Here is a 142,126-nt window from a genome sequence, read left to right as displayed (position 1 = left end):
GTGCAAAGTACTCTGCCATGTTTAGCAAGCATTGCACTAGCTTGTTTGAGTATGCAGGTAAACAAGAAAGTGCTAAGGAAACTAGGAGTAAATTACATGGCACCTTCCTAATACTTGCAAGTATAAAAACACTATTTCATTCCTAGCTATATGTTTGGTCTTATACTTAAAGATTCTTAGGTGAAGAAAGGGGTTGGTCTTTAATAGTGGATACTAGATGTGAAAGAGAAAAAGAATTATAAATAGGAGGAAAACTCATAACCAGTTCCCAAAGGCATGCCACAATTAAAAAGATTCCAGGGAGAGGAAAAAATACCTAGATAAGAAATTCAATCTCTTAAGTTTGTTAAATGTTTATAAATGTTCAAGTTTACTCAGTTCAAGTTTAAAGACTTGTCCAAGTAGTTCTGCAAGACCAAAATGCTATCATTTGCCCTCAATAATGTTAGTCTTCTGAAATTAAATTCCCCCAAAAATCCTTTAGGAATGGATTTTCCTACTGAGCAAGGGAGGTGGCTTATTCAACAAATCACCTAAAGAATATTTTAGCATCTCAACAAACCTGTTCAAATAATTTACTCTGAAGGAAATTGAGTGAATGTAACATCAAAAAATTATCCATAGGCAGTAACATGAGGGAATCTCACAAACATAATGTTGAGTAAAAGAAGCCAGAGGGAAAAAAGGACATCCTCTATCATTCCATTGGTATACAGTTCATACCAAGGCAAAACTAATCTATACTTACAGAAGTCAGAAGAGTGGTTACCCTTGAAGGAGGGGAACACAAGGAAAGCATCCGAGATGCCAATAAGCTCTGTGGTGCTGGTTCCCTGGTGAGTTCAGCTTGCAAAGTTTTGAGTTACATACATATGTTTGGCTTCATTAGAAAGTAAAAAATAAATAAAAACAACAAAGATCATTATGGGTCCTTCATCAATGAAGCGCTTCAGTTAAAAACCAACATTTGAGTCCACAAATGGTAAATCTATAGAGAAGGAAGGTCAATTAGTGGTTGCCTAGGGTTGATGGTTAACAGCTAAAGGGCCCAAAGTTTCTTTTTGAGGTGATAAAAATGTTCTACTGTGGTGACGATAGCACAACTCCATAAATTTAATAAAAACCATTGAATTGTGCACTTTAAAAAAAACAAACAAAAATAAAAACCAACATTTGGAGAACTATTATTTTATACTCTCTATTGCTCAGTCCCTCTGACTGGTCCCTATTTATTCCCCAGACTCCCAGGCTGAGTATTTGGTTGTGGAATGAGTACAGATGCACATTTCCACTTAAAGAAGAGCTAATTAAAATAACACTACTTGAGTTCACTGGCCTTCCTGACCTCTATCTCTTCATTATTTACTGCTTCTTTCTCTCTGTGAGCAATGCTCAGCAGGAATCAATATTATATGGGAAGAACACAACAGTTCTCAACCTTAGCTGCACACTGGTATCACCTGTGGAACTATGAAAACTAATGATACTTGAGTCCCACCCCTAGAGACTCTATTTAAGTGGCACGGGGTGCCACCTCTGCATCTGAATTTTTAAAAGCTCCCCAGAGAACACACACACAACCACAAAATTTAAATTCTCGTTGTGCCATTTTTTAGTTATGTGACATTAATAAGCTATTTGACCTCTCTGAACTTCAGGTATGACTTTCAGACATACCTGGCACACAGTAGTTTTTCTTAAAATGTTAGTTACACTTCTTTTTTTTCTTTCCCTTCAAAAACTAGAGAATTGTATTCAAAGAATAAAAAAGCAGTTGTCTTGTGGCTACTACAAATTCTATTCTGATCTCTGGTGCCTCATACTTGCTCAGATGCCTTAATCCAAGTTACTGAGCCTCTTGTCCTCTGGCCCCGTTCCCTGGACCTGCAGATTGGGAATCTGATCCCTGTCTTGGCTGACCTCCCTGGAGTTGGTATCTAGACCAACTGTCAACCCATTTCTGATTTTGCCTTCCCGACTTGCTCTGTATTGCTGCTGAAAAATGTCAAGCATGCATGCCACACAGCAGTCTTTGAGATGGATTTTAAAGATCAAGTAGGAGTTAGGATTTGGATTAATGGAGATAATGAGGTTGGGCAGTCCAGATAATGGGATGTGCAGAACAAAAGGAAGAGCCATGAAAACATAAGGTATCAGGGAGCATGGAGGGGCTTGGAGGGATTTCTGAGAACAAAGATTGCAAACTCGGAGCCTGTAGGCCAGATCCAGCTCAGAGCTGTCCTGCTTAGAATTGGGAGATTTCACATCAAAACTAGATGTCCAGCTTCTCTTTAAAAAGATGAAGATATGACAACACTGGACCCCCCACTCCACATGAAAACCTTGGGGATTGGTAGCTGCTGCTTGCTAAGCCCAGGGCATCCTCTCTCCAGTTTTCTATAGTCTCTACCACCACTTGCTTCACCTCTTCATTTGCTGGCCTGCCTTTCTAGTATTTAATACTTATTTAGTCAATGCACAAATTAGAATGGAAGGAAGAGAGGAAGAAGAGGAGAAAGAGAAGGAAAAAGAGTCCCCTATTAATAATACTAAAGAGTTATATAAAATCTTCACACTGTATTTTTTTTTTTACAGGGTTCTTCACTTGAACCCCAAATCACATTTTTCTTTTCCTTTTTTTTAACTCTATTTTTATTGGTTTCTGAGAGGAAGGGAGAGAGAGGTAGAAACATCAATGATGAGAGAGAATCACTGATGCACACCCCCTACTGGGGGTCGAGCCCAAACCTGGGCATGTGCCCTTGACCGGAATCGAACCTGGGACCCTTCAGTCTGCAGGCTGATGCTCTATCCTCTGAGCCAAACCAGTGGATTCACTGTATACTTTAAACTTACACAATGTTCTATGTCAATAAAGCTTGAAAAATAATACTACAGAGATTAACTGTGAAAGACCTCAAATAGCACACCAACAAATGTGGATTATGGCCTTAAATGTAAGTTACCTGAAGGCATTTTCCCAGGTAGCAACATGATCAAGGTGAGTATTTAAATATGTTTTAGCTAGCACACATGTCAAAAGAGTGCTTACCTAACTTTATGGGACACTAACAAAGTTAGGCCCTCCAATCTTTCACATGATACACAGGACAGTAAATAATAAAAAGAAAAGAAATTGTTTATTTTTATATACCCAGAGTTTGGCAAAATGTCTTCCATGAAATGGAGATCAAGAAATATTTGTAAAATGATTGATTGAATGAATGAAAATAAAAATAGCTACCATTTAGTCCTGACTGGTTTGGCTCAGTGGATAGAGCATCGGCCTGCAGACTGAAGTGTCCCGGGTTCGATTCCAGGTCAAGGGCATGTACCTTGGTTGCGGGCACATCCCCAGTAGGGGGTGTGCAGGAGGCAGCTGATCGATGTTTCTCTCTCAACGATGTTTCTAACTCTCTATCCCTCTCCCTTCCTTTCTGTAAAAAAATCAATAAAATATATTTTTTAAAAATAGCTACCATTTATTGAGTTTAAAAAAAAAAAAAAGAATGCTAATAAAATTACTAATTTTAAAAAGCCTACTTTAGAGATAAGTATATCTCTATCCCTCACCAAGTTCCAGGAAGGATTTAAGACGGCACTAGAAGGCAGGATGAGCTGAAGTGTGAGGACCACATCCAGACGTAATGGTGGGAAGGATCTTCAGTAATTTGGAGCATGAAGTAACAGAGGCATGAAGGAAGGTGGGACAGCAGGACACAGAAGAAGACAGGACTTTAAGAAGGAGTAACAGTCAAGACCTAGTGAATGTCCTGGAGAATGACCCCATGGCTGAAGGCACAGAACCCAGAAGACCCTGCCAGTGAAGGCTGAGACACAGCACTAGTGGGCGGAGAAAAACAAAATGGGATTTATTTGTCTGGAAAGGGACATGGTGAAATTAACATTTCAGGGGCCTCAGCAAAACAGGCTTCAGACCTAGAGGGAGAGTGCAGTTGTTGGGAAGAAAAGACAAGCAGCATTCAGGTCCCCAGGAGGGAAGGCTGTGTGACTGTAGCCCTCTCAGGTGCCACAGACTCAATTCAGGCCTGCCTGATTTTTTAGCAATCCGACTCAATTCTAAGGTATTCTCAGCCTGGAGGTGATGGGTGCTGGTGTCCAGGGCCTAAAGTTCAGGGCAGGAGCTGGGCTAAACGTCTGAGGTGAGCAAAAGTCAACCTGGATATCCCCAGAAATTAGACAGAAACGTGGTCTGGGAGCTCAGGAAAGAAGTTAGGTTTGAAATAGAGATTTGGTAGCAAGAAAATTAAAGCCAAAGAGTGCTAAGAGAGAGAGAAGCATGGGTGACTATCAAAGCCTACAGAGGAACCACATTCAAGGGATGAAGGGATTAAAACCAGCTACCACATTGGTCAAAAATTCACACAGGAAAGCCCAAGTAGAACAGAACCATTTGGCATCACAGAAGCTAAGAGAGCAAGAAGTTTAAGTAAGGGGGCTGTTAACAGTCTCTTACTGGAGAGGATACACAGGACAGAGCCTGAAATCATGTCCAGGATCTGGCTGGTAATCTTCAAAAGAAGAGTTTCACAGAAAGCAGTGGAAACCAGATTGCAAGGGGTTAAGAGTAGGAAGTTAGAGGGTGCCAAACACATCCATTGGTATTTATGGTAGTAAGATTTGAGTGGTGTTTGTTTTGGCTGTGGAGTTGCTAGGCTATGACAAGCACACACTGCAATCTTGCCCTGCCTTCCCCTTTCATGTCTGGAAATCTAAGACATCACCTTGATCACCTATTCTTACTGAGTCCTAAGTAATAACTGTACAGTACTTGTTATATTTTTTTCTTTTTCAAAGTGGAAGCCAATGGCTCTCTAATTGCATCTGCGGTTGCCAACAGTCCACGCAGTGTGGGCTGTAATAAACAAAGGACTGTGGGGCTCGTCCCTTTGAGAACATGAAGGAGACACCAAGCATACGACTGACTATGAAGAAGGGGAACTGGTCTTTCCCCCCATTTTGCATATTTGTTTTTATTTCCCAGTCAGTGCCCAGTGGCCTTGGCAAAAAACACGGAAATGTGCAAATGATACAGCCATGGCAGACAATTGCCAGCCGTCTCGCAGTTGTTCCCTATCATCAGTGTCGTCATGGAAAGAGGACTAAATCAGGAGTGTGGACACCAATAGGCAGCCTGCTAATTTTATAATCGTAATCCTTTTATGCAATTCCCTGTTCACATGCACCCGAGGGTAACACGATGTTGAATTCACAGCATTTTCCACATGGTAGGTGCTCAAATATACTTGTTTAGTCAGTTAGAAAATACTCATTCCTAATAAATAAAAAAAGTTTAAGAAAAAGGAAACATAATCTGAAAAGGTGCAAAAGCTTGTATTCAGACTTTATTTTCATCCCCTTTAAAAAGACAAGTGAACTGGGCTTTTGGGTACATGACACAAAAACCAGAAACTAATGTTATGATTTAAATTTTCTTAAATGAATGTATTTTGTTGAAATATTTATGGATAAAATGACATGATTCTGGGATTTGCTTAAATATAATAAATAACTTAGAGGAAGTGGGTAAGGGTATAGATAAAATTTAAGATTAGTGTTAAATCGATAATGATTTAAATTTGGAGATTCAACATAGTAAATCTCTACTTTTATTTGTTTGACATTTCCCACTATATAAAGTTTTTAAAAGTAATGTACTTTTGGTAAGTTAGACAATATCTTATAAACAAAATCAAAAGGCAACAATGAACTGGGGGAAATAAGCAAAATGCTGATTGTTAGGGTTTATATCCTTAAGACAGAAAAAGTTCTTACAAATGAATTATAACAACTAGCAGCTAATTTTTTTTAAATGTCACAAATGGGCAAGTCACTGAAGAAGAAATAATAAAAGCTAATAACCATATGAAAACATATTCAACTTCACTAATTATGGGAGACAGATTAATCTCCCCCCCCACCACCACCACCATCACCAGGATGTCTCAGTCCTAATCGCAGGTGTTGAGTATTGTTACTTTACATGGCAAAAGGGATTTTGCAGATGTAATTAACGACCTGGGGAAGGGGAGATTATCCCGAGGATCCAGGTGGACCCAGAGTAATCAAAGGGCCTTCAGGAAAGAGGCGAGAGTGTCAATGTTAGAGAGAAAGGGCTGTGACACAGGAAGCAGTCCGTGAGGGAGATTCAACAAGGCTGTGTTGCTGTCTTTGAAGATGGAAGAAGGGACGGTGAGCCAAGAAATGCAGGTGGCCTGTAGAAACTGGCATAGGCCGGGAAAATGATTCTCCCCTGGAGACCCCAGAAGGAAGCAGCCTGCTGACACCTCAACTTTAGCCCAGTCATGGTGTCTGGAGGAAAACACAAAACAATGCCATCTGATCCCACTTTAAATTCTTGCCTATTGACTTCCAGTGACGAGGCCTCCACCACTACCATCGCAGTTACACAACCTTTCCTATCAATTTGCTTCTCTAAACGAGTATGTCACAGCTTCTCTGCTCTCGTCAAGTTTCCCAACAACTGCCCCCCACTTACCTTCCCGATGCATTCCCTTTGGTTGTGCTGTTTGCAGGAGAGAGGGAGCGACTTAACCCCACAGCAGGGTGAAGGGCAATCAAGACACTTTCAAACTCTTCCTCCTCTACCTGTACCCACCCACTCCTCTGTCCCACCTACTGCTTCCCATACATTGTGCTCCTACCTAAGCCCAATCTTCCCCTCTCGTACTCAAGAACATCACTTCAATTCTCCATCATCACCAAATTTTCTCTCTCCACTGGATCATTAACATCAGCATATAAATGTGCTTTAAAACAATAACAAACTTCCCCTACTATATTCCCCTCGAACAACGACCCCATTTCTCTGCTTCTTAAAAAGTTGGGCAACTTGATCAAAATCACACATCAGTCAGCAGCCAACACTCAAAACACGGTGCCCTTCCTATGTGCTGCTTCAGCCTGGCTCTCTTATTTTCTACTGTCTATTGGACAAGTCAAACAGCCTCCTATAATATTGGCCTTGTTTACATATTTTATAGAGTGTTCATTAGATTTGATTCCAATTAGTTTATGAGCAACCACATAACACATTGATTTTTGAAACTAATATATTTCAGATTTTATCTGTTTCATGTCTTACATTGAGATAATGTTTTCTCTTGTCAGTTATTGATTTTAGTTAAGAGTTCATGAATATTTCCCTAAACCATGAAGCTAATTTACTATAATCTATACAATATCATTTACTGATACACTTATTATTTTCCTTTTAAGTAATACTCAGTCAATACAAAACGGTAGAAAACGGGAAGCAAAAAATATATCAGCCATAATTATACCACTGAAAACAAATACTGTTAGCACTTTATTTCCTTCCAGGTTTTCATATGTCTTTTTTTCTAGTTCTAATTATAGCAAATGTGGAAAAGTAACCTTGTGTTATCTATTAAAATATGCAGGAAAATCAACATAAATAAAAAACACAAGTACTTAGGAACACATGAATGTTTAATTCAGCTTAGAAAAAAAAAAAGACAGGAAATAACTTACATGTCCATCAATAAAAGAGTAGTTATATAATTTGCTTCCTCTTCTGTAAAGTTGAAATGATACTAGTATTCCATTGGATTGTTCTAAGCATTAAATTAGAAAATTATGGAAATTAGAAAATGTATATTAAATGACAACTGCTCATAAAGCATTTTTTTTTTTTACAACAGCTTATCTCCTCAACCCTGTAGTCTCTCAATTCAGCTCTTTCCAGCTCAAGTCAAAGTTCTCTAACCTGGCACCAATATTCTGGAAAGTCTCATTACTCTTTCAATTTCTAGGTTCCAAAGAGATGAGGTTATTCTGTCAACCCAACAGATACCAAGGAAATTTTTCCATGTCCTACTTCCCACAGAGATAAGTTTTGATGCATTATTTTGTAGCTATTGAATTTGTCTCTCTGATGCACCTAAATAATTTCTCCAGCTTCAGCCATAATTTACCAACTCTAACTTTTCAGGAGTTAAGGCTGCTCAGCCTACATCCCTGGTTTTTCCTTTCTCTTTTGATGGCTACTTCATCAGAGTTTTCAGGATGCTCTTAAAATGTAAATGGGAAAAGATTAAATAAAATTGTGCTAATAATTTTAACCATTTGGTTTAATTAAAATATTTTTCTTATCCTCCTTAATTTGTTAAAAGAAATCTTGTTGAGTAAGCAATATTTTACATTTGGGACAAGAGTCTCATCTGGATCCAGTACATAATATTCTAGGCACTGTGTTTGAAGGTTTTGGGCTCAAATGCAAATACTGATATAATTTTGGAAAACAAGTTCATCCAATTACCTTCTACCCACTGGAATGCTCTACTAGAGTATAAAGACAGATCATGAAGAGGTCGAGAATACACCACTATGGCATAAAAATTATTTTGAGCAAAAGGCACTTGAGTATCTGAAATCTCTTATCTGCCTAAAGCAGAACCTCCAAAAAAACAAACAAAACAACAACAACAACTCAAAAGAATCCAATTGTTATAAATAACTGGGGAAGACTGGTTTTTAACACCAGAGATGTTGAAAAGTCTCCACATCACAAATAAACAAGACATTGTCACAAAAACTATCCTATATAATGAAAGCCTAATATGCAAAATGTCCGGTCGTCCATTCAACCAATCAAAGTGTAATATGCTAATGATATGCTAAGGCCGCTCAACCACTTGCTATGACGTGCACTGACCACCAGGGAGCAGACGCTCCAACCAGTAGGTTAGATTGTTGCTGGGGTCCGGCCGATATGGACTGAACGAGACGGGCCGGACATGCCCTGGAGCCCTCCTGTGGTCCCTCCCCCACTGGCCAACCTCCTGAGATCCACTCCAGCCCCGATCATACACAGATGGAATCCCTTGGCCTGGCCTGCGCCCTCTCGCAATCCAGGACCCCTTGGGGGATGTTGGAGAGCCAGTTTTGGCTATGACGTGCACTGACCACCAGGGGGCAGATGCTCAATGCAGGAGCTGCCCCCTGGTGGTCAGTGCACTAGCCAAAAGCCGAACTCATGGCTGGCGAGTGCAGCAGTGGTGGCAGGAGCCTCTCCCGCCTCCACAGCAGCGCTAAGGATGTTTGACTGATGGCTTAGGCCCGCTCATCCCCCAAGGTCTCCCGGACTGTGAGAGGGCACAGGCCGGGGTGAGGGACCCCCCACCCCCAGTGCATGAATTTCGTGCACCGGGCCTCTAGTCATCTATAATCCTAAGGACCCATTTATCTTTCCAAAACCTCATTTCCCCCCATAAGTGCCCTTTCTCTCCCTCTACTTCCTCCATTAATCTTTCGTTTTCCTGTAAGTGCCCTTCTCCCTATCCCCTTCCTCCATTAAGATGGTATATAAGCCCCAAATTCTAATTGCCCCTTTGAGTACTCTTTTCAAACATTAATAAAAATATGTAAATAAATTCTGTCTTTTGTCAGTTAGATTCAAAGGCCAACAAAAACTGAACCAAAGAGAGCAGAGGAAAAGTTTCCCTCCCTGACAACCTAATGATCTAGTATTTCCAATACTTCTTTGCAAATGCTGAATTTTAGAACTTCCTATATGCCACTATGAGAGTAAGAATGTATAGGTATTAGCAGTACTATATTTGAAAGCTACAAGCAAGGGAATTACTGCCCTGGCTGTCCCTGTCCACTCCACCCATGCCATAATTTGGAAATAAGGAATCAGACACAGCAGAGATAGGTCAGTGACCCAGCAGAGACTTCCAAATGCTTCCATGAGGTGAACCAGGACCATAAGCAGACTCAACATGTAATACATCTACAGAAGAAGGAGCAGGAGGTCAGTTGGTCAAACTCAAAAGGATTTTTTTTAAGCAGCCCAGGGCACAGTCGCTGGGCAATTCCTGCATTACCTGAGGCAAGGGTCAAGTGGCCACTACATTGGAACAGGATGGTCTCCACAGTAGGGAGGAGCAGTCTCCTAAACTTCCTCAGCTGAAGATGGTTCTTAAAATCACATTCTTTTGTTGCAACATTGAGTAGGTACCCAATAAGTAAATGCATATGGAAGGAAGGAAGGAAGGAAGGAAGGGAGGAAGGGAGGAAGGAAGGAAGGAAGGAAGGAAGGAAGGAAGGAAGGAAGGAAGGAAGGAAGGAAGGAAGGAACTTCCTGTGGGATGAGAAAGTGCTGACAAGGAGTCTTTCTCCCACAGTTAACATTTCTTCTCACACATTAACAAATGAGCAAAGGAGGGTAGTACAAGATTGGGTTAACAGAAACTGGTTTCCCAGGGTTTCAAGCAATTTATGGACCAATTATAAGGACCAGCAACCTGACAGGGTGTCCTGGTATCAGTGCGCAGCCAGCGGCCCACAAGACTCCACCTCACAGTCTTTACCAATTATGCAACTTCCACTGGACCCCAACCCCTGCCAGATCCTTTCATTCAACAGCTGTTTACTAAGTGTATAAAAGGGCCAAACACTAACTGTGTGTGGGCCTGTGAAATAGGGTTCTTGGCGTCCTGAAGACTGAGGTCCGTTTATCTGGGTATAGAGATTAGCAAACAGGCAAGAATAACACAATGGGATAAAATCTATGGGAAAAGTATATAGGGGCACCAGATTCTGGTGGATGCGGCGGGGGAGGGGAGGGGTGTCTTCTAAATTAAAAACTGAAGAATGAGTAGGAGACAGCTTTGTGAATGGGAGGTGGTCCAGATGGGGGTAAGCAGAGGCAGACTCCTGGAAGAAAGAACATTCAGGAACTGAAAGATGTTTAGTTGATGCTGGAGTTTAAAAGAGGCAATGCGTAGTATATCAAATATTTTCAATTTGATTCCGAGGGCAATAGGAGGTACTGAGATGTGCTGGCCAAGAGAGAAACCAGATGAGGTTTTCTTTTTAGAAATATCACACAGGCCACAGCAAGAACAAACAAGGGGCAGGAGGAACACAGGAGGCAGGGAGCACCTTTAATACCTTGGGCAGCTGGCTTGTTAACTTACCTTCATTCATAATTTCTTTCCTCTTTTCTAATCATTTGATTCATAAGATATCCTCAAGATCGTTTCATTTTCTTATTATGACTTTTAATTAAATGATAATTTTAACCTAAATGTAATTTCATTTGATGGCAACGTCTGTTGTCTGTCTCGGAGTAAACGCTTCTCTTACTACATCTTGGATCTTAGGCAAAAATGCAAAGCCCTGTGTAATTTTTCTATAATTTTTTATTTTAAAATGTGTTTTACTTCTAGCCCTGTCCAGGTATCTCCTAACCGCAGCGCCAAATTTAGGAAGGAAATGCCCAGAGGGGATAATCCCCAGAGAAGGGGGTCTCTGGCACATTCAACTGCCCGATGTCCCACCTGCAGTTCCTCAGAGATGCAAAGTGCCCAGGGCAGGAAAGACAACATCCACGAAAGCCTGGGCACTTCAGCCTACCCGGGAGGTCAAGACCCTACCAGAGAAAGCAAGAGGCGGAAGCCTAAGTTGAATGGTTTTTATTCTCCAAAGTAAACACACAGAGGCAGAGGCCACTGGGGATGCCATTTTACCATTTCAACAGAAATCAGGGATGACGGACCGGAGTCAAAGGACGTCACCTGTGTACTTTCTTATGCATTTTCCTGCAGATGGTCTCCATTTCCCGGCAATGATCAGCTGTAAAGCTTATTTAAAAAACAAAAGGCCTGTGGTGGTCAGGACCGCCAGGTTGGGAAAGCCACAGAGCGCATTCCGCCCAGGACTAAGCCTGAGGGCGGGGGTCCCCTGAGAAAGAGTCAAGGTTCGGTGTACGTAGAGGGGCGGGGGGGGGGGGGGGGGACAATGGGGGGATAAGGACACATGTGTAATACCTTAATCAATAAAGAAAAAAAGAGTAAAGGCTCGGGAAGGCAGGCTGGGAAGAAAGGAGAGTGGAGCGAAGGAGGCCCAGAGGCTAAGGAGTGAACGGTTCTACAGCCACTTAGAGGAGGCTAAGTGAGAACCGTCAGGGTCCTTAAAAAGAGAGGGGAGAAGTGAACAAGCTCTGTGGAGGCGGGCAATGAAGAAGGAATGAGTATACAAGTTCCTCAATATCTAAGACCCATTAGATATCAGAAAGTTTTACTGTCAAAAGCAGTGGATAATAGTAATAATAGCTATCATTTATTGAACACAGGAATACTGTTAGAATAATGAGCACTTACTACATGTCGGGCACTGTTTGAGGTTTTATACACACAGACACATGTAGATAGATGAGAGGTGGTCCAGGTATGTAATATAAATACACTCCACTACTCACTTATTTAATCCTCACAGCAGTCCTATCAGGTCAGTTCTATTATTACTTCCTTCTTAGAGATGAGGAAACAGTCTCAGAGAGGTTATATATATATATATGTAGCAAGATATAATTCACGTGTGAGTCCTCTATTAAGGTTCTACTTACTTTTTAACTTCAGCTATTCTAACAAACCTGGATAGTGAGGAAATACTGTATATTCTTCATAGTATTGCAGATTCTGGAGCCAGACTGGGTGTGAATCTCAGGTTGCCTCTTGCTAGTTGAGTAACTTTGCCCAAATGACCACAGCATGGGCATACCCTACATTGCCTACCCTTCAGGGTAGTTATGAGGTAATATGAGATATATTACCGAAGACATGCCAAGTCTTTAGAACAATGCCTGGAACACAGGAAATGCTCAATAAAAGTTGGCCACTACTAAAGGCCCACATTAGATCCTAAGTTGCGAGTTAGAGTGCAAAGAACCATTCTGCAAAGCAATGGGAACTGAAAGCTAACAACCTTAACAGCCAAAGAGAAATGTGAAAACATAAATAACCAAGTACGTAAGTGGAAATGTGTTTGATGGGAGAAGAGCCGAATAGAAGACAGGTATGTGCATAACAAGTGACCCAGGAGTCCTACACATTCACAATCAGGTGAGGGTGAAGAAATAGACCCAAGATAATCTCTATTACATGTAAGACATTATTAAATTGATGAATGAGGATGCCATTCACATTTCTTCTATAGAGGATCATTATTGGTCAGCATAATTATAATCCTATGGCTTAAGAAATCAATTTAGAAAAATGTTGAGCCCTAGCTGGTTTGGCTCAGTGGATAGAGCGTCTTGCCTGCAGACTGAAGGGTCCCGGGTTCGATTCCAGTCAAGGGCTCATGCCCAGGTTGTGGGCTCATGCCCAGGTTGTGGGCTCGATCCCAGTGGGGGGCGTTCAGTAGGCAGCCGATTAATGATTCTCTCTCATCATTGATGTTTCTCTCTCTCTCTCCCTTCCTCTCTGAAATCAATAAAAAAAATATATATATAATAATATAATAAAAATATATATATATATATATAATGCTGATTGGGCCCTAATCTTGCCAAATATAAATTTTATAAAATTAAAATCAACTTTATTTTCCTAATTTTATGGCATTTATCCAGAGCAAAATATAATTTAATAAATGTAGAATCTATTATTCAATATTAAAGTATTGAATCTTAAGAATAAAAATGTAGACATAGTCCTAATTGAATGAATTAGCTAATTGGTTTTCTTAATCTGTTACTATTAATAGCTATTTTCAGCCAGTGTATACATAAAATGAAAACTTATTTCAGTGTAAATTCAAATGTATATGTAACAAATGGACCCTCTATTAGTGAGTGTGTGCATGGACAGAATGAGTTGGGTCTGTGCTAGGTGCTAAAATGGCTACTCTTTGCTGGGGGGCAGGTGTTGTCTGAAGGGAAGTATCCTAAATTTCAAACCAAAAAACTAGACACTGTGAGAGTGGGTCTAAGGAAGGCCTCTTCCTTGCCCTGCCTCTGGGCCTGGTCTAATTGACTCCCTCTCTCCCCCACTGGGCTTGGCTTTGAGAAGGGATCTTGCATTTGTTCTGCCCCGGCCCCTAGCACCAAGCCTGGTAAATGATTACTGGATATTGGGAGTAAAGAGGCTTCAATCTGCATCAATAGTCCAAGAGCTAGGAAGACAGGAACCCCAGTGAGCTGCAAGCTGAGACTCAATAAATACTCCTTACAAACCAGATTACCTTGATAGACATCACTCTCACGCTCAGTGTTTATTTCCCTGTGGTATCTCACAGTGGTCGGCAAACTCATTAGTCAACAGAGCCAAATATCAACAGTACAATGATTAAAATTTCTTTTGAGAGCCAAATTTTTTAAACTTAAACTTCTTCTAACGCCACTTCTTCAAAATAGACTCGCCCAGGCCTTGGTATTTTGTGGAAGAGCCACACTCAAGGGGCCAAAGAGCCGCATGTGGCTCACAGAGCCGCAGTTTGCCGACCACGGTCCCAGCAGATAGAACCCAACTTTAGTTAGGCTCAGCTGTAAACTTGAATAACAACCACTATCGACTGGTCCACAGCCTTGGAGAAGAAACAGTGCCCCCTGGAGGCAAACATGCTGGAGCAGCAGTAAATTGTGAGAGATCTAAGAAGGTACAACTTAGGGAACAAAATGATAGATATTATGGTATATTTGATCCTGATCCTCTCCACTGGGATTTTCTGCTTTACGTTTTGTTTTGTTTTTAATTTCTTTATTGATTAAGGTATCGCATATTTGTCCTCATCCCCCCATTCCCATCCCACACCCCTCCCCACGCATGCCCCCACCCCCCTGTTGTCCTTAACCACTGGTTAGGCTCATATGCATGCACACAAGTCCTTTGGTTGATCTCTCCCCTATATCCCCACCCTCCCCTACCCTCCCGCTGAGGCCCGACAGTCTGATCCATGCCTCCTTGTTTCTGGGTCTGTTCTTGTTCATCAGTCTATGTTGTTCATCATTTCCCCTAGATGAGTGAGATCATGTGCTACTAGAAATACACTTATAAGAACCGAAAATGAGACAAGCAATAATGGTTATGCTGAAAGGCAAATGAATCAGTCTGTAGTGAGTTTCTTTCTGGGCCAACAGTTCTTTTGAGACCCAATCTGCTTTACGTTTAAAGGTTCATTTTTATTTTTAAAAGTTTCATTTTTTTAACGGAGTCATCTATTCCAAAAATTTCTAACCTGTTAATCATGATTACTTTTTAAATGATTTGAGAGAGAGGAAAGAAAAGAGAAAAAAGGGAGAGAGAACACCTATTTGCTGTTCCACTTATTTAAGCATTCATTTGTTGTTTCTTGTATGTGCCCTGACCAGAGATCAAACCTGCAACCTGGCGTATTGGAATGATGTTCTAACCAACTGAGCTACCTGGCCAAGGCAATTATGATTACTTTTAACTCCATCAACTCACCTTCCACTCTAAGTTGGGGCAATAGTCTGAATATTTGTGTTCCCCAAAAATTCATATGTTGAAATCCTAATACCCAATGTGATGGTACATTAGGGGGAGTCTTTGGGAAGTTATTAGGTCACAAGGGCTCCAAGTGGGGTTAGTGGCCTTATAAAGGAGGCCCAAGAAACCTCTCCTGTCGTCCCTGCCATGTGAGGACACAGCAAGAAGGTGGCAGTCTATAAACCAAACAGGGAATCTGCCTGTGCCTTGATCATAGGCCTCCAGCCTCCAGCCTCCAGAACTGTGGGAAATAAATTTCTATTGTTTATAAGCCACCCAGTTATGGCATTCTGTCATGGTGGCTCAAATGGACAAAGCCACTTGGGTAATAACAAAACAGTTCTGATGACCATTGGCTTCAATTTTATGAGAGGATATAAGCTAAAGTTGGCTAATTAGGTTCAGTGGAGGAAAAAACTTATTGAACATCCCACTACATAAATAGGTCCTGTGACAGGTGTTAAGTGAAAGGGTTAAAGAGAATAAAACGGGGCAGAGAAAAAACTTATTGTGCTTAGCAGATATCTTGCAGAAAGCTTGCAGCCTTGAGCACAGCATAGCTCCGATAACCAGAAGACACCTGGCATGGGAAGAACCAAGGACGGACCAGACCCTTATATCAGCATAGCGGCTTACAGCCAGCAAAAATTAATAAAAACCTATCTCTCCCTGCTCTCTTTGCTAATGCGTTTCTCGGTCTCAGCCCACCTGCACCCGGGTGTCTGGAATGAAATCCCTTTTGATACATTATGGCCTCATGCACAACCCAGGCCCACTCCAAACCTTCCATTAAGCACTAAGCTACTATTGAACATTATAATAGCTTATATAAATGGTAAAGTGTAGCGGATTTGGACCACTTCTTGATGGATGGTGGATAACTCAACATGAGAAACCAAGAGGGCAGCCTCTCCTTATGTCCCTATGTCTGGTAAGATCACAACTTTGTCACAGACGGGAAGCAACTGGGAAACACTGTTACTGGGTGGGCCTCTATAACTCATTGGTTGGTGTTTCTCGTCTCACAAATTAGCTACTTCTCCAAAGTGGGACAGCTTAGCCAGGGAAGTGAGTATCAGGGGAAAGCTTATGGCAGTTGTCATAAGCAGCCAATGACATGACTCCGGATTGGTGTGGAAAAGCAGGAGAGGGAACATGCTCCGAGAAATCTCAGATCAAACCTCAGCCACTGAGCTTTGTGACCTTGGCAAGTTAACTCTCCTTCAATAGTTTCCTCTTACATAAAGGGGTGGGAAGTAGGAAGGCTGAGAGAGATGATGGAGATGATAAAGTGCTTAGGGCAAAAAACTGTCGGAAGTAATTGTTATTATGAAATAATATCATTTACCACTCACTCAGGTAAAAGAGAATATTCCAAAGGGTCTTCACAATAGGATTCACGGAACCTCCTGTCCTTCCACCCCTCTTACACCCTTAGCCAAGATAAAGGAGAACACAGGCAATAACCGTGAGGCAACGTTTATTAAGCACAGCTCCCAACTGGACCAGGGTGGACACTTGATCCAAGCTGAGCCAATCAGATCCCCAGAGTCATCCTGAGTCAGCTACGGGGAGCTAAGCTGTGAGGTTATGTTGAGCTTGGGCTGGGGTTTCGGCAGTGACAAGCCAACGCCACTTGCAAGCTTGGCAACAGAGAGGCTATAAGTCAGTAGAGAAAGCAGGCCACAGTGAGAAGCAAGAGAATGGAATACACTCACTGAAAAAGCAGACAGAGACTATGAAACCATTCTCTCTCTCTCTCTCTCTCTCTCTCTCTCACACACACACACACACACAGTACCCACATGCTGACTGGGTTCTTATGACGCTGGCTACACTTCCTGAAGACTTCCTTGAAGGTTCACCTCCCTATGTCCTGACAATTGACTCTTCTGTCATTTTGTAAGACCCTGTTTCTTTGAACAAGAGGGGCCCTAGACTCTCACAGAACTTTTTCCACAGCCTTAAGTGATGTAATTTCAGAATGAAAGAAATAGACACATCGCTGCAGTTAAGGTGAAGGGTGAACCAGAGGGAGGATGTAAGATAAAGACATGCAAGTATAAATGATAGCAAAACCTCAGCGGCTACTATTTTAAATTTTATTTTCAGAGATCCATAGGTCTCTGACAGATAGTGAACTGTCATTTAAAAATGGGATCTAGAGGCAAGCTACTGCCTGGCCGAGTAGCTCAGTTGGTTAGAGCACTGTCTTCATACACCACGGTTGCAGGTTCAATCCCCAGTCAGGGCACATACAAGAATCAACCAATGAAAGCATAAATAAGTGGAACAACAAATCAGCCTCTCTCTCTGTCTCTCTCTCTCTCAAATTCAATAACTTTTTTTTAAAGAGGCAAGCTACTGAGCGAGCAGAGGGCCTGCATTGGCACCTCAATGAGGTGGTTTTTAATTCTTACTTTCTATTTATTTATATGTTTGTATGTATGTATGCATTTATGTATTTATTTATATCTTACACATTTTGTGAGAGAGATGGCACACTTCAGGAGAATTTGACAATGTGAGGGAGTCCCAGTTTTAAGGCACTCTTTCAAAAAACTGTGACTATGAAGGGAAGGAGGAAGAATAGTACCTAAACCTGAGAAAACTTCAGGATCTTTCCCCAAGACAAACTCATATGTTAGGGTGAAACTTGCTCCCAAAATCCTACCACTGGTTGTTGTTTTTCATTTTTCTTGCCCTTCTTAATTCACCTCTTGCCATGGGACCCTCCTACTGTCAACTCTAAAACCCACTCAAGTCTACCCCTTCTGGATAGTACCTAATGGCTCCCTCCTCAATTAAAATGTTTATTCTTGCAAAGCATGGCTCTCATTTAGCTCCTGAGGTATATGAGATAATTAATTCACACTAACACATTAAGTCTAATGATGATGCACTCTTCCCATTGATATCTGCAATTTAAATGATGTTGTTGACCCAAAAGGTGAGTCCTTCATGGCAGAATTTTATGCAGTGACCCTGTGGTTCAGCAGATAATTTCTGATCCAAGAGTCTTTCCAGGACTTCCTAAATCACACTGTCTTCCCCACTAGAATATAAGTTTCACAAAGGCAGTTTGTCTGCTGAATCTCCAATGCCTAAGATAGTGAATGGCATAGTAGCTGATCAATTAATGTTTGCTGAAGGACTCTGTTGATGGCTAGATTCAAATCCAAGTATATATGGCTCTAAAGTGTAATGTTCTTTCTGATACATCAAACTGCCTCTTTCTTATAAATAATCTCTTCACCTACCTTACAGTAACAAGAAAAGAGAAAATAAATAAAGGAAAGAAAGAATGAAAGGGAGGGAGTAAAATAGCTGGTACCAAAGTAATGAAATGAAATTCAGGTTCAGGCATCAGCTGCAAGCAATATGGAGCCCCTTGGGCCTCTCCTCCTAAGCACACTAATAGTCAGAGTTCCAGATGCTTCTCTTCCCAAAGTGTTCTATTTAATTTATTTTCTAAGTTTATTATTTATGATTTTTCTTAAGGCATGCTTGTCAAAAAAAGAAAAAGAAAAAATTACCCAGTATTAATTATGGAATAGTTGAAAGAAGAAAATATCACCCAGATCCTTCCACCTAAACATAACTATTCTGAATTCATACCTTACTACATTTCCTTCTAGGCTTCTTCCTATGCATTTATTTTAACCTTAGCTATGATCATTTGGTATATAAAATTTTGTATCCTGTTTTATCACTTTTAACTTCTGTCATGTGCTGATGCTTTTATTCTATAATGTTCAGGTTAAAATTCTCAGTTAAATGAAGTGAGATTTTACTGCCAATTGATATTAAAATTTCATGTTCTTTCATACTGATTTTGTGACAAAGGAATTTTAAAATTCCAATTCCTATCGTTGGCAGGAAATGAAAGATTTTTACAATTCGCTCTCTCTTTCTGTTAAATATTTTTTAAAACAGCAAATAATAAAACAAAACATACAGTTGTGTTTATTTATAATGCTGAACAAATACCTTCATTCTCTGACCATTTTCCCCTCCCAGATCTTTCTAGATCATGATCTCTAGGGAACTTAATAGCCATTGCCCCAAAAGAGAACGTCCTTGGACTACACAGAGATGAATACATCCAAATATAAAGAAATTTAAATCAAGTATAGATAGATGACAGATTGCTGTCATTATCTAGTAAATAGGATCACTCCACAAACAGATATGTAGTTATTATAGTATAGAGGTAGTTTTAGATGTACAGCTGAAAAGGTGCCAAAAGATTTAAGAGAATACAGGAAACTATGGTGTAATAACTAGAGTAGGGTTTGTCATTTACTAGCTATGTGACAATGAATAAATAAATAAATAAATAAATAAATAAATAAACAAACAAACAAATAAACAAAACCCACAGATTGGGGAGGGATATTTTTAAGTATCAACTGTGACATAAGCTCCTGGTAGATGTTTTACAAACATTATTTAATTTAATCCTTATAACAATAATATTGTGTTGGCAAGTTGCTTACCCAGTATATTGTCCCCTCTTTACTACGAGAACTCCAATTTTATTGGGGGTAGCAATATGCCCATACAAAAAAAAAAAAACCACAATATAATTATGCATTTGTCAGGCACTCTTGCAGCTAAGGCTTGATACAGTTCCTTTTTTAAAATATATTTTTATTGATTTCAGAGAGGAAGGGAGAGGGAGAGAGAGATAAAAACATCAACTATGAGAGAGAATCACTGATCAGCTGCTTCCTGTACTCCCCACACTGGGGATCAAACCCACAATCCAGGTATATGCCCTGACTGGGAATCAAATCATGACCTCCTGGATCACAGGTCAATGTTCAATCACTGAACCCAGGCTGGACACAGTTCTTAACAAAACAGGTGGAAGTCCAAAGATGGAGCTTCCTGGAAAGCTCTGTAGACAAAACGCAGACTGGCAACCACCAATGATTCAGGCAAGAATATCAATGGATGCTGAAACAGGAGGGTAAAAGTTTGATGAGAAACAGGACACTTATCAGTACTAACGCATATCTTCCAAATAATACTTATCAATTACAAACTGTTCAGTGGAGTAGTTTGGCAGATAACACCTTAAACAAATGATCAAAATTAATATCTATACTAATAATAGAGGGATATGCAAATTGTCTGGGACGCTGTCACAGGAACGACCGAACAGCAGGCTGCGTGGGGCAACAAGGCCGGCAGGGGGGACAGTTGGGGGTGACCAGGCCAGCGGCAGGGGGGGGCAGTTGGGGGCGACCAGGCCAGCAGGGGGTTGCAGTAAGGGATAACCAGGCTGGGGGGGGGGGCAGTAAGGGGCGATCAGGCAGGCAGGCAGGTGAGTAGTTAAGAGCCAGCGGTCCTGGATTGGAGAGGGTGCAGGCTGGGCTGAGGGGACCACCTCCCACCCTCCGTGCACGAATTTCATGCACCGGGCCTCTAGTCATTAATAATAGGACAAAGAGATCCTGAGATGATGCACTGTATTTCTGTGATATTCCTGTCAAAGATGTACAATCTGGCCAAAACCAGTTTGGCTCAGTGGATAGGGCGTCGGCCTGCGGACTCAAGGGTCCCAGGTTCGATTCCGGTCAAGGGCATGTACCTTGGTTGCGGGCACATCCCCAGTAGGGGGTGTGCAGGAGGCAGCTGATCGATGTTTCTCTCTCATCGATGTTTCTAGCTCTCTATCCCTCTCTCTTCCTCTCTGTAAAAAATCAATAAAATATATTAAAAAAAAAAAAAAAAAAAGATGTACAATCTGAATCTAGCATGAAGCCAGATCAGACAAACCCCAAATGAGGGGTCCTCTACAAAATAACTGACCTATCTTGTACTCTCCAAAATACCAAAACCATGAATGACAAAGAAAGACAAAGGAACTGTTCCAGATTAAATGTGTTATCCTGAATTTGATACTGGACCAGAAAAAAAAAAAGTTTTCTCAAAAAGGAAATTAGTGGAACTACTAGCAGAATATGAAATAGGTCTGTAGATCAGATAACTTCAATGTTTTCAGTATTAACTTCCTAGTTTTGATCATTGCACTGTTATTTGAGAAAATGTTTTTGTTGTTAGGAATAAAATACTTAAGTATTTGAGGGATAAAGAGAGATCATGCCTATAAATTCTCCTCCAGATAGTTCAGGAGGAAAATGTATATATTTAGAGAAAAAATGATAAAGTAATTGGATGAAACATTTGAGAAATCTAGTTGAAAAGTATATGAGAATTATTTGTACAATTTTTGTAACCTTTTTGCAATTCTGAAATTAGTTCAAAATAAAAGAGTGGGGGATGGGTATCAGTTGATAGATAACTTTTACCTTTTACCTTTGCCCCTCTTCCTTTCCAAGATAAGGATGCAATGCTGGAGATGTAACCACAAAGATGGCTGAGCAGAAAGATTCCAGCTTAGATTCTAGTTGGCATCTTAGAGCCTCTGTATCAGTCCTGTACTGCCTACCTAATTTGATGAAGACACTCTGGCTTTCTGTTGCAAGGCACGGTAATCATAACTGGCGTAGCAAAGTTAGTAATTTGCCCAGGGCTACACAGTCCCAAAGTGGCAGGACTAGAATAAATACCCAGGTCTATCTAGGTTTGCAAACAAAACATGCCTTTCTGTTCTATAGCATACTGAAGCCCAGGCTTCTCTATGAAATAGGAGTAAGAATTTCTAGCATTCCAGAATGAGATTGCACATGAGAGAGTACCTATAGCGAGCCTGGCACAAAGGACAGAGGCTCAAATGTTTCCTGCATCAGTAGTTCAAGAAACCAAGCACATCCGCTTTCAGAATTCTGCTATACCACGCTATCTTTAAGTACTGAAAAAAAAAACTGTATTAATATGGGTATAATACTCTAGAGCTTCAGATATTAGTCAGCAGTTTCAATTCAGTTTCTTAGATCTCTCTTGCCACTCTCTCACCATCTTCTTCCTTGCCTCTTCTTTCCTTCATAGAAGTCCTAAAACCTTCTCCTTATCCATCAGCTCCCGCAGTTCCATCTACTAATCCCCCTCCCCAACTCCCACAATCTACCTACTCCCCTTCCCTTCAAAATAGAGGAAGGGACTAAGCATGGATCCTGTTAGAAGGGCACGCTAAGAACAAAGTGGCTCATTCTGCTGGGGAAGGCAGGAGTTAGACAACTGGAAAGACTATCCTTCCCAGATTGGCAAAACAGGGAGCCCTAGCCTCTGGCCAGAGCTGAGCAGTTACCCCAAAGGTTAAGGTTCTAAAAAGCTCCGGGCAGAAAAACTATAGGTGCAGGAAGGCACTGAATCTGAGCCAGATCAAAACCATCAGACATGAACTCTTCTGAAGGTGAAGGACACAGCAGAATTTGGAATGGCTAATGTGTTTGGCAGGGGCGGGCTGGGAGAGGACAATGGGGGGGAAAGGGGACATATGTAATACTTTCAACAATAAAGAATTAAGAAAAAAAAGAAATGTGTTGAATATGTAGTTTCACTGATTTGTTTTAAATGGTATGAATTCTGAGCTTTAAAAAAACAAAGATCTTGATGTTTATTACATCATGAAATTAGTACCCAAATACCAGTATAGTCATTTTGCGCTGATCCAAGGCACTGAAAGAAGCAGACCTAGATGCCAGCACCCTCCCAGGAAGGAGACTGGCCGTGGCAATACCTACTGAGAACTTCAATGCTAAGCTATTTAGGAGTCATTTTGGAAGAGAGCCAGCAGTTTTAGGACTTGGCCCTGCCCTGGAAAGGCCATGTGTGCATGCAGGGATTGGAGGTGGGGAAAAAATAGTGGCGGGGGGGGGGGGCGGGCGGGGAGAAGGCTAGAGCTCTTCTAGTTCTTTATACTGCCCACAACTAGTGTGGTGTTTGTGAGGTCCTGGGCAAGGCAGCGTCAGGGAACAGTCAGGCCACAGGGAAGACTGCTCTGCCTCTCTGTGCTCATGATCTTCCCATCTTCCATTCTTCTGCCCATAGATTCCTGAGCTACTGGCAGAGAATTAAGTACACAATCAACTCCCTCTTCTTTCCTCAAGCCACCTGCCTCTGCCACCTAATACCAGCAGTTACTGAGCCCATCCCAATTATCTGTGTAATGTGTTCACCATCACAGACCACTGGTACCTTACAGTTAACTTCACTAAAGAGCTGGAATTGGGGAGTGAGGGGCCCTTGGAGGTGTGCGCTGGCTTTGAAAGTTCTAGTCTGGTCTGCTACCATCCTGCTGGCCCTGAGGCCCAATCTACCTTATTCTTAAGAGACAGCCTACAGATGCCCCTGCCACCGAATCTCCCCACCCATACTCACTTGGGCCATAGACTCAGGCAAATGAGATAGATCAGCTACAACTTGCTTCGGGATCATGGATTACTGGTCAAAGTGGCAATGACTCCATAATAAATCATCTTAAGCTTCCATGGAATCTTGGCATCGGCTAGTAATGTGAACTTCAAAGGATTTGGTGTAGCTGTTAAATGGGACAGTAAAAACTTCAATACTATTCTGGCTATTCAGGACCTGCCTGTTCAGCTAGCAGAGAGGGGAGGAGGAAGAGAGTGGGTGTAAGACAGGTGACAGTAAAATTCCACAGGGGGGCAAGAGTGTCAGGGCCTGGATCTGTCCCTCGATAAATAGTTTTATAAAAAGCCCTTTGAAACTAAAAATGGGGTTTTCTAATTTAGGTGTTTCAGATGTAAGCAATTCTGTTTATTGTATTTTCTTAAGAATGGAAACACAACTAGACTGGACTTTCTTTATAAGGGTGTAGGTACAGCTTTGCTTGCAGATATAAATATGAAGCAGTGTAAAAGTACTGCTATTAAATAATGCAACATGATCTTTTGAACCTTTTGCAGAGCAACAGAACTGATGCTAGCAATATGCTAGTAGCATGGCTGGAAAAATACTTTTCAAAAACATTGGCCAGCAGTCAAGTCCATTAGGGGATATAGTGAGCATCTATTGTTTTTTTCTATCCTGATAAGCTTTCTCCTGGCACAGTATTTCAGCTTTTCTTTGAAGAAAGTCCCTGCTCCCCTGTTCTTATGTCATATCCTTTGAGATGAGGGGAGGATTCCTATTGCTTGTTTTAGAGGTGGGCCGCTAAATCAAGGCCAATCAGAGCATCTCACACACTGGACTACAGGAACTGGGTCAACACATGGGCACATGACCTAATCAGATCCAATAAGTCAGAAGGAGACTTTTGCTGGGACTGTAAAGAGAGAGGTTAGGAGTCTTTCTTAATGAACTTGGACCTGGGAGATTATAGGACTGCAGGTACCGACAGTCATCTTGACACTGTATGGAAACCAATAAAAAGAGTAGAGTGCAAAAACAGTGAGAGCCCAGATCCTGGAGAGATTACCTTGATGCCCCAGATTAAGCCATATTTGAAGTAACAGACTTTTCAGTAACATGTGCCAATGAAGTTTGAGTTGAGTACCATAACGGGATAATTTTAAATATTCAGTTGTTAAGAAATTAATGATACACATCAAAGATGATCTAGGCCTCTACTCTAGCCTTTAGTGTGTACTTACTATGTTTCATGTACTGAAGTACTAAGCACATCAAAGCTATCATCTAATACAATCCCAACAACCACCACATGAGGAGGGTACTATTATTTCTTTCAAAACAGGTAGAACAGGAACTTGAACCCTGGACTCTACAGCATGTGAGACTGATGGACTTGCCTTTTCCAAGTTCTTGCCTGGGTCACATTTCATATCTCCTAATAGGCAGCTGTCTAACATTTTAGCCTCTGAATTTTTTCAAATGAAATAGGAAGTATAAGCAAATGAAATCAATCAAATGGAGCAGGAGGGGGATGGTCAGAATCCCCTTGCTTGCACCCTCCTCTCCCAATGAGCATCTAGGACTTTAAAAATATTTTGAAAAGCACTTCATGGAACACAATAAGGATAAGAAATACCTCTTTTTGTATGGAACTATTTCCAAGATATATTAAATGGGAAAAAGTAAGGTGTAGAACTGTGTGCTACACATATTTGTTTAAAAAAATAAAGAGATTACATATACATATATGTATATCTGGAAAAATAAACAAGAATTGTTTACATTAATTGCCTGGGTGCCAAGGAATAGCAGGGAGACTTTTTGCTATATACCCTCTTGTACTTTTTATTTTAACCATGTGAATGTATTACCTGTCTTAAAAAGGAGGAGGAGAAAGAGGAAGAAGAGAAAAGAACCACTGCATAAGTGTAATGAATTTCAAACAAAGTGTGCTGCCCACTGGCAGGTTAAGGTGGCTATATGATCCTAAAAATAATGTCCTTTTCCCCCACAGTCATTTATCTTTACATATGACTACATGTTAATTACTAAGTTGATCAGTAAAGATCAACAAAATATTCATAAACTAAAACTAGGTAATAAAATTTTCTGAGGAGCCTGATTCAAACTCAGTCTAGGAAGTCTGGCTGCCATGCAATGCTTAGCAACATTGCAGGATTTCTGTTCCCATGCACATGGCAAAAGTGGGAATTTCTTCATTTGGGGAATTCATTCATTCACTGAAGAGTTACCAAATGCTTACTACGTGTCAGAGATACTGTGCTAAGCACTGAGGATCAAGCCATTTATAAAAGGACTAAAATCCTTACCCTTGTGGGTTTACATTCTGGTGGTAGTAGGAAAAGAGATAATAAACAAGCTAAAGATTTAAAATATATACGAGCCCTAAAAGTGGTGTTTAGTTAGAGCATCATCCTATACACCAAAAGGTCACAGGTTCGACCCCTGGTCTGGGTGTGCACAGGAGGAAACCGATTGATGTTTCTCTCTCAAACTGATGTTTCTCTCTTTCTTCTTCTCTCTCTAAAATCAATAAACATATCCTCAGGTGAGGATTAAAATATAATAATAAAATAAAATATATACTACATTCCATTAATCTTACAATGAACATTTTTTTTTACATTTTATAAGACCTGAAATTTAAATGCAACTTTGGTAGATGGCTTTTTACCACCTGACAGGTTTGTTTATTTTTTTCTTTCTGAGGTAGATTTGATGTTGTCTTAGATCTGATGAAATGTGGGAAACCAATATATATGGAAGAATTATGTATCAGACTGGTAAGTGCTACAGAAAAGAATAAGCAGAGCAGAAGGAGAAGGAGTATGGGAAGATTACAACTTGGGACAGTCAGGAAAGACCTAAGTGACATCTGAGTAGACTTAAATAAGGTGAAGGAGTAAGCCAGTCCTCTTTGTGGCTGGAGTAGCACGCATTCAAAATACAGCAAAGAACAAGAGGCAAGAGCAAGTTTCAGAAACCCAAGGAAGCCAGTGTTGCTGGAATGGAGGGAAGAGGAGGTCACGGGCATAACAGAGGGGCCAGATTGTGTAAGAACTTGTAGACCACTCAGTGCAAGGTCATTGTCTTGAGTCTAGAGAGGTCAGATAGCAAAGTACCTAAGAGCACAGGCTTTGGAGCCAGACTGCCAAGTGTCCCAGCTCTGCCGCTTCCTAGCTGTATGACGTGGCCAGGTCACTCTGTGTGCCTGTGTTCCCTCTGTCACACAGGACTGATAGCACTGCCTCCCTCATAAGGTTGTTGTGAGGATTAAGTACATTATTTTATGTAAAGTACTTTGAATAACTAAAGGCTAGCATACAAGGAGCACAAGTAATGCTTGATATTGTTATTATTGATTGGTCATAGATTTCAATTGCTGCTTCATCATTATTGATTTATTTCGCTGTGTGTTGTTTGGTTAATGGATATTACACATAATGGTATCACCAATATTTCTGTACACCGATTTTCCAGTAACTAGTCTTTAAAAGGCTGTATGTGGCTGTTTACTGGAGACTCGCTGAGATCGAAAGACTGCAGGTAAAGGGATAAAAAAAGATATTTCATGGAAATGAAACAAAGTAAAAAAAAAAGCTGGGATAGCAATTATACCAGACAAAAACAGACTTTATTTTTTTTTCAAGGTTCTATTTTTTTAAATTTCTTTATTGATTAAGTTATTACATATGTGTCCTTATCCCCCCATTAACCCCCATCCTCCCCACTCATGCCTTATCCCCCTGTTGTCTCTGTCCATTGGTTAGGCTTATATGCATGCATATAAGTCCTTTGGTTGATCTCTCCCCCTTACCCTCACCCTCCCCTACCTTCCCTCTGAGGTTTGAAGGTCTGATTGATATTTCTCTGTCTCTGAATCTGTTTTTGTTCATCAGTTTATGTTGTTCATTATATATTCGACAAAGGAGGCATGAACATACAATGGAGTCAAGACAGCCTCTTCAATAAATGGTGTTGGGAAAATTGGACAGATACATGCAAAAAAATGAAACGAGACCACCAACTTACACCATACACAAAAATAAACTCAAAATGGATAAAGGACTTAAATATAAGATGGGAAACTATAAAAATACTAGAGGAATCCACAGGAAGCAAAATCTCAGACATATGCCAAAAGAACTTCTTCACTGACACTGCCCCTAGGGCAATGGAAGCTAAAGAGAAAATAAATAAATGGGACTACATCAAAATAAAAGGCTTCTGCACAGCAAAAGAAACCATCAACAAAACAACAAGAAAGCCCACTGCATGGGAGAACACATTTGCCAATGTCATCACCGATAAGGGTTTAATCTCCAACATTTACAGGAAACATATACAACTTAACAAAAGGAAGATAAACAACCCAATCAAAAAATGGGCAACAGACCTAAATAGATACTTTTTGAAAGAAGACAGAAGGAAGGCCAAGAGACATATGAAAACATGCTCAAAGTCACTAATTATCCGAGAGAGGCAAATCAAAACGACAATGCGGTACCATCTCACACCTGTCAGAATGGCTATCATCAACAAATGACAAGTGCTGGCAAGGATGCAGAGAAAAAGGAACCCTCATGCACTGCTGGTGGGAATGCAGACTGGTGCAGCCACTGTGGAGAACAGTATGGAGTTTCCTCAAAAAACTAAAAATGGAACTCCCATTTGACCCAGTAATCCCACTTCTAGGAATATGTCCCAAGAAACTAGAAACACCAATTAGAAAGGACATATGCACCCCTATGTTCATAGCAGCACAATTCACCATAGCTAAGATTTGGAAACAGCCTAAATGCCCATCAGTAGATGAGTGGATTAAAAAACTGTGGTACATCTACACCAGTGATGGCGAACCTATGACATGCATGTCAGCACTGACACACGTAGCCATTTCTGATGACACATGGCCGCATGCCGAGGATGAAACATTTGCTGCTCCTGAGGATGAAACATTTGTGACTAGAGTCTTGGAGTTAGTTTTTTCCTCAAAGTGACACACTACCCAAGTTATGCTCAGTTTTTTGGCAAAGTTTGACACACCAAGCTCAAAAGGTTGCCCATCACTGATCTACACAATGGAATACTATGCTGCGGTAAAAAAGGAGTTCTTACCATCTGCAACAGCTTGGATGGACCTGGAGAGCATTATGCTAAGTGAAATAAGCCAGTAAGAGAAAGATAAATGTCACATGAACTCACTCATTTATGGAAAAACAGACTTTAAAACAAAAGCTATAAACAAAATAAGTCAGTCTGAGAATTATACCTAAGACAAACTTTGAGGGTGGCTACTAGCATATAGAACTAATTGCAATCAGAGCCAAGAAGCCGCCGAAACCGGTTTGGCTCAGTGGATAGAGTGTCGGACTGCGGACTCAAGGGTCCCAGGTTCGATTCTGGTCAAGGGCATATACCTTGGTTGCGGGCACATCCCCAGTAGGGGGTGTGCAAGAGGCAGCTGATCGATGTTTCTCTCTCATCGATGTTTCTAACTCTCTATCCCTCCCTCTTCCTCTCTGTAAAAAATCAATAAAATATATTAAAAAAAAAAAAGAGCTAAGAAGCCTACTAGGTGTTCAGAGAAATTATATTGCTGAATGTGGAATAAAAAGCCTTTTACCATTTAGAAAAAAAGACTGTAACAAGAGACAAAGAAGGGACCAGCAATTCCATTTCTGGGTATTTATCTGAAGAAACTCAAAACACTATTTTGAAAAGACATATGCATCCATATATTCATTGCAGCATTTACAATAGTCAAGATATAGAAGCAACCTAAGTGTCCATCAATAGATGAATGGATAAATAAGTGGTGCATATATATAATGGAATATGATTCAGCCATAAAAAAGAGTGCAATCTTGCCAGTAATATTGTTGAGTTTGCCACTAGAAAGTAAGAAAGGATGGGGAAAATGGGCCACTGAAGAGAACCACTGAACTAGAGGATTGTAAGGATAAACAGTTTTAAAAATTAATTTCAAACCAATGACTTTTGTTAGTTGCTCTGTTTTCAGGTTTGCTTTAGAAAAATAAAAATCATTTTTATTTACCCAAGTCAAATACGTGTATTTTAATAATTCATGGCATTCTTAACTTGAGTGTTTAGATTTATGAAAGTCAGAAGTATAATGGCATAATCAGGCAGTCACAATTTTTTCACATTTCCTCTTCCTTTATTTAAGAAATGGATCTTGAGCATCTATCATGATAAAGGAATTGCACTAGAAGACTAAAAAGTACAAATAAGAACAGGACATGGTCCCTGACTTTTCTCTATAAAATCAGCGGAAGTAGATTCACATGTAACCCCCTTTCCCTTAAATGAGTCCATTTCATGGCTATTCTGTAGTAATGATGTCTCTGCTCTCCTTTCAGACCCCAAATGAGGGACAAAATGGCCACTGTACCTTCTCTGCCTCTTCTTGAGCCTAGAAGTAACCGGCAGCTCCACCCTTCCCCAGACATCAGGAGAAAGGCAAGACTAGAGGTCAAGAGGAAGCCTGGGGCCTCCACACTCATCTGCTCTGCAATCAACTGTCCATCCTTCCTGCCCATAGTCCTTCCTACCCAGTGCATGCTGTGAGGGGAGAAACAGGTCAAATGAAGGGAAAACTCCTAGTGGCCTACTATACTCACCAAAATTTAAAACAAAGCCAGGCATTTTGAAAAGGCCAGTGCCTTAAAACAATTTTGCTAAAATGTCAAGGCACTGCTTTTCATTACCAAGTAACACATGTAGTACACATCCAATGAGCCCCACTTCGTCTTAGAGCTTTATCCCTCATGATAGGGTACAGTGGGGCACAGGGAGGAGGTGAGAAGAGGCTCAGGGAGGAAGGGGAGAGGCTTAGGGACTTGGTGAAGTTCTTTGCACACATTACCTGGTAATAAAAAAAGCTGAGCATTTATTAGTTACTTTTTTTAGGCTGCAACAAAATGCCCCCATGGAAAATGTCGGATGGAAAATGTCAAGTGTCCAGTTGTAAAGCAGGGGACAATGCTTAGTGCACAGTATTTTTGGCAGTATGATCCCCACCATTATCCAAGTCACCCAGGCTTAAAACCTTGACACTAGGAAAGGAACTTTCACTATAGCTTTTGTGATATGTACTATCTATAATTCCACATTACAGATGAAAAAAGGGACCCTCCTCCTCAGCATAATATTCATATATCCTTTAATGCTTTCTTCACTTATCCATAGTATCACCTCCTATGAGATAGTGCTAAGACACAAAGATACAAAATAAATAACATAATCCTGCCCTTAACAGTTTGGCTTAACAAACATTTTATTGAGAGTTGCCAGAAGATGCCAGAGTTAAGTCTTAAGGAACTAGCAGGAGTTTCCTTGATAAGGAGGAGGAAGGGGAAAGGCATATACCCTGAGTATGTGGGGAAGGCAGAAGCTGTAAAGATAGGCCGGATCCAGATCATAGCAGGCCTGTGTAGTAAGCTAAGGAGTTTGGTTTTATTGTGCAGAGAATGGGTGATCACTGAAAGATTTTAATAAGAGGACTGTCATGGACAGATGTTTTGCCATTGCTAGGCTCACCCACGGATGGACTAGCCTAGTGGTCTGTGAGGTCCGAAAGGTTGGCGACCGCTGGACTAGAGACTGGAATGGAGGGAAGTCATGGCTTGAATAATGACAAACTAGTTAGGAAGCTATTGCCTTATAACCTGGGTGAAAACTGATGACAACAATCTATCTCAGAGGCAGAGATATGGAGAGCAGACCTATTTGAGAAATACTGCGTTCTACAAATAAACATAATAGAACTTGACTCCTAGACATTGGGGGGGGGGGGGGATGTCAGAGTCCAGAATTTAATAGTCTTCCCAGCTTCCTCTTTCTAGCTTAGGCAACTATTTGGCTGGTGATACTATTGATCGTGGCAGAGCACAGGGAGCATCTAGATTTTTTTTCTTTAAGGGAGGCTGGGGAATCTGAAACCTGTGGGGCATCCAAGTGGAGAGGTTTATGAATCAGTTGGCTAACGAGACCCTGCGCTTTTTGGGCTCAAGAAATCTACAAGACTGCTCCAGAAGCAAATGTACCTGGAAATCTCATTTTGAAGGGAACAATGCATACCGATTTGGGAAAAAAAAAAAAAAAACGACATTTTTTCATGCTAAAAAACACACACACGCGCTGAAATGCAGGGCTTGAGAGTTAATAACAAAAACATTATGCTACTCGCTGCCAAACTGTGGACCCAGCAGATCAATGTATTTTCTCCAGTAAGGCAAATGCAGAGTTCGATTGGTTTTCTCCTCACACCACTTGAAAACAGCGGTGTACCTGGCGTCTCGATCTGGCGTTCCTTTTAACAGGTTTGAAGAGCAACATCTGAGAAATGCGCCCTCCTGTGGCAGTGGAATGAGGGGGCTCCGGCACCCTTTTTACCACCAAACAAAGCCAAGCAAAGGAATACAATTTTACGGGGTTCAGAAGCTGCACCGCAAAACCAGATGAACCCTCCCAGCGGCCGGGATTCCTTACCTGTCTCGTCGGCCGAAGGAAAATCTCACTTTCGACTCAACAAAAGACGACACCAAGATTTGATAGGCTGCAGTAAGTCCCGCTCGGCGCCCGCTGAACACGCTGCAAGCCAAAACACGTACACCCTCTCCGGATCCTCTCCAGCCGGCGGGGCCGGGCTCCGACCACGTGGGTGACGGGTTCCAGCCCCAGCGATCCAAGGGGGGCGGGAGTAGAAGGCGTGTCCCTGCGGAGGGGGGCGGTGCCTGCGCAGTGGGCGGGGCTTGGGCGGACCCAGGCTCCGGGACCTCCCGTCGTTTACTTTTTCCCCCTTTGCCTTCGCCCTTCGAGCCGCCACGTAATGCCACGTTTCCGCGCATGCGCATCCCCGCTGAAAGCGTTTCCGGGCTCAGGGGGCTGGAGCGGCCGCCGAGTTGGAGGCGGCGGTGGCGGCGGCCGCGGAGTGCGACGTGGGGGCCAGGCCCTGCGGAGGGCCGGGGAAGTTATCCTTTCTTCCCGAAGGGGCCGGTAGAGCCGGTGGCTGAACATCAAGATGAATTTCCTCCGCGGGGTCATGGGGGGACAGAGTGCAGGACCCCAGCACACCGAAGCCGAGACGGTGAGAGGAGCGGCGGGTCGGGGACGTGGGAAGGGTTCGGGCAGGAACCGGGGACGGAGGACTCAGGGGCCCGGAGGTCACCCCCCGCGCCCCACCGTGGGTCCCCGTGCCGCCTCCCCCTTCGCCTCCCTTTTTCTCCAGAAACCCAGAGTTATTCCCTTTCGTCCCTAGCGCAGCCCCCCACGCCTCGGCGGCTCGGCCCGGCTGACAGCAGCCGCGTCCCTAAGCGCCGCAGGCCCCGCGAGGCGGTGGTCCGGGCAGGGTACCGCCCGGGAAGGGGGCGATCCAGGGCAGAGGTGGCCCGACCAGTCTCCCACGCCCCCTCGGGGCCGCGGGCCTCTCCCTCCTCCCTTTTCGCCGGTGTCTCCACTGGCCGAGAGGAGCCCGAAGTCCTGCTCGCTCTCTCGCGGTCTGGAATGGGGCTTTGGGGAAGACGGAGCTTAAAACCCAGCTGTTGACGAGAGCGTGTGGCTAAGAATAAAAAGACATGCTGGGGCGCAAAGCCACCTGCCCTTGTCCCATCAAACAGTTCGGACCCCGTTTTTCGGGCTCACGCAACTCTATGCCATTTGGGAAATACTTGGACGTGGTAGGGATCTTTGGAGTTCAAAGAGTTTTGGGGACACCCCCACCACCAAGCACCACTTTCCCTTGCACTCACCCTATTCAGAAGTCTGAATTCGTGGTAACCCTATTTTCGGCATCACTTTAGAAAAAAATTGTTAGCCACAGAAAACAGTCTTGATCGTTGGTTCGATTTTCAGGTTTATGATCAACTTAACTTGGTGAAGTTTGATCGGCATCTATTAGAAATTAGTGTGTATGACCTTTTAAAAATACACTTTTTATTTTAGGTCTACAGAAAAGTGACAAAGCATGATTTTAAGGGCAGACTTTGGGGAATATTCATACACATAGCTGGGATGCCTATGAGCGTAGATACCGTGTTCTATGTTACTGGGATCCTGAAGGGTAATAATAACTTTTATTGTCAAGCCCTTACATCGTGCTAGACACTGTGCTGAGCTCTTTCAGTCCACATTCTCCTTTAATCCCTAAACATCCTGCAAGACAGTTGATAATATCCTCACTTTACAAATGAAAAAATGGGACTGAGAGAGGTGAAGTAACTTGACCAATGTCACACTACTAGTAATAGAGCCAGGATTCAACCAAGTTTTACTTCAAAGCTTAGGCTTTATTGCTGGTGCCCATATTTTAAAACTTACCTGGAAATTTATATGTATATATTATTAAAAGTAACATTATAGATCTGGGTTAGAACTGTTTAAAGCAGTTGGAAGCTGGTAAATCTGTTTTCCTTCATTTGAAAATCAGGAGATTTCACACACACAAACATACAAACTGATATTTGGCTTCTCTTGTTGGTTCCCACGTGGGGCTACAAGGCAGCTGAGCTACCCTATTAGAAGACCATGCTCTCTCCAGATTACCACAGTCACAGCCCCCCCTCTTCAGCTTTTGGTGTGTGGTTTTGTTTTGTTTTTGTCTTGTCTGATATTTTTGGTTTGGGGCACCAAGTTTTGAAATGTGGTTTACTATAATTTGCTTTGGAGTTAGACCTTGACTTGAATCCTTGCCTTCCATCCGTAATTGGGTTGGACAGATGAAAGATGGCTCATACCCTATGAGTAAAATAAGGAAAATGCCTGTGCTTAGGGGTGTAATGAGGATTAAGTGAAATAAGAAATATAGCCTGACACCTAGTATGTGCTCAATAAAGGGTAGTTTTTATTCCATGTTTTTACAGGAAGAATACTGTCTTTTTTTGTTATAGATGGAAGATGATGTACAATTGAGTATAGGATTTTAAAGCTGGAAGACCCTTTGCAGCTCATGCAGGTCAAACCCCCTCAGTTTAAAAGTTAAGGAAACTGAGGTACAGAGCGATCTGCACAGTATTGCAGAACTGAGACTAGAACACTTTGATCTTGCCATGGTGAATGGAACAACATACTTTTTATATCATGATTTCAAAATGAAGCTTGAGTATCATTTGAGTGTATGTTGTATTTACAAACTGAAAGAGGGTTCTTGCCTAACTTTGAGTATGTACACTGAAAATTGGAAAAGTAGTTTGTCTTTGGAAGAGAATTAATCATTTATTCTAAGTTACAGTATAAGTAAAATTTGTTTCGCCATCTCATTCCATCAGGGAGTATAATAGCTATAAGGGGGTCATTACTCACTAATTTAGAAATATTTATAGAGCTCTGTGTTCAACATTAGATGTTTTAATTGGTGATTAGATCTGGCCTGGATATTCAAGTTGCCAGTGCTTGGGACTGCTAACTTCTATGTTATTATTTGGTATTTTGTAGTTTTTACATTTCTGCAAAATTAAATTATTTTCATTGTCATTTTCCATTTTTCATGCTTTTCTCATCTTTTCCAGTACAAAGCCTCTTTTTTTTTTTTTTTTTTTTGTCTAAAGTCTACTTGTTCTTTAAGTCTATCATCAATGCATTCCCTAATCTGTATCCTTTACTTCCTTCCCCCACCAAACAATCTGTTTTCCCTCTGAGCAATCTTCACATTTAAAACAGATTTGGCTTTCTACCATTTATATATCTCATCTATTCCAGACTCCTAAGTGTCTTTAGGGCAGGCTTCATATGTATTTTAACCTTTATTTTTCCATAGTAGTAGATACTCAAGTATTTGTTAAATGAATGAATTATAGTGTTATATGAAAGAAATCACAGATCTATAATCATAGCAGGTTACAAAGTACTAGGTATTAAAACAGTGCTTCTTAAAGACTGTAGGAATCAAATTTTGGGAACCGGGTTTTGAAGTCCATTACGTCAAACTTTTTACTTAAGTGATTTTTCAGATTTACTGTGCTTAGCCTGCTTTCTTACTTTTTCTTACTAAACCGAAGTATCTTTTAAATTTGTGAGGGTTATACTATTTATTGTATAATATCTAGTTTATCATACTCTCAGTTAAGAGTAATTTTGGACTGGCATTAAGATGTTCTTCAAAGACAAAGTAGTAAATATTTCTATTTGTATCACGATAGCCAATAATTCTGTATAGAGTTATGAATATTTTATTCTAGAATTTCATCCACGTTAAACTTTTCACATTTAGAGTCATTTTTTTTTCTCTCTCTTTTTTACCTTAGGTAGAGAAAGGCAATGATTTCTGATGATTGAAGCCTCCTAACCTTGACATACTTTGCTGGGTGCAAATAAACACTAATTATAGTAAAAATGCTACTCTTTTTTTTTTTTTTAAATGCTTGCACGGGCTTAATTTTCCATCTACCTTCCAACTAATGCCTTTTTAAAAGCTAGTTTATTGAAAATACCATGACAGTTATTAACTACATTTGATGATAAATCATAGGGGAGTTTCCCCTTTCCAAGTTGTACCCTAAAGCATGGAAGTTGGCTAAAGTCCATAGAAGTATGCAGAGTTAGCATACTGTTAAGGCATCTCTTTTTAAATCAAACTGATCAGCTGGTTTAAAAAGCAAAAGGGTTAACAATAAAGACACAGCTATACTTTCTTTTAATAAAAATTGAGTGTGTGCTTAAATTTAGACAGTTTTAGTTTGGTCAAGCATATTTTACTAGAGGCCTGGTGCATGAAATTCGTGCACGGGGGCAGGGGGGGGTTGTGTTCCTCAGCCCAGCCTGCACCCTCTCCAAACTGGGACCCCTCGAGGGATGTCCGACTACCCATTTAGGCCCGATCCTACCGGGCAGTCAGACATCCAAGACTGCTGGCTCCCAACTGCTCGCCTGCCTGCCTTCCTGATTACCCCTGACCACTTCTGCCTGCCAGCCTGATCACCCCCTAACCACTCCCCTGCCAGTCTGATTGATGCTTAACTGCTCCCCTGCCAGCCTTATTTCCCCTAACTGCCCTCCCCTGCAGGCCTGGTCACCCCTAACTGCCCTCCCCTGCAGGCCTGGTCACCCCCAACTGCTCTCCCCAGGAGGCCTGGGTCACCCCCAACTTCCCTCCTCTGCCGGCCTGGTCACCCCTAACTGCCCTCCCTTGCAGGCCTGGTCCCTCCCAACTGCCCTCTCTTGCTGGCCTGATCGCCCACAACTGCCCTCCTTTGCAGGCCTGGTCCCTTCCAACTGCCCTCCCCTGCTGGCCATCTTGTGTCCACATGGGGGCAGGATCTTTGACCACATAGGGGCAGCCATCTTGTGTGTTGGAGTGATGGTCAGTTTGCATATTACTCTTTTATTAGATAGGATAGAGGCCTGGTGCCCTGGTGGGGGCTGGCTGGTTTGCCCTGAAGGGTGTCTTGGATCAGGGTGGGGGTTCCCTTGGGGTGTGGGGTGGCCTGGGCGAGGGGCCTGTGGTGGTTTGCAGGCCAGCCATGCCCCACGGCAACCCAAGCGGAGGCCCTGGGTTCTGGAATTTATTTATCTTCTATAATTGAAACTTTGTAGCCTGAGCGGAGGCCAGGGCAGGCCAGGAAGTTTGGCTTCCTCCATCGCTGGGGAAACCCAAGGCTCCTGCTTGCTCTGTGGCCAGCCGCCATCTTGGTTGGGTTAATTTGCATACTTGCTCCTGATTGGCTGGTGGGTGTGGCTGGTGGGTGTAGCGGAGTGATGGTTAATTTGCATGTTTCTCTTCTATTAGTGTGGATACCATCTCTCTATATAAAAGGCTAATATGCAAAGTGTCCCCACTGGAGTTCGATTAGGACAGTGGTCGGCAAACCACAGCTTGCGAGCCACATGCAGCTCTTTGGCTCCTCTTCCACAAAATACCACGGCCTGGGCGAGTCTATTTTGAAGAAGTGGCTTTAGAAGAAGTTTAAGTTTAAAAAATTTGGCTCTCAAAAGAAATTTCAATCGTTGTACTGTTGATATTTGGCTCTGTTGACTAATGAGTTTGCCGACCACTGGACTAGGAGACCAGAGTTCAATTGCTCGTTATGACATGCACTGACCACCAGGGGGCCGCGCAGAATGAAGGAAGGCCCTAGCCAGCAGCCAGGGAAGGGAGGCCCCAGCCAGCAGCCAGAAGGCCCCTATCGGCCCCGATTGCCGGCCAGGTCTAGGGACCCTATCCGTGAACAAATTTCGTGCACTGGGCCTCTAGTGTTACTATAAATGTGTAGTCTGAACTCTTGTTTGGGTTATTGTTTCCTATTCTACATTAATAACCAGGTCACTGTCATAACTGATGGGTGTTTTCTCTCTTGGCTCTCTTACAATAAATGTTAGAGAATATGATTTATGTTTAAATCACTTCTGTATTCCACCAAAGATGTCTCTTACAGTATTTTTATTAAGTAGTATCTATTGAAAGCTACATGACTTTTTAAAAAATTAATTAGATTACTTAATGTGGTTCTAAAAACTAGTATCATTTAAATTTTACATACCCTAGCATTACCAAAATATGTTCCAAAGAAAGTGAGTAGAGGTACTCAAAGGAATTTTGTTACCAAAGAAGTGTGCTGTGTGATGATCAAAAATGAAACACAGAAAACTAATATTTATACAAGACTTAAGTTTTCAAATATTTTCAAGATAGAGATATAAAGCAAGTTGTGTTTGCCAAATTTATTTGACCGGACCTCCCTTCTTTTTTCCCACCAGGAAACCTTGTAGGTCTAGTGTTCTGAGGAACATATTTAGGGGAAAATTATCCTAGAGAATATATTTTTAAAGCAGGGGTGGGGAACATTGGACCAGCAGGTCCTACTTATAAGGCCTGAGAAATCATTTGGTCTTCCCTGCCAAGTCATTAGGGGGTCAATTAATTAAATGTTTGACTAAATATAGCAGGCTAATTTTTAAGTTGATAACTTTGTATGGCCCGCAAATGATGTTATAAATATCCAAATGACCTTTGGCAGAAAATTGTTCCCCACCTATTTTAAAGGAATGCTACATTTTAGAAATATCCTTAGTTATCAGCATTATGGAGTTCATGAAATATTTCTCTTTTAATACCTAAAAGATAAAATAAGTCCTGATGCTTTATGATTTGAGAAATAATTGTAATCTCTTGAATCTGATTATCTCTTAGGAGAGAATGCAAGAATTTCTTTTATAAATTGTTGATATCAAATACCATTTCTCTCTTTTTATATACTTAACTCCTATTATTCCTACCGCTTTGTCTGTTGTAAATATCAGACAAAAGGCATGCTTATTTTTTATACTCCATGCAGAAAAGCCATAAACATTTTTTGTATAAAATGTTACCTTTAATTTGAAAACTTTCAGTGTTAGACTTTGAGATGCTAGTGTTTGTGATAGATTATTTGGTAGACAAGTTTTATTATAATAACTTGCTTAAAAGGTTGTTCTTTTGGAAATCATTTCTTAAAGAAGGCATAGAGAATAAGTGAAGCAATATATTAACTAGGTTGACATTGATAATTGTAATGGAAATAGATTGTGTTAGATTCACTGGATTTGTCTGATGTTTACCTTTGTAATGTTCTCACTTTTTTATAATAAATTAGGTCATTTAAAGATAAAACTGACTGGCTTTTACTTTTTTTTGTAAATTTTCAGTTATAGAGTTCAATTTAAAAATTAAATATCTGCCTCTTTCTTGTATCCTTAAAGAGTAATATATACTTTTTTATTCCATTTAAACAATATAAATGAACTGACTATTGGTTAACGTGAATTCATTTAGTCCCATAGGAACCAGTCATGGATAGGAAAGTTCTCTTCAAGGAAGGAATAACCCATGTGTTAAGCTTCATGAAGGCAGAGTTAATCATTAAATAAATTGGCATTAGAGCTGATAAATATTTGTTGAATAAATGACTGAATGGTTGAATTAGATTTCTTAAATTGGAATTCCTGCTCTTCATTTTTGCATATCAGTTAAATAGTTGCTGAATACTTTAAAAATATGTATTTATATTAGGAATTGTAAGAAAATACTGCAAACTACATATGTCAATGCCCATTAAATTTTAAATGTTCCTTCAGCATCCTAGCTTTATGGCACCTTCATATTTTTATTTTATTTTTTACTTTTCAGTGGTTTTTCATTTTTTCATTCCTTGTATCACTTTTTGCTTTCCTAGTCTCTCCTATTCCCATTGCTTCTGTTTTGGTCTTTGTGTATCACAATAAAAAAATAAATGGCACCATTGGGTAGCAAAACAAACAAAGTCAGGTTATTATGAATTTTGATTATGAATTAGTTTGTGGGATTTGTCCTTTTCATATTTTTCTTGGTAAGTGGAATTGAGAATCTCACTTGGAAGTTACTGAAAACAGAGAAGAATTGACCCATGATTGCCTGCATTTGCTGCATGATGTTACACCTATTTTATTGATAAGCCTTTTCATTTTTTAATTATACAAAGTGGCAAATAATACTAGTAAAGTTTAAGTCCTCTTTAACTACCATCTCCAATTTCAGTTCTCTTTGCAGAAATAACCACTATTCTTAATTGGTATAAATTCTTTCAGACCTTTATGCATAATCGTGCATTTGTGCATTATGGAATCACATATTTGTATGAGCATATTTATCTCTTTTTTCATAGGTGATACACTGTTTATGGTTTTCTATATCTTATCTTTTTCATTGATTGATATGTCTTAGAGAACTTTGCATGTTAAAGCATAGGGCTACTTTATTACAAATTATTTAAAATACCATATTTACAGTTATTTTTGTTAATTATACTACCAGTGTAATAGACTATAAAAGCATCTTTATAAAAGGTTCCATGTCTAATTCATCATTGTCTTTATCTCTCAGAGCACTTCATACCTAGTTAGCATAATATGAATTAAAGAACATCTGTTTCTTGAGTTTTTCCTTGTTATCTCTTTGTGGTCCCTCTAAATAAAACTAACTCTCAATTAAATTTTACTCAAAAAATTTTTTCTCCTTAAAACTGCTTTTTGTTAATACATAGCATTCTGTTACTTAATGCAAGAGTCATGAACTCTGATCCTAAAAGTGTCAATTGGGTCACATCATTGTTCATTGAAGCAAGTTGGATTAGAGAAGAGAGCAGAGGTCTGGGCTGAAGCTGGAGCCTGCATATTCTTTGATTATTCAGGAAATTTTTCTGTATTTTACTTGTAATTTCATTTTTGTCCTGGGAGCGTGTCCATGCAGCATCCTCTTCATCCACTGCCATTTTTAATCTCCTAGAGCCTGCATATCCTGACTTGAAAGTGTATCTACTGCTCAATTCCAGACCGTTGTTGGCCTCCGGAAATGAAGGTCCAGAGATCTAATTTAACCAAGTGATTAAGCACTTAAACTGCTTGGCTTTGATTGGCATCCCACCACTTACTAGTGTTGTGAACTTGGACAAATAACCCAATATGACTCTGTTACCTCAGATCTGAAATGTGGATAGTAATAGTGTCTACTACATAGGATTTTTGTGAACATTAGTAGTTAAAACTATAAAGAACTTTAGAACACAGCTGACACATAATAGGTACTATATGTTCCAGATTTTAACAATTTTGAGGTGCACGTTAGCATTTAAAATAAACATCTTTGAAATCAGGTTGCATCTTGTAATTATAATTGGCGGTATTTCTTTGTTCTTGGTGATACATTTTAAAAAGTGGTGAATCTTATAATCGATGGCTTCTTAAATTGTATGAAATACAGTGTTAGCTATCATTAGCTATCAAGCTGATTTTTTTTTTCAAGAAAAGTTGGGAAATCTGGATTTTTATATGAATCTTTGGATTTTAAAATATTGACTTAAAATTATTTTTAAAACTACATTACCATGTTTCCCAACTTACCAAAAAAACCTTGCAGTCCCTAGTACCTGCAGTAGGTACTCAGACTAACATTTCTCTGCATGGGAGGCAATTAGGATAGTAGAAAAAGTGTGCCAAGTGTGAAGCTCAGTTAGAATTTGAACTGTGCCACCAAACAGGCAGTGTGTTTTTGGGTTTATTGCATATTTCTGAGCCTCGTTTCCTCTTAAAATTAGTTTATTAGTTCAGGTATTGGGTCAGCTGCTAGAACTAAGGCCAAAAAACAGCTTTAACTGAGACAAAAGTTTGTCTTTCTCCACTAAAAGGCCAATTAGAAGGCGATCCTAGGGTAGAGTAGTTCTGCTCCTCAGGTGTCCAGGGGCCTATATGCTGCTCTATAAGTTTTTCTGCCATCCCTAGGATGCTGCCCTTACTTGAATTGTTAAAGATGCATCACTGAATCAGGCTAAAGTTCCAGCTGAGGGAATGAGAATGAAGAATCAAGAACAAAAAGCTTCACTCTGGCCAGGTGGCTCAGTTGGTTGGAGTGTTGTCATCTGCACCAAAAGTTTGTGGATTCGATCCCCTATCATGGCACATAGCTAGGTTGTGGGTGGATCCCTGACTGCTGCGCATGCAAGTCAGGGGTTAGGGCAGCAACCGATCCATGTGTATTTCTCACTTTGATGTTTCTCTCTGTCTATCTCTATCTCTCTGTATTTTTCTAAAACATATTCTCAGATGAGGATTTAAAATAGAGCAAATAGCTTCCTTTAAATTTAAGAACATGACCTGGAAGGTACTGGCAACTCATTGGCAATGTAGTCACTGCCTAGATGTAAGGAAGGCTTGAAAAGTAGTCTAGGTGTACAGCCATGTACCCCGCTTAAACACAGAGGGTTCAAATCACTAAAAGAGAGAAAGAATAGAGAAAGAGGCCCAATTGTACTGCTCCGGGTTGGTTTTTCAAGTAAGGAATAAAGGGAATAATGATCATTGAGATCTACAATTTCTTAATATAAGACAAGCATACTTGTGTGCTGCAAATTTTTTGCTTGATAAATATCAACTGAAAAATATAGACCTGTCTATATTTGGAATGTATATAATACTAGTGGCCCAGTACATGAGTTTGTGCACATTGAAAGGAAATTAATTAGAAGGAATATTTTAATATCGCTATTCCCCCTTTCTCTATAATAGAAGTGTCAACCAAATTCACGATGGGTAATGACAAATTGAAACACACATACAATTGGTGCCAGCGAGAGCTTTATATCTATAATAATAAAAGCATAATATGCTAATTAGACTGGATGTCCTTCCGGACCGGATGAAGCCTGGGCTGCCAGGGAAGCCCGGGTCCCAGGTGCCAGAGGGAAGCCGGTGCCGGCAGCCAGGGAAGGAAGGCCTACTCTTGCACAAATTTCATGCATACAGCCTCTAGTACAGGGGTCCTCAAACTTTTTAAACAGGGGGCCAGTTCACTGTCCCTCAGACCGTTGGAGGGCCAGACTATAGTTTAAAAAAAACTATGAATAAATTCCTGTTCACACTGCACATATCTTATTTTGAAGTAAAAAAACAAAACGGCAAAAAACACCCGCATGTGGCCCGCGGGCCGTAGTTTGAGGACGCCTGCTCTAGGATATAGATAAATTTGCTTAATTAGACCTGCTTTCTGATTTAGCTAAACTTTTCCCAGCCCAGTGAAGCACCCCAACTTCTCTTTCAGGTAATTGTCAGCAACACAGCACTAAATATCACCATGAAGCAGATTGTTATTGTAGATCATGCAGGGAGAACAAAGGATAAAATATTTAACTGCAGCAGAATTTGACTATATTCTGCGCAGTGACAAAACCTGAAGTCATTTTCAAGGTCCACCATTTCTTCTTTTCAGTCAGGGCAAGTTTTTAAGCTTTCTAAATCTACATTTTCCAGCTAATGAAAAGAAAATAGGATTCTACCAAGTCTCCTATCTACCTACTCCAGGACTTCTGTGAGGATCAAATGAGATGAGGCACGGGAAAACGCTTCACAGACATTTGGTTCAAGTGTGAAATGTTTGCACCTGGCTATAAAGCAAGTCGTGTTCCTGGGCTGAAGAAACTGCAAGGAGGCTAATCGTCAGTAGGGAGAGGAAGCTGGGCATAACTACATGACGTCATTACCCGGTGCCCACAGCAACCGTTTCTGGGCTGGGCTGGGCTGGGCTGGACTGGGCTGTGGGCTGCATTTTGCACCATGGGTCTTGGCAGCATCGGCTGCGATTTGGTGGGCTGTCCCTCCGGGGTGCTGGCGGGGCCTGTGTCCTACTTGGGGAAGCAGAGTATTGCTTTGTGGGCACCAGGTCCACAGTGCCATTTCTCTGTAAATGGCCAGTGCGCATCTTGGCACCTCATGCGTTGAGCGTCTGCCCCCTGGTGGTCAGTGCGCATCATAGCAACTGGTCGGATGGACACTTAGCATATTAGCCTTTTATATGTATAGGTGCTTTTCTTTCATTTGGTTTCAGTTGTCTGTAAAGAGTAGCAACATAGCATTTTATTATGGAGAGGTCACTTATTCAGCAACTTCAACCATCTGGAATATTTTCACATAGCAAAGCAGAAGTTGAAAAGTCCATGTACGCAATCTTGATTTTAAACCTGAGTAATTTTCGGCTCTAGATATATTACTGTTTTGCTTAATTATAAAATTTCTTAGTAGCAAATAAAAATCTACAAATGGTCTGTCAGAAACATAAATGATGGAAATGCAGCCAAAAGCCTAATAGGATCAAAGAAAGATACAAAAAAGTCATAAGAAGCTTCGTAATAATAGAAGTTTGTTAATATTTGAGTATTTATAGGTACCAGGTACTATGCCAAGACTTTTATATTCATTTAACACCTAAGACATCCCTATATATGACATTGGAGAGAACTTAGGCTTAAATCGAAGAAAGCTTATAAAATTACGTTTTTTAAGAAGACGGAGAAGCTTATAATTAGTTCTAGATTACTATCAGAAATCACTAAAATGAAAAGACCGTTTTGATGATTGACAGAATGTATCCGAAATAGGTCAATTATGACTCTGAATAAATAAGTTGTTATACTCACTTTTGATTCTCGTTGGTTTGCAATATGGTTGACTGATTTGAGTTTGTCTTAAATCATTAGAGAGAAAGTTCCGATAAAAATCCCCAATTGGTAAGAATTTGTACTTGCCATTAAAACCCAAATTTAATAGATAAAATGCATGTTTATATTCTTAAAAATAGTCTTGATACATTCCCAAACTCAGGAATTAATGGATTTTATTTCTATAAGTATAAATAGTATACTCTAAATAGTGATTAATTTTAATATTTTAAGGTACATTTTATAATTACCTAAAACAGCTTGTAATTTGCTTATTAATCTGAGTCTACTGAAGCAGATACTTTGATTCATTTAAAAAAGAAATCTATTTTTAGTTAAGTTTACATTTTCTTATTTCTCCCTACATTATTTTAGATCAATCATTCCCAGAAATAACAAGCATTTAAAATTCTTATAAAAGGAAATGCTCATATTTTAGAAAGTTTCCTTTGATGTATTGTTTTAATAGAACAAATATCTATATATAGATATAGATATTAGAGGCCTGGTACACGAATTCTTGCACCAGTGGGGTCCCTTGGCCTGTCCTGTGGGATCGGGCCGAAACCGGCTCTCCGACATACCCCGAGGGGTCCCAGATTGCAAAAGGGCGCAGGCCAGGTCCAGGGACCCCACTAGTGCACAATTGGAGACAGGGAGGATGCGGGAGGTTGGCCAGCCAGGGAGGGACCACGGTAAGGCTCCAGGGCATGTCCAGCCTATCTCACCCAGTCCCGATGGGCTGGAACCCAGCAGCAAGCTAACCTACTGGTCAGAGTGCCTGCCCCCTGGTGGTCAGTGCACGTCATAGCGACTGGTCGACCAGTCAACTATCTGCCCCCTGGTGTCAGTGCACGTCATAGTGAGCGGTTGAGCGGCCTTAGCATATCTTTGCATATTACACTTTGATTGGTTGACTGGACGACCAGACGACCGGACACTTAGCAAATTAGGCTTTTATTATATATAAGGTGTGTGTGTGTGTGTGTGTGTGTGTGTGTGTGTGTGTGTTTTATAACAAATATAAAGTAAGAAATCATTTTCTGTGCCTGGAGTTCCTTCTTCATGTGATACTCATCCTTTAATTTTTGACTCAAGTGGCATTCTTAATATTTCAAACTTAAATAATATCTTAGTCTGCTATAACAAAAATACCATAGACAGGTGGCTTAAACAGCAACTTATTTCTCATAGTTCTGGAGACTGGAAGTCCAAGATTGAGCATCTGCTGAAAGCTTACTTCCTGGTTTATACATAGCCATTTTCTCACTGTGTCTTCACAAGGGAAAGAGGTATAGGAGCTAGCTCTTTAGGGCCTCTTTATAAAGGCACTAATCCCATTCATGAAGGCTCCACCCTTATGACATAACCTCCCAAAAGCCCCACCTCCTACTACTACTATCACATTAAGGGTTAGGATTTCAACATATGCATTTGGGGGAGGGGGATATACGCATTCAGCCTATAGCAGTTTTACTTTGCTTTTCCTTTCATGCCCCTGCTTTACTCAACACATAGTTATATACCTTTAACTTGTTATTGTACTTTATTTATATGACTGTTTGCCTATGCAGGCTCCTGTGGCCAGAGACCATATCTTTAATTTTGACTAGCACAACAAATGTGTATGTGTAGTCATTGTGTTTATTGACTGAGTAATGACTGTGTAGTCTAATCTTAAAAATTTGTGCTTTATCCTATAGGCTACAGGGAACTAATTGAGATTATTTTTCTTATGGTAGTTTATTTTTATCAATTAAGAGCTGATTTCATGCTATTTTGATCAGTAGAATGAAAATAGCAACTTCGAAAGATGAATTTAGTCAGTCATGAAAATATCCTAGAAATTCCAATAAAGCAAACCATTTCACTTTATTCCATTTTGCTCTTTTCTGCTTATAAAGATAAGTCCTGTTTATTATCAAAATTCAAACATCAGAAGTAATGCAGACAATGAATATTTCTAGCAACCCACTAAAATATATGGTGCATAGTCTTAATTTTTTTCATTTATATTCAAATGGTTTGTTATTAATGTAGTGTTAAACCAAAATGAGCTCATATTGAGCATATTGTTTGTTTTTTTCTTTTTTTCAGTTACTATATCTTGAACATCTTTTCTTGTTAGTAAATGTGAATCTGCTTTATCAGCTGCATAGTGTACAAAGTGGAGCAAAAGTAGGTTTATAATTGTGAGTACACAAAACAGTTTATTCTTATATTATTATTTATTAATTATTGTATTATATTCCATGAGAACAGCTGTAAACCTATTTTTGCCCCACCCTGTAGGTGTACCATGTATTAGTTCACTATTCTCTGGCTGATGGATTAACCTTTAGATTTTTTTTTTTTTAAACAGCAGAAATTTATTGCTTATAGTTCTGGAGGCTAGAAATCTGAGTTCAGGGAGCTAGCACAGTCAAGTTATAACCCTCTTCCGTGTAGCAGACTTTTTATTATATCCTTACAGGGTGGAAGGTAGATTTCCTTTTTAGCTATTAAAAATATTGCTACAAAGAACATTCTTATATATAACACTGTAGTTGTAGGCCTTTTTTTTTTTTTTTTATCCTAACCCAAGGGTATGTTTAGAGAAAGGAAGGGGGTGAGGGAGAGAGAGAGACATTGATCGGTTGCCTCCCATACCGACCCGACCCGGGATCGAACCTGCAACCTTTTTTGTTCTATGGACAACACGCCAACCAACTGAGCCACCCAGCCAGATGCTATGAGCATATTTTTAAAGGATAAATTCCTAGAAGTAGGAATGCCTGGCTGAAAGGGTATAAACATTTTAAGTTTACTAGTTTTTGCCAAATTGCCACTTTTTTGGTTACTTTCCTTCTGAGAGAATATAAGCAAGTTCACTTTGTTGTTGTTAATCCTCACTGGAGAATATTTTTTCCATTGACTTTTAGACATAGTGGAAGGGAGGAGGAAAGACAGAGAGAGAGAAACATCAATGTGAGAGAGACACATGGGTTGTTTGCCTCCCACACAAGCCCAACCAGGGCCAGGCATTAAGGCTGCAACCGAGGTATGTGCCCTTGACCAGTATCAAACCTGGGACCCTTCATTCCACAAGCTGACGCTGCAGCCATTGAGCCAAATTGGGTAGGGCAGCAAGTTCACTAATTTATATTTTGTCTATCTTGGATAGTTGTATTTTAAATATTTTATAGAAGTATATAGAAAAGTACACATGTGATATCATATGTAAATCTTAACCTGAACATACCTAGATAACCAACACCCAGATCAAGGAACAGAAGAACATTGCTAGCATCTCTGAAGTCCCCTTTGTGCTTCATTCAGTCCCTGCCCGCCCCTATGAGTAATCACTGTCCTGACTTCTAATAGCATAGATTAGTTTTGATTTTTATTTCATAAATATGGAATAATTTGGTATGTGCTACTATTAATTTTGTGAATCTGTTAGATAAAAATAACCTCATTGCTATTTTATCATCATAATAAATAATATTATCTTTCTGTATATCTCAAAGCTTTAAAACAACAACAACCAACAATGCTGAAATGTTAGCATGTTAGAACACAGAATAAATGACTGAAAATTTTTTAAAAAGGCTAAAGTCTTAGAGTTATGATTATCTCTCTCCAGTATTCCTAAAGCTAAGTATCTCCGCCACCATCAAATAGCTTTCACATTCAGTAAATAATGATTGAGAAGCTTTCAGACATGAAAATTCACATTTTGACATAAGTCTCTATACATTCACCAAAGATGGGATTGAAGCTGGAGTTCAAGTCCTGAATTGCACTAGGACAAACTACTGCAAATGGAGATGGAAATTCAGGTGGAGTTCCTAGATCTAGAGCCAGTCTGTGCTTGAAGTATAGGATTAAAAAAAAAGCAGAAAATGCCTACAAAAGATTTCCCAGTCATAATATAAACTACCTAGAAAAAAAATTTAAAGATGTAGAAGACCCAAGTAGAGGAAATTACAATCATGCTTATTAGGAAAACTATTTTTGGCCTAAGACATTTTTTTAAGTTGGGTAATGAGGTTCATGTTTTCAAAAGATAATTATGTAGTTTTTTTTAATGGTAAAAAAAATTATAGTAAGAAAGGTATCAGTTATTTAATAAAGAGTAAGTTATAGTCTTTCCATTTTGGAAAATCAATATAATAAATATGAAAGTGAATACAGTTTATGGTAGGAATAATTCCTCAATCTGAGCAGTTAGAATGAATAAAATAAAAAAGTAAAGCTTGCTTTGGTAATACTGTTTCTGTAGGATGAAAAATGCAAGTCAGCATAGTAAAGACTTAGAAATCCTGCAGTGCAGAAACCTATTTAATTTTGTGTAACCTTGTTTCCACAAGTTTTGTGATCATAGGAAATCTATTAATATCTTCTGGGACACTAGAAGCCTACAGAATATAATTTGGAAAACACTATGTATTTAAACACTATTTACTCGGATACATAGGGTGCAGAAGTTTGAGTGATATGCCAAAATATTATTTATAGAATCTTTGTAAGAACTGTCATTAAAGAATGAGTAATTTATAATAAAATAATAACTGTTAGCTCTACAAAGTACCTGAATTATAGTGGTTTTTAAAACTATCCTTTATCAGATGTTTTCCAAGTATTTTCATCCAATTTGTGGCTTATCTTTTCATTCCCTTAACAGTATTTTTTGAAGAGCAGCAGTGATAAACTCCAATTTATTATGTTTTTCTTTTATGGATTGTGCTCTTAATATATACCTGAGAAATCTTGCCTAATTAAAGTTCACAAAGATTTTTCTTCTAGAAAATATAGTTTTAAGTTTCCAAATTCTTTTTTTAAATGAAAGTTTACATACACAGTTTGGTACTTTTGCTTTAATAGGCTCACAATTTACATATAGTTTTATAACTTGCTCCCCCTCCCCCCACTATTTATCTATAATAATAAAAGCATAATATGCTAATTAGACCAGACAACCTTCCTGACGAAGCCAGGGCTGCGAGGGAAGCCCGGGTCCTGGGTGCCTGCCGGCAGCGGGAGGAAAGCCTGGGTCCCAGGTGTAAGAGGGAAGCTGGTGCCAGCAGCTGGGGGAAGGAAGGCCTACTCTTGCACGAATTTCGTGCATTGGGCCTCTAGTTAAGTAATAGTATTTTCATGTTAATACAGTCAATTCTTTTGAGTAGCTGCAAAGTATATACCAAAGAATTTACCACAATTCATTTAGTTTTTCTTCTCTTTTTTGGACAGTTATTTCCAGTTTTTTCCTATTGTAAGTAATGTTCAATGTTTATTTTAAAATTCAGTTTGAATTTTAATTATTGTAAATTTATTAAAAGTTTTTTATAATAGAAATATTTCATCTTTGTAGATTATAAGGTACACTCAAAACTTTAAAAATTTTATATACAGTTCTGACTTTCTTGTTTAAATATATGGTGAAATTATGATATAAACAATTATTGTTTAAAAAATTTTTAAATAGCCGAAACCGGTTTGGCTCAGTGGATAGAGCGTCAGCCTGCGGACTGAAAGGTCCCAGGTTCAATTCCGGTCAAGGGCATGTACCTTGGTTGCGGGCACATCCCCAGTAGGGGTTGTGCAAGAGGCAGCTGATCGATGTTTCTCTATCATCGATGTTTCTAACTCTCTATCCCTCTCTCTTCCTCTCTGTGAAAAATCAATAAAATATATTAAAAAAATAATAAAATAAAAAAAAAATATAAAAAATTTTAAATAACCTCCCATCTTCTACCATAACCCTCATGGATTATGCTCCCTTGTTGGTTCAAACAGTCATAATAGGCATGTTTAGAAAACTCTGGGTCTACTAATGATTTCTTTTAATTTCTCAGTTTATGTGACTTATTTTATGTGACGTCTCTTCCACCACTTTTATTTTTCAAGTGTCTCTGTTTGATCTCTGTAATGAGACTAAATTATTACCTAGTTATTTAATGATATTATAATATTACTTAAATAGTTACTTACATTTGTGAAAGACCATTTCCATCACGTCCCATTTGTTGATTTATTTTTATTTATTTTTAGTTTTTTCAGAATTAGGTGGTATAAATTTGGGGAAAACTTCATGTTTCTTTTTTGTGCTTTCTCTTCTGTTAATGCTGTTTCATTTTTCTACAACAGATCCAAAAGCTTTGTGACCGAGTAGCTTCATCTACTTTACTAGATGATCGAAGAAATGCCGTGCGTGCTCTCAAATCATTATCTAAGGTCTGTAACACTTTGTTAGTTACCAAGTTTATTAAATTGGATATTAGTTTCTTTAACATTTTTATTTTGTGCAGAAATATCGCTTGGAAGTGGGTATTCAAGCAATGGAACATCTTATCCATGTTTTACAAACAGATCGGTAAGCCTCTTTAAGTCTTCTTGAAATTTTAATTTGTTTTACAATCTCTGTTGAAGGAATGAAGGATAAACCTATTAAAACTATTACAATTCTTTTGTTTTATTATAATTTTTTAAAATTTACCTTTATTGTTGAAAGTAATACAGATGTCCCCTTTTTCTTTCCCTGTTGGCCCCTCTTATCACCCCTCTCTCCTTTCCCACCACCCCAGGCCTTCACTACACTACTGTCTGTGTCCATGGGTTATGCATACAGTATATGCATATAAGTTCTTTGGTTAATCTCTCCCCACCCACTCCCCTACCCCCACCTTCCCTCTGAGATTCATGAGTCTGTTCCATGCTTCTATGTTTTTGGATCTATTTTATTCATCAGTTTATATTGTTTATTGGATTCCACATATAAGTGAGATCATGCGATATTTGTCTTTTTCTGACTGGCTTATTTTGCTTAGCATAATACGCTTCAGGTCCCTCCATGCTGTTTCAAAGGGTAAGAGATCCTTCGTTTTTACTTCTGCATAGTATTCCATGGTGTAAATGTACCACATCATTTTTATCCACTCATCTGATGAGTGCTTGGGTTGTTTCCAGATCTTAGCTATTATAAATTATACTGCTATGAACATAGGGGTGTATATATTTTTTCTGATTAATGTTTTGGGTTTCTTAGAATGTTCCTAGAAGTGGAATCACTGGGTCAAATGGCAGTTCCATTTTTAGTTTTTTTGATGAAACTCTGTACTGTTTTCCATAGTGGATCCACCAGTCTGCATTCCACCTAGTAGTGTACCAGGGTTTCATTTTCTCCACATCCTTCCCAGCACTTGTCATTTGTTGATTTGTTACCTCACACCTATCAGAAGGCATAATAGCCTTCTGATAGGTGTGAGGTAATACTTCATTGTGTTTTAACTTGCATCTCTCTGATGATTAGTGACTGAGCATTTTTTCATGTCTATTGGACATCTTTATGTCCACTGTGGAGAAGTGTCTATTTAGGTGCTTTGCCCAATTTTAAAATGGATTGTCTTCCTTTTCTGAAGTTGTATGAGTTCCTTATATATTTTGGAAATTAACCCCTTATCCGATATATCATTGGCAAATATGTTCTACCATATAGTGGGCTCCCTTTTCATTTTGTTGATGGTTTCTTTTGCTGTGCAAAAGCTTTTCAGTTTGATGTAGTCCTATTTGTTTTCTCATTTGTTTCCCTTGCTCTAGGGGATGTATCAGCAAACATTGCTATGAGAGATATCTGAGATTTTGCTGCCTATGGTTTCCTCTAGGATTTTTATGGTTTCACCACTTACACTTAAGTCTTTTATCCATTTTGAGTTCATTCTTGTGTATGGTATAAGTTGGTGGTCTAGTTTCATTTTTTTTTTTTTTTGCATGTATCTGTCCAGTTTTCCCAACACCATTTATTGAAGAGACTCTCTTGACTCCATTGTATGCCCTTGCCTCCTTTGTCAAATATAATTGAGCATAATGGCTTGGGTCAATTTCTGGGTTCTCTGTTCTGTTCCATTGATCTATATGCCTATTCTTGGCCAGTACCAGGCTGTTTTGATTACAGTGGCTTTGTAATATAACTTGGTATCTGGTTTCATGATCCCTCCAACTTTTTTCTTCTTTCTCAAGATTGCTACAGCTATTTGGGGTCTTTTTTGGTTCCATATAAATTTTTGGAGTATTCTAGATCTGTGAAATATGTTGTTGGTATTTTAATAGGGATTGCATTGAATCTATATCTATAGATTGCTTTGGGTAGTATGGACATTTTAATTATGTTAATTCTTCCAATCTATGAATACAATATTCTTCCACTTGTTTATATCTTCCTCTCTTTTTTCAGTGTCCTGTAATTTTTCTGAGTACAGGTCTTTTACCTCCTTGGTTAAGTTTATTCCTAAGTTTCTCAAATTTGTTGTTGAATTAGTAAATGGGATTATTTTTTTAGTTTCCCTTTCTGAGAGTTCATTATTAGTATATAAAAATGCCATTGATTTCTGATTGTTAATTTTGTATCCTGCTACATTGCTGAATTCACTTACTAAATCTAGTTTTTTGGTGGAGTTTTTAGGGTTTTCTATGTACAATGTCATGTCATTGCATATAATGAGAGTTTTACTTCCTCCTCTTCAATTTGGATGCCTTTTATTTCTTCTTCTTGTCTGATTGCTATGGCTAGCACTTCCAACTTTATGTTGAGTAAGAGTGGTAAAAGCATAGCCCTGTCTTGTTCCTATTAGGTGAAATGGTTTTAGTTTTTGCCCATTGAGTATGGTGTTCACTGTAGATTTGTCATATATGGCCTTTATTATGTTAAGATATGATCACTTGATTTCCACTTTTCTGACAGTTCTTATAATAAATGGGTGCTGGATTTCATTGAATACTTTTTTTGTGTCTATTGTTTTTCAATTTACTTATGTGATGCATCACGTTTATTGATTTATGGATATTGTACCAGCCTTGCATTCCTGGAATAAATCCCACTTGGTCATGGTGTATGATCTTTTTAATATATTGCTGGATCCGATTTGCTAATATCTTGTTGAGGATTTTAGCATCTATGTTCATCAGGGATATTAGCCTGTAATTCTCTTTCTTTGTAGTCTCTTTATCTGGTTTTGGAATTAGTATAATGCTGACCTCGTAAAAAGAGCTTGAAAGTGTACCTTCCTCTTGGAATATTTTGGAATAGTTTGTTAGTTCTTCTTTGAATATTTGGTAAAACTCCCCTGTGAAGCTATCTGGACCAGGGCTTTGTTTTGCTGGGAGTTTTTTGATTGCTGCTTCAGTTGCTTCAGTTGTTACCAGCCTATTCAGATTTTCTGATTCCTCCTGATTCAACTTTGGAAGATGGTATTTTTCTAGAAATGTGTCCATTTCATCCACGTTGTCTAGCTTGTTGGTATATAGTTATTCATAGTATTTTCTTACAATCCTTTGTATTTCTGTGGTGTCAGTGGTTACTTCACCTCTTTTGTGTCTGATTTTATTTATTTGGGTCCTCTCTCTGTTTTTGATGAGTCTGGCTAAAAGTTCGTCAATCCTGTTTATCTTTTCAAAGAATCTGCTCTTGGTTTCATTGTTTTTTTGTCTTGTGTCATTTATTTTCTCTCTGATCTTTATTGTTTCCTTCCTTCTACTTACTCTGGGCTTTTCTTGTTCTCATTCTAATTCTGTAAGGTTAGATAGTTAGTTTAAAAATATTCTTGTTTTTTGAGGTAGGCCTATAGTGCTATGAACTTCCTTCTTAGGACTGCTTTCTCTGTGTCCCATAGATTTTTGGATTGTTATGTGTTTATTTTTATTTGTTTCAAGGAAGTTTCTGATTTCTTTCTTGATCTTATTGGTAACTCATTCATTATTTAATAACATACTAGCCTCCATGTGTTTGAATGTTTTTGAGTGTTTTTACTGTAGTTGATTTCTGATTTCATGCCATTGTGATCTGAGAAGATGCTTGATATGATTTCAATCTTCTTGAACTTGTAGAGACTTGTTTTGTGTCCTAACATGTGGTCTTTCTTTGAGAATGACCCATGTGCACTTGAGAAGAATGTATATTTTGCAACTTGGGAGTGAAATGTTCTTTATATGTCAGTTAAATCCGTCTGATCCAGTGTGTCATTTATAGTCACTGTTGATTTTTTGTCTGGAAGATCTGGGGTGTTAAAAGTCCTGTACTGTGACTGTATTGCTGTTGATCTCTCCCTTGAAGTCCTTAAAGAAGTTTTTTTTATATAAAAGCAGTCCTCGGGTTATGTCGGAATCGACGTACGTCGTGTTTACGTTGCCATCCCCCATTTATTTATTAAAAAAAAAAAGTTCCGTCATTCCGACGTATGTACATATGTGCTTTATGTTTTTTTTTGTTTTGTTTTTTTAATATATTTTATTGATTTTCCACAGAGAGGAAGGAAGAGGGATAGAGAGCTAGAAACATCGATGAGAGAGAAACATCGACCAGCTGCCTCCTGCACACCCCCCACCGGGGATGTGCCCGCAACCAATGTACATGCCCTTAACCGGAATCGAACCTGGGACCTTTCAGTCCGCAGACCGACGCTCTATCCACTGAGCCAAACCGGTTTCGGCTGCTTTATGTTTTTTATTATTTATTTACCACAAGTAAAAGTCAGGAATTGTTATCTTTCTTTTAATTTTTTTTTTACTGTTTCACTTCATTACTGCTATGTATGTACTCCATGTGAGTGATTGTAGGTGCTTAACGTAGGTGGGTTCCGACTTACAGCGAAAATTGCATTATGTTTCGCTAGAGGAATGGATCTCTGATGTAACCCAAGGACCTACTGTATTTAGGTGCTACTATATTGAATGCATATATGTTTCTCACGGTTATATACTCTTGTTGCATTGATCCTTTTAGTATTATTAGTGCCCTTTATTATCTTCTGTTATGGCCTTCATTTTGAAGTCTATTTTGTCAGGTATGAGCATTGCTACCCCAGCTTCTTTTTATTTTTTCATTAACATTTGCATGAAAATTGTTTTTCCATCCATTCACTCTCATCCTGTGTGAGTCTTTAGTCTGAGGTGGATCTCTTGTAGTCAGCATTTATATGGGTCATGTTTTCTTATTCTCTAGCTACCCTAAGTCTTTTGATTGGAGCATTTAAACCATTTACAATTAAGGTTATTATTGATAGGTATTTATTTATTGCCATTTTAATTTTTATGCCTGTTTTTCTATTTCTTCTTATTATTACAGTAGTCCCTTTAACATTTCTTGCAGTGCTGATTTAGTGGTGATAAATTCCTTTAGCCTTTTTGTGTCTGGGCAGCTCTCTATTTTACCATCTATTTTGAATGAGATAGCCCTGCTGGATAGAATAGTCTTGGCTTCAGATTCTTGTTTTTCATTACCGTGAATACTTCATGCCATTCACTTCTGGCCTGTAGAGTTTCTGATGAGAAATCAGCTGACAGCCTTATGAGACCTCCTTTGTAGGTAACAAATTGCTTTTCTCTTGCTGCTTTTAATATTTTATATAACCTTGTTAAATAACTGTCTAAAAATGGTCATAACAGTTTATACTCTAACTAGCAGTGTATAAATGTAATTATTTCTTTTTTCCAGTTCGGATTCTGAAATAATAGGTTATGCTTTGGATACACTATTTAATATAATATCTAATGATGAAGAAGAAGAAGTAGGTAAGTTTCTTTTACTGTGTATTTTGTACATAAAGTTAACTGGATTGTACCAATTTTATGTCTGTTTTTCTCTTTTTCATTTTTATGAATAAAGGAAAGACATATGCTTAGTTCCAGAAAAGTGTCTTTAAAATGATTGCCTTATATGTAATTTGGAGATGAAAAATGATTCTTCTCTTTTAAAAAAATATTTATTCCTCTGTTTGTATTTGGTTTTAGTTAAGCAATATGAATATTAGTAATCTCTGGATTAAATAATCATTTCTGGCTATTGGTTAAAAATCAAGCTATTTTATTTATGTTATTTGGTGAGCAGTATGAGTTTTTTCCTAATAAATACTTAAACTTTTAACATAGGACTCATGATAATTTATAAAGAGCAACAACTTGTTAAATTAAGAAAGTCTTTTTTAAGAGCATCAGTCTGTGGGCTGAAGGGTCCCAGATCCGATTCCAATCAAGGGCACATACCTTGGTTGCAGGCTCCTCCCTGGCCTGGGCCCTGGTCAGGGCTTGTGCATGAGGCAACCAATCATTGTGTTTCTTTCACATTGATGTTCCTCTCTTGTCTTTCTCTCTTTCTTCTACTCTCTCTAAAAATCAATGGAAAAAAAATCTCGGGTGAGGATTAAGAAAAAAAAAGAAGAAAAAGTCTTTTTTTACATTGAATCTGTTTGTTGTGACATGATATGAATAAGTTTGAAATCCACACATTTCTTTTGTACATCCTTTCTTTTTTGTTTCAAATTACTTGCTTACTTAATTAAGGTAGTCTGTCATTAATTAATTTATTTTATTGTCAGTATGTGGAGCACTTTACTAGAAGTCTGAATACATTCTGTTTGCATATTATAAAAACATGCATTGATTAACATTTCACAATGCTATTGAAGAGTGCATTCTTATCAGATTGGCTGTTGCAGTAGGACATAATGGTTTTTCATTATTCTAGACAGAAATGTGGACATATGAATGCATGCATTTTATAAGTCTAATTTACATTGAAATAATAGGATCTTTAAAAAATCTTGAGTAAACAAGTCATAAAGAAATATAGATGATATTGGGTTTACAATGTTGTTGTTTTTTAAATAAAAGTAGAGCAGAAATATATGTAGAGAGTAACATCACAGAATATCAGTAATGGGAACATTTTAAACTAGGTTTATTGAATAATAAAAATTTTAGATTTAAAAATCCTTTTTCTTATATTTTTATTTCTCTGTAATATCTAGCTTATAACTAACTTTATTACTTTTTCAGGGGTGAAAAATCTTTAGTAAATATAATTTGGGTACCCATGGTAAAAGAAGCTGTCAATCACATGACAGTATTGAAATACAGTATACACAAGAACATATTTTGAAGAAGATGCTTATTTTGCCTAGTTATTTCTCTAAGAAAATTAGGTACAACACACTTGTTATAATATGTAAAAAGACTCTTTTTTTGCTGTTATAATGGATGATTTTTCTGTTTTTAAAATATTATATAGCAGCAATAAATTTTAGTTAGGTGGTTTTTCTTTATTGTAAATTTATAATATAATCATGTTCAGAGTCACAATTTTATTGTTTCACTTTATATATTTGGGCTCTTTATTTTTAATTCAACACCCAAAAATTATCCTTTGGCTAAAAAAAGATAAACTATTCTGTACTAGAATCACTTTTTCTTAGAAAGATTAAAATGGGAACTTAAATTTTTACCAAAAAGGTCATTCTTACCGGCCCTGGCCAGGTTGCTCAGTTCGTTAGAGTTTTGTCCCCATATGCCAAAGTTGTGGGGATTGATCTCCAGTCTGGGCACATGCAAGAATCAATCAGTGAATGCATGGATGGGTGGAAAGATGGATTTATGTCTCCCTCCCTCCCTACCACCTTCCCTGTCTCCTCCCTCCATCCCTATCTTCCTCTCTCTTAAAATAAAAAAATCAATACATGAAGTTGACATAATGAACTTTATTTTAGAGTTCTTTATATTGGATATATTTTATAACTCTTTAATTTATTGAAAAATCTGTCTCATCATCCTGAATAGCATATGCTATATCTCTTTTGCTATTTGAGTAAAATGAATATGAGTCTCTTCTGTTTAGAAATTATATTGCTTACTTGACATTTTTAAACTCTTATTTATTGTATTGTGAATTCTACATAAACTATTTTATCATCCACTTTTTATGTATGCATATTTATTTATTTATTTATTTATTTATTTATTTTTGTCTACCTTTTCAGATGATGTTGAAGGTAAAAGATTGCATTTACATATGCATGATGCTTTTAGGCATAATTTCTGGTAATATAAAAGGACACTGTCAAGTGATGTTTAATTCTGGCTGGTAAATTGAGATTTGTTTCACTATATAAGAATTACTTAATTAAAGAGCAATATCTGATCATCTTATATTGCTATTTTTTATTTTTATGACTGCTAAATCTGTTTATTGGCTAGAACACAGAAAACAATCTAGCGCATTTTTTAATAAAAATAAAGCTGTTTCTCTAGTAGTACAATCTATTTGAATTACTTTTTGTGTACTTCCTGGAAAAATTTGAGGCAATTTATTTAAAAATAACATTTGAATATGTATACATACAGATGTATACACATAAATTTTATCCTTATTCAATAACAACTGGAAAGTATTTCAGTTCAGAAAATACTTAAATGTTGATATTGTCCCTTTAAAGTAATGCATGTATAATAATACCTGGTTACTGACAATTTTTATAGAACTCACCAATATTGTCTGTCTGTATTTCTGGTGATCTGTTTCAAGTTCCATTTACTTTTAACATTGATATTTCTTTAATTCATAATTAAAGTTACTAAGTTTTATTTGTATTGTTTTACCATTTTTTCTTAGACCCTAAACATTTTAAAATAAGGAAAGGAATATCCTTATCTAAAGGAGGTTTAAAATGGTACAAAAGAAAGTTGCCCAGACCTAACAAAAAGATAACAAAAACTAACTTATTAAGGTATTTATATAGCTTTACCTTTTGTGTCATCTGAATCCCTTGTTTGAAAGCAGAAAATACAGGAGCATTATGCCTTGACGCTTGTGACAGTAAGCTCTTCCCTGTTGGGTAGCACAGATCAGTAGTTGTTGTTTCTATTATTGTTTCAGCATACTTGTTTAGAACATTAAAACTTACAGTGCTTTTATGTCCATTATCTTATTTGATTCTCACAGCAGCCTTGAGGTAGGTGCTATTTTTCTGTTTTCTAAAATTGGCAGCCCAGAGACCATGCAACTTACAAGGTATCATCTAGTAAGTAGGATAACAGTGGATCACTATATTTTTGGATACATTCTTTTCTTTTCTTTTTTTTCTTGTATTCCAAAGATGTCTGTTTTAATAAATTGTGGCCATTTTTCTAACTAGATTCTTTATTAAATCTGTAATTTTCATAACTAGTTTATAGAGGATGCATACAAACGTTAAAAAAATATAGGTGTGCTTGTTTAACTAATTGACTATGGTGTAAAAGAAGATACTTGGTAGTCCCTCACTCTGAGTTGGGACTACTTTTGTTAAAATATCTCTTTTTATAAAATAGTCTTGTCCTGCTGATATGGAGTGAAATTTCAAAGAGAAGGTCCACAAATATTTTCTGGAAAAAAGATAACTGTAAATACATTTGAAGAATAAATGTATTTAGTTAAAAACCAATCATATAAATAGGCCTAAAATGTTTTCAAGGGTATATAAAGACTTTTTAAAAAGCAGTCTTTAATTCTATATACCTGTCTAAGAGTTCTTTTTCACTATAGTAACAAAGGGCCATTTAATTCTTATTTTATTTTTTCATTTATCTTACAATAAAGAGTATTTACTTTTACAGGTTATAATAAGTATAGCATTATAAAATATAGGATATAAAAATAGACTTAGCTCTAGGAGTTTTAAAATAAGTATATTTAATGAGAGAAGATGGTTTACTTGTCTTATATCATGGTTTACATGTAAAATAGATATAATTTTTCATAACTTTTAGGTATAATTAATGTATTCATTTTAGCTTAATTTACTGCTACACCAAAATAGTTTTGTATGTTACTTTAATTGCTTAGCTAGTTTTTGTGGGACTTGACATGACTTTTTTTAAAATATATTTTTATTGATTTCAGAGAGGAAGAGAGAGGAGAGAGAGAGATAGAAACATCAGTGATGAGAATCATTGATCAGCTGCCTCCTGCATGCCCCTACTGGGAATTGAGCCCACAACCTGGGCATGTGCCCTGACCAGGAATTGAACCGTGACCTCCTGGTTCATAGGTCGACGCTCAACCACTGAGCTACACCAGCTGGGCCAGAAGTGCTGTCTTAAAGGAAGTAAAGTTCATCTCACTAACAGCTTTTTAAAATTAACAATGTTAAGCCAGAAGGAAGCATAGATCCTTGAAACAGGATCATATTTTACTAGTTCATTTCCAAACAGCTCTTAATTATATACTGTTAAGCTACAGTATTTTATACATTAAAGCTACAAAATAAATATGTTAACTCTACTTCTTGCTGTCATTAGCTTGTACTCAATGCAAACATGAATTAAACATTTTTCTTGGTTAAATCTACATTCCTTAAAGTGTAGATATGTCTCAGAATACTTTGTATTAAAAGGGGTCCATAGTTAAATATGTTAAATAAACAAAACATACTATATTAGCCTCTGAAGCATTAGAAATTTACATAAATATAGTAAGTACAAATATAGTGATTTGTTAATCCATTCCCTTTTTGGAGGGCATTTGGATTGTTTTCAGTTTTTAGCAGTTCCAAATAAAGCTGCTATAAATATTCATATACAAGTGTTTATATGGACATATATTTTCATTTCTCTTGACTAAAAACCTAGCAATATAATGGCTAAGTGATAATAGTAAGTGTATGTTTGACTGTATAAGAAAATTCCAAACCATTTTTCAACATAGTTGTACCCTTTTACATTCTCACTGGTAATCTATGAGTTCTGGTTCTTCCACATTCTCTCCAATACTTGGTGTAATTGTCAGTCTTTTTAAATTTTAGCTGTTCTAATAGGTATCAAATAGTACCTCGTGGTTGTTTTAATTTGTACTTTCATAATAAATAATGCTATTAAACAACTTTTCATGTGCTTATTTTCCATCTATATATCTTTCTTTTTGGCGAAGTGTTTATTCAAATCTTTTGCTTTTTTTACTAGATTGTTTGTCTTCCTTTATTTCAGTTTTAAGAATTCTTTATATATTCTAGATACCAGTCCTTTGTGATATATATTTCACAAATAGTCTGCCTGTCTGTGACTTGCCTTTTCATTTTCCTAATATTATATTTTGAAGAGCAGGTTTTAACTTTTGATTAAGTCCATCTTATCAAATTATTTTCTTTTCTAACTTAGGCTTTTTGTTTCCTATTTATGAAATCTTTGCCAAACCTAAAATCACTAAGATTTTCTCCTATGATTTTTTTTTTTATAGTTTTACAGTTTTAATTCTTATGGTTAGATCTGTAGTCCATTTCTACTTTTACATTTAGGTCTATGATCCCTTTTGAGCTAATGGATCTATTTCTTGACTTTCCCTTCTATTGGAATTTCTGTTCTGTTTGTCTGTATTTCTGTCCTTTTGTCTATGTGACACTCTTGATTATTGTAGCTTTATAATAAATCTTGAAATCATGTACTTAAGTCCTCCAGCTTTTTCATTCCTTTGTGAGCGTTTTCAAAATCGCTTTGGCCCTTTTAGGTTCTTTGCAGTCCCACATCAATTTTAGAATCAATTGGTCAATTTCTATTTTAAAAACTGACTTTGGGATTCTGGTGAATCTGTAGGTTGAATTAGGGAAAACTAACATCTTAACAAAATTGCACCTTCTAATACAAAAGCACAGTATACTAGTACATGTTTATTTGGGTCTTTAATATTTCTCAGCAGCATTTTGGAGTTTTCAAAGTATAGGTCTTATACATCTTTTATCAAATATATCCCTAAGTCTTTAATACTTTTTGGTGCTGTTTCAAGTGGTATTGTTCTTTAAATTTCAGTCTCTAATTGTTCATTGCCAGTACATAGAAATGCAATTAATTTTGTATATTGACCTTTCATTCCCCACAACTTTGCTAAACTCATTTACTAGTTTGAATAGCTTTTTTATAGGTTCCATAAGATTTTATACATAGGCGAACATGTCATCTATAGAGTTTTACTTCTTCCTTTTCAATCTGTATGCCTTTTATTTCTTTTACTTGCCTATGGCACTAAGATTCCAATACATTGTTGCCTGGAAGTAGTGAAACTGGATATTCTTGCTCTTTCCTGATCTTAAGTGGAAAACACTCAGTCTTTCACCATTAAGAGTGATGTTAGCTGTAAGTTTTTCTTAGATGCCCATTATCAGCCAGTCCTGTAACTTTAAATATCATTTATGTTTACCATTTTAATGTATATAGAACCCAAACTTCTCCACATTTATGCTTGTATTTATCCAACTGCTCACTTGATATCTCCTCTCAGATTTTTATAAGGTGTCTCAAACTTAACGCCAGAATTAAACTTCACATTCTTTCTATACTCTCAAATTGCTTCTCCCACTGGTTTACCATCTCAGTAACTGACAGCTCCATCCTTCCAACTCCTCAAACCAAAACCTTGGAATCATCCTTTCTCTTTTTCTTCCTTTTTCTTTTTGCTTCTCATACCCCTCTATGCAATATGTCAGCAAATGCTGTTCCATTTTCATAAAATTATGACCACTAACTTTTAAGCCCTTTTAATCTTCATTTTTGCCTTCTATTCTGTCTCCCTTTCCCCCTTGTTCCCTGACATTCTATGCTTAGCACAGCTGCCAGTAATTCTTTTAAAACTAAAGTATATTTTGTTTTAAGTAATATAGTTTTAAGATTCAGAAACTGAATTCTTTTACAGATACAAGAGGTAAGAGGGATATTTCTTAGAGTTTTTAAAGGGTAAACCCAACATATTTGGATACATAGTCAATATTGGAAAACATTTTCTTTCTACTTGTGGTTTCTTATTGTTTCTCTTTCTTCTACAAAAATTAGATGTGATTATCACTCTCACTGTTGGATTGCTTCGTTTTTCTTATCATGTGCTGGATTTTTTTCTATTTCTGAAATATTTTATTATTAAAATCACACATTTGAAAAAGAACTGTTTGAGGGATAATAAATAGGTTTGATTGCCAGCTTCATTGGTTTATAGTCACTGCCTGGAGCAATATGTGTATAAGGATTCTAATGTGCAGCAGATGCTGTGATCAATTGGCTGTGTCTGGTGTGGATTAGGGAATGGGGAACAGTATATTTGCCATCTCTAAACTGTGTTAATAGTATAGGCAAATTTTAAATGATAGTTTGCTTTGGCAGTTGGTGCTTCACTAGTTATTAGTGATCCTTTATATTCTTGACAGAGTACATTGAAACAACAAATAGTTTAATCTAAAGACTAAAGTTTTAAGGACAAATATGAAACTTTGCTAACTTTTTAAAAAAAGATACGGAGGAATCTGTAAGTAACTGGTTAATTTTATAATTAAATTATTTAACACAGTAACACTCAGAGTCAGTAAGGACTATATATTCAATAATGTTTTTAAGGCAGGAGGTTTTGAGGCATAATTTACATACAGTATAATTTACTTTTTGGGGTTTTATAGTCCTGTGTGTTCGGGCAAATGTTTACAACAGTAGTGTAACCATAATCACATTAGAGATAGAATGTTTCCATCACCCCAGTAAGTTTCCTTATACCCTAATTAGAAGTTTAACCTAAAAATGTCCTCGAAGAATACCTTTTATCATATTTAAATATTTAAAGAATAAAATTTTGAAATAGTACCATTTGCAGCAATGTGGATGGATCTTAAGAGTATTATGCTAAGTATAATAAGTCAGATGGGAAAGGACAAGAACCATACGATTTCATTCAGAAATGGTATAGAAAGCAAAAAGGAATAAACAAACAAAACAAATTAAAAAACATACTCATAGATACAGACAACTGAATGGTGGTTACCAGAAGGGAAGCAGAGGGAGGACAAATAGGGTAAAGGGGATAAAATACATGGTGATGGAAGGAGATTGACTTCAGGTGGTGAGCACACAATAGAATATACAGATTATTATAAAGTTGTACACCTGAAGTTTATATAATTTTATTAACCAATATTACCCCAATAAATTTACTAATAAGAAAAAAGAAAAATATTTATTTAAATACATTGAAAATTAATTTAAGGATATGTTTTTCAGCATAATTGTACCAAGGAAATTATCATTTCTGCTTAGCTCCTTCAAAAAAAAAAAAAGAATACTTTAACATAACACTGCATCATATTGAAGTGCTTTATCTTTTAATATTACAGAAGAAAATTCCACAAGACAGAGTGAAGATTTGGGAAGCCAGTTTACAGAAATTTTTATTAAGCAGCAAGAAAATGTTACTCTCCTATTATCTTTGTTGGAGGTAAATAAAGAATCTTGTCATTTTTGTCATCTTAATAAGCTTCTTTTTTACCCTTTTGGGTAAAGCATCATACACACACACACACACACACACACACACACACACACACACATACTAGTAGCCCATTTGCAGGAAGAATCCTGCAAGCGGCCGCTGCGGCCGCGTGCACTGCTGCTGCTGCTGCCGTTGCGGCCACCGCGCCTGCGGCCACGCACCACTGCCACCCGCCCCTCTCCGCCCCACTCTGCCCCGCCCCGCTGCGCCCCGCCCCGCCCGGGCTTTCCCTCTGGCAGCGACCTTGCTTTCCGCTTTTCCTCCCTCTTACTTCTAAGTTGTCTTCAGTCTTCACTCCTCCCTCCCTCAGCGTATGCAAATTAACCTCCATCTTTGTTGGGTAATTTGCATACTTGTCCTGATTGGCTGGTGGACGTGGCTGGATGTAGTGAAGGTGCGGTCAATTTGCATATTACTGTTTTATTAGGTAGGATGGATATATATATATATATATATATATATATATATACACACACACACACACACCTTTTTAAAATAGTGAGATTTGCTGTATCATTGCAAGAGATTCACATGCATATTTTAAGAACTATATAATCTGTTAAAATGCTCAGCGTATTTCCAGTTTTACAAAACACTGTTTTATCTAGTCAGTAACAGTGAATAAGTTTGAGCAATTTATATCAACTATTTTTTATTGTTTTTTATTTCTTAAATTAAAGTTTGAAAAATTTTTGTTTGTGGTTTTTGGCACCACTATTAAGTTGAAGAAAAAAAAAAGTGTGTGTGTTTTCAATGTAAACATTTTACATTCTTATATTCCAGGACTTTGATTTCCATGTCCGATGGCCCGGTGTGAAGCTTCTTACTTCTCTTTTGAAACACCTAGGGCCTCAGGTGCAGCAAATTATTTTAGTTAGTCCCATGGGTAAGTGACTCATCTTCCTTATATCATTTTGACTTAAAAGTCAGGATCATTCCTAAAGAGGGGCACTGAAATGATGTGTTAATAAATTGTTTATAATTTGCATCACTATTTGTATTTTTGATCTGCCAGTATTTTTCACATGGTTGTGTGTTCTAGGTGTTTCAAGACTGATGGACTTATTAGCGGATTCCAGGGAAGTTATACGTAATGATGTAAGTTAAATTTGAAAAACAAGCCTAAGAATATGCAGCTTTATTTTTTCTTGCTTTGCAAATTAAATATTTGATTAGGTTCCAGTTCCACTTTTTGCTAGGATATTTCCTAGCTGATCAGTGTTTTTAATTTTACAATACATCGAGAAATGTGTAATATCTGGCTGTCTCACTTTTAGTGATCAGTGGGGTTGATTCCGGTGGTTACAGCCAGATCACTCTATTATACAGCTATCAAACTTACCTTAAATTCATCTATTACAACTGATTATCCATTAATGATTATGGCTTAAATAGCTTATTTTGTTGAGAATTTCAAAATGATGATTTTTATAATTTTATTATTTTACATTTATTAAGCTGTGATCTTACACAAAGAACTTTACTTCATCAACTAGTCTACTTTATTTATTCTGAAATACATTTTATACATGAAAGACCAGATAAATAAAATCAAACTTTTAGTTGTCAGTTTTTAAAGTAAGGAATTGGTACCCACTTACTTTCAAATGACCAGACCAGTGAGTATACTTTCATTCTTAATAGCATTTTAGTGGATGTGTTTGATTAGAGCAATATATTTCTTAACAGGGAAAAGAAACACATGTATTGAGAAATTAAAAGTCGCATATAAAAGTAACAAAGGTATTACCCTTGTTTTACACATAAATGTACTAATACTCAGAATTTATGTAACTTGCTTAAAGTTGCACAACTAGAAACCAGGACAACCATTTTTTAAAACACACTTTATCAAACTCAGAGCCTTAGTATGCTTTCTACTGTAGTCCTTCCTCCTTTTGTTAGCAGTTAAACTCATATTGGCAGCATTAAGTAGGAAAATTTCACATCTAAAAATAATCACTTTAAAAAATACTAATAAAATAAAAAATAAAAATAATCACTTTTGCCTTTCTCATCTTAATGTTGAGACTTGACAGGAAAATTCAAAGAACAAGCTCAATAAGGCCATGGGCATTTTTTTGTCTTATGTGAATACTTATCTGCCTAGTACTGATAGCCTAGAGCTAACTTGCCTTTTTGGTGCTTTGGAACTACCTATTTGCTATTCCTTTGTTTTATACTGAAAGAAGCAGAAATGGGTAACAGGGAGTTTTTCTTGAATGATAAGAGGTTGCAGAATCCTATATAATAAAGAACTAATATGCTAATTAGACCAAACAGCAGAATGACCCTCTGGACAGCCTTCTGGACAAAGCCGGGGCAGAGCCGAGGCAGCCAGGGCTACAAGGGCCGAGCCCCTTGCACGAATTTCGTGCATCGGGCCTCTAGTATGTAAATAAAATCCAACATAATAGGAGCTGAGAAAAGCTAAAAGTCAGAAGCAAAACTACTGTGAATTGTCTCAATGTGGATATGCCAGAATTGAGTTTTGGAAATTTGGGGGAATTGTAACAATATCTGAATTTTCTCTGCTAGAATGTGATATTTGTTGATTTATACACTGAGTGGCCAGATTACTATGCTCTCTGAATGCATAATAACCTGGCCACTCAGTATATATAAATATATATATTAGAGTCCCGGTGCATGAATTCATGCATGGGGGGGTCCGGCCAGCCTGGCCAGGGAGAAGGGACATGGGCGGTTGGCTGGCCTGCCTGCTGGTCGAACTCCTGGTCGAGGGGACAATTTGCATATTAGCCTTTTATTATATAGGATATACACTGAGTGGCCAGATTATTATGCATTCAGAGATCATAATAACCTGGCCACTCAGTGTATTATTGAATTCACAATTTAATGTAATTACTATTGTGAAGCATGTGCAGAGGCATTCCTGAGATAGATATAATGCTAAACTCTTAACACCACAATGAAAGTTGTATAGTGATTGATGAATATGCAAGAATTATTGTATGTTTATATTTACAGTGAAAAGAGAACTGAATTAGGAATTGGTAGACATGGATTTAAGTCTAGGTTCTTACCTTGTTTTCCTTATCTATGAATTAAAGGGATTGGACTTGTGAAATTCCTATCACTTCTAAAATTCTATGGGTTTTGAGAGCAATTTTAAAGTGTCTTATAAAACTTGTACTCCACTAAACATTATTTTTCTTCTCCATAAGGGTGTCTTACTACTACAAGCACTAACAAGAAGTAATGGCGCAATTCAGAAAATCGTTGCTTTCGAAAATGCTTTTGAGAGACTACTGGACATTATTACAGAGGAGGGCAACAGTGATGGAGGTACAGTATGAAAGGATTTATTTGAAGTGATTCCTTTTGTGCTCATTAAATTGTTAACTTCTGGAGAATACAATTGAAGGGAGAAATGAGGACTCTCACTTTATATTCTGTTTTTCACTATGGTGTGTTGTGTATAGATTTCTTTGTATTTATTCTGTTTGATATTTGTTAGGCATCTGGAATTTAGGTTGGTGTCTATCATAATTTTTGGAAAAATCTCTGCTATATCTCTTCAAAGACCACTCTGCCACATTTTCTCCTTTTTTTAAACTCAGATTCAATTTTCTGTCATCTGTCATTTAAGTCTCACCTATTGTCTTACTTTTTCTTCTGTGTTCAACTTTATGTCTTTCCAGCCTTTATTTGGATTTTTTTTCTTCTGATTTGTTTTCTATTTCAACAATTCTCTCTTCACCTATATTTAATTTGCTAATAAATGTGTTCGTTGAGGGTTTTTTCCAGTTATATTGAGATATAGTTGACATACAGCACTGTATAAGTTTAAAGTGTACAGCATAATGATTTGATTTACATATATTGTGAAATGATTACCACAGTAAGTTTAGTTAACATCATCCATTGAGTTTTTATGAGGTGTGTGTTTTTTTATCCTAACCCAAGGATATGTTTTATTTATTTTCAAATTGGTTTGAGAGAGAGAGAGAGAGAAAGAAAGACATCAATGTGAGAGACCATTGGTTGCTTCATGTTCGCACACCAACTGGGGATCGAATTGCAACCTAGGTATGTGCCCTGACTGGGAATCGAACCCACAACTTGTTGGTGTACAGGATGATGCTCCAACCAACTGAGCCACCAGGCCAGGGCAATTCATTGAGTTTTTAGCACGTTAAGTGCCCAGCCTGTTTTGTCTTCCGGACGGAAAGTATAGTGTCAGTCACCAGTGACTGACAGGGCGCTTAACGTGTTAATGTTTCTTTTCTGGAAGTTCTGTTTGGTTCTTTGGTAAATGTGTATGATTTTTGTTAATTTCTTTTTCTCTGCAGTTATTTTAAACTATCTTTTATTTCTTGGAACATAAGAAACAATTATTTCATAGTCTCTGTCTGATAACCCCAATGTTTTCAGTCTTTGTGGGTCTGGTACTTTTGCTCTGCTCATTCTTGCCCATGGTACAATGTTTTCTGAGTACATGGTTATCTTTCACTATGGGTTGTTGTACTTAACAGAATTATATATAGGAATTTAAAGCCTAGGATGAAGGAAATTTCTTTCAGAGAAAGCATATGTTAGTTTCTGCCAAGCTTTGGGGGATCACATTAATCCAAATTCAAGACTTGAGATTTCCTAGAACACTCAGGCAATGCAAACTGAGGCTGCAAGATCTGTGAGGACTAGTTAACTTCTGGTCACTCTCACCCTGAAGATAAAGCTCTTTGAATTCTCAGCTTACTAGGTGGAGAGTTTTCTATTAGTTTTCCTTCCCACCTTGTGTATGCTCCTGACTTTGATTTATTTTTCCTCTGCCCCATGAGACCATCTAAATGAAAGTTTTAGATTTTTTAAGATTAAGAAATATATTCCCAGCCCAAAAGTACTTTATACTTATTTACCTCTCCAGATATCTATTTTCTCTTCAGCTTTAGCCTGTTAAATTGTCAACTATTCATTGCTCCTAAGAAAAAAAATGAGTTTTGTTTTTCTATTTGAAAATGAGTTTATTTTTATTTACTTAACTTGGATTAGCCAGTAGAGTAGTATAGTGGGCAGTTGGCTATATGAATCTAGAGGGGAGAGCCAGCCTGAAGATAAAGATTTGAGAGTCTTCAGACTATAGATGATAAATAAAACAAAATTAGATAAACAAGAAAGATTAGATGAGTCACTTAGGATGAGAATGGAAATGCTAGGACAGAACCTAAGGTATGCCAGTAAATATGGGATAGTAAAGGAGTAGTTGGTAAAAGAGACTGAGAAGGAAAAGGCTGAGAGACAAGAGGAAAACTGCATTTTTAGAAGGGTCAGGGGAATGGGTAGCAGAGATGTGTCTGTGGGATTTAAAACATGGACATCATTAGTGACCTTTGTGAGCGCAGTTGTGTAATAGTATTTGCCTCTGGATTCAGATTGCAATCTCAAGGAGTGAGTTAGAAGTGGGAAAGTAGAATAGTAAATAAAACTTGGAATTTGGAAAAAGCACAGGAGAGAGGTAAACATGAACTGGAGGTTTGACACGGATGTTTGTGTGTTTTTTATTTTTATTTGTTTGTTTTCTTGATTTTAGAGAGAGAGGTAAGGAGAGGGAGAGAGAGAAACATGGATGTGAGATAGAAACATTGATCTGCTGCCTCCTGCATGCCCCCTACTGGGTATCAAGCCCACAACCCGGGCATGTGCCCTGACCAGAAATTGAACTGGCAACCCTTTGGTGTATTTGACAATGCTCACGTTCAAGGGAAACAATGGATGGTTTTTATGTTCTTAAATTTTTTATTGACATGAAATATTTTAAACATACAGAAAACAATAGAAAATAGCATAACAAACACTTGAGCACCTACCACTTAATTATATTAAATGCTTACATTTTGCCATCCATATATCAGATTTTTTAAAATAAATAAAACACAACAGTTAAGTCCTTTATATAACCATTCTAATATTTTCCCCAACCTTCCTTCTCTAAGATCACAATATTCTGATTTTGTTGTTTTTCCTTCCTATGTGTGCTTTCATACTTTCAGTACTTATTTGTGTGAGTCTATATATACACATTCTATCTAATAAAGGAGTAATATGCAAATTGACCGTACCTCCGCTACATCCGTAAGACACGCCCACCAGCCAATCAGGAGCAAGTATGCAAATTAACCCAACCAAGATGGCTGCCACCACGGAGAGAGCAGGAGGCTTGGGTTGCCCCCTGCAATGGAGGAAGCCAAGCTTTCCACGTGCCCTGGCGGGCCCAGGCCACGGCTCAAGGCTACAAAGTTTCAATTACCGAAGATAAATAAATCCCAGATACCAGGGCCTCCGCTTGGGTCGCCAGGGGGTGTGGCCTGCCTGAAAACCACCACAGGCCCCTCGCCCAGGCTTCCCCATGCCCCAAGGGAACCCCCACCCTGATCCAGGGCACCCTTCAGGGCAAACCAGCCGGCCCCCACCAGTGCACCAGGCCTCTATCCTATCTAATACTATCTAATAAAAGAATAATATGCAAATTGACCATCACTCCAACACACAAAATAGCTGCCCTCATTTGGTCAAAGATGACTGCCCCCATGTGGACACAAGATGGCCAGCAGGGGAGGGCAGTTGAGGGACCAGGTCTGCAAGGGAGGACAGTTGTGGGCGATCAGGCCAGCAGGGGAGGGCAGTTGGGAGGGATCAAGCCTGCAGGGGAGGGCAATTAAGGGTGACCAGGCCAGCAGAGGAGGGCGACTGTGCCTACAGGGAAGGGCAGTTGGGGGGGACCCAGGCCTGCAGGGGAGAGCAGTTGGGGGGGACCAGATCTGCAGGGGAGGGCATTTAGGGGTGACCAGGCCTGCAGGGGAAGGCAGTTAGGGGCAACAGGCTGGCAGGGGAGCAGTTAGGCATCAATCAGGCTGGCAGGGGAGTGGTTAGGGGGTGATCATATATATATGCCTAATATGCTAAGTGTCCAACCATTCATTTGACCATTTGACCAGTTGCTATCATGTGCACTGACCACCAGGGGACAGATGCTCCGACCAGTAGGTTAGCTTGCTGCTGGGGTCCAGCTAATCGGGTCTGGGCGAGACAGGCCGGACACACCCTGGAGCTTTCCTGTGGTCCCTCCCCGGCCCTGATCATGCACCAGTGGGGTCCCTCGGCCTGGTCTGTGCCCTCTTGCAATCCAGGACCCCTTGGGGGATGTCGGAGAGCCAGTTTCGGCCCGATCCCTGCAGGCCAGGTCAAAGGACCCCACTGGTGCACGAATCCATGCACTGGGCCTCTAGTATAGTCATAAACAATATATAGTATTATTTTGCAATATATAGTATTATATAGCTAAACAATATATAGTATTATTTTGTAATGTGTAGTATATAGATAAGTATTCTGCTGAATATAATTTTACATCTTACTATTTTATTCAACATTTTTTTTGAGATTTATTTTTTTGAGATTTATTTATATTGATACATGTTACTCTAATTTATTAACTTTAAGTGCTATATATAATTCTGTAGTATGTACTGTGATCTATTATTTTTTTTAATTGAACTGACAGGTTGTATCTGGTTTTTGCTAATATAAACTGTTGTGAAGTCTTCATGTATCTATTTGTGTATAAAGTTTCTCTACATTATATACCTACAAATAGAATTATTCTTTTTCTCATCTTTTTTAATCCTCAAGAATATTTTTTCCATTGATTTTTAGAAATAGAGGGAGAAATGGAAGGAAGGAAAAAAAGAAAGAGAGAGAGAAACATTGGTGTTAGAGAGACACATCGATTGGTTGCCTCCTGCATGTGCCTCAACCGGAGCTGGGGATCAAACCTGCAACCCAAGTATTTGTCCTTGACCTTGAATCAAACCCATTATCCTTCGGTGTGCAGCTACTGAGAACACTAGCTAGGACATTATCTTTAATAAGATTTGGCCAAATGGCTTTTTTAAGTAGTTTTATCTATCTATCCATTAGCATTGTTTCCAAGTTTCTGTTTTTTCACATCCTTGTGGATTCTTGTTTGCTTATTTGATGGATGTGAGATGGTACCTTTTGAGGTTTTATTTCGTTTCTTTAAACTCGTGAGATTAGCATAATTTTATGGATATGTTTACCATCTATTTTTCATTGTTTGTTTGTCTTTTACCCCTCTGAATTACCTACTTGCCCATTTTAGTATAAGACCATTTTTTCTTTCCGGTTGGTTACTGGGAATTCTTTTATGTATTCTGGATACTAATCCTTTGTTCATTATACATCTTCTAGTCTGTTTATAGTGTTTCTATTAAAATTTGAAATTTTAATGCAATCACTATTTTATAGTTTAATTTTTTGGGTCTTGTGTACGACATCTATCTCTAACTCAAGGTCGTAAGGAGATTTTCCATCATTTTCTTCTACTAAAGACTTTAAAATTTTGCCTTTTACATTTAAATAATATGGGTTTTGCATTTGAACAATGGTATGAAGTTTGTAATTAAATTTTCATATGTATGAAAGTCTGTTTGTGAGTTCTGTGTTCTGTTCCAATAGTCTGTTTGTCTAACTCTATACCAAAATAACACTCTTAATTACTAAAGCTTTCCTCCTACCTTTTAGAATAGAGGAAAAATCACCTGTCTTGGCTCTTTTCAAAATTGTATTCACAGGCCTTTTCTTTTTTGTCTTTTCATTTGAATGCAACTTGTTTACTAGTCAAGTTCTATGAAAATCCCTGTTAGAATTTTGCTTAGAAATACATTGACTTTACAGATTAAGGAGAATAGCCATGTTTACTGTATTGACTTTTCCACCCATAAACCCTGGTATATCTCTTAATTTATTCAGGTTTTATGTCTTTCAGTCATGTTTTACAATTTTGAGCAAAAGAGTCTTATATCTTTTTTAGTAGATTCATTCTTAGGGATCTTATAGTTTTTGTTACCATATGAACAGAATCTTTCTATTACATCCTCAAATTGGTGGTTACTACTTGATTTTTGTATATTGATCTTATATCCAGTTAGTTCTAATGGGCTTTTTGTGTAGATAATCACATTTTCTACAAATAAGAGTAATCTTTTTTTTTTCCCCTTTTCAATTATTATACCACTTTTCTTTTCATCTTATTTAATTAGAATCTTTACAGTGTTAAATGTTGCTGACCTTAATGAAAATGCCTTTACCATTAAGTTTGATTTTTACTAAGTGTTTTTATCAATGAATCTTGAATTTTAGTAAATGATTTTTTCTACATATATGGAAATTATCTGATTATTCTTCTCCTTTAATCTAAGAGGGCTTTTTCTTTTAAAATGGGAGAGACTCCAATCACATAAGCAAGGGGAGATAGGGGAGATACAGGAGAGAGAGGATGATCAATCAGTGGTACATAATACCTGAAAAAGGAGAAAGAAATGGCATCCAGGGAGAGGAAGGAATTGAATTAAGATAGGAGAAGAAGGGGAGTTGAATTGAAGGAAGAGTCATATTCAAAGAGTGAAAGAAGAGGACATAGTTAATAATTAAGGAGATTAAAAATTATCTTTTTGAGAATAGGAGAGTTAGTTGAATATTTTAATTAGGAAATTTCAAGATAGGGATAAAGGCCTCATTAATATTGTTGATTTCACAGAAGAGTAGATTGCCCCCTCATCATCACCCCCAAATACTCAGCTACCTAGATGAAGATGTAGAGAAAAAAAACAAAACAGGCAGCTGATTTTTCATAGTATTGTGCCTTTTCTAAGAAGGTGCTATGAAAAGACAAGAGAGTTTAGCATATTATCTATAAAGTGGAAGAAATGAAGATCTATATAATCTCATTTATATAGGGAAAGAAGTAAAGACAGAGGAAGTTTCTAAAAAGGGAGAAAGACTTCTTGAGCTAGGAAGATAGGAGGAGGTTTTAGTAGTAGAGGATTGTCTCTTAAGATGACACCAAGGAACTGAGGTCTAGGTATTAGATCATTTGTCATTGAAATAGTCAAGAGTGATAGCAAACTTGGAGAAAGAAGCCTTTGAGTGAGAGGCCAGTGATGTTTTCAGTGAACAAAGAGTAGTGACCATGAATTTGTTACATAATTATAAGAGATGGTACAGCCAGGTGGCCTGAGCCTCAAGGGAACAGATTTTTTTGACAGGGTAGAGGAACTATGATCTCTGGGAAATACACTGTGCTAAAAGGATCATAGATTCCATATCCTGACTCTAAGGAATATGAATTTCCTTCACTTGAGAACATTCCAGGATAATGCAGTTTCGTTAAAGAAAAGAAGCATTTCATGGAGTAATTGAGGGTGTAATAGGTTTATTAACCAATATTTTGGACTTTGAGGTAGCATCATGAAAAAGTTTGAAAAGAGGTTAAATGGGGAGAGGAAGCCCAAAGCATTCTAAGATGAGAAAATGGAAGAGCATATGTGACCAGAGGTGCATATTTTCTGAGGAAAGCGGGATTTTAAGGCAAGGTGGAATTACCTAGTCTTAAGGTTGCTAAGACAAGTTCCAGTAGGTCCTTGTAACTGGTACTGGCCCTCAGATCTAGAATTCATTTTGCACACTGGAAGGAAGGCCTGCCAGTTATAGTGAGGGCTTTGATATTCTGTTTCCTCCAGAGCCTTCAGATGGTCCTAATGGCAGATCTTATTTAATGGAAATTTATGGTCCTACATAAGAGACAGATATAGTGGTTCCTCCTCATGAGGTGTGAGTATCAGTCACATGGTTCAGCAACATGAGGTAAGGAAGCCTTCATTCTGGAGAGATCAGGACTGATTAAACTTGAGATTCTTTAAAAGTATTTGAAATGTGCAACTTCAACATTTTATTTTAAGTTAAATATAATAAATTTTTAAATGTAATTTCTATACCAACCTTTTAAGTTAGAGCCAGAAATTTTTTCTTTGAATATGGGTCTACTGATTGGAGTTTTTCACCATCTTCCTTGCATACATCACACCTATAATACATTATGTAGGATTTGCATTTTGTTTTCATTAAAATGGAGTGCAGGATCTGTATGGGTTTTTACAATTACTTTCCTTATTCTAGACTTGTATTACTACCCCTGCATAACAAGTCATTTTTAATGATTTGCTTTTATTGACTTTTGCCAAATGCAAACATAGTTTTCATAAAAATAGCTCTGTTGTCATGTTTTGGCAGTTTACATAATAGTTAAATTAATAATCAGTGCAAATAGCATGATATATTTGTGAACAAAAGAAATTTATTTTTAGATACAATACCAAAAGCATAATCCATGAAAGAGAAAAATGGTAAGTGGGACTTCATTAAAATTGAAATTTTCTCAGCAGAACATTCTGTTTAAGAAAATAAAAAGAGACTTCTGGTCAAGATGGTGGTGTAGGTAGATGCAGTACTCGCCTCCTCCTCCAACAACGGCATCAAAACTACAACTAAACTACAAAACAACCATTATTCAGAACCACCTGAAACCTAGCTGAATGGAAGTCCTACAACTAAGGATTTAAATAAAAAGCCACATTGAGATTGGTAGGAGGGGTGGAGTTAAGGAACAGGATGGTACCACTCATGTGTAGTGGATAAAAATTGGGAGGAATATCTCTGCTGTGGAGGTCTCCCCTGAGGAGTAACGTTACCAGGCCACCCAGCCCAGGGTTCCACTGCCAGGAAGAGAAATCCCCACAATCTTTGGCTGTAAAAACCAAAGGGAATTGTGGCTGAGTGAGATGGAGAGCTTCTGGAGACCCAGGCAATTCCTCTTAAAGGGCCTGCACACAGACTTACTCTGACTTACTCCTTCAAGAGTTCCAACGGGTTTAGCAGCTCAAAAGGCACCAGGAACATGCAATGAGGAACTAAAGTATTTGGCATCAGGGCAAGAGCTGGGGGGTCAGCTTTTTCCCAGAGAAAAGTGCTGGCAGAGGCCATTTTCCTTTTTTTGAGCTCTCTGCCAACAAAGCTGGCAGAAGGGCACCATATCTGAGTCTCTGTCAACCTGGCTCACACTGTTTGCCCTGCTCTGTTGATTCCCTGAGACCCCCACCCCACCCATGTGGCTTTTCTATATAATGGCCTATCTTTGCTGACACTTTTCTAAAATCTCTCAAACAAACCACATCTGGCCTTGGTGTGCCCTGTACCTTTTGCTAAGTTGTCCCCAGGCCTGGCACTAGCTGCATCTAGCCTTGGTTCACAGTTAGCCTTACCTGGGCACCTCTAAGCCCAGCACAAGTAACAGCCATCTGCAGATCGCTTTGTAGTTCATGCCAGGTGGCCCCAGGCAGAACATACATGGTGGCTCACCTTGGCCTGCACCTCCCAGGAGGCCCCAGAGCCAGCACAACCAGTGGACAGCTTCAAACTACATCAAAGCATCACCCAACCACTTCCACAAGTGACACGAGGGGTAGATTCAAGTGGGCACCAGAGCCCCACTGAAGTAAGTTCTGCTCTGTGGGGCGGGCTCCTACACAGTTGATCCTCTATGGTGATTGGTGGTCATAGCCAGTCCTTGCAGCCAATCAACCTCGGGGTAAATTCAGTCCACTGATGTGCCAACAGCAATCAAGGTTCAACTACAACAGGAGGGCATACATAGACCACATGGGGGCATACATGGAGTGCCCAGCTCAGGTGAATGGGGAAGCTGTGCCACTGGACCCTACAAGATACCTACTACATTAGGCCACTCTACCAAGCCTGGGAGATGCAGCAGCTCTACCTCATACATAGAAACAAACACAGGGAGGCTGCCAAATGAGGGGACAAAGAAACATGTTTCAAATGAAAGAACAGAACAAAATTCTAAATGAAATGGAGACAAGTAATATAAATGCAGAATTCAAATCATTGGTTACAAGGATTCTCGGTGAACTTAGTGAGAACTTCAATACCATAAAAAAGGACCAGTCACTAACTGAAATGAAGAATAATTTACAGGGAATCGATAGGAGAGTAGATGAAGCTGAGAATCAAATCAGTGATTTGGAATATAAGGAAGTACAAAAACACCCTATCAGAACAACAAAAAGAAAAATGAATCCAAAAAAATGAAGGTAGTGTAAGGAGCCTCTAGGACAACTTCAAGTGTACCAACATTCACATCATGGGTGTGCCAGAAAGAGAGCGAGAAATTGAAAGCCTATTTGATAAAAGAATGACAGAAAACTTCCCTAACCTGGTGAAGGAAATAGACAATATAAATCCAGGAAGCACAGAGGGTTTCAAACAAGATGAGCCCAGGGAGGCCCACACCAAGACACATCATAATTAAAATGCAAAAAGTTAAAAAGAGACTCTTAAAAGCAGCAAGAGAAAAGCAATTAGTTACCAACAAGGGAACTCCCAGTGTCAGCTGATTTCTCAACAGAAACTTTGCAGGCCAGTAGGGATTGGCAAGAAATACTCCAAGTGATAAAAAGCAAGGACCTACAACTAGGATTACCCAGCAAAGCTATCACTTAGATTCAAAAGACATATAAAGAGCTCCCCACTTAAGAAAAAGCTAAAGAAACTTATTACCACCAAACCAGAATTACATGAAATGTTAAAAGGTCTTCTTTAAGAAAAATAAAGGGGGAAAAAGAGAAAAAAATATGAACAGTAAAACGGCAATAAATATATATCTATCAATAATTAAATCTGAAAAACTAAACAAGCAGAGCAGAAACCGACTCAAAGATTTTGATGGTTGCTAATGGGAAAGGGGCTGGGGGGGTGGGGATGAGTGGAGAAAGTGAAGGAATTTAGAAGTACAAATTGGTTGTTACAGAATTAATCATGGGGATGTAAAGTATAGCATAGGGAATATAGTCAGTACTATTCTAATAACTATGTATGGTGTCAGATGGGTGGGAGATTTATTGGGATGATCACTTAGTAATTTATGTAATGTCTAATTACTGGGGTATACACCTGAAACTAATATAATATTGTATGTCAACTATAATTGAAAAATTAAAAAATGATATAAATAAATTTTAAAATAGAAATGGAAAGATAGGCCACAGACAGGAAGAAAATAATACATATCTGAAAAAGGACTTGTATCCAAATTATACAGTGGACTCTTAAAATTCAACAAAATAAACAAGCAAAATTCCAATTATAAAATGGACAAAAGTGAACAAACACATTACCAAAGAAGAGATATTGATGGCAAATAGCACATGAAGAGATGCTCAAAATTATATGTCATTAGGAAAATGCAAATTAAAATAATGAGCTATCACTACACACTATTAAGATGGCAAAAATCTAGAACACTGAAAATACCAAAAGCAGGCAAGGATGCAGTAAGTACTACAGAAACTCTCATTCATTGCTAGTGGGAATGCAAATTGGTACAACCACTTTGGAATACATTTTGGCAGTTTCTTACCAAGCTAAACATACTTTTATCACTCAATCCAATAGTCACTCTCCTTGATATTTACCCAAATGAGTGGAAAATTTATATGCACACAAAATCCTGCACATGAATGTTTATAGCAACTTTATTTGCAATTGCCAAAACTTGGAAGCATCTAAAATGTCCTTCACAATAAAAAGTTAACAAACCATGAAAAGACATGGAGGAACCTTAAATGCATATTGCTAAGTTAAGCCCATCTGAAAGTTTACATTGTCTGTGACCTAACCAACTGACATATGTAAAAGACAAAACTATATAGAGACAGTTGTCAGGGATTTGGGGAAAAGAGGAATGAATAGGTATAACACAGGATTTTAAAGCATGACACTATTCTGTATGATACTGTAATGGCAGATATATGACATTGTACATGTGTCAACCCATAGAACTGTTCAACACAAAGAGTGAACCCTAATGTAAACTATGGACTTGAATAATGTATCAGTATTCGTTCATGAGTCACAACAAATGTGCCACACTAATGCTAAAAGATAATAGTAAGAGAAACGGAGAGAAATAAAGTATATTAATTTTTAAAAATTGATTATTGTAGACATAAAGCTTAACTACTAAGAGCAGAAGTGTAGGTGTGCTGCACAAAAGAACCTGCTAGCTGTAAGCATCCAGCATCATCCATATGCTTCATTGAGAGAAACAGATCATTGGTTAAACTAGCACTTGATAAAGTAGAGATCAGTAGTTGGAGAGCTTCAGCTGTGATAAAAGTGTAACCTGTTGTGTGGATGAAACTACTCTGGAGAGTGTGTTTTGTAAGCAAAGAAGAAAAAATGGAGAACAGAATCATGAATGATAGGAAGGAAGCCAGAGGAGTGGCCAGCGATCCCTAAGGAAAACCAGGAAAGAGCAAGTTTTTTGGGGAACCAAGGGAAGAAGAAGTTTCAAGGAAGAGACAGAGAGACAACAATGTCTAGTGGTTCTTAGAAATTAAGATATGATTAATTCACTCAACAAATATTTAATAGTGACGTATTATGTATACACCTGATATCTTGTCTCTGTCTCTGCAGCGGATACAGAGTAGGTCACTGTATCCTAGTACGGCATTCACAAATTCCTGTCTTCATAAATTATAATCTATTGGAGAAGATATCAAAATAAAAGGAGCAGGCTACTATGAAAGCATGTAGCTAGTGATATTAGCTAAGTTAGTCATTGGGTCTTGGTGATTATTCCTGAAGAAATTATATTTAACTTGGGATTTGAAGAAAATATCTGAATTACTGAGGTAACACATATGTACATAGTTGAACATAGAAGTCAAAGAGGTCATTAGCGGACCTGAGAAAGAACACACAGATTGTGGCCGTCAGGAGTCAGAACAGCTCTCTGCCTTGCCATACTGAAGAGATGTTGAGTGTGGAGATTTCTCTCTCTCTCTCTCTCTCTCTCTCTCTCTCTCTCTCTCTCTCTCTCTCTCTCTCTCTTTTTAATGTTTAGAGATTGAATTTTCCTTCAGGTTTTATCAGCCTTAACACTTCCATTTTACATTCTTTCCTCAGGTATAGTAGTGGAAGATTGTCTGATTTTGCTCCAAAACTTGTTAAAAAACAACAATTCCAATCAAAATTTTTTTAAAGAAGGCTCATATATTCAACGTATGAAACCTTGGTTTGAAGTTGGAGATGAAAATTCTGGCTGGTCTGCACAGAAAGTAACAAATCTGCACCTAATGCTACAGGTATATTGAACTTAGACATAAATGTGGTAAGAATTTTGACTGTAATCCTTTCAAAGAAAAGTAAACTCATTTTTAATAAAAACCAGGATGTTCAGTAGATTTCAGGTCGGCTTTTTAAAAAATTTCCTTATAAAATGGAAATGGATCCCCTTCACCCCTCCATACACACCCCTATCATTCAGCTTTAATAATTATTACATCTGGCAATTTTGTTTCATTTTTTTATTCCCCTCTCTTACCCTGCAGGATTATTTTAAAGCGAATCCAAACATAGTTTCCTGATGAGTTTTACAACAGAAGATAATCAATTACAGTGTTGACTTGGAATTTTTTAAATGTGCTTTTTTAATGAAGACTCTGATATAAATTTTAATATTTAGAATAATTAAGTTCAACAAATAAATTCATTCAGAAAACATTTACTGAGGGCCAGGCACTGAATACTAGTAAATGAATTATAATGTCTCTATCCCCAAAGATTGATAGTCTGAATTTTAAGTCCAATACAAATTAAATTGACAAATCACCTCTAATTTTATTTAAGCTTTATTGTAATAGATAGTGAAAGTGAGGACAGTAGGATCCCAAATTACTTCTGCATCAGAGAAAATTATAAAGTTCTTTGAAGCATTTTACTTATTTACTCCTTTATTGTATTTCCTATTCCAAACACTTAAGTTTAGACTGCCTCCTAACTTACTCTGGTGAATCTTACGGGTCTTTGAATGTCTGTGAATTGTGCCTGCATCTCTGAAGTTGTGTTCTGCAAAACTAGATTGTTAATTTCTCTAGTAATTAGAGTCTTAATACTGTTGCATGCCCAGGAAGTTGCTTACATAGGTTTGATTGATAATTAGGGTCACCATATACCCCAGTTTGCCAGAACAGTATTCGTTTTACAATTACTCAGTGTCATCTTTTGCTTCAAGTGTCCCTATTTGGGTAATAAATTATATAGTTACTCTATTCAGAATATGCCTAAACATTGTTAGGAAAATATTTTATAGAAGAACATGGGCAGAATCTTTCTATTTATACTCCCAACTTCATTATTTCTATTTTCACATGTCAGTATTGCACATTTCAAGACTTTGTTAGTTTATGTTTTTTAGAACAGGGTTCCAAGTGGTAAACTTGATATCTTTGCTCAACACTGCTTTCTTGATAAAGGAAATTCCTCTAGAAAAGTAATTTACAAAATGTGATTAGAGAGAGTGAAGGGATCTGATGATGTACAAAAACTTACAAATTTCCTATCAAACAGTGGAAATTTAAATTGCTTGAGGAGCCTACTCATGTTTTATAGTGTAGGATACTATGTAAAGAATTATTTTTGAAGACAGTGTCACTGTTTAAAAAGTAAAGTACTCATTTAACCCCAAAAAATTTTAGAATAGAGTGTTACATGTAAACAGAAGAACAGAACCTGGCCTGTGTGGCTCAGTTGGTTGGAGTGTGTCCCGTATACCAAAGGGTTGCAGGTTCAGTTCCCAGTCCGGGCACATACCTAGGTTGCGGGTTTGATCCCTGGTTGGGGTGCATGCAAGAGGCAACTGATCGATGTGTCTCGCTCTGTCATCGATGTTTCAGTCTCTCTCTTTTTCTCCTTCTCTCCCTCCCTCCCTCTCTCCCCCTTTTCCTCTCTCTCTCTCCCCCTTCCTTTCTCTCTAAAAAAATCAATAAGACATCTTCAGGTGAGGATTTTTAAAAAATAGAAAAATACTGTTATTATTCTATTTACATAGTAAGTTGGTTAAGCATCCTTTCCTTTTAAAAAGTAACAAACTAACTAGATACTAATCTTGAAGAACATAAACGTCGAAGTAAAACTGATGTTTAATTTATATATTCTCCACCTTAAAGATTGAGTAGTTGGAGCATTCATGACTTCATAGGCCACAAGTTATTTTCTGCTTTTCAGTCTGTTGAATGCTCTTTCTTTATAGCTATATTCAGGGATGTTTGTATTTCAAGCACATAAAAAGACGTCATAAATGATGATAAACAATCCTATTTTGGATAGATACACCCTAACTGGAATTATTCATCTTTACAGTTATAATCATAATTGAATTCCAAGCCACTAAAAGTTGAAATTGATCTGCTTGAGAATATTTCACGCCAAGATTTGCAGATTGAATTTGGGGGGAAGAATCTTTTTGAAAAGTTTTGTTAGTCATAAAACATTTTAATTTTTTTGAATGATAGTTTAATGTCTAATTCTGCCTCCCAGAAAGTTCATTATCTTATGAGAGGATCTTTTTCAGTATTCGGAAGTTTAAATTATTACAAACTTAATCTATATAATGAGTCAAAATCTGCTTTCTTAGCCATATAATAAGGACTCCCTCTTTTTTTCAACCATTCTTCCTACTTTTCTTTCATCTAGAAATTGATAATTATTTTTTCTGTATTTCCTTCATCAATAAAAATATCTAACTGCTATTAGATCATATTAAGAAGTTATTATTTTAATGACTTGATGACTGTGTTTTCTAAAATCCATATCAGTTAGAGGTAATTATAGAAATATTTGTTGGAGAAATGACAAATAGCTTGATATTTGCTTATAAAAAATTTTAAGTAGGGATAGGAAGATAATAAATTTTAAAAACAACAACAAAAAAATATTTTAATGGAAATCTAACTAGAAAGGTCCAAGGAGAAGAACCGATGTGAAATCCTAAAGCCTCTCTCTAGTATCATCAATCTATTAGTTAACTCTCTTAGTTAAGTATTATCATAAATGTCCCATTTGATTTTGATATACAAGATTTTATACACACATATACATATAACTCTAGTTTTAAAATGCAAGCTATATATAAAATTATTTTGAAGATGTAACTGTGCTGAACACTTATTTGGGATGACTTTTTCATGTTTCTTAAATTTCATGTTTAAGTTCAGACTAATCTAATCATAGGATCCGAATTAAGGACTTAATTAGCATTAACAAGCAGTGGGGTCAACCCCTTGCCTAATGCATGAATCTTCTACCATGTCTCCAGTTGTTAGTTTATCCTCTCTTTAAATATTTCTGGTTTAGGAGGAATTTAAACACCTCCACCCATTCTGTTTTCAGACCTGCTCATCCTTACTTCAATAAGAAATCTTACTTTGATAAAATACCACCCTGTTACTTATTCATTCATTCATTCATTTATTGAGTATGGACTATGTTATAAATACTGTGCTTATTTGGTATACAAAAATGACGGAGGTAGTTTCTACTCTCTGGGAGTTCACAGTCACTGAAGGAGACGAACTTAGGATTAACATGTAGTATAACAGAACTATTGTCATGATAGCATAAAGGAAAGAGCACCCAGATCTGGCTGAGCAGGTGAGGGCATTCTTCACATAGATCTTTTTTTGTTGCTATAGATTAAATTTGATTCAAGACTTTTTTTAAGTCTTTGATCTTTAAAAGACATCTGTTTTCTCTTTCTTTCGCAGCTTATTCGTGTCCTGGTATCTCCCACCAACCCTCCTGGTGCTACCAGTAGCTGCCAGAAAGCCATGTTCCAGTGTGGCTTATTGCAGCAGCTTTGCACTATCCTAATGGCTACTGGAATTCCTGCTGATATCCTGACTGAGGTAAACTGAATGAAGGCAGAGACTGCTCTGTGGAAGTTGAAATCCTAAGAATTACCAGAAAGAATTAGATATCAGCTAAAGAAAAAACAGCAATAGTTAACTATTTTTATGTGTTAAGAGTCCTTATTGATCCTACGAAAATATAATTAGCATAATGATGACAGTATCAATTCCAAAGGTGGACTCATTCATCAAGTTTAATACCTTTTTATTTTTCTCGACACATGCACATTAAAAGCACAGATAATAATAAAAGTTTTATAACAAAAACAGCTGTCTTCAACCTCTCTCCTCCCTATGATCAGTCCCACTACCCTCCTGTATAGGCCTCCTACTTTACTTCCCTTGTCACCCCAGTAACTTATTTTTAAATCAATAATCAAGGCTTATAGTCTTACAACTATACTTATACTGTCCCCTGCTGAGCCAAAGAGAGCCCTATGTCTTTTTTTAAAATACCCCTTGCTCTTGTTTGTGTTATAATAGTGTTCTTTTTTGCATTTTATTTTCTGGAAACCTTCCATCATCCTGCTCCAATATGGACTGGTTATTCTCTACTTCTGCCACTCGACTCTTGTCCTGGACTTTCATTCACCATTCCTCCTAGGAGTTCCTTTCGCCTCTCTCTTGACTTGGATTCCTTAGTTACGGATTCCATGTCTTCCCCCGACCCCCCATTTCATTATCTTATTTTAGTTAACTTCTTGAAAAGGGATAAATGGCAAGAGAATATGTTTTTAGTTTTATGTTATTCCTTCAGAGTTAATTTGAAGTTTGGCTAGGGATAGAATTCAGAGTTGGAAATTACTTGCACTCAGCTTTCAGAACATTATTCCAGTGTTATTGAAGCCATTTTGAATCTTAATCCTTTTTATAGAATCTGCTTTTTTCTCTCTAAATCTTTTGGAATCTTTATTTCTGGTTTTCTGAAATTTACTGATGATATGCTGTACTGTAGAACTGTTTTTCCTCCATTTATTTGAAAGAGCACTCACTGGGCCCTTTCAAGCCAGAGACAAATGTCCTTCAGTTCTGAGCATGTTTTTTCTATTCCATGATAATGTTCCCTTTTCTCTTCTGTTTTTCCAACTCTATTAATAGATTTTTGGACTTTCTGGACCTATTTTGTTTTTTTAATTCTATTTTCTTGGAGGTTTTTTTCAACTTTATTCTTTCTCTCTCTCTCTCTCTCTCTCTCTCTCTCTCTCTCTCTCTCTGTGTGTGTGTGTGTGTGTGTGTGTGTGTGTGTGTGTGTGTGTGTGAATCCTCACCCAAGGATATTTTTTCCATTGATTTGTAGAGAGAGTGGGAGGGATGGAGGGAGGAAGGGAGAGAGTGAGGAAAGAGAGAGAAAAAAACATCAACGTGAGAGAGACACATCGATTGGTTGCCTCCTGCACACACCCCTACCGGGGCTGGGTATTGAACCTGCAACCCAGGTATGTGCCCTTGACCAGAATTGAATCTGAAACCCTTTGGTGTGTGGGCCAACATTCTAACCATTTTCCCACACTGGCCATGGCTCAACTTCATTCTTAAATTGAATCTTTAATTTGTTACATTTTAAATTTGTTCTCTAATATTATATTAAAACATCCTTTTCTTGTTTTGTAGAAATAGACTCTAGCTCTTAAATAATATTATTAATTTTAGGTTTTTGAGATTTTAAATGTGTGTGGTCAAGTGTTATTTTTAATTGGAGGCCTACACTTAATTTTTTTTAATGTTATCTCAAGGAAGTATTACAAGATTATATGCTGTCACTAATTAATCTGGTGTCTGAATTTTGGCTTTGAAAAACAAAAAGCAGAGATATAACAGTTATCTTCACTTGAAAACAGGTTTCCTTCCTTAACTTACTTTCTCTAAATTATTTTCCTCCTTTAATAGACCATTAATACTGTATCAGAAGTTATTCGAGGCTGTCAAGTAAACCAAGACTACTTTGCTTCTGTAAATGCACCTTCAAACCCACCAAGGTAGGAAAAGGGAAATATTGAATAGATTCTGCTATGAAGTAAAAACTTACTTTGGGTTTTTAGTATGTCTCATATGCACATCTTATTGTTTTAAGAAGTTCAGTTTGTGTGTTTTGAAACTAGAAATTATCTGACAAGATAAATATGTTGGTATTTTAAAAGAGTTAGTAGTCTTTGGTACCTATGCATTTGGGCTCAGGTATCACCTCTTCTACTTTCTAGCTGTGTGCCTAAGCAAATAAATAATTTCGCTTCTCTAAGCTGCAGTTTTCCTTTCTGTGAAATGGAGATGGAAATACTTAACTTGCTTGTGTTCTGGTTATGGTTTTTCAATCGACAAAAATGACTAGTTATTGATTTGCAATGTTTCTTTTTGTTCTTTTTTCAAATGCAACAGACCGGCAATTGTAGTACTTCTCATGTCTATGGTTAATGAAAGGCAGCCATTTGTATTGCGCTGTGCTGTTCTCTATTGTTTCCAGTGTTTCTTATATAAAAACCAAAAAGGACAAGGAGAAATTGTGTCAACACTTCTACCTTCCACCATTGATGGTAAATAATTTTGTTTTAATTCCTGCTTTAAAAAGTAGATAATTGTCTTTCTAGATTTTAATGGTAAAGCATATCACAAATCATAAAAGACCCTGGGTCTAGTAGACTATTTAAACTATGGCATTTCCTTGAATTTTCTTTAGAAATGTAGTGTTTAATTAAGGTAAAAAATTTCTGGACTATTACTATTATCAATTTGATGCCTAAAGTATTCTATTTCTTTATTCTGCTACTTTTTTCCCAAGGTCTTTTTGGGGAGGGGTCATCTTTCATTTGTTCTGAAAGACTTTCAAAAATACTACTTAACTAGTGGCCTGGTGCACAAAATTCGTGCACATTAAAAGGGAATTAATTAGAGGAAATATTTTAATATTGCTATTTGCCCTTTCTCTATAATAGAAGTGTCAGAGATGAAAGAAAATTAGTAAAATGTATATGAAAATCTCCCTCCTGTCAGAGTCTGGGGTGCGCCGCAGGACCCAGAGTCAAGTCCCTGCCCACCACCCGCATGTGCTTTGAAAATGCAAGAGACCCAGACCTGGCCGGCCCCACCCCTGTCAAGCCCCTCTGGGCTGGGGGGCGCAGCCTTAGGTCCCCCAGCCCGGCGCCGGGTGGGGGGCACAGTCTCAGGTCCCCCGTCAAGCTCCACCGGGCAGGGTACACAGCCTCAGGTCCCCCAGGGCAGGGGGCGTGGCCTGGGATCCCCTATCAAGCCCCACCAGGCAGGGGGCGCGGCCTGAGGTCCCTCGCCCCAGCCAGGCGCCATGCAGCCTCAGGTCCCTGCTGTTCAGTCGTGACATTACGGCTTCCTGGCTAATTTGCATATTCCTCTATTATATAGATAGATACTACTTATTTGCACATTTTTAGATAGTATTTTGACTTCTTCTTTGTGTGGAAAACAACATAATAAATGTTTATGTTATTATCATCTGCCTTTCATCTTTGTAGCAACAGGTAATTCAGTCTCCGCTGGTCAGTTATTATGTGGAGGTTTGTTTTCTACTGATTCACTTTCAAACTGGTGTGCTGCTGTGGCCCTTGCCCATGCTTTGCAAGAAAATGCCACCCAGAAAGAACAGTTGCTCAGGGTTCAACTTGCTACAAGTATCGGCAATCCTCCGGTTTCTTTACTGCAACAGTGCACCAACATCCTTTCACAGGTAAAGTAGCCATTGAAAATTCTCTAAGGGCATGAGGGAGGTTTGGCTTACATGTTTTGATGCCAATGATATAAGAATTTAAGGCTGTTCTTAAATTAGTAGACTATGCAGATGAAAAAGGGAAGGGGCAAGGACTTACTTACCTCCTTATTAGCTCATTGTAACCTGAAACAGTTTTGTAGAGAAAAAGCCATAAATATTCTTACAAGAATGGTTTTACCAAATAGTTTTATAATAAGGTCTGCATCATGATGGAAACACATATTCTAGGCAGAGGTGTTCATTGGTTTTTCTTCTTTAATCATCCACATTGTTCTTGCATGTCATTTTCTCTGTCATTTTAATTCAGCTCACTTTAAGAGAGAGGGAGTAAAGTGGTTCATAGCCATATACCTCCCTCTTTCTCTTCCCAGATGCAGAGCAATTGAACTTCCTTTCAGAAAACAAAACTAGAATACCAGACCATGGCTTGTATAGTTAAACTGTATATCCCTTGATGATTATGAGTTCTCAAAACTCCAAGGCATATAATTTACCTAGTATGTTAGAGGAAAGCATAACTAAAAATGTTTGCATTCCTTTAGACTATTGATAAGAACAGTAGTCTCGAAGTATTGATTCTAATTCATTTAGGAATATCACTTACTATCAGATGATTTGCCCACACGTGCCAGACTTGCTGTTGAACAATTCAAGTTCATGCTTTAGCAACAGGGTAAAGGCATCAACATTCAGAGTCACTGGGTCGGGGGGAGTAAAAATGTGGGTAAGTCTAAATTGCTGTGTCCACTGGAATTGTCTGATACCCCTTCCCATGATAATGTGCCATATCTTCCTTAATTTTTAATTTTGCTACACTTATGGAATTGTTTTATTGTTAGCTTTAAAGAAACATCAGTGTCATCCATAGGAGTGATAAATGAAAGGTTAAAAATTAACTGTAGCCCTGGCTCAGTGGCTCGGTTGGCTGAAGCGTTGTCCTGTACAATAAATGGTTGCAGGTTCAATTCCCAGTCAGGGCACAGATCTAGGTTGCAAGTTCGATCCCCACTCGGGACTCATGCTGAAGGCAACCAATTGATTCTTACATCGATGTCTCTCTCTCTCTCTAAAAATCAATAAAAACATATCCTTGAATGAGGATTTAAAAACTTAACTGTAAGTGAAAGGGGAGTTTAAAACTCCCTTTGTTGTCTAACATTACTTGACTTGGATGGAAAGCTTATAGCTTTGATTTATCATTTATCTCTTATTGTTTAAAACTCTATCCCAAAATATTCATATTTTTACTTATTTAATACTTGGTATTTTCATGTTGCTGTCAGTTGAAAACAGCTTTTCTTAAGCCAAACAGTAATTAACTGTCTAACCACCATCACTATAGACTTTACTCTAACATTGTAATTATAATTAATGCATAAAGAGAAATCCTCAAGATAATGGTGTCTTCCCACTCTTAGTAATCACAGTGCTATAAAATTATTCTTTCTCCTCTAAAATATATGTGCATTGTTATATAATAAAAGATTAGAACTGTTCTGTCCCAAAGTATTAGTTTGGGTTTGTAGAAATTGTATTTGAGGGATTTTTTCTAGATTTAAATTTTTATAAAGCAGTAATATTTATGAATAATTTTTAATGTATAATTTACAGGGTGATAAGATCGACAGACGGGTATGTATCATTTCTGTAAACCTAGGCATTTTCCTCTTACAGCAAGGCTTTTCTTTGTCTTGGGTTTGCTGATTGGTTTTTTTTAACCGCTTGTTTGAAGTTGTATTCTACTCACACTTTCATGTGCCAGCAGGTTGATCCTCTATCATAAGTGTCTCTAGTTTTTCTCCTTGGGGTATTGTAGTGGTTTTCCTAAGAACTGTGGGAATGACCGTCTGAAGCTATACTGTGCTTCCTCCTGGAATGCTTACACTTTCAGAAATTCCTTGGTTTGGGCTTTTGGTGTTTTTTTGTTTTGTTTTTCACCCAAGCTTGCTTCTTCATTTCCCCTAAAAACATTTCAACAGTAGTAAAATTTGCGATTAATAATTTTGCCATTAAGTTAGTCATTATATGAAAAAAATGTGATGATTTTTATATTAATTAGGTCAGTGGTCAGCAAACCGTGGCTCGAGAGCCACATGCGGCTCTTTGGCCCCTTGAGTGTGGCTCTTCCACAAAATACCACGTGCAGGCGCGCACGTACAGTGCGATTGAAACTTCGTGGCCCATGCGCAGAAGTCAGGTTTTCGGCCTGGGCGAGTCTATTTTGAAGAAGTGGCGTTAGAACATTCAAGGGCCCAAGAGCCGCATGTGGCTCGCAAGCCGCGGTTTGCCGACCATTGAATTAGGTTATTGAAAATATACAATAGTAAGTATAATTTTGTAATTTGAAAGATTTTAAATTAAATATTATGGGTTATTCTGGATATAACCCATATACTACAGCTACTATTGGGGATTAGTTTTTTATGTGTGTGTATGGTGGGTTGGTGGGGGGAATGTGATTTGTTGGTTTGGTTTTGTTTTGTGGAGTGTTTGGCAAAAAAAAGGAGTGTACCTTAATGTTCATGTTTGGGCATATGTTCAGTTGTTGGGTAGTAACTGAGATTCTGTTAGGAATTGTATCTCTGTTTATGAGCATGATTTAACACATGTCAACTCACACACAGACATATTTGGCCTGAAGAATTTTTGATACTAGGTAAAGTATTTTATAAGTATACATGCCAGTAATTTAAGAGGAAATTTTTTGTAGGTATAATTTATACACAGTAAAATGCAGTTAAATGTTCAGTCTGATGATTTTTGGTGGTTAAATATACATCTCTGAAAATACCACCCAAAACAACATTTAAAACATATTTATAGTCCTAGAAAGCTCCATCATGTCCCTTTCCTATTAATTCTCTATGCCCAGAGGCCACCACTAGGAAATGAATCTACAGAAAGTAATACTCTAGAATCTCATTTTAAAACGTTAACACTAGAAGCTTAAAACATTGGCTTTTCATATTTTTTACAAAGAATGGAAAAATACTAAACTTGAAATCCAAAAAGTAGGAATAAGAGATATTTTTATTTAGAAAATAAAATAGGGGAAACATAATAACTTATGTTAAAGATAAGATGATTCAGCCTTAATTATTTTGTTTGTGGTTCTCTTTCATCCTATAAAATACCCTGTTATGTGATTTCTAGTAACTAAACCATCAGGGTGGTCTGAAATTATAATTTCAGTGTCTATTTGTTTTTCAAAATATCTTCAATGGTTCATATACTCTGGGGGCCTAGGGTATGCACTTTTTCTTGACAGAAACCTATAGACAAACATATAAATATGTAAACATAAACAACATGAATAGTTGTCGTCAGAAAGTGGGGTCTGGCTTTCTTTTAGCTATTCTGGTGTTTATCTTGTGAAGAATCCATCAGATGATCAGAGAGAGCAATGACAGAATATTTTGATAGCTTTTAATGCTCAATTTCTGATTTTATTTTGAAGGAATAGAGCAGTTTGAACAGGATTTTATTGTATTGATCTTATTTTCAACATGATGGTACACTGGACAGATACTATAGCATTTTTGTACTCAGTAGTAGTTTATTTTTCTTTTCATTTTAAAACATTTAGAAAAATAGAAAGTGGAAAGAGAATAATGTTCCTCATTCTACTATCAAAGATAACTACTGGTAAAATTTCAGTCATTTTTTCTGTACTGTTTTATTTATAGAGCAGTGTTCATATATTCCATCTTATAGTTTGTATTTTTTCTTATAGTTATTATGTTATTAAACACTAAATCAACACCACTTTCTATTATTGTATAATATTTCACCAGATTGATATACCATTGGTTAGTTAACCGTAGGTTAGTTAACCATCTCCTTATTTTGGATATTTAATTGTCTACCATTTTTCTCTGTTGTGTATCATGGTTTGGTGAACATCAGAATAACTAGAGGCCCGGTGCGTGAAATTCATGTAGGGAGGGGGTGTGTCCCTCAGCCCAGCCTGCACCCTCTCCAATCTGGGACCCCTCTCACAATCCAGGACTGCTGGCTCCCAACTGCTCACCTGTCTGCCTTCCTGATTGCCCCTAACCGTTTCTGCCTGCCAGCTTGATCACTCCCTAATCACTCCCCTGCCAGCGTGATTGATGCTTTAACTGCTCCCCTGCCAGCCTGGTTGCCCCTAACTGCCCTCCGCTGCAGGCCTGGTCCCCTGCAACTGCTCTCCCCTGCAGGCCTGGGTCCCCTCCAACTGCCCTTCTCTGCAGGCCCGGTTGCCCCCAACTTCCCTCCTCTGCCGGCCTGGTCACCCCTAACTGCCTTCCCCTGCAGGCTTGATTGCCCCCAACTGCCCTTCCTTGCAGTCCTGGTCCCTCCCAACTGCCTACCCTGCTGGCCTGATTGCCCACAACTGCCCTCCCTTGCAGACCTGGTCCCTCCCCTATTGGCCATCTTGTGGTGGCCATCTTGTGTCCACATGGGGGCAGCCATCTTGTGTGTCGGAGTGACAGTCAATTTGCATATTACTCTTTTATTAGATAGGATAGAGGCCTGGTGCACGGGTGGGGGCCGGCTGGTTTGCCCTTAAGGGTGTCCCAGATCAGGGTGGGGGTTCCCTTGGGGCGTGGGGCAGCCTGAGCGAGGGGCCTGTGGTGGTTTGCAGGCCGGCCATGCCCCCTGACAACCCAGGCGGAGGCCCTGGTATCTGGGATTTATTTATCTTCTATAATTGAAACTTTGTAGCCTTGAGCGGAGGCTAGGGCAGGCCAGGGCGGGCAGAAAGCTTGGCTTCCTTCATCGCCGGGGAAACCCAAGCCTCCTGCTTGCTCAGTGGCCGCAGCCATTTTTGTTGGGATTTATTTATCTTCTATAATTGAAACTTTGTAGCCTTGAGTGGATTCCACCGCCGGCCAGGGTGTGCGAAAAGCTTGGCTTCCTCCATTGCCTGGGAAACCCAAGCCTCCTGCTCGCTCCATGGCTGCAGCCACCTTGGTTGGGTTAATTTGCGTACTCGATCCTGATTGGCTGGTGGGCGTGGCTTGTGGGTGTAGCAGAGGTGTGTTCAATTTGCATATTACTCTTTTATTAGATAGGATATAGTTTGCATAAAAGAGCATTATTACATAGTCCTCACTTTACATCCTTCCAATATGCATGGGTTTCTGTTAATGCAGCAACTCAAGGGCTGCCTATATTTCACTGAGGTAATAATTTAAAAAAATTATCCCCGCAATTAATATTATTGTTTTCTTTTTTCAGATCAGCTTTATTCTGCCATCTATTTTAAATTTGGAGCATTAGTTCTGCTTTTAATATGCTAGTAGTTAGAGAGTCATAGAACTGCAGAGCTAGAAACTAGGATAATAGTTTATAACATTTGTAGAGCATTTACCATACACTGTTCTAAGTTCTTTACATGTATTTAATTCTTTCCACAACTCTGTAAGATGGGTATTAACTATTGCCCTTGTTTAAGGATGTGGAAGAGAATTAAGTAAGGTTTTATAGCTATTGCGTTTTAGAGTCAGAATAGAAATCCTGGTATCCTCTTAATGAGATTATGTAATCCAACTCCCTCTGTTACAAAATGAGGAAATTTGGGCCCACATAACATTTGGTTCTTCCAGTTTCCAACCAAATGTCCTTTTTACTGATACCGTACTGCCACTCTTAGAATTAAAACTTCAGTTCTTTAAATATATATATATGTCCTTTTGAAATGGGTAATACATGGTTTAGAAATCAAAAGAGCAAAGGCTGTGCCAGCAGCCAGGGTAAGGAAGGCCCATTCTGCACGAATCTTCGTGCATCGGGCATCTAGTATTTTAATAACAATGTATGGTGTCAGATGAGTATTAGATTTATTGGAATGATCACTTAGTAAGTCATATAATGTCTAATCATTGTAATGTATACCCAAAACTAATATAATATTGTATATCAACTGTAATTGAAAAATAAATAATGATTTAAATAAACTTTTTTTTTAATGATATAGAAAGGTATACAATAAGAACTCTTGGCCCCTATCCTAGTTCCCTGCCTCCTATTATTCAAATGATTTGCCAGGTAAAGGCCATTTCTTTTATACTCTCAATGCTTTTTATGCATACCCACTGTTCTGCACCCTGGTTTTTTCTTTCATTTGGTGCCATTTTACACTTCCGCTAGCTAAGGGAAATAAAATTGCAGTGTACTAGATTATCTGTTTCCCCACAGTAGATAGCATGGTGTCAAACTTGTATTCTTGCCAATCTGATGGGTGGTAAAAAATGTTATCTCACTGAGTTTTAATCTGCATTTCCCTTACTAAAATGTTGAATCACTTTCTGTATGTTTGCACACCAGTTTAAGTTTTTCTGTGAACTCTTTTTTTTTTATAGTTTATCTGCCCATTTTGCTATTGGATTATTAATCAAATTTATTGTTTATAAGAACTTTATTTTATATGAAGGAATTCAACCCTTGTCTGTGATAACTTACAAAAATATTTCTCCTGAGGTGTCATTTGTCTTTTGATCTGAGTGCTTTGTTTTGGATTTATTTTATTTTTGTATCACTTTCCTTTTCTTGCTTCTACTTTGCCATACTTAAAAGGCCTTTACCACTTCAAGATTTTAAGGAATTTGACCATATTTTTATCTCATACTTTCTGGTATAATTTTTTGCATTTAAGTCTTTGTTCCACTTTCCTCAATGAGATATGAGATATGGATCCTCTGATCTTATTTAGATAGCTCTCTTGTTGTTCCAACATTTTTTAAGTCCATCTGTAACCCACTGGCTGTATTCATTTCTCTTTTTTATTTTTTACAGTTTCCCTAGTTATTTTTGCTTGTCTATTTTTCTATATGAACTTGAGAGCCAACTTGTTTAGTTCCAGAAGAAAAAATCTGTTGGTATTTTTATTAGGTTCACATTAATTTTCTAAATTTTATAAATTAATATAGAATTAATATATTCATGGTCTTGAGTTTTTCTATCTAAATATGGTTTCTTTCTGTTGATTTATGTCTACTTTTGTGCTCTTTAGGGATGGTTTTAAATTTTCCTAGGTTAGGTTTTATACGGTTTTAATTATGTTCATTCTGTGTACTTTATATTATTTAAATGTAACTATAATAAAGGGGATATTCTATTCTCTCTCAGTTATGTTTGACTTTGCTCTTCTTATCCTTCAATTAGAACCCTAAGGGCATACTTCTAGAAGATTCAAATTTGAATCTAATTGCACATTTGTTTACTCAGACATTAGTCAGTGATTTGATAGGATGCCTTTGTATATATGAAATAGGTATATTTGGCACCTACAAATAGTGTCCCAAGTAATAATAAACTTTTTATATATAACCAGAGAAAATCAATAAAACATTTGAATGTATGACTTGAGAAATTAGTTTTAAGTGCCCTTAGGCACAGTCAATTGAGAATAAGTGTATATATTTTAACTTTTCACTTTACTTGCATAACATGAAGATATATTGTGGGCACAGTAAAGTAATAGAGGCAAGGAAAAATAATTCATGTGAAAATTAAATTCATGCTAATTAATGCTTATTTGGCAAATCATTTGAAGAGGTCTAATTTGAATTTGTTTAAATATTAAATATACTGGAAAATAGATTATAGAAAGGCTGAGATATTGACATCAAGACTCATTAAATTATAAATTTAATGCTAGAAATTTTTCAAAACATGGTGATGGCTGTTACTTTAAATTCATAGTTCTCTAGATCTTTGAATAATTGTATTTTGGTTATTTCCAGAAATTGCTCCCAAAAGTAATACATTACTGTGCTAATAATACCCATTATTTTGTTTCAAAAAGTTTTGTTTTTCTTAATAAAAAAAAAAATAGGTTACATAATATAATATTGGCTGTGATGATGATATCAGCAAACAGAATTTCCCACAAAGCAGATATAAATCTGTTGTATCAAAATTTAGAAAACTATAATTTGGATGGATAGGTTAGTGTTCAGTATTGTTTAATTATACTTTGCAGCAGTGTAGTTAGTGATTTGAGGCACTTAGCTAACTAACATAAATCTTTTTCTCCTTCATTATGTTTGTGATTTTTTTATTATCTGTCATCTTGTCAGTGAGTCTGTAACATGGTTTGTTTATTTTTCTGTTAGAGAATATATTCTTTAATGAAACTTAACTAAATAATTCAGAAGATTATTTCTTTGTATTTTTCTCTATGTTTTTTGAAGGAGGTAGAATTTGTCCTTTTATTCGAAATTTGTTTTTAAACTTTTAATTGAAACATCAAATATTTTTCTGGCAAATTAATTTTTTTATAAAGTGACTTAGAATTGATACATTTTATAAAGCATCTATATCATACACTTCCTCCTTAGCAGACCAGGTTTTTCCACTAATAGTATTTTAGATAACCCAGTATATGCTTAAGAACATGAATCAGTTCTGATTCCTTACTGTTCATTTCTTGCTGTGCAGTACAGCTCATAGAGGACACAAGAATGCATTCTCTTGTTCAATTTTTAAAATCTGGATTCCTGACACATCTTTTATAAGATGTTAAATATGTTCTTATGCAAATGGGGAAGGATCTTAGGGCAAATTTAAATTTGAAAAAAAAGTAAAATGGAGTTTCTGCTGACTTATCTATTTCAGGGAAGCAAAATACAGACAAGAGTTGGATTACTGATGTTGCTTTGTACCTGGCTAAGTAACTGTCCCATTGCGGTAACTCATTTTCTTCACAATTCAGCCAATGTTCCCTTTGTATCCTTTCTATTGGTATAAAATACATATAAGTAGTTATCATTGTCATTTTTATTTCTTCCTCTCAGTTTGAAGTAGCTCTATGCCCCAAATATTTGAATTTTCTATATTTGAACTTTTTAAACTGTTAAAGTGGTTATGGTGCTTGCTTAAGCTGTGTGTGTGTGTGTGTGTGTGTGTGTGTGTGTGTTTGTATGAGTGTGTGTGTGTGTGTGTGTGTGTTCACTAGGACTGTATATAGAACTTCTTATAGAACTCTTACATGAAATACATGTCAAATTCAAATTATAAAACAAAATGCTCTAGATATTATGAACCATTAGTCTCCTTAACAAAGATTTCAGCTTACTGGGCAAATTGCAGAAAATCTTGGAGAGGAAGAGCAGTTGGTCCAAGGCTTATGTGCCCTTCTATTGGGCATTTCTATTTATTTCAATGATAACTCACTTGAGAACTACATGAAGTAAGTAAGGGGGAAAGTGCTAGAATAAATGACTTATTAATGTTATCAAGAGAAAATGATAAATATTTTTGTGCCAAAGTATAATGTAAACCAAGTTTTTATGTTTCGTCATGACTTTTTTTAAGCATCTCAATATATTTATCTCTCTAGAGAGAAACTAAAACAACTAATAGAGAAGAGGATTGGCAAAGAGAATTTCATAGAGAAACTAGGATTTATTAGCAAACATGAGTTGTATTCGAGAGCATCTCAGAAACCCCAGCCCAACTTTCCCAGTCCAGAATACATGATATTTGATCATGAGTTTACAAAGCTGGTAAAAGAACTTGAAGGTAAGATAAGGACTTTTATATTGGTACTTTCATTACAAAGTACCTATGATTATATTGTATATGTGTATTCTGGTCATGTGCAGATTCTATGGTAAGCTTAAAAGTGGGGTTTTTTCCTAGCTCTTGATATGAAGCCCATTGAAGGGTTTTCGGCCTTCAATAAGATTGGAAAGATTGTTTCTGTCTCATGTAGTTAGGCCATATGTTTTTCCTGATTAATTCTTAATAACATAGTATTTTAAATGTTTAAAACAAATTTTAAATAAGCTTTCTTTTATAGGTGTGATAACTAAGGCTATTTATAAGTCCAGTGAAGAAGATAAAAAGGAAGAAGAAGAGAAGAAAACATTAGAACAGCATGACAGTATTGTGACTCACTACAAAAATGTGATTCGAGAGCAAGTGCGTACTGATAAATACACTCTCTGACATAATGATACTTTTCTACTTTAGAAAAGAGTTTTTCCTGGCATTTCAAATGTAAGAGGATACAGAAAGTAAAACATGTTGTTTTCCTAAATAATTCAAAAACATCTGAGTATTCAGTAAACTGAGTATTCATCTGTTTTAAGCAGTATGCAGAATGTTGTGAATAAAGACATGAATCAGACATGTTTCCCTATCACAGTCTCATGGGGAGACAAACCTATAAATAGATTATTATGACACATCCTATATAATAAGAGAGGAATATGCTAATTATCTGTTACGCCCTGAGGCGTAAGGACCAGATCATGGATCTGCAGGAGGGTGGGGCAGCAAACTACAAGTGGGTGGCGAAAAGCTACAGGAGGGGGAAGGGCAGCAAGCTATGAGGGGGGGAAAGGGGGAGAGGACAGGGGGAGCCAGGAGGGAGGGGCAGCTAGCTACAAGCAACGGAGAGCTACCAGTGGCGGTGGGCGGGTGGCCAGCTGAGGCAAGCGGGAGCAAGCTACTCGCGCACTGATTCGTGTGCAGGGCTACTAGTGTATTACAATATACTAGAGGCCCAGTGCATGACACTCATGCACTGCCGGGGGCGGGTCCCTCAGCCCAGCCTGCGCCCTCTCACTGCTCCTTAGCACTGCCTCAGAGGCAGGAGAGGCTCCCGCCACTGCCGCCGCACTCACCCGCCGTGAGCCCAGCTTCTGCGTTGAGCATCTGCCCCCTGGTCAGTGCATGTCATAGCGACCGGTCGTTCCACCTTTTGGTCAATTTGCATATTAGGGTTTTATTATATAGGATTAAGTCTAGTGATAAGAGATAATCAAAGCTGTATGGCAGCACTGAGAGGCACCTAATTTATCTAAGTAAGAGCAGAGGCTTCGAGAAAACAGAAGCCGAGCCCTAAAAGGATGACCAGGAGTAAGCTAGGCAAAAGGAGAGAGAAGAAAGAGGCAAGAGATGTATCTGGCATATACATAGAACATTGGGTACCTATATAAAGGAGGCAAGGCTTGAAGGAGGGAGCTTAAGAAGGAGGTAGTTGTGGTGGGCTAGGGAAGGAAATTGGAGCACTGATGATGACGATAATGATAATGGCTGCCGGTTTTTGTTTGCTGGGTACTAGGTGATCACTAAGCACATTTTAAACACAATCTCATTTAATTTTCACATCATCCCTACAAATTAGTTAATGTCTTCAGTTTAGCATAAATGAGGAATCTGCAACAGAGAATTTAACCTGTCCAGGGTCACTCTGTGAGTGGTGGAACAGAACTCAGATACATGTGTTACTGGGACTCTAAAGCTCATACTTTGTGATATAGAGTCGACCTGAAAAAATGTGGAAACTAAGGAAGATAAAACTGGCAGGACTTGGTAATGATTGGATGCAGGTGTGGGAAAGCATAAAGGGTCAAATATGATCCTTAGATCGCTGTCTTACACAAATGAATAGCTGATATTGAGTTAGATAGAACAAGGGAACAAGGAAGGGAGCTGATGTATTAGAGTGAATAATTATGAATTTAGTTGAAATTACATTTTCAAAGTCATCAGTTGATATTTTCTTTTCAGGATACCAGAGAAGCTCCCATTTGCATTGTGTTGAGCACCTTCAGTCTTCCATTGCTTTCCTTAAAAATGTTTCTTAGTTTTTTCTTTCATTTAATCGATCATCCTGGTACCTTGATTGGAATCGTATAAAGTGCTGTAGTATTATTTGGAAAATGAGATTATTTATGTTAAAAATCCCAGTGTCATAAATTCCAGTACACTGGTGGCAGTTCATGTGGGGCAGCCCTCCACTCCTGCCATTGTGCACAGCCTGAGGCAGGTGTGGCAAGTAAGAGCTTGGGTGGAGCCCTCTAAATGACAACTGTCTGTGTGTGCTTTTCTGCCCCATAGTCTATATTGTTGAGATTGAAATTGTAAGAAAGAATAAAAATCTATATATATAAAAGCCTAATATGCTAAATGTCCGACCCAGTGGTCAACCTTTCAGTCGACCGCTCGACCAGTCGCTATGATGCGCACTGACCACCAGGGAGCAGATGCTCCGACTGGTAGGTTAGCTTGCTGCTGCGGTCCGGCCTATCGGGACTGGGCAAGACAGGCTGGACACACCCTGGAGCCCTCCCACGGTCGCTCCTCGGCCAGCCAGCCCCCATCGCCCCGATCAGGACTGGGTGAGACGGCCCAAATCAGCCCAAATCACCAGTCAGGCCGGGGACCCCACCCATTATGAATTCTTGCACTGGCCTCTAGTAGTGTTATATTTATGGTTCAGTCTGAGCCTTTCAGTTTATAAGCAAATCAGTAAATTAGAATCAGCCTTGAATGATCCAGATTTGGATTATTAAACTACCCATAGTTATTAGGATTTTTCATCTATATCTTAGTACAAATATGTAATGTCTTTAGAGCACTAGAAAATAAATACTTGGAATATGATGTTATAGCCTACACTTGGAGCTGATAAATGCAGTTGATTTGGAGGAAGAAGAGTGATTTGACACAATTACTTATAATGACTCTTCTTTAGAAATGTTTCTTTTAAATATTTACACCATTTAAAATGCTATTTGACAATTAGGCAATAGGCATAGGAGCTATAAAATGTTTATATACACTTTGACATTTGAGAATCCATCCTAAGGAAATTCTCCAAAATTCAGGACAATTATATGGACTAACATATTTATGGTAATAAATTTACCATTTAGAGAAATGGAAAGTAGCCTCTGTGTTTGAATATAAATCATAGTGCATCTACTGATTAGATATTAAGTGAGCATTAAAAATTATGATCATGGCCCTAGCCTGTTTGGCTCCATGGTTAGAGCATTGGCCCCTGACTGAAGGATCTCGAGTTCCATTCCTGTCAAGGACACGTATCTTGGTTGCAGGCTTGATCTGTGGCGTTGGTCGAGACGCAAGAGGCAACCAGTTGATGTGTCTCCCTGTCTCTTCCACTCTCCTTAAAAATTAGTGGGAAAAATATCCTCAGGTGAGGATTAACAAAAAAATTATGATTATGAAACTGTGTTAGCAACATGGGAAAATTATGAATGAATAGTCAGTAAATTAAAGATTACAAATGTTCTTTTACATGATTGTCTTTAATGTGAAAAGTAATATAGGTGCATAAGTATAATACATATACTACCTTTTTTAAGTAGTTTGGTTTAAATTTCTTATATGATTTGATGGACCATAAAATGGAATTTTTCAAATTGATCTCCCCACTCCCAATAATTGCAGATAGATTACAGGATGAATGATAGTGCTTATTAGTGGGGTTTTATGTTAACTGGCCTTGGTGCATATACTGCCTAACTATTGAATGGTTTTGGAAGTGTTGAGTACTTTAACATCCTGACCCAAAGTAATCTCTTGTTTTTAATTTGTTCACTTTCTTAATGCTAATTGGTATGAATTTACAACACTTGAATTATGTTTTATTTCACAGGATCTGCAACTTGAAGAATTAAAGCAACAGATTTCTACATTAAAATGTCAAAATGAACAGCTCCAAACAGCAGTCACCCAGCAAGTATCTCAAATTCAGCAACACAAAGATCAGTATAATCTTCTTAAAGTACAGCTAGGTACGTGTAGTTGGCCATCACTGTTGCAATGTCCCCAAGAGTTGTCAAACAGTCAAACAGATTGTTTCTGTAGACTAGTCTTTCTTTAATCTTAAATCAATCACTGTGATAAACATGTAAATCAGATTTTGAAGTTCAGCCTCCTTGGTACCTGTTTGATTTTCTGGTTCATTGATTTTTAGCCTTTGGGTGTACATTAGAATCTCCTGAGTTTTTTGGGGTGTTTTTGTTTTTATGTAGCACCAATACTTGTTGGATGGGTACTAGATTTATCGGGGTGATCACTTTGTAAGTTATATAAATGTCTGATCACTATATTATACACTAAAACTAATATAATATTGTATGTCAACTGTAATTGAAGTAGAAAAAAGTATTTTATTTTTACTTATTTATTTTTAAAATATATTTTTATTGATTTCAGAGAGGGAGAGAAAGATAGAAACATCAATGATAAGAGAGAATCATTGATCAACTGCCTCCTACACACCCCCTACTGGGGATCGAGCCTGCAACCTGGGCATGTGCTGTTGACCAGAATTAAACCTGGGACCCTTCAGTCCACAGGCTGACGCTCTATCTACTGAGCCAAACCAGCTAGGGCTGAAAAATAAAAAATATTTTAATTGAAAAATAAATAGCACCAATTCTGAGACCTCACTGTGTTTCTGATTTAATTTGTCAGGTTTGGGTCCATGCATCAGTAATTATTACAGGCTCATCCCTAGGTGATTCTGATGTATAACCAGTTTAAAATGACTGGTCTAGCCTGGCCATCGTGGCTCAGTGGTTGAGCGTCAACCTATGAACCAAGAGGTTGAGGTTTGATTCCCAGTCAGGGCACATGCCTGGGGTTGCGGTCTCAATCCCCAGTAGGGGGCGTGCAGGAGGCAGCCAATCATTGATCCTCTCTCTTCATTGATGTTTCTCCCTCTCCCTTTCTCTCTGAAATCAATAAAAATATTTATTTTTTTTTTTAAAGATGACTGGTCTAAATTTTTTTTATTTCCTTGTCTACAAAGTTGAGCTGATAATAGCATCTGGGTCATTTGGAAATTAAATGAAATAATATTAGTAAAATTCTAGTTCAGTGCCTGGCACATGGTAAGAGCTCAAATTCTTGTAAAGAGTATCACCCTATAGTGCTTATGATAGGAATGCTAGCTACTTAGAAATGTAGTTTATTTATATCAAAGTGATTAAATTTTTCAGAAAAATTACCTCTTTTACTTCCTTTATTTATGACAATTTGTCAGTTATTTTAGTCCATATAGAAAGCTATTCCTTTCAGGACATTTTTTTAAGGGATTTTATTTTCTCTTATATTGGCAGAATTGGAATTGAAACTAGTATAATTTTCTATCTTAAATCACCAAACCATGCAGTTTAGTCTTAATAAGACTATTCTGCTTTTCTCCCAGAAACCTTGAAAGTATCATTTGTTCATTATTTTTATCAACACACTATTTTGCAAAAATGAAATGTGCTTACAAAAGTGCTGCCAAACTAATTAAATTAAATTTATGTTTGAATCTTCTAATTCAAAAAATGAAAAACTTAAGTTTTGTGCTGGCTTTTCACATTTTATGCTTGTCTAACAGGAAAAGACAATCAGCATCAAGGTTCTCACGGTGATGGGGCTCAAATGAATGGCATTCAACCAGAAGAAATTGGTAGGTTGCGAGAAGAGATAGAAAATTTAAAAAGTAATCAGGAACTTTTACGAAGCCAGCTGGCTGAAAAGGACTCTTTGATTGAAAAATTGGTAAGTAAATGTTAAAAATTTTTAAATAAGAAGTCAAGAGTAATCCTCATTAACCTGATTTTTTTTTTTTTTTTCGGGATCCCTTGAGCCAAAGTATCCTAAGATTTTAGAATATAAGCTGTGTCAGACTGTCTGAAGTTTCACTGCTTCCTCGCTTATTGACTGTCAGCAATTTAACTATGAAAAAGTTGTAGACAGTATGTGGTATTTTGAAATTTTATCAAAATAAAATGTTGGGCCCTGACCTGGTTGCTCATTTGGTTGGAGCATCATCCCATATGCCAAAGGGTTTAGGGTTCGATTCCCTATCAGGGCACTTACATCTAGGTTATGGGTTCGATCCCTGGTTGAGGCACTTAAGGGAGGCAACCAATCGATGTTTCTTTTTCACATCAATGTTTCTCCCTTACTCTCTCTCAAGTGAGGATTAAAAAAAAGAAAAAAAATTAAAATGTTGGTATGAATTTTTTTGGTAAATATCTACATGTACAGTTCTGTTTTGTTTTGTTTTTTTCCTATCTTTTTAGACTAAATTTATTTCATAGCTTATTTCTATGCTATTTGTAGAAATCTTCCCAAACATCCCCGGACACAAATGAAGCAACAGCTTCAGCTAGAGATTCTGAACAAATTGCAGAATTAAAACAGGTAATTGTCCAGCTTGATCCAAGTTCTTTTTTGTCTTGTTTTAATTGTAATAGAGTAGCCACCTTTCAGTTCTATTAATCTAGAGTTACTTTGTGTGATGCAAGCAAAAACTGATAGTGAAGAAAGCCATGTGCAAATCCAGAAGCTGTTGTAATTATAAGGTAATGGTATTTGCTTGTTATTGTGGTTTTTTAATTTTTTTAATGGTGCTCTTTTTAACAGATCTCAGCATCTCACCAGATTATATGTAGATTATTAGTGAACTAACAATTAAGGAGAACATAATTATGTTTATAAGCTACAAATATGAAGATATAAAATCTTATGCCTAATCCATACAATATTGACCATGATAATTGCTTCATTAAGTGTATTGGCTATTTAAACCTTTCTGTCCAAAAAAAATATTGGTTTTTAGAATTGAAAAGAAAAAAACAGGAGGTAAACTTGTGTGTATGTCCTGAAAATAGACATTTCCTTGATGAAATTAATGCCATTTAAGTTTACATCTCAACTGTTTTTTCTCTCTTAGGAACTGGCAACATTAAAGTCTCAGTTAAACTCAAAATCTGTGGAGATTACCAAACTACAGACAGAAAAGCAGGAGCTGTTACAGAAAACAGAAGCATTTGTAAGTTAGTTAAATTTTTTTCTCCTAAAAAATAGTAAACACAAGGTTAAGATGTTGTTTCTCAACCACTGTGGAAAAGAAGCAAATTTGTCAAAAAGTACCTTCCCTTTAGCCAGAGTTCTAGTCACATCGACTTCTTGTCCATGGTGGCAGCCTAAATATTATAGTTAGACTCACCCAGTCAATTTAATCAGATACTTACTGGTTCATTTGGCTGATATTTTGTATTTTATCCTGTCTCTGTACCTTCAGTCCAAGTTATTAGCAGGTTTACTGCTAGTATAAAATTATGAGAAACCTTCTTGAGAACCCATGCAATTCTCAGGGGTCCAAGCCATCGGACAAGAAGGCCCTCCTGGATCCTTCCTGGATAACCACCTCTCTATTCTAGCTTCTGCTGAGTGGTTGATTCAATCCATGAGTCACACATGCAGCCTCTTTACAAATGGTTGTCCAGCCACCCCCTTGATGTTTCACCAGAACATGCCTTGTCATTTATTGCAATAGAGATAGGCTGATGATTTTCTAAATTTTCAAATTCTCATTAACTTTTGTTTAACAATTCCTTCTTCAGTTTCTCTCTCCTTTCACATTTTATTATAAGCAGCAAGGAACTAGACCACGCCTTTGACACTTTGTTTAGGAATCTCCTCAGCTAAATGTCCACGTTCATCACTTAAAAATTCTACTTTCCACAGAACACTAGACATAACTTAGCCAAGTTCTTTGTCACTTTATAACAAGAATTGCTTGTCCTCCACTTTCCTGATTTCCATCTCAGACCTCAGTCAAAACCACTTTAACATCTATATTTCTATCAGCGTTCTGCTCATGATGATACTCATTTTCTCTTTGACCATGGGAGCTTTCTCTGCAGCTCTCCTTTTTTCTTTCTGAGCCCTGACCAGAATTGCCTTTAATGACCATATTCCTGCCAACAGTCTCTTCAAGGTAATGTAGGCTTTGTCTAACATGCACCTCAAAACTCTTCTAGATTCTACCAATTCTAAAGTCCTTTACACATTTTCAGATATTTGCTACACCAGCACCTCACTTCCCAGTATTTTATAGAAAAAGAGGTGAGGAAAGACTGAAAAATTGATTTAAGAATACTTCCTATAGCTCTTAAGAAGATACTTACATTTCACCAGTTAATGGCATTCAACTCAGTGTTCCCACCTATCTCTCTGAGATGACAGTGTCATCTAAACTTGCAGGAATTTTATGAGGAAATGGCTTTGAAAAATATTCCCTGCTATTAAATGCTATGTTATAGCTACGTGAGAGCTGTCTTGTTGATTGCTTTCCTGGTGTGACCTTGAGGCAACTTAACCCAGCCTTCCTCATCCTCTGCTGAAATTTGGTGCCCCACCACTCTTGTCTTCTACTTGACTGTAGATCACTCATCTTTCTAGGGAGAGCACTTTATTCCTGTAAATATGTGAGGGAATTATATTTTCTGTTATTGGAAATAAAATTTTAAAATAAAATTACATCATTGGGGTTTCATATTGATCGTAACTTTAAAGAAACTGTTTTTTCCCTAATTTCTACTTTCAGGCACAATCAGTTCCTGTATCAGGAGAGAGTGAAGCTGCAATAGCTGCAAAAACTACTGATGTAGAAGGAAGGCTGTCGGCATTATTACAAGAAACTAAAGAGTTAAAGGTTGGCTTTGGTTTACTGCATATTATATGAAATGAACTCCAGGAAATTAGAGTTTCTTTCACTTAATTTCTCAAATCCTTAGATTTAAGAAGAAAGCTAATGAGGTGTAATGTTATCTTACAATCTTTCTATTCTGTTACCCAAAATAGCACAAATGAAGATTTTTTTAATGCCTTTTCAAATAATTGTACCAAATATATAAAGTAAGAATACATCAGAATGTACTTTGAAAGTGAAAATAGTTTTCTTATCAATCTCTAATCACAATAAGAAGCAGGAATACAAGTTTGGCTAATACACAAGCCACATGTAAGCTTTTCATAGGCCAAAGAACACAGGCACATGAAATCCTGCAGCCTGTTGTGTGACATGGAAACCAGAATAAATAATACAAGGAAAGGAATGAGGTAATAGTAAAAAAAATAAAAGGTATGCAGGAAAAAAAAGGAAAATAATGTGTAATTACGCCTTTTGGATAATGGTCAAATTATTTTTAAGCCATTGGTTTTATTTGAAGCTATTTTTTCTGCTTTTAATTGTATGTATAAAGTTGGGATAAAAGTTTTTTTTAAAAAAAACTTTAGCCGAAACCGGTTTGGCTCAGTGGATAGAGCGTCGGCCTGCGGACTCAAGGGTCCCAGGTTCGATTCCGGTCAAGGGCATGTACATTGGTTGCGGGCACATCCCTGGTGGGGGGTGTGCAGGAGGCAGCTGATCGATGTTTCTAGCTCTCTATCCCTCTCCCTTCCTCTCTGTAAAAAATCAATAAAATATATTTTATAAAAAAAACTTTAGTTCTAATTCTGATGCTAACCAGGCTTCTTCTATAAAATTTTGTGTATTTATTCCTCTGATTATCTGAAATGTTATTGTCTCTTAGGATTTATTGAGGAATAACTGATTAAAAATATTTTTTTGATGTTAAACTGTATTTTTCACAGTAACCATCTTTGATGTATAACCTAACATAAATTCTCATGTTACTGCATGAATGTATGTTTTAAGTGTTCTATTACCCTGGCCAGGTTGCTCAGAGTGTCGTCCCAATCCACCAAGGTTTCGGATTTGATCCCTGGTCAGGGCACATACAAGAAGCAACCAATGAGTGCATAAATAAGTGGACCAACAAACCGATGTCTCTCCCTCTCCCTCTCCCTCTTCCTCTCCCTCTCCCTCTCCCTCTCCCTCTCCCTCTCCCTCTTCCCTCTCTCCCTCTCTCCTTCTCCCTCTCCCTTCTCTCTCTCTAAAATCAATAAATAAAATTTAAAAACAAAACAAACAAAAAAACCTCTACCCTTAAACTCCTCATATTGGACAGATACAGTGATTTATCATAGAAAGAATCTACTTATTAAAAACCTTAGGAGAGTTAATACTAATTTTAGATTCGTGATTTTCACCTTTCTTTTCCTAGAATGAAATTAAAGCTCTGTCTGAGGAAAGAACTTCTATTAAAGAGCAGCTGGACTCATCTAACAGTACCATTGTCATTTTACAAAATGAGAAAAACCAGCTAGAGGTGAACATTAAAGATTCTAAAAAAGAACAGGATGATCTCTTGGTGCTGTTGGCTGATCAGGATCAGAAAATATTGTCATTAAAGGATAAACTCAAGGAACTCGGTCATCCAGTAAGATTGAAATGTTTCCCAAAATCTTATATATTATCTTTCTTTATAATGTATTTTTAAAAATTATATTGTACCATGGAAATATACCTATATATCTAGAATACAGGCATAGATACGTTAGGTACATGAATTCAGCATCATCTACATGGTGTTCACCGAGTTGACTTAAGATGCAGATTGTGCACAGTTTTCAGCATTTGTTAACTGTTCTCTTTTGGGCTTTGAGCCTAGAGAGTGAATTGATTTGATTGTTCCTGTCATAACAAGACTCTTATCACCCAAATGTGCCATTCTGTTTTGACTTTGGTTCAGGTGAGAGTTATAGCCATCTGTCGGCCAGTTAACCTATATGTCTTGTTTCATATTAAAAATGACAGAGTGGCCAGAGAGAGGACAACTGGGGGGAAAGGATACTTATGTAATAGTTTAAACAATAAAAAATTTTAAAAGAATGAATGAATGAATTGCAGGATCCTTAAGCATTAAAGCAAGAAAATCAGATAGTGTGTAATCTAGTATACTTACTAGATTAAAGAATTTATCAGTAGATATATTATGTATTGAATGTGAAGTGAGAAATCTTCATAATGTTAAATGTGTATTTTCTGATTAGGAGGAAGAAGAGGATGAACTTGAATCCATAGACCAAGATGATGAGGATGATGAAGATGAAGATGATGACAAGAGCCAGGGTGATAACTAGCTTTAAATTTTCTAGGAATGATAGGGATCTAATCGTAACTTTGAACATGAAGTCTTAAGAGAGTGCTTTGGTTTGCCTCCACAATAAAACTTAAACCAAGTGGGAAACGTTCACTAATAAGACTATCAATGTATTTTTTTAAACAACACCACCCATGTTGAAAACCCTTAAAACTCTAACTTTATGCAGAACACACATCTTTTATTGAAATTCATCTGAGCTTTCCCAAAGTATAATTTTTAAAGAACTCCAGACACCAAAAATACACCATTTTAAGGCATATGATGGCAATGCCGTTTGCCTTAGTTCATTGGTTGTTTACATAAGTTCTGTATTTGTCTATTTTCACTTTAACTATTAACACATTAGATTTAATGTGTATTGGGATCACTGTTTCTAAATTCAGTATTGGAGTTCTTAGCTAATGATTTCCTTTTAAAGAAATGAAGTTATTCAAAGGCAAGATAGTGTGAGCAGGAGGTGGGGGGCTAGTATATACCATCAGCCCTCCATCCAGTGCTACTCCTGAGGTGAGCAGGACCGGACCGTTTAGAATGAGTGCCTTGACACCTGATAACCTGCATTCTGTGCCTCAGTGAAGGACACTGACACAGCCATGAGGAGAGCGTTGCTGAGAAACTTTTGCAGCAGTGTATTAGCATGTGGTTGGTTTTGGTTTTAAGCTAAATGTTAAAATACAAGTTAACCACTCACGCAACTCAGATTTAGTATTGTTGTTTGATTATCATAAAACATATTATGTTCCTAGTTTTAAAAAGACCCAAACTATGATTTATGTAATTTATTGGCATTTTTGCTGAATAGATTTAAGTCAGATAATAGATTTTTAAAAAGCAAATGAAGCAATGTGTCAAAATTTAATGTTTTCGTAATAAAAATAGATATTATGGACACTTAATCCCTGGTCGTGGTTTCCTTTTTTTAGATTTTGAGAGAAGTATTCTTCAAAAAAGATAAAGCAAGTGAAAAAAAAAAAAAGATAAGGCAAGTGGAAGTGGAGTAAGTACATTACTGTACCTGATTGTTAAAAGCAGTCTGATTCAGAACTAATGATTAGGATTGCATTAGAGGGGGCTGATTGGGGCAGAAATAGAAGAGGTTGGAGAAGGCTTTAAATGTTTCTAAATTGAGCATTGGAGTTCTTGGCAACGGTTTTCCTTTAAACAAGTAGTTTTACTTAAAGGCAAGACGTATATCATCTGGCTCCTGGCCTCGGGAATCATTTGAGCAGTCCACGTGGGGACACAAACTTTTGAAGGAGACAAAGTGTCTACATGTTTTGAAAAAGGCGATGGCTATGTGTCGCAGAGCATTTGTGAACCCAGCACGTGCCCCTGTCCCCTCCCACCCCTACCAGCACATTCTGAGGACCTTGTCATCAGAGAACACATGACTATTACCGGACCAGCTTAGGCTGTGTGAGGTCTTGCTAAAGTTGACACACGTAATAAACAACTGGTTAATGACTTCATTTCAGGCTAATAAAAATTATAGCTTTTCTTTTTCTCAGATTGGCAGAAAATATATTTTTAGATGCCACAGAGTTTTAGGAATTAGTTTATGTGCCATGAGATGAAAAAGGTTGAAAATCTCTGGTCGGGGGGTGGGGGGAGGCAATTGCCATCATCTAACCCAGTGGTCGGCAAACTCATTGGTCAACAGAGCCAAATATCAACAGTACAACGATTGAAATTTCTTTTGAGAGCCAAATTTTTTAAACTTAAACTATATAGGTAGGTACATTGTTATTAACTTAATTAGGGTACTCCTAAGCTGGCCTTTGCTAAAAACTCAAGGGCCAAAGAGCCACATGTGGCTCGCGAGCCGCAGTTTGCCGACCACGGATCTAAGCAAAAGCAGGTGTAGTCACACTACATTGTAGGGGTACAGGTGTCTAACGTGGTAGATTTTGGGATATATAGGATGTCCCAAAAATGTATACACACACTTTGAATGATTATAAAGGCAGTGTTTATTAAAATACATTTGATTTTCAAAATTGAGCTAAGCTATTAGAGTGTGTATACATTTTGGGGGGCACACCCTGTATTTTTTTTTTTTAAACATCGATCAGCTGCCTCCTGCACACCCCCCTACTGGGATGTGCCAGCAACCAAGGTACATGCCCTTGACCAGAATCGAACCTGGGACCTTTCAGTCTGCAGGCCGACGCTCTATCCACTGAGCCAAACCGGTTTCGGCACACACCCTGTATTTTATAGGTAGAACTGAGAAGACTTAATGAATTGCATGTGTCTGGGGAGTAGGGGAACAAGAGAGGTCAAGAGTAACTCCTAGGGTCCTGGCCAGTGTGCTCAGTGGTTAGAGTGTCAGCCCAAGCACTGAAGGGTTGGGAGGTTACTGATCAAGGGCACAGACTTGGTTTGCAGGTTCAATCCCCAGCTCCCATCAGGGTGTGTGCAGGAGGCAACCAACCACTGTCCCTCTCTTGCTCTCTCCCCTCTCTCCTACACACACACACTCCTTCCTCCCTCTAAAAATCAATGGAAAAACTATTCTTGGGTGAGGATTGAAAACACAAAAACAAGTAACTCCTAGGGAAAGGCGGTGCACTTTGCTGAGCTGAAGAAGCTGGAGGAGCAGGTTTGTAGTGGTGACCTGGAGTTGTGGTTTTAGGATTGCTAAACCTGAGACTCAGTAGATACGTTTATACACATAGAGTTATTCAGTAGGCAGGTGTATATAGAAATTTGGAGTTCCCTGGGGCTGAAAAAATAGTATATAGATGGTCTTTAGGTCCATCAAGCAGGATAAGTTCTCAGGGAGTGTAGCGGGAAGGCAGCCAAGAACTGAGATTTTGGACAACACAGTTTGTTTATATTAAATGAACAATGAAATCATCTCACCCCAGAGCAAATCTGAGCCTTGAAATTAAGTGGAAAACTGAGAAAGCAATGACCTTTGAACTGATTTGCTACTTCAATTTTGGAAAAGTAAAACTTAATTATTTTATATACTGCTTGAATGAAACTTTATTCTGTTGATACAGACTAGTTATTTACTAGTGAATCTAATTAAACCTGTTTTTGATAAATCTACCCTGCCAACCAAATAGGAGATATAAGTATTTGAAGAAAATGTTCGTTTACAATTGCACATCATTTGAAATGTTTTTAATGCAAGTTATTTTATCAAATTGTCCCATTTTATCAAATTGCCTCTATTGTGGATTAGCGACTTGCTTCTCTGCCAGAAACTCTAAAGAGAAGTATTCTTGCAGTTTTGTATGTCTACAACTCAGAAACTTTAGGATTTCCTTTAACTTTTCAAAATGAAAATTAAGCCAAAGGGAAAGCATTAAGTGGCACATATCTATCTTAAAGTGTGGTTTCCCTTCCTGCAAATTAACTCATTTTGTCTAGACATAGGTTTTTTTTCCATATCCACTCTAAGCAGTCATGACTAGTTTTAGTTCCAAAAAGCTTTATACATCGACCTTGCTACAATTACACATCATTTTTGGTTTTGCTCATTACAAAAACATGAGACCACTTTGTAATTATATTTTCTACCGATGAGAATATAAATACATGAATCTCTAATACCTGGTTTGCTAGTCTTTTTACCAGCTTTAGCTTTTTAATTCTACATTTATCTAAATTTATTCTCTAAATCTAGTGGGATATCTGTAATAATTAAGCTTGCCATTTTGGGTTAAGTTTTTAACCTCTCTCTGACATTTTATGCTCCTAATACTCACATGAAACAGCTTGTTTTTGATTCAAAATGAGTTTGCATAAATAAAGCCTATAAAACAAAACAAAAAAGTAGGCAACTGTCTGGCAGCACAAAAAGGTTAGCATGTTTAAAAATAGAGATGAATAAAAGCTTAAGTATTACTTAGGCTTCTATATTGCCTTACAAATTACCTCAAATTTAGAGGCTTAAAACACACACACACACATTTATTACCTCACAGTTTCTGTGGGTCAGCAGTCAGGGCACAGCTTAGCTAGGCTCTCTGCCCTTGGTCACAAGCCCGCAATTAAGGTGTCAGGTGATTTCATCTGCAGGCTCAACTGGGGGCGAACCGGCTTCCAAAGCTCAGCCAGGCGTTGGGAGAATTCACTTCCTTATAGCTGTGGGACTGAGGGCTTCAGTTTCTCGCTGGCAGTTGGCTGACTTCTGTCCTCAGCAGCTAGTGATCGCTCCTAGTTTCTTGCCAGATGGGCTCCCTCCGCAGGCTCGCTTACATTGTCAAGCCAGCAAAGGAAACCTCTAGCTCCAGGCAGCCTGCCAGACTGAGTCTCCTATAAAGTCATACAATCACATAATTGACTTGCATGATTTCGCTGTGTTCTCCAGGGTAGAAGCAAGTCAGGTCCTGTCTACACTTGGGAAGGAATAACCCAAAGGCATGAATACCAGGAGGTGGAGATCGTGAGGTGCCACATACTATTCTTGAACCCTAATTTCTTAATCTGTCAAGATGCTTTTGAAATAAGGTGTATGGGAAGTGCAATTGGAAGGGAGTAGTAAGTTGAACAGCAAATGTTTATGTTCAACTCCACCTTATTTAGTTCTAAGCTGGGATCCTTGCAAATGAACAACTAAATAGGTCAGAGTAACTGTCACATAGGTCAATAATATAACAGTATGAGCTACAGATCACGACCTAGATAGTGTCATAAATTCAAATCTTCAGGCCAGTTCTCTGAGCTTCATATCCACTTCATTGTCTCCCAATTGGCATCACAAAGGCACTTCAATATAATATGTGAAAAACAATTCATGTTCCTCCCCTCCCTACACCCGGTTCTCTTGTACGCCGATCTCATGTGAATTGGCACCATCCTTTTATCCAGTTGCACACATAATAAATCTTTGGGCTCATCTTTAGTACCTATCTCAATTCAGAGTGAATCCCTAAAAAGTCCTCGGGTCTGTCCAATTTCTCCCATTTTGCCGGTATTCTATCCCTGGGTCTTCTCAAGTTCTTGCTCTGATGGAGAAGGCCTCCTCCAAACCACAGCCAGCTAGGGACGGAGGCCCTCGGTACAACAGTCCAGGAAGAGTCCTGCCCAGCTGTTAAGTGAGCTTGGAAGTGGTTCCGCCCCAGGTGGACCCCGAGATGACTGCAGCCCCGGTGGACCCCCTTGATTGCAGCACAGTGAGAAACCCTGAAGCCGAAAGCCCAGCAAAGCCGCACCTGGATCCCTGACCCGTGGACACTGGGCGATGATAAGTGTGTGTTGTTTTAAGCCGCTGAGTTTTGGGGTAATTTATTATGCAGCAATAAATAACTCATGCACACAGTACAATACATAGTGCTTAGCTCCTTTTCCTTTCTCGTGTCTCTTCCGATTTTGGTAGTTTTTATCATTACAAATTTCTGCCTCTGTATTGGAATGCAATCTACTTTCCTGTGGTTCCGCTCACTGACCATAGTTTGAGTCTTCGGGTTCATGCAGTCTTAACCAGCAAACTGTATCCCCTGAGGCGGCTCCCAGGCAATCTTCCCTGCTCCTTCAAGTGTTCCCTCCTGGTTCCCTGGAGAAACTCTTACGTAGGCGGTGCCCAAATTGCGTGGAAAGAACAACCACCTCCACCGACTGAGTACTTCCCTTGTCTGACAGCTGCTTACTCCGTGCAAAGCAAGGCGGGTGCAGTGCTCAGGAAATGCTGGGCAAACACAAAAATGCCATTTTCCATTCAGTCCAAGGTGTTAGCATCTTTTTTAGGAGACCATGTAACATTGCCCACTCACTGCCTTGCCTGTTTTCTACAAGTGCCATTGTTACGCCATCCTGTACCTGTGCAGTTGTACTTTGGACTCCCAAAGACAAGATCTTTTGTGTCGGTTTAAATTTAGAATTGTGAGCTTCGCTTGCATTGCTACAGCCTTTTGGAATCTTTTTCATACCCCAGTTTTTATCATAAGCACTTTACTATTCCCCATCTCTTTAAAAAATAACCACAGAAGACTTGGTTTTGCCCTACTGACCTCAGCAAGCTATTGCCACAGTTCAATATGCTCATGCATGGGAAATGTCATAAAATTTCAGGTTTATTTTTTAAAAGAAATTGTAACACTATGCATTTGAGATTGCTTATGAACTAAAGCAGCTATTAGATATATAATAAATACATATAATAAAAAATATGTATAATAAAAATAATAGGATTTTAACCTCATTTTAAAATACTTCATTTAATACACCACTAATATCTAAATAACTTAAATTTTCTAATTTTGTATAATTAGTATTTTTCTTGTTGATAAATATTCAAAAAACATTTAGTGTTCAAAGGAATGACAAAGTATATAGTTGGATTGTAAAGATAATGTTCTTTTTTAATTTGTCTTGAAGTATAATCTCTAATGTTGTCCCAGGTTAAGATAAGTAAGTAACTCAGTTATGAAAAAATATGCAGATATTAAATTCAAGAAGTAACATCCTTGCTCACATTTAGAGATGAACATTTCTTTAATCTGGTCACATTTGAAAGGTATTCCAATATGTTGCTATTTCAGTGACAGATTTCTCATATTGAAACACTCTTGCTCCCAATTTAATAATTTTGAGTCATAGTAATAACCAATATTCAATGGAAAAAAGATTGCTGAGTTTATGAAGTTATAATATTTAAGATAACTTGGGTTACAAGTAATAGAAACTCAATTCAGAAAATTATGATCAGGCGTGCTCTTCCTCCACAGGCATGAACCTCCTAAACTCTAAGGGACCCCAGGAGACTTGCAACCAGGGAGCAATGGGTAGTGCAGCCCTTCCCGGGCTGATCCCCTGATTCCTGGCTCAGGGTCCCCTTTTCTCTGCTTCCCAGTGAGCTAGCAGCCCCGTCTAGGCTCTCCTGTTGCTTCTTTGCTAAGCCCTTCCTTGTTTCACTGTCCCCAGCTTTAATAGATGTTACCTCAAAATAAAACAAGGATAATAATAAGACTAGAATAATTGGAGACAGCAGTATAGAAAACTCCTTTGGGATGTTTTGCTATAATGGTGAGTAGAAAAATGGGCCATAGCTGGAGTTGGGTCAAGTGAGAGATTTTTAAGGTAGAAAATACAGCCCTATCTGTGGCTCAGTTTGTGGAAGGTCATCCCATACACCAAAAGGTGGATTCATTCCTGGTCAGGGCACAAAACTACACTGCAGGTTCGATCCCTGTCAGGGCACATAAGGGAGACAACTCACCAATGTTTCTCTCTCTCTCTCTCTCTCTCTCTCTCTCTCTCTCTCTCTCTCTGTCTCCCATCCTCTCAAAAAAAAAAAAAAGCATATCTTCGGGTGAGGATAAAAAGAACAAGAAATACCTACTAAAGGCTATATGCTGATGGATGATCAACTAGGGAAGAGGGGGGGTTGCAGATGCTAAAGTGATGTCCTTGAATAGATGAATGGGCATAAGAGCTAAAGCACAGCTAGAGGGTGTGGCCTTAGAGTGGAGTGTGGACAATACATCCGCAGTAAGAAGAGGGGAGTGGAGGATATGGGTAAAAAAGGAAATAGTTTTTGGTATGTGGTGGTGGGAAAGTGTAGACATTCTCTGATTGCTCCTATTTTCTTAAGTAAGAAACAAGAAATCAATTGACAGTAAGAACTGGGGAAGAGGTTTGAGGAAAGTAGAGAAATTGTGAAAATAAATGCCTTGCAGTGGAGGTTGGGAAACTAAATGCACCAGGAAGATGTAGTCCAAGCATCCACTTCAGAGACAAAATGTCTGGAGGAACAAGACTTTCTCTTTTGCTTTTTTGTTGTTGTTGTTGTTGTTACTTCCCTTCTTAAGAGCCTGGAAACCATTCCTTGAAGCCCCCAGCGGAGTTTTTCCTGGGAAAAGGGAGTAACATCAGGCCTGGGTCTCCGAACAGGTTTACCCCACTCTGGGAAGGTGAGCTTGGAGCTGCCTTCTCGCAGCACTGTTTCCTTGGCAACTACCATGTGCAGCTAGAGAAGAATGCTTTGTGCTGGGAGCTGATTGCTGCCTTATCTGCTTTGAAATCCCCCATCTGCGGGGCTGCACCTGCACAGAGAGCGGTGAGCTGGCCCCCGAAAAACACTGCTGAGACTCCCGTCAAGTGCATCCGTGCACCCGATCTTCCTGTACGGGCCCCGCGTGGGTCACGGGGGCCAAGAAGCCAGTCTACCTGGGTAGCCCCTGAGCCTCCTGATGAAACTGTACACTCAGTTTGCCTGTCTTGTGTCCCTCCGTAAGATTAATAAATGAAGTATTAGAATAAAGCCTATTGTATCTGACGAATTTGATTGATAGTCAAAACCTGTGACTACTTCTGATGTGAGGCAGAATGGTATTGGAAGCAGAACTGGCATTCACATCCTTAACTCAATTGGTATCTTCCTGTCTCCTGGCCAGAACTGGCTCACAGACTAATTTCCTGGCAAACCAATTACCATCAAAGGGAATAAGACCGCAGTGATTGCCTTGCCTAATTGCAAGTCACCCCTGGGGTGCGGTGGGTGCTGAGGCAGCATCTCAAGCACACGGCTTTGTGGGGGTGGGCGATACTCCAACAACATTAAGGTTGTGTGAAGAAGAAGACAGAGGCCAGAGTCTGGCAGAGCAATCAGTCGCATTATGTATGTTGTGCATGTATAATGCACGGGATAAAATGGAGCATTCTCTCAGGTCTCTACAGCTGTTTACTGTGACAGAACAATTGGTGTCAACAAGTCCTCTTTAAAAGGTGACTATTTCATGTTAGACATGAATTATATCACAGACCAGATATGTGTAACCCAAGCATCAAACTCAATCTTTCCATTTTCTAACACAATCTTCATATTTATATGAAATTCACATTTCTGTGGTTTTAAAGTTTTGGATGCTAAGTTCCATCATATAATGTCCATTTAACTTATTTTGTGTGTGTGTGATGGTCATGTATAAAGTGCTGTAAAATTACCAATGTCTGAAGGTTAGTGAAAAATTCATTGCATTACATCAGTGTCTTCCTAAACAACTTACCTAACTCATTGATTTTGTTCTTAGCAAGAGTGATTCATCTGCAGACTGAGCTCATTAGAAACATTGTGTTCCACAGCTGACAAGCACTGAACCAACTTGTTTCCCTATATACCCTATATGTACATTTAACGTAGATGAGCAAATAGATTGGATACTTGAAGTAATAGAGTAGGCAGACCTAAGTCCAAACCTTGTTCCTTCACTATTAAATTTGAGTGTTTTAGTCAGCTCAGGTAATAACAAAATACCGTAGACTGGATGACTAAAATAACAGAATTTATTTTAGGCAGCTTTTAGGCAGCTGCCATTTGCTATCTGCTCATAACGACCTCTTCTGCAGAGAAAGAGTGAGAGAGAGAGAGAGAGAGAGAGAGGGGGGGGGGATCTCTGGTATCTCTTATAAGGGCACTAATCCCATCATGGGGTCTCACCGTCATGACTGCATCTAACCCTAATTGCTTCCCAAACATTGATGTTTCCATCTCTCTTTCTCCCTCTCCCTTCCTCTCTGAAACCAATAAAAATATGTTTAGAAAAAGAAAAGGACAAGGGGCAACCATGTCTTGTTCCTGTCTTCCCTGTGAAATCCAGACGCCTATAATTGCTTGGTTTTATGCATGACTTATATAGAATATTCATTATGCAAAGGAAGTTTCCTTCAAATTGCTTTGTCTTCTAAAATGTTCAAAGGAATGCCCTTTATTCATAGCTAATTAATGTGGCATTTTGTTCAAATTATGATAATGGACTAAAATTTTTCTTATATTGTCCATCAAGTACTTTTTCATTATAAATCTGCTTTTATCATAACTAACTAGAGGCCTGGAGCACAAAATTCATGCACTTGGGGGAGGGGGAGAGGCTCAACCCAGCCTTCGCCCTCTCGAAGTCCGGGAGCCCTTGGGGGATGTGGGAGAGCCTGTTTCGGCCCAATCCCCACAGGCCAGGCTGAGCCTGCCTTCTGGCTGAGCAGGGCTCCCCCTGTGCAAGTGCACTGACCACTAGGGGGCAGCTCCTGCGTTAAGCATCTGCCCCCAGTGGTCAGTGCATGTCATAGCGACCGGTCGTTCTGCAGTTTGGTCAATTTGCATATTATCCTTTTATTATATAGGATGAGTATTTTTCTCTGGTTAGGTATTTAACCTTTGTTAATATGGAAAAACAATTTCTCATCTTAGCTAAGAACAGTATAGTTCATTTTTGCTTGCTGTCCACTAACATTACCTTTCCTGAGTTAAAATTTTCTCTATGGGCTAAAATGCCATTTAATAAACTTAGGTGCTCTTTGAATTTTTTATTTAATTTTTTTCATATTTAAGTCATCTTTATTTACAAAATACTATCCTGAGAATGTAAATCCATTAAGATCCAATTTGAGCATAAGTATAATCACTTAAGTAACTGCAATTACTGAAAATGAGAGAAAATCAAAATTATTTTTGAAGAGAGACCAAAAATATTGTCACGTTACTTGTGGTTCTGGATGTTCATTCAGTAGGTAGGCTCATTTGAAGGCGGAATCAACACAGATGGGAACTCATGTCTGCTTTCTTGATTCTCCTTTCTTATTAGTAACCTAATGATTCTGAGGATTCCCTGGGCCTCTTTAGCCTCTTCCTCCTCCACCTGGAAGCAAAGGTGAGAATCTGAGTGGATCCTCCAACAACGTTGGAGGAAAGAGAAAAGTTCTGGTTTCAGATGAAGGTTCACCCAAAGGTGAGGGTTCTTATGGGGAATAGCCTCTGCTAAATGCTGTATTTAGAACGTGAAGGGCATAAGGATCTTTTTCTGAACGTTCAAATTTAAGCTCTGTTTCAGTTAATTTAAGCTCTGAGGTAAGAATTTCCTGTCTTAGGCTATTTCCATATCTTAGCTGTTGTAAATTGTGCTGCTACGAACATAGGGGTGCATATATCCTTTCTGATTGGTGTTTCTGGTTTCTTGGGATAAGCCTAAATGCCCATCAGCAGATGAGTGGATTAGAAAACTGTGGTACATCTGCACAACGGAATACTACGCCACTATAAAAAAAGAAGGAACTTTTACCATTTGCAACAGCATGGATAGAACTGGAGAGCATTATGCTAAGTGAAATAAACCAGTCGGAGAAAGATAAATATCACATGATCTCACTCATATACATATTCCCTCCTTATTGGCTGTGGGTGCCACCATCTTTGAGGGCGAGCTAGTCAATTAGCATATTCCCTCCTTATTGGCTGTGGGCACCGCCATATTTGAGGGCAGGGCAGTCAATTAGCATACTCCCTCCTTATTAGATAGGATGATTGGACAACTGCAGCTTTTCTTCATTGCAAAACCAAGGGTCTTTGGGTTGGCTGCTTCACAATGTTATGTTTATTTGGGCAAAGACATTTACTTTAAGTCTTCTTTTATGAACGCTCTGCTGAATTGAGCTCTCCATACCTTTTCTTCATTCTTTCTTTCATTTGCTTTATGTTAGTGCAATAATGCCTATTGTCCTGTAACATATTTTTTTTTTTTTTCTTTTTTCTTTTTTTTGTTGTTTACTTTTTTAAAAGGAGTTACACCCTAGCTGGTTTTGCTCATGGTTAAAGCATCGGCCAGCAGACTGAAGAGTCCGGGTTGGATTCTGGTCAAGGGCAGGTACCTCCGTTGCAGGCTCCATTCCAGTCTGGTCCGGGCATGCAGGAGGTAATCAATGGATGTGTCTCTCTCACGTGGATGTTTCTCTCTGTGTGTCTCTTTCCCTCCCTTCCACTCTCTTAAAAAGAAAAAATCAATGGAAAAAAATATCTTTTTTAAAAAATATATATTTTATTGATTTTTTACAGAGAGGAAGGGAGAGGGATAGAGAGCTAGAAACATCGATGAGAGAGAAACATCGACCAGCTGCCTCCTGCACACCTCCCTACTGGGGATGTGCCTGCAACCAATGTACATGCCCTTGACCGGAATCGAACCTGGGACCTTTCAGTCCACGGACCGACGCTCTATCCACTGAGCCAAACCGGTTTCAGCTGGAAAAAATATCTTAAGGTGAGGACTAACCCCCCAAAAAAGAGGAGGCTACTTATGTTCAAACTGATTTGAAAGCATTCTTAGAGGTGACTTGTTGGACCTCCTTAAATGGAATGGACCCATTGCCAGTCACACTGTCTTTGGAAATTTTATTACTATTTATTACATAATAAATGAGTACTTACGCAAACTCATCTCAGTGTCAGCTCTCAGTCTCTGCTCTTCTCTTCCTGGCATAAAAGGAAATGTATGCCCTGCCTTTAGGCAGATAAGGGGAAGGCAGAGAACTCTTTCTGTAGCTGTTGATTCTCAATTGCTTTCAGCTCAAAGTAATCCTCATACCACAGTAGCATATTTTGGGGTCTGACCCCCTTTAAATGCTAACTCCTTTTTCAGAGTAGAAGATTGCAGTGTAGGAAAAAAGTAAAAGTAATTGTTTCCTCAGCTCCTTAACTTTGATTTTTAAAACCTTTTCTCCTCTCAATTTGCCCTTGAAAGTCAGCAAATCTATAAAGCAAATGAATTAACTTGCATTTCTAAGTTTCCTTTCTTACTGCAAGAACTCTTGTGATGTTTAAGATTGTGAAGGACAAAGAATTATTTCAAACTAGAGAAGGGCCACATGAAATCTCTCAGGTTACTCTGCCCAGCTGTAGTTTTCCTTCCTTTTCTCCTATGTCTCCATCCCATTCTAGCACGCTTTGGTGATGACAGACCCATCTGTTTGAGAATTTATTTTTCCTTCTTTCTTCTGGATTCTGTGTAAATGCACGTGCTTTCCCACATGCAGTGCAGTGTGGGAAATTCCCTACGGTACTTTACAACTGTAATCACCAGAATTTCTACTTCTCCTTTCCTTTTACAACTTTTCTTAATGTGTCTGTGCTGTGTCTAGGAATACAGTAATATACTCATTCTGACACTGCAAGACTCCTGTGTCTTCTTCTTTTCATCTCCTGATTTCATCTTCATGCCTCGTGGTGTGCTAGAGCTGAGTGTTAATATTTTAGGGATGTTGTAGGCCCGTTGGTAAACATGGCCATTATAAAAAAACAAAATTATATAAACTTAGAGTTAATAAATTGTATTAAAACAAAGGTAATAAGTACTCTCAGTGCATCGCTTTCTAGTTATTTTACTTTATCTTATAATCTTTGCTCCTGTGCCCATTATACCTATCTGTATGGAGGGAACACTATAATGGTGAACTGCCGTATATCCTTCCCAGCTCTGTGGTTAGTGATGTCACGGTGAAAACAACAAAGCAGAATTGATTTTCCCCAGGGAGCCGATGGTTAATCACTTGCTGCCACACCACTGCTCTAGGCCCACAAGATGCTGCCAGATCATATGTGAAGCTTTAATAACCAAGTGCTCATTTTTGCTGTGTTGAACATCATTCTTCTTTCTCCCAGTGTTAAGATGTGTGCAACCAGAAGGTGGAGGAGAGTGAGTGGGTGGGAGGTAATCAACCAAAGACTTTGTATGCATATATGCATAACCCATGGACTCAGACAATAGGGTGGTGAAGGCTTTTGGGGGCAGGGGGGAGGTTGGAGGGTGTCAATGGGGGAAAAAGAGGGCATATGTAATACCTTCAACAATAAAGATTTTTTTTAAAAGAATTAAAATATTAGAAACACCTCAATTAAAAAAAAAAGATTTGTGCAACTAGCTTCGTTTTAAGGGTAGAGTAACATCCCTTTTGCTGTCAGCTAACTTCTTCCTTTTGCGTCAGCTCTAATTTCTTTGTTTTACTTGCTGCACACAAGACCCCACTAAACTCTCTGAGTGAGTCTCTGTCAGTGGTTCCATAGCAAACTGAATAGTTGCTGAAGCTTTTCAATGACAATGGTCTACCTAGTTGGCTATAGTTTTAGTTTCTAATCTGCTCGCTCTTCCAGGATCATCTATGAACTGGTTGCACAATTTTTTTTTTTTTTCTGAACCTTTTCCTTCTGCAGTTTTGAATTGTTCTGTTTGTTTCATTCTGGGCTATCTCTGTCACTCTGGAGTCCACAGCTCAAGTGTTGGAAGTCAATGAATGACATCAGGATTAACGCAATAGTCTGAAGAACTGTAGGAATTAAAAGTGTAAATGACCAACAGCAGAATCTCTCCAGATGTGGTAGAAACAATCCCTAGGGCAGGAAGAAAATGCAAAAATAAAAAGATAGGACAGGGCAACAGTTAGCAGATTCCTATGGCCTCCAAATTTTGCCTGAAATGGGCTTTTGAAAAAAAAAAATGTATAACAGTGCAGAGGTGATTTAGAAGTTTGCTGTTTTATTTTTAGGTAACAATGAGAAATTGCCTCAGGGTTGCGGGGCAGGTGCCAACATCACTTTCCTGGGTCAGTGAAGCTTCTTTATGGGTGAATTTCATTCCTAGAGGAGTTGGTGACTGACTGAGGTGAATCCCATAACGAAAATAGTCAGGTTCACAGGATACACTGCCAGGGGTGGGTAACCAGGGCCTGGCAGGTGTGGGTCCAGGTCTCCTCCCAAGGCAGGGGGCCGGGGAGGCACTAAGCATTTCAGCTTACATGTCTCCTCGGGGTTCCTTAGTTGTGGGTGAGGTGGGGAAGCTGGTGCTGTCAAGTGCTCCCGTTGTGGGGAGACCTGGAGTAGTCAGAACTTGGGGTATCAGGGGCAACCTGGCTGACATGCCGAAGTAGTTCCCCAGGTTCCCAGATACAGAGGTCTCTCCATTGCTCTCCAATATCTTGGAGTGGGTGGCAGGTGTGAGGACAGGGCCTCTCAGAGCTGTGCTCCCCAGCACGGGAGGAGTCAGAGTCGGTGGGCTTTGTCTCGGAATGACAGGCGCTGGTGGAAACTGGAAGCTTGCCACCGTGTTGACAGTGGTTCTAATTCTATCTGGCGCTCCAAAAACACTGGAAGTCCACAGAGCTAGCAAGTCAGCTGCCTTCCTGTCAAAAGCATTCTCTGGTTTCTCTTTCAATCTTTGAATTGGCTGCAAGTAGAAGGACAGAGACCAAGTTAGAGAAAACACTTCCTGGCTGGAATACACAGGTGGCACCGTTCTAATTGACAGAGTTTGGGCCCGAAAGAGCCTGGAGAAGGGGTGCAGGTGGGAGACCATGCACATGTAACTCCTACAGAAGATAAAACAAGGGGGATCGTAAGGTTGCGTGACATGCAACAGGTAGGTGTGGTTGAAATTGGACGAAATCAGGAGACTGGTTTGGCTTTTTCCTGATTTGCCTACATTTAAGAAATATACATTTTTATTGATTTGAGGAAGAAGAAGGGAAGGAAAACAGAGAGAGAGAGAGAGAGAGAGAGAGAGAGAGAAACATCAATCAGGTGCTTTCTGTATGCACCCCAACAGGGATCTAACTTGCAACCTAGTACGTGCCCTGACCAGGAATTGAATAGGTGACTTTTCAGTGCACGGGACAATGTTCAACCAATTGAGCCACGCTGGCCAGGGTGATTTTCCTATATTTTGAATGTCACCTGTCCCCTCAGATGCAAACTTAGAACACAGGGAAACGAGCCATGAGGATGGGCCCCTATCAGTGTAGCCAAGTGGGAAGGTCCTAAAGTAAGCTTAGCGTCTAAGGCTTAGACCCTGCTGTATGCACCCTGGTCACTACCACCCACCTGAGTCCTTTCCGAGATGGAGCTTTGACTAAACAGTTAAGATGGGCTGGATATTTTTTGTCCTTTTGTTTTATTGTCCTCCTTTATTATCAATGTGACACAATGCTAGGACATTTCCAACCAAAAAGTCTTTGGGGCACAACTGTGCCATATTGCATATACCCCAGGACCAATCAATTCGGCCTGGTATTTTTATGTCCTTCTCATCTCTGTTGACCTAGTTACCATCATAGGTCGTATGCCTGTTAGAATAGTTAAGTGCTGCAAGCAAATGAGACTTAAGTCACAGCTTTTCTTGCGCCCATGTTCTGTCGGCTGTGCTAAGGGAAGCACTGAGCTCTGTAGGCAGGAACTGGAGCCCACAAACATCCTCGTCAATATGCCCTACGTGTCTAATTGTTTGTTGTTGGTCGTGGGTGCCATTTTAGTCTTAGGATTTTCTTTAGGGTGGTATTAGAATTCAGGTGGTTGGTTTCAACGCTATGACTTCTAAACTCAGCACAGTACTGAATTTTTCTGGTATGACAGAGGTATTTCATATGAAAAAAAAAAAAAAAAAAAAACCTTTTTCACTGAATCCAAAACATTTCTACTTGGGTTCAGTACACAAAATTTTGAAGAATTCAGACACACTCAGATTTTACCAGTCCCTCAAATATTACCATTGTACTAAGTTTCTACCATTCAAATATGGACTTATTTTGTAAATTATCTAAAGCAAGCATTCTAAACCAGGAGCAATGCCCCCCCGGGGACACTTGGCAATGTCTGGAGACATCATTGGTTGCCATACATAGCAGGTAGGGCATCTACAGGGGATAGCCCCGGGATGCTGCTAACGATCCTACAGCCCACAGGACAAGCCAGTGACAAAGAACTATCCAGCCCCCAGAGCAATAGGGCATTGTCGAGGAATCCGGGTCCCAGGTAACTCAGTTTGGGTTTTGGGAAAGGCAATATGCTAGGACTTACCAGAAGCTGGAATACGTAGTAGCCTTTTCTGTGCCCAGGACTGCTGTCACTGCTCTCGTCTGACAAACCAAACGCCCCTTTCTATAAAAGAAGAATTTAGTTGCCTCAGAACCCCTAATTTCTTTCCGTCTGTTGCTTCCTTTCCAAAAACAAGGATTGGAATACTCCATTCATACTTTCAAAGTAAGGTATGAAAAGGTCTGTCTCTTCACTCTCAGGAAATAAGGTGATCATAACTGATTTATCTGGATTACAGACTTATCTGCACTGATATTTAGACATTTTTTAAATTGTTTGGAAGTATCTTAAGTGTTGCCCACTTCCAAGTTATCTCAACTAGAGTTAACTAAACACAATTTGCATTTTACTTAGGGCCCCCGTAAACACCATCTGCCTACTGCAATCCTGTGACAGCCCCAAAAGAATATCCAGAGTGAAGTCCATGTGCCCTGCTCTGAGTGATCCTAAGCTGAAGTCCCAAGTCAAAATGTTTTGGTTTGTGACAGTTGCGGGGGCGGGCGGGGGGGGGGGCGCGGGGGGAGAAGGGGGAGCGGCTTTGCACTGTGTGTTTTGTGTTAGGAAACCAATCAGAAGCTCTGGCTGTGGACTGACACAGATATTTATGGGACATAATTGATGCATCCTCTAAGACCAGGGCCAGTAATCTAACTGAGCATGTCCAGTAAGAGATTATTTAATTATGAAGAGTGAAGAAAAGGAAAGAAATATGAGATGCAGAATGCAGTTGCTAGACAAGATTCGTAAAACATCAAACCTCTGTGTGAAGGAGTTGGTTGTAGCTAAAAGGCCAGAAAAAGGAGTCCTGGGAAGCAGAAAGATTGAAAATATTACTTGCAAGTCCCTTTCCAATACTAATATTCTATGAGGCTATGATTGCATTTTCACGGAGGGGTTCCAGTTGCTACCACAGGCAATCAAGAGCACAAAAGCTGTTTTTCTAAGAATGTAGTGGTGGCTAGAAGGAATTTAAAAGCAGAAATGAGTATGTCTCTGTGTGTGTGGGAGGGGGAGGGGAAAAGAAAATGAAGCAGAACCACAAGCAGGTAGAAAGCACACAATTACTGTAGCTCTTTTTCCTAGAGGAAATATAGAACTTGACACTAGAAATGTTTCATATTCAGTGCCATAGATTAAAACAGAATAAGATGTCATTCTAAATAGTTACAGTTTTTAAAAAGGAAAGGACACAGGGAAAAAAAATGGCATAGGACATGTATATCATATACAGAGTATCCCCCCAAAATTGTATACAAACTTTGAATATTTATTAATTCCAATGGGTTAAATCTGAAAAGAAATAAACATCAATTGAGCTATTAGCTATTAAGTGTGTATACATTTCTGGGACACCCTATATATATATATATATTAATAATTTATCTTTTACTTCATAAATATAAAATGCACATCCTACCTAATAATAGACAAATATGCAAATTGACCATACCTCCGACACACCCACAAGCCACGCCCACAAGCCACGCCCACCATCCAATCAGAGCAAGCATGCAAATTAACCCAAACCAAGATGGCTACAGCCACAGAGAGCAAGGTTTCCTAGGTAACAGAGGAAGCCAAGCTTTCTGCCTGCCCTTGCCAGGTCTAAGCCTCCACTCAAGCTACAAAATTTCAATTATAGAAGGTAAACAAATTCAAACAAATGGCAGCAGAATGGAGCTTGAGAGAGTAGGCCAGGGTTGCCGGCGGCAACAGGGGAAGCAAAGCTTTCCCACACACCCTGGCTGGGCCCACCCGCTTAAGGCAACAAAGTTTCAATTATAACCCCAACACAAATGGCTGCCGGCCTCAGAGGGAGCCCCAGGCTTGGCTCTGCTCCAGGCTACAAAGTTTCAATTGTAGAAGGAAAATAAATCCCAGATACCAGGGCCTCCGCTTGCGTTGCCAGGGGGCGTGGCCGGCCTGCAAACCACCACAGGCCCCTCGCTTAGGCCGCCCCATGCCCCAAGGGAACTCCCACCTGATCCGGGACACCCTTCAGGGCAAACCAGCTGGCCCCCACCCGTGCACCAGGCCTCTATCCTATCTAATAAAAGAGTAATATACAGATTGCTCATCACTGCAACACACAATATAGCTGCCCCCATGTGGTCAAAGATCCTGCCCCCATGTGGACACAAGATGGCCACCACAAGATGGCCAGCAGGAGAGGGCAGTTGGGAGGCACCCGGCCTGCAACGGAGGGCAGTTGAGAAGGACCAGGCCTGCAAGGGAGGGCAGTTGGAGGTGATCAACCCTGCAGGAGAGGGCAGTTAGGGGTGACCAGGCCGGCAGAGGAGGGAAGTTGGGGGCAATCAGGCTGGCATGGGAGTGGTTAGGGGGTGATCAGGCTGGCAGGCAGAAGCGGTTAGGGGCAATCAGGAAGGCAGGCAGGCAAGCAGTTGGGAGCCAGCAGTCCTGGATTGTGAGAGGGATGTCCGGTGGGATCAGGCCTAAATGGGCAGTCGGACATCCTTTGAGGGGTCCCATATTGGAGAGGGTACAGGCTGGGCTGAGGGACAACCCCCCTCCGTGCACAAATTTCGTGCACCGGGCCTCTAGTTACATATAAATGACAAGAGGATGTAGATATTGCAGGTGGTTTGTGTGAAGAACAATAAATTTTCTGGATTGTTGGGATTGCAGGAGTGGGGAAAGGTATCAGTATTTAACATATTGGCCTGGCCCTGATGTCCCGGCATCATCAGAAAGAGAAATCAGCGGATGCCCCACTCCCCACTGCTGTTCTCCCTCCGTCCCTCATCCTCACAGGTCTGAATAAGGAGCATCTCATGCAGAGTTTCTACCTGCTGGACTCCTCTAAGACACCTCACTTTTGACAGAGAGCAAAGCAGCCGACTTTGTGCGGCCACTCAGAATGCTGGCTGGAGGCTGGAAAAAGAGTCCTGATTTGATTTGTCAGCTGGGACAGTGAGAGAGGTGTGGGCAGGAGCACAATTTCTTCATGTTTCACTGTAGGGAAGTGGACAGTAGTTGGCCTTCCCGTAGGGTGGTAGTCCTGAATCTTAGAGGCCCATGGACTTCTAGAAGGTCTGTGTGACATTTTATGCTAAATGTTCATGTGAGGGTGGAAGATCCACATGGTCTCAAAGGGGGATGATGACTCCAAAAGAGGTGAAGACAGTGGCACGGAGCATGTCAGACAACCCTGGTCCTCACCATGTCCTAGACCCTATGTGGTGTCCGCTGAGCACCTCCTAGTGAATCCTCCCATGGGGACTACAATGAGGTGCTGGGCCCAGACACTAGCAGGGGTTCAGTGAGTGAATCCATGCAACAGCCAATGCTGGACTGTCCAATTCCACCCCTTAACTCTTACTTCTTTTTCTTTTTTTAATATATTTTATTGATTTCAGAGAGGAAGGGAAAGGCAGAGATAGAAACATCACTGATGAGAGAGAATCATGGATTGTCAACCACCTGCACGCCCCATACCGGGGATCGAGCCCACAACCTGGGCATGTGCCCTGAATGGGAATCGAACCGCAACCTCTCATCATTGATGTTTCTAGATCTCCCTCTCCTTTCCTCTCTGAAATCAATAAAAAAAATACATACATATGTGTGTGTGTGTGTGTGTGTGTGTGTGTGTGTGTGTATAAAAAATAATATATATTTTTATTATTGTCTAAAGTTTTACATCTGTCTTCTTTTTCCCCAATTGACACCCCCCTAGCCATTCCCACCCTGGGCAAGCCCCCACCGCATATATATATATTTTAAAAAATAACTGCAGGAGGAGGCATGAGCATGTCTGAGTTTAGGTGCGGGTGGGACGAGGGTGAGGGAAGTGCTGGTTACGTTGCACTCTCAGGGATGATGAGGTATTTGGGTTGTGGGGAGAGGAGGGGGGCTGCTCTGAGGCGGGGGCGGAAGGAAAAGGCCAGGAGAACAGCAGCATGTTGAAGCCTCAGAGGCAGACATTCAGATCTCCATCCTTCTCCTCTTCCGTCTCCCTTTGTGCCTTTGGGCTCTGCCTTCTGCATCATGAAACAAAACTTAACCCTACCTGGCACATGTCCTCCCAGGGAGAGCGTGTTGTGGAGATATGCTGGAGCAGAAGGGCCTCCCACTCTCCCCGCCTTACGAAGACGTAGAGTCAGCAAGTTAAACATTATTTCTGAAAACTTGCTGACTCCTAAGTAATTTTTAGTCACCCTCATTTTACCAAAAATGAATTTAGATCCTTTCTTGAAGGAGGGAATGGATATAAAAAGGGGCAAGAATGGGGGCGGCGGGGGGGGGGGAGAGGGGGGGGCGACTGACCTAGTTAATCTTATCTCCAGAATATCAGAAATCTGGGCGCCCTGTAGACCCGCAGCGCATGCCTCTGATCCTCTGGGTCAACCTAGGAGCCCCGCCAGGGCAGGAAGTGGGAAGGCACAGCGTCACTCACCATCTGAAGTGTGAGAACTCCGTGGAGGAAGACCAGCAGACTCACACACGGGGCCATGATGAGGCGCTGAAAGCACAGGGGACACTTCTTTATTCATATAAACAGCGCGCGCACACACACACACACACACACACACACACACACACACACACACGATGCCTTGGTCATTCAGTCTTTAGTCATTTGACACCAACATGTACCATGGAAGCAGCAGTGCACAGAGGTTACTAGAGCAGACTGGGTTTGAAATCCCGACCTTGACACTTGCTGGCTGTGTGACCTGGGCAAATTATTTAACCTCTTCCTGCCTCATTTTTCTCATTTAGAAAATGGGGATAATATTAAAGCTATTTTAAGGTTGGTTATGAGATTGAATGAGGTAATATATATATGAAGCATTTAAAATGGGGTCCGGGCCCTGGCCGGGTAGCTCAGTTGGTTAGAGCGTTGTCCTGATATGCCAAGGTTGCAGGTTGGATCCCTGGTCAGGGCACATACAAGAAGTAACCAATGAATGTGTAGATAAGTGGAACAACAAATCGATGTTTCTCTCTCTCTTCCTCTCTCCCTCTAAAATCAATAAATTAAAAAAATACATCAAGTTAAATAAATAAAATAGTGCATGGAACACAGCCCTCTGTGTGATTTTATTGTTACTACCAGGCTCTGAGCTGAACACCAACTAGATATAGAGAAAAGTAGAACAGCCTGGCTGTCAATCAATGCAGTCTATTTTAAGAGATTAAATAAGAGGAGCAGACTTTTGCCTCTACTGCGTTAGTCCTTCCTGACTGACAGCGGTTACTCATAAAATATCTGCTGAGAGAACCCATAAACTGGATGCGACTTTGACACGAACAGTGCCTTCCTTGCATAGCTGTCTAGGTCAAAAGATCAAACTTTCAAAAGCAAAAAAAAAAAAATTCCTAAAGCGGAAATAACTAACAGCCTCAGGCTCTGATTAACATGACATCATCAACATCCTGGCTGCTTCCTGACCTGCTGGACCCCAGCCCACTGCAAGGCGGCGAGCGCCTTTAATTTGTCATCCACAGAGGCCCTGGAGGTATTTTCCAGGGATCCTGACTCAGCAATGTGGTGGCTGACTGCAGCCTCCCCCAGGAGCCGCGGCAGGCCCACCGAGCCCTGTGAGTCAGCGAGCCTCCTATCTGAGGGCAAAGAACACGGAGGACGCCCCCGGCTGGGCTGATTTCCTGGCGGTGCCGAGGCCCAGCAGGTCACTCCTCGGGAAGCAGGAACCACCTAAGAGCTCTGGTGTGAATATTTGTTGACTATGGAAGCCTACCAGGATATGCCACCCCAGAATATGCCTCTTTGGCATGGGAATTATTTTGAGCTAAGTCCCTGGAGAACCAGCGGATGCAGGGGAAATTCTGAAAACAGGGTATGCATTTTCCTTGTGTGAAGGACATTTCTATTTGTGAAAAGTATATCCCTCTCCCTGCCAGGAAGAGAAGGACTCCCAACAACTCCCACTAACTTAGAAGGCACTGACTTGGGTCTGCATGCTAAGCCTCACTGAACAACCTGCTACCATTCTCTCCCTGACACCGTCCCATAACTGACCTCCCCTGGCCTAGAAGCCCCGAACCTTTTTTGTATGAGCTCAAATTCTAGCCACCCCCTCTGGTTGCTCGTCACTGGGTATGCCCCTCGTATGTGCTTGGTGCACATGTGAATGAACTTCTGTTTGTCTTCTCTTGGTGGTCTGTCTTGCCTGGCTGACTTACAGAGCCCCAGCTGAGAACATACGATAGGCAGAGGGAAACTTTTTTCCTTCCCCGCACTATTTCCTGCCTCCCCACCACCCCTAACCCCTTTATTGAGGACCCTGTGTAGAGTGCTTTATGCACATTATTTCACTTCATCCCTGCAGTAAGGGCATGGGGTGGGTGTTTTATGCCTATTTAATGGATGAGGAAGCCAAGGTTTAGAGCCGGGGTTTGAATGTCTGTCTGCCTCCAGTTGATTCTTTCTGAGTGACCCAGATCCTGAGGCCTGTTTCTTACTTGGCCCTTTGGGGTTAGACAGGATAATGGTCACGGGCGAGTATTTTACCATTTACAGTGTGCTTTTCTAGAAACAGCCGCCCAGTCCCTGGTATTTTGTTATAGGAGCCCAAGCTGACTAAGACACAGGCAGCCCATTGCTCCCAAGAGCTGACCTCCAGGCCCCTCAGTTCTGCACGTGGCACATGGCACAGTGCCAGCTTTCAGGACACCGCTGCACCTGGGAGCTGACTTCCTGCCATGGACCGAGACACTGTCTCCTTTCATTTTCCCATGAGGCCTATGGTCTTCCTCCGTCACACCCCTGGCCAGCACCACTGCCACCAAATACAGGGCCTTTCCCCACCCACCACTCAGCCTTCGGTATTGAGGAAGGAGGACAGCTAGACAGACTTCATGTGGACAGATAAAGCTGAAACTCTGTGGTATTGTCAGAAGAATAGTAAACCCCAAAGATTTCCTCTCCACCCCTGCCTGTGGTATTGCTCATATTTTACCTTTAGGGAGTCTTTTTTTTTTTTTTTTTACTTAAATTACTGCCTCTCTTTATCTTCAGTTAAATTCAATAAGAATTTATGGACACTGTGAAAGGTAGCAGGGACACAGAGAAGGAAGATATTACCTTTTATAATGCAGGCTTCTCAGCCCTAATAGTTACACCGGCCTTTTCTGAAGGACAAGCAACCTGGCCGGGACGGCGCACAGCCAGGGACCTGCTCAGTAAGAAGGCTGCGTCTCAGAGGAGAATTGAGCACCCCCTGGAGACAAGGAGAGGGGAGACCAGGCCTGCCTGGAGAGAGGGTAAAGAGGCTACATTTCCCAGGCTCCCAAATACCCTCCGGTAGCTAGACAACCACCTCGAGAAAGTTAGGCCAAGTGGGGAGCTATGTCAGATAATAAAATTTAATACTAATAAAACATAAAAATGAAACTAGTCTTTACCAAGCCCTCGTTACAGGCAAGGCAGTACACGATCTCCTTTGATCTTCATCATGCTACAAAATAGGCTTCAATAACCAGTCAATGTCTAAATAAGTAACCGGTAAATGTTGAAATCACCTGCACTGTTAACATTTTTTTAAAGCTTGGCTGAATGAGTTTAGAAAAGACCCAGTAAACCATGTGAGTAAAATGCCCCTTTATCCAGTGGATCCTGATTTCTAAAACAGATCTTGCAGGCATGGGGCTGTCTTGTTCTCACTTCAGCTCTGCTCTTCAACTACACCCTCCTCAGAGGTCCAGCGAAGGAACAGCATCTATCATGATACATCTTATCGGTTCAAGTTCAAAACAACAAAAGAACATAAGGAGAAATCTTCCCCAGCCACAAACTCTGCTGATTCTGTCACTGCCGTTTCCCTTCAGCAAAACTGCTCGGGGAGATCACGGGGAGAAAGAACTGGAAACCCTGAGGGCTTGTAACAGGATCGCATACCTCTCAGACTTCTGCAGCCATGGGCTCCGTGTGTGTGTGTGTGTGTGTGTGCCGTGTGTGTGTGTGTGTGTGTTTTACCATGCATATCATCAATTTTAAAAAAATGTGAGCATGTACCCGTTATATGTTATTTATTTATCATTTAATATTCTATCTGTTTTTAGCATGTTCTACAGCATATGTAAAATGTATATTATGGAACTCATTAAAAACAAGTTTAAAAGTATGAAATTTCAAGATATAAAAATTCTAAAATGGTCTTCTACCCCAGTGGGTCTTGTTGCTCACTGCCAGGCTACAAACAAACCCTTCTCCCTACTCTAGTAACCATCTCACGTTGCCACATCCACCAGCTCCATCTGATGCCTGCAGGTTCTCTAAACCCTGAATACATCAATAATTCAGAGGGGAGGCATTTCCCTTTGGGGCCCCCAGGACTTACCTGCTGCCACTGGAGTCTTCTGAGACCAGCAGGAGACTTCCATTAGGGAGCAACAAGGCATTCTCTTAACCCGACAAAACGCCCCTGGTAAAGAATTCTGTGGTTTTGGGTGTTTTTGAGACAGGAGGACTTATAAAACATGATGTCAGATAGGGAGTGACAGTCTGTTTTCAGGATTTGTTTTTGAGAGAACTGCTTACTCCTGGCTTTGCAGCCAACCACAACCCCCGCTCCTCGCACATAATTATACAGAGGCTGGAGCGGGGAGGCCCTTCAGAAGGCAGCGAGGCCAGAGCCTTTTCAGCAGACACATGCGTGAGTTCTAACCACCAGAGAGCCCCTCAGACAAACAGCACCAAATACAATAGACCAGTAACCTCTGAAATGTGTCGGTTTTGTTTTTTTTCAAACAACTGATTAAGAATGTACAACCGTCAGAGAAGAATATAAGGCAGATGGCAAATTCTAATGAAATGAACCTAAGCCACATCATGTCACATCTTCTTTTGTGTTGGCTTTTGTCTCAGACAGTATTTTATTATTCAGGGTTTAACATCTGGATGGCGTTCATTCTAAAAATTCTCCCATTCTCCCAGGAGGTAAACACTTGCTTCTCATTTCCTGCGTTCCTTCCAGCAAATGCCAGGAACGCACAAAGCTTGGTGGGCACATAGAAATGTACCAGAAAGCGTGCGCTTCCTGCGCGGGAAGCTCATTCCACAGAGCTTCCTAGAGAGCAACCCTGCGATTTTCACAGACGTGTGAGAGAAGCACTTTGAGTGCCAGCAGAGGAGGCTGACGAAACCGCACCCAGCCCTGCTCCAGCCGCTTCCCTGCACACTAGCACGCAGCATACTGCCCGGCTGCCGCAGGCCATAGCGGGCCGTCAGGGCCTCCTATGGCGGCTGTCCCACCCCCACAGCTGGAGAGCCTCTCACCCAGCTGTGCGGAGCGGTCTGCTTGCTGAGCCAGCCTCTGCGGCAGCCAGAAGGGCAGAGAGCTGTGCCTCTGGGGGTTTCTGTAGAGCCGCTATTCTCAGACCTGGCTGCACACTAGAACGATCCCATTTTGAAAATGCTGATGCTCTGATTCCTTCCACAACCAGAAATTTAAATTTAGTTGGACTTGGATGATGATAGATCCTCCCTTCCCCCAACTGATGGACGGAGTATGATGTAAACTCCACCTGCAGCCCAGCCGGACATTCCTGAACACCTTATATGGACTGTACATTGAACCACCAATCAGCACCTGCCAAATACCCTAAACCCCCGATTCCTAAGTCCCTAGGTGCCTAATCATGTGCCTTACATGAAACCACCAATCAGCGTGTGCTGAGTGCCCTAAGCCCCGTCCCCTCTTTTCCTCCCCTTAAAAGGCACTCTCACCCAGGCAAGCTCTCTCTCTCTCTCTCTTCCCTTTCCCCTCTGGAAGGCGGCCAGCAGGGTGATCTCCAATAAAGCCTGTGTCCTGGTATCCCATGGTCTCCGGCCCTCTATTTAATCTTTCAGATGAGGCTTTGGTATATTTTTAAAAGGTCCCCAGATGATTCTAAAGTGGAGCCAGTTCTGGGTTGCATTTTCCTCCAGGCCCCAGCTGTGGGGGTGATTAAAACTGTGCCCTTTATTAGCCATGTAAATATTTGTTTTACTAAGTACCCTATTGTTCTCAGTGCTTTGGTCATAAAAATGTAATTCCGCCCAGCCTGCGTGGCTCAGTGATTGAGCGTTGACCTATGAACCAGGAGATCATGGTTCGATTCCCATTCAGAGCACCTGCCTAGGTTGCGGGCTTAATATCCAGTGTGGGGCATGCAGGAGGCAGCTGATCAAAGATTCTCTCTCATCTTTGGTATTTCTATCCCTCCCTCTCCCTTTTTCTCTGAAATCAATAAAAATATATTTAAAAAATAAAAATGTAATTCCTAGCCCCCAAGGTATCTGCTATACATTCATATATTCATATATATATACATATATATATTTCACATATATATGTGATATACATACACACACACACATATATATATATATACATATATATATATATATCTCACACATATATATTTCAGAGAGGAAAGGGAGAGGGAGAGAGAGATAGAAACATCAATGATGAGAGAGAATCATTGATCAGCTGCCTCCCTCATGCCCCCTACAGGGGATTGAGCCCACAACCCGGGCAGGTGCCTTGACTGGAATCGAACTGTGACCTCTTGGTTCATAGGTGGACACTCAACCTCTGAGCCACATTGGCCGGGCCAGATATACTTTATTACCTTTCACAGCATCCTCCTAGGTGTAGCAAATTACTGCTTGAAAGCAGTGAGAAGCCGAGGAGGACAGAGGCCCAGGCTCTCTGTGCTTGTCTGTTTCCCTATTGCCTGGAACCAAAGAGGTACATGAAAATTATTTGTTGACTGGATAGATGAATGAACAGAGAAAGTTAAGACCATATATTGGACTACTGAACTCAAATTTATTGAATGATAGACTCTAGATAAAAAATATCTCTGTGTGAGAGAACGCAGAGCTGAGTTTAATCAGGTAAGTGATAACAGAGGTGAATATAAGATCCAGTTCTTCAGTCCAAGGGGACAGGTACGAGGATATCAAATGCGTTCTTGGTGGTTACCCAGAAAGATAGTTATAGCCCTAGATCATATTAATAGATATAGTATCTGGAATGTAGGAGGCAATCCTCTCATTTTTGTAACTTTCCAGATCACATCTGTCGTATTAAATGCAGTTCTAAAAACCATTATATATAAAAACTAGAGAAGATGTGCAGAAGACTCCTAGGGTACAGGGAGAAATCAAACTATGTCACAAAGAATGACTAGGGAAGTGGAGAGTTTTTGCTTGGAGAAACTTGGGACTAGGAGCATTATGTTTATTTACTTGAAGGTTACCGTTGAGAAAACAAACTAGATTTATTCAATGTGGCCCCAAAGAATTCAACTAGGATCAAATGTTAATTCCATACAGAGAACACTTTTCCAAGATCAAAGGTACCCAAAGAAGGAATGTGGAAAGGGCTCTCTAGCACAGAGTGCGTTCTCGTTGCCAGAGGTGTGCAGGCAGATGTCTATACGTCGGGCAGAGGTCTGCATGCTGTGGAGGAGCGCTGGGGGTCTTGTTGAGCTGCAGGTCCAGAATGGAGCCCGATCTTGTCTGCTTCTCCAACAAGCTCCCAGGTGATTTGATTCAATGGCCTTTAAGATCCTTTCCAAGCCTGAGACTTTGGCCTCTAATACATACATGCACATTCTCTCCCACGCAAACTCCATTCCTTTAACTTCTAGGTGTGGCCCTGTTGCAGCCAGTTATAAGAAGAGAGTTTTGGGAAACTTTCCAGATGAGGCCAAAGTCCAGCACAAATGACATGTAGTGACTTTTCCACCACAGAGGAACAGAACGGGGTAATAGATGGTGATCATTGTTCTTAAGAGGTGCAAACATTACCTTTCTCTTTTCTGAAACATGGACCACACTCTTGTAGAGATGTAACACCTGTAAAGTCTTTCTCGTTCTGTTTTGCTTTGTACATCGGTATCGACAGATTAGGAAGAAACTTGTCACTTTACCTCCAAAATAAAACAAAGGAAATTTTAGAGCATTTCCCCTGGGCTTCATCAATTTCTGCCCCAACTCAAAGGGTCAGAACACCCACTTCTCCTGCTGGACACATCCCAGTCGTCTTTTCCAGCGCCTGAACGTAGGCTGGGGCCAGAATCCTCTGTCTCCCCCACCCACCCACCCACCCCCAAGTTTGGCAGAGACTGCAGGCTGCGTGCCTCTCCCCAATATTGTTTTTCATCCTTCCTTTGTTGTAGAACCTCTGATTCTTAGTGAGGCATATGACTTCCCAAAAAGGAAAAAAAAAAACACCTATTTCCTAGATTACTTTGCTTATCTTCCTCTTTAAAATGCACTAGATAGAAAATGACATTCACCTTGAAAATAATATAGTGATACAAAAATTTTCACTGAAGCATTGTCATTTTATTCAGGATATTGAAAAGGGTACATTGTGATATGAGGAGCAGGGCGATAATTAATATCTCTGATCTTCAGCTGTGGTATGAATGCCTGAAGGAAGAAGCTGCATTTGTCAGGAAGTTCTCCAAGAATCATGAATCTCCCCGTCTCTCGGTGGTCAGAGGGACTGCTGGGGCTGGGGTCAAAGGAGTAGCATTGTCCATTTTTGGTGGAAATAGGGTCGTAGGTATCATGGTAGTTCTTCTGTTCATTGGTGGGTTCCTCTGACAGAACAAAAATCAAGACAAAAATGCATTTCTAAATACTCAACATATAAATATTACTTGCATTAATACTTTTAAGTTTATATAGGTAGGAAGGAAAGAATTTTCAATTGATACCATATTTTAAAAATTTTTATTAACTTATTACCAACTCTCTCTACTTCTTTGTATGTGTATGACAGTCAATGAAATTTCAAATATTTTTATTTGATCTCTCTTTAAATTTTTAAAAAATATCTTTTCATTGGATTTTTTTTTTTTTTTGAAAGGGAGAGGGATAGAGAGATAGAAACATCGATGAGAGAAAAACATCACCCAGAAGCCTCCTCCTGCACGCCCACTTCTGAGGATCATACCTACAACCTGGTCATGTGCCCTGATGGGGAATTGAACCAAGATCTCTTAGTTCCTGGGTTGACACTCAACCACTGAGCCACCTAGGCCAGGCTGATCTTTAAAAAGATAATCAAGTATTCTTCTTCTAACCTTATTGTTCCAACCAATTCTCCTGGTGAGAACAACTAGAAGAATTGGACCAAAAACATCTCTTTTAAGCATCTGTTTGAAGGTAGCAGAGTTCTAAGAAAATAAGGCTTTATGGACTGAATGTTGCATTGAGGCAAGTCTCCCAGGGAGGCATTGGCAATTCCAAAAGTAGTGGCTAAACAGTTGAGAAACTAAGAAGAACTTTAGATGAATCCATAGGGCTGGAGGGTCAAAGGCTTATGGTTGAAATTCAAAGAACCTCACTCAAGAAATAAGAGTGAATCAGAGGGACTTGTTCTTATCACCTCAGTCTCTGATTGAAATAAGGTGTTAGGTGTTCTATGAATGTTGTGCCCATGGCCTACATGCTCATGAGAAACAGAAATAAATCCTCTCTGGAGGAAGACAACTTTACCCAGAACCTCAAGTTGTCTCTACAATTTTCAACAACAGTGTTCATTATTCAATCAAAAATAACTAGGCTAAAAAAAAAGGGGGGGGGGGGGTCCCAAAGGTGTGGGGATAGGGAAACAGGACTCAACTGAAAAGAAAAGGGAAAAGTAGATAATAGAAGCAGACCCTCAGGAGATCCACAAGTGAACTTATCAGACACTAACTGTGAAAGAACTGTGCTTACAATGCTCATGAAATGAAAAGATAGATGGTGACTTTGGCATCAAATGGACATTTTTGAGCTGAAAAATATAACAACTGAAATTAAGAATTCAATAGCTTGTTTAACATCAGATTGAATTCAACTGAAGCCAGAATTTGTGGACAGAAAGTAGACTGAAGCAGAGGAAAACAAAAGGATAGAAAATAGAAAAAGATATGTAATACTTTCAATAATAAGATTTAAATAAAAATGTAGAAAAAGTACCTAAGACATATGAGAATCAATGTGAAGGTTGATTGTGAATTTCAAGTGTAAGAAGAGTACAAAAAGAATAGCACAGAAGTAATATTTGATCAGATAATTGGTAAAAATTTTCCAAAAGTGATGAAAAATTCAAGAAGCACTGTGATTCATAAGCAAGAAAATAGAAGTAACTACACATTACAGTAAATCTTCTGAAAAACAGAAATTGAAAAATAGTTTTAGAGATATTTTCAAAATAAAAGTTAGGTAAATTTAAAATAAATGTTTGGTGTTTTTTTTTTGGTTGTTGTTTTTCAATTTCCTTCTCAGAGGTTTTTAGTAGGAAGCACATAATGGAAGTTTAAGAGGACTATTGGTTAATAACTGTCTTCAAGAAATTAAAATATTGTTCAGACAGAGTCACAAGTTTTCATTCTTCCATTAATGAGCAATTTTATTAGTCTATGAAACATTAGTAACTCATATTAATAATTTAAAGCTTAAAAAAACACATAAAAAGCAAAAATAGCCAGTATGATGACAACAAAACTTCCAAACATGGTTTCCCATTTCCCATGACTTTCCCTTATTTTCCTGAACGTTCACTCCTTTTTCAAGTCTTGATAATGATAGAAAATTCAAGAATAAAAAACTTACACAAATGTTGAATAATTTATGTAAACACTGAAGTTCCTGCAAGAGAAAAAAAAACCGTAGTTACATGATATTTAATAGTTAGGAAACTTTGTTTCAGTTCAAATATACAGTATTTTAAGATGTTCTGAAGAAAATAAGACACTTCAAAGACAAACTTTGCAAAAATTACTTTCTGACCTGTGATTAGTCAAGAAGCTTGTTGCAACGTAAATTGGACAAACATATGGAAGAGAAGGGAGTTAGGAGCTGGCTGAGACGAATAACAGGACAATAATTTTCCAGATGTTAACTCTGGTGTAAAAACAACCAGAGGCCCTAAAAACAGCATGATTTATCTCTGCCTTTCTATGGAGAGTAGGAAGGAAAGGGAAGTGGAGAGACAGTGTGGGGAACAGAGAGCTGTGTGTTTGGCAGTCTCTCTGAGCAGAAGCCTGAGCTTGCAGGTACCCCAGTCACCCCCAGGAACATGCAAGCAGCAAGCAATAGTCCAAGAAGCCACAATCTATGGATAAAAATCTACACTGGAGATAATTACTGACAAGTATAAAAGGATCTCAGAGCTTGCTTGGAAAAAGAAGTAGAAATTTGTCAGTTGGGATAAAGTTTTCTAAAAGGAATTAATACGTGTGACTTTTTATGAGGAGTTCTGAATATTATAATGGATATGTTTAACAAGTTTATAGTGTGATGCATGAATAGTCAACATGGGATCATTCTTCAATGGATTCTAAAAAATAAAGACAAAATACTATATTGCAAAGAATACACAAAATAGTCTGGTGAGTTCTGGGTTCTAGTTCATTGGCTTCTACTTAAGTCAAATTATTGCTAAACTTGTAAAAGAAATTTCATGACTTATGTTATCCCTTATTTGTAAAGGAAGAAATAAACTAGTTGTCTATTGAGAAAGGTGTTGTTCACCCAAACAAGAGGTGACTCAGGGCTGGTGCTGATAACCTCCACAGACTGGACAGAGTCTATTTCTCTGCAGATGATTCCCCCAACTGGCAGGGACTGCCTACAGAGTTCCCAGCTGTGCCAATCAGGCTATTTCCTAGGCTTTCTGCCTTAGCTGTTTAGTTTCCATCTTAGAGTAAATTTTATAACATACCTTATGTTCCTGAAAATATTACTTCTTGAAAATGTCAAATATTTTCTCTCTAAATCATATCTTTCTAGGAGACAGCAAACATTCTTAGTTTAGGTTGTTGTTTTTTGAAAAGGGAACAATTACCTTCCAAGAACAGAAATATCGCATTCCATAATGAAATCGTCGTACCTGTGAAAAGTGAGAAGCAGACAATGGAGACTGAGGAAATTGACAGTAATGATAATAAGAGTAATGAATTAGGAAGTTTAGACTCTGAGTTCCTTAAAGGCAGGCACTGTGTTTTGTCATCTAAGTAATCCTGGCATCTAGTATGATTGCCCATCTCTGAGAGTTATTCAAGAAAAATTGACTTATAGAATGAGTGAATGAACTTATATATGCTAACCTCAGTCAGTAATTGTTTTTAATGCCAGAAGTATTATCTCAGCTAATTCTCTCAGCCTATTCAAGTTATTCTTTGTCCACAATAGCAACTTGAGCTTTATTTAGTCTTGCTTTACCTACTACCACTGGGCTACTGATTGTCTTAACATTTATCAGGGGCTTCTCCAGGGCAATCACCCCTCCCTCTGATGCCCCTTACACACACAGAGGTTCTGAGCCGTGGCTGCCCAGTGGAATAATCACCTGGGGGGCTTATACAAATCCTGATGCCTGGGTCACAGCCCAGGCCAGTTAAATCAGGTTTCTTTTTAGGGGTGAACCAGGATTTTAATGTTTCCAAAGCAAGTCCAAAGTGCAGCCAAGAATGAAAACCACTGCCCTCCTCTGAGGCTAGGAGCGCTTTCCCACTGCGCTCGACTCAAATCTCTTGCTTTTCTACTAGGATCCTTTAAGATGGGTTGAAAGAGCTGCTTTCAGCTCCAAAGAAACTTGAAATGAGATTATGATAGATTCCAATGAAAGATTTCTTTTTCTTCTTCTTCTTTTTGAGGATGGAATAGAAGTAAAAGTTCAGAATGCATGAACCAAGGATGGTTTGCAGAAGGAGACACCAAGAGGTTACTTACTGGTATGGAGTGAGCTGTAACCAAAAGGAGCGTGATCAGAAGCACCACTTTCATCTTTTGACTGTGTCTGCAAGTAAAGCAAGAGTATTATTTCTTAACTGGGGCAATATGGAGCCCTTTCCTACTTAAGTCGCAAGACACTGGCTTAGGCATGTTATTAAGGAGCTTGGCTGAAGGTCATGTTATTGGGAACCAAAGGATGTAT

At 38.9% G+C, this 142,126-nt stretch overlaps 1 protein-coding gene across 5 annotated transcripts; it reads left to right on the top strand.

Moving 5' to 3' along the window:
- Nucleotides 1-32,434: 32,434 nt before the first annotated feature.
- USO1 (USO1 vesicle transport factor) lies at nucleotides 32,435-109,547 on the top strand. Of its 5 annotated transcripts, XM_054728226.1 has the most exons (26): nucleotides 32,683-32,721; nucleotides 46,661-46,755; nucleotides 50,693-50,779; nucleotides 50,854-50,918; nucleotides 56,031-56,107; nucleotides 64,486-64,586; nucleotides 65,424-65,526; nucleotides 65,683-65,738; nucleotides 67,832-67,952; nucleotides 80,511-80,689; nucleotides 84,149-84,289; nucleotides 86,180-86,268; nucleotides 86,666-86,820; nucleotides 87,772-87,983; nucleotides 89,637-89,657; nucleotides 96,630-96,740; nucleotides 97,085-97,203; nucleotides 97,354-97,535; nucleotides 97,816-97,937; nucleotides 101,428-101,566; nucleotides 103,168-103,331; nucleotides 103,899-103,979; nucleotides 104,512-104,610; nucleotides 106,171-106,278; nucleotides 107,693-107,908; nucleotides 108,522-109,547. In XM_054728226.1, the coding sequence occupies exons 4-26, from the start codon at nucleotides 50,884-50,886 to the stop codon at nucleotides 108,609-108,611; spliced, it is 2,721 nt and encodes a 906-aa protein (XP_054584201.1). In that variant the 5' UTR covers nucleotides 32,683-32,721; nucleotides 46,661-46,755; nucleotides 50,693-50,779; nucleotides 50,854-50,883; the 3' UTR covers nucleotides 108,612-109,547. The 5 variants fall into 5 exon arrangements, with proteins under 5 accessions (XP_028004253.1, XP_054584195.1, XP_008141889.1 ...); XM_028148452.2 differs by lacking the exon at nucleotides 46,661-46,755 and having other exon boundaries at nucleotides 32,435-32,721; XM_054728220.1 differs by lacking the exons at nucleotides 46,661-46,755; nucleotides 84,149-84,289 and having other exon boundaries at nucleotides 32,435-32,721.
- Nucleotides 109,548-142,126: the final 32,579 nt, after the last annotated feature.

The sequence above is a fragment of the Eptesicus fuscus genome, chromosome 2, assembly GCF_027574615.1.
Source record: "Eptesicus fuscus isolate TK198812 chromosome 2, DD_ASM_mEF_20220401, whole genome shotgun sequence".
In the NCBI taxonomy this organism is placed as follows: domain Eukaryota; kingdom Metazoa; phylum Chordata; class Mammalia; order Chiroptera; family Vespertilionidae; genus Eptesicus; species Eptesicus fuscus.
The sequence above is the reverse complement of the archived record's forward strand: the minus strand, read 5'-3'. Positions and strand labels throughout refer to the sequence as shown.

Excerpts from the sequence above, each read along its gene's own strand:
- USO1 (XM_028148452.2), top strand. The coding sequence starts at position 32,656 with ATGAATTTCCTCCGCGGGGTCATGGGGGGACAGAGTGCAGGACCCCAG. Across the intron at positions 50,919-56,030 it reads CATGTTTTACAAACAGATCG|TTCGGATTCTGAAATAATAG; the intron begins GTAAGCCTCTTT and ends TCTTTTTTCCAG. Across the intron at positions 101,567-103,167 it reads TCTTCTTAAAGTACAGCTAG|GAAAAGACAATCAGCATCAA; the intron begins GTACGTGTAGTT and ends CTTGTCTAACAG.